Source organism: Eleutherodactylus coqui, chromosome 7 (assembly GCF_035609145.1).
Source record: "Eleutherodactylus coqui strain aEleCoq1 chromosome 7, aEleCoq1.hap1, whole genome shotgun sequence".
In the NCBI taxonomy this organism is placed as follows: domain Eukaryota; kingdom Metazoa; phylum Chordata; class Amphibia; order Anura; family Eleutherodactylidae; genus Eleutherodactylus; species Eleutherodactylus coqui.
In genome coordinates, this window is record NC_089843.1 from 148,080,597 (window position 1) to 148,224,775 (window position 144,179).

Sequence of the window (144,179 nt, forward strand, 5' to 3'; positions counted from 1 at the left end):
CTATGACAGTTGCCGGAGAAGGGAGGTGGGAGGGAGTTTAGCAGCGTGACTGCTAAACTCCCTCCCCCTTCTCTCCTCCTTGCCGTCCGTTTGCAATGGGAGGGGGCGGGATGTGGCGGGGCTAGTTGGTAATTTCCCGTCCCGTCTCACCCCATCCCACCCCATTCCATTCCTGGCTGCCGACAAGGGGCACAGAACGGGCGGAAGCTTAGCGCACTAGCTCCTGCCCCATTCCACCTCCTCTCCTTGCCAAGAGCCAGTGAGGGGGAGGGAGAGACAGCTTAGCAGAGCTAAACTGTCACTCCCCGCCCAACGGCATTGCGGGCTTAGCGTATATGCGCCAGATCCGGCCGATCTGAACGGGCACACAAATGTTAGATTTATGCACTCGTTCACGCGTTTTTACGTCGCTAGCGGGCGAATTTAAAAACGCATACACCCGAGTAAAAAAGCCCTAAGGAAGTGGAAAAAAGCCTAGGGAGGACTAAATAGCACCTGATGCCAGCAGACTACTGACCACCTGAATCAACGTTTAATTAAAAAGGGGGTCTTATAAGTGAATATTGCAATCCACTGGAATTTTTCTATTAAATTATTACTAGTGATAGTCAAAATGGAGCAAGTTCAAATGTTAGTCAATTAAGTTCATAGCTTTCTTGCAAATAGTGTATGAACCCTTATACACATGTCCTGTACAATTGGCAATATCATTGCATCATACCAATACTGACTTACTTGAACATATTGTACCTATGGTTAATATTTATGCAAAGAATTTGCCACCTAACTGAAGAGTTGTAAACTTTATTTTAAAGTAAGCTTGCTCTCTGGAATCACTCGTGGCTTAGATTCGGGTTTCTATTCTCAGAACATCCATGCATTTCTATTATTACTATAGACTGATTATCGCCCTTTATTAACAAATGCCTGTAATCTGTGTGATGCCAGCTAACACATGCCCTAATTCAACCCAACTGTGAATTTGATAAGCTAGGTGGTGCTAGATATAGCCTTAGGCCAGCTTCATACAGGCGTATTTGCGTGTTCAAAATTGGCGCACGGAATACACAGTCTATAGAACCCATTTCAATCAGTTCATTCATATGTCCGTATTTTGTGCACGCATTTTGGTTGCTCAAGAAAAAAACAGCATGCTCTATCTTTATACGTATTTGTGCACAGAAGGTCCCCATAGATGTCAATGGGGATCAGCAAATGCATGCACGAGACACAAGGTGATCCTTGACTGCCTTAGGCCTCTCTCACACGGGCTACAAAAGAGCGAGATTTTGTAGTGATGCGACATCGCTACAATACACGTGTGTGAAGCTCATAGTTCCCAATGGGTTCTTTCACGTAAGAGATGTCTTGTAGCCTGAAAGAACCTGTTGGAAACCATGGGCTTCACATACATGCGTTTTGTAGCGATATCACATCGCTACAAAATCTAGTGATTTTGTAGCCCATGTGAAAGAGGCCTTATTCTGCTAGAAAAATAAGACATCTGGATCTCATCAAGAATAATTAGCCATTTCAACTGGTGCGTCTTTGTTTGCTGCGCGAAATGAACATGCCTTGCGGGTGCAAAAAGTACAGTAAAATACGCTTACGCTCGTGTGAAGTCGGCCTTAGACCTCACCTCCAAATCTCGTAAAATTTCCTTGCTTGATTTTAGACATGTGGCGTAAGATCATTGCAAACTAATGAGCTTTACATTCATTTCGAACCTTGCTGCAAGAAAAAAAAAAAAAGAGGAAAAGTAAAAAACTACATCTGAATCGATTGAAAATTTTAATGAAAATGAGTTTATATTGTGCTTCACATCGTGTGCAATAATTGATATATATATATATATATAATATATCTATATAGATATATATATATATCTGAACATATATATATATATATATATTTAGAGAGAGAGAGATAGGTATATGAATAAGCAGTAGGTAGGTGAAGAAGAAAGGATCAATTATAACTAATCTGTTTAATCGTAGATTTAGGCAACGCTATTATATCATTATTTATTGCACATGGACATAGATCACACAGCACTTACTATAATAACAATAATATTCTCAAATCTCACTGTTCACTTCCAATGTTTCAGCATTCTCTTCTGACTGGTAGAACACCCCCAATTATCCTAGAACTGAAAAGTTACAAATGGCTTGGAAAATGATTGTTATTCTATGTTTTGTGGGATAACTGCATGACAGAAGTTAACAGACAAGGAAATGAAGAAAGGAAGTGCAGACACTAAAAACAAATTACAGTGTGATCCGAAGGGAGCAGTATAATATAATAGGATAGAAATTTGGAATGGCTGACATTTTTGTTAAACTCTGTTAAAAATTGTAACACGGGAGACATAGGATACCATGTTCTGCCAAAATATTTATGTGCCTCGAAAGAGAGCGTGGCAGAACTTTGGATAAGAATCTGCTCCTGGTAGGGTTGGCTAATAAAAAACGTCAAATTTATTACCTTCTGACTGCTAATACTGCCCCAGATGTTCAACCACAAAACACACAGGTTAACCAACCAAGGAACTTGAGTAGAGGGAGAAACATTAATAAGCTAGGACCTTCAAAATGTATCTTTTTCCAAAGAAAGCACACTGCGAAACCAAAGAATAAACAATTGTTCCTCGGAGATAGCCCCTTCCTCTCGAAAAAGGACAGAATTCATTTTAGAAAGGGTCACGTTATTGTCAGGTCTTTATGGTAGATACGAATACAGTTTGCTTTTCTAGACTACATAAGAACATTTGCGGTAAGATTATCCGCCTAGCTACCTCCTGATGCAAGTTTCTACAGAGTTTTATTTCATTCCGTGGACATCAAACATATACAAACTTTAACACTTAGTTTTTTGTAATATAAAGCCTAAACCCAACATTACTCATATCACAACTTTTGTGCACTTGCATCTAACAGAATTTTAGTGCAAAAGCTTTTCTAGAAAGATCAGAACCTACAATTTTTTTCTCCTAGTTGTCCACATCCATTCATAATGGGGACGATGGAAAATAATTTTTTTTTACCTCAATTAAAGATCGGCACTTTATGTCAATTTTTCTAACGCCCTTTTTAAACATATCTATGTAGTATCAGACCAGTATTATACATGATAGGATTCATTTTATTGATTCATTAAGATATCAAAAACAGTTGAAAAACAGTGCAAAGATCCAAAGAAATAGGTGGATGAGCAGGAAAACAGCTCAATTAATATAGAACGCATGTTATTATATACAACCAGGCATCACATATCAGTTAGTAATCAAAGGATAGCCTGATGAAATGCAAGTGCATTGAGATGAACTAATTAAAGAGAAAAAAAAAACATAAAAATGTTTAAAAAAATACTCTACCGAATGAATATAGAATGTCAATAAAGAGAATAAGTAATGGGCGCACTCATATGTTGTTGTTATGGGGTTAAATATAGATGTTGCTATGAGCAACATTTACAGACGTGACAACACTGGACCTTATTTATCAAAACTGTAAGGCTCCCTACACACGGTCAAGTGCGATGTTGGGCTGTGAAACTCAGACTGATATCATGCTCATAAGTTTGCGATGTACTGGCTGATGTGAGGCGTTTTTCTGTCAAAAATGTCTCCCATCACTTCGGTGAGGTTGCAATCCTCCAGCGCGGCTTTCAGCCTCGTCGGAGGGTTGGCAAGTGTTTCCTATTGTTTTCAATGGGAAACCTCACATCGCATCCGTATGCACATCGCAAGCTGTGCAATGTGTTTTTCAGCCCCATTGAAAACAATGGGCAATGCGTTTCGAGGGAACACCCAAAGATAGGACATGTGCTTTTTTTTCTCCCAGATCATGATGCAATGCGTGGAAAAACAAACGCTCATGTATATGGCCAAAAATGCAATACCTGATGATCTGCAAAGCAGACACAGTCGCCATAGGCACGATCGCCATAACGCAGGCACAATTGCCACCGGCACAATCGCCGTAGGGCAGGCGCCACCGCCATAAACCCTAAAGGTATGCAGTCAGCCAGACTATGGCGTGGAGGAGCAATATGTTCAATGCAGATTAATATGCAGTCACCCACTCAACCCGGCCTAGATTGAGGAGGAGTGACTGCATATAATCATAGCCTGCACATGTGAACGATACCAAAGACGCCAGCCAAAGATACAGGATATCAACTCTCACTGATGTAACAGCGGGTTGCCCTGTATCTCCAAAGTGACCCACACTGGCTGACATCTTGGGCTCCCTGAGCAACTCTAGCAAACTACATACCAAAATACTAATGCATACTAATAAATGCGGGTGTTAGTACTGCATTTTGGCCAAAACGCATAAGCTGAGCCCAAGATGAACAAGTTGCTCCTCCACACCATAGTCTGGCTGACTGCATACCTTTAGGGTTTATGGCGGTTGCCCCTGCCCTACAGCGATTGTGCCAGCCTTATGGCGATCGTGCCTATGGCAACTGTGTCTGCTTTGCAGATCATCAGGTATTGCATTTTTGGCTTTTTCAGTGAATAATGTCTCTCTTGTTTTCCTCACCTCTGTGATTTCATTGAAAAGAATGAGGTTCATATTTGTGCGAGTTTTGGGTGGCTCACAACGTACAAATCTCACGTGATTTTCTCAGCCTTGTGAAAACGGCCGAAGACTATCCTTGTTACCCATAACAACCAATCAGCTAAGCTTTCATTTATTAAACTCTAGTGGTAAAATGACAGCTGCGCTGGAATTGATTACTATGGGCAACAACAACAGTCTTAGTGTTAGAAAGTTCCGATAAATGAGAGTCAATTAATTTTTCAAACAAATGATTGAAGAGGATCAATGATATTTAATATTAACTCTTCCCTGCATTGATGCTAATTATTGTTAAGGTCATTTTAAAATGCGCCTTTAGGCTACTTTCACACGGAGTGAGCGCGATTCGTAGCTGTAAATCCAGCTCCCATATCACGCTTGCCATCTATGCAAAAGCCCCATGGATGCAAGGTGTTTTCATGTGAAAACAACCTCACATCACTGCAGGGAAGAAGGGAATCCCTGTCGCGTCTGTCACAGCTGCGGCAGAGGATCACGGAGCTCTCCTATTGCTTTCAATGGCGCTGGTGCTGCCAACCCCAGCCCCATCGAAAGCAATGGGGCTGCAATGTGAGATCACGCAGTCATATAGAACATGCTGCAATGTGTTTTCCGTATAGCATCATATCGTAGTGTCATGCAGGAAAACATCGCTCATGTGTATGACCCCATTCAAAAGAACGGGGTTTATATTTGTGAGAGATTCATGCATCTAAAAACGCACAAATCTTGCACGATTTTATCGCCCGTGTGAAGCCGGGCACTTTAAATGTGGAGGCAATCAACTGTTCAATACGCTAAAGCAACAATATCTTCTTAAACTGCACCTCCAAATATGATGTGTTTTGGCTCGCCCTGGCTTGGAGGGAGAAAGGTTTTCATTTATGTAGAGATTACACGTAACCCTCAGGTTTCCATCTATACTCCAAAAATATACTAACAAATTAAAGAGAATCTATCAGCACTTTTTAACCCCCTCAGGAAAATAGTTAAAGAATACCTGCGCTGAAGTTCATAGCAATTGCATAAACCAAAAGTAAAAAGTTTTAATATGCTGTGCATTGTGATCGCAAGTGCAATAGAGATAGTTCATTCATGTGCAGTGCAACGGGCTCTCCCCAATCACTTCCCTCCAAGGGAAGTTTTTGTAGGTCTCATGATTGAGTGCTAGAGACATCACTAAAAAGCAGAAGGGAGAAGTTCCAGAGCTTTTCTTCCGAGCGGGCAGGTACTCGCTAAGGGCAATGCTCGATCGAGTGATTGCCCTTAGCGAGTATGCTCGCTCATCTCTAGTCAATGTCAAGAGCCCAAGACACTGCACACAAGGGAACCGTCTCCATGGCACTTGGGATCGCAGCATAGTAAAACCTTTTACTATGTGGCTTATGCGGTTATTATGAGCATCAACATAGGCATGTTCTAACTACTTTCCCACCACCTATCTAGAGCTGACAGCAGTTTAGGGAGCCAAAACTGCTAAAAGACTCTCTTTAGCTGATGAATTATTAAATCCTCCGTAGGGTGGCTTCACACAGGGTGTAAATGCTGCAGAATTTCGGCAGTGGATTTTGCTGCAGAAATTTCACAGCATTTACAGTACAAGTAATGAGGAAGAGATTCCAAAAATCTTCTGCACATGAAATGGAACTTCCCGCTATCTGTAGCTGGACTAGTCATGCTGCTGATTTCAATCCTTGAAATAAAAGGGTTAAAATCTGTGGCAGATCTGCAACAAAAACTATGAGCAAATCCACACAGATTTCCAGCATATTTGCTGTGGGTTGTCTACTACGGAACACCCCCAGTGAATAAGCTGTGTATGGAAGCCGCCATAGATTATGGGGAAAAAATGTATTAAGGCATTTCAGACGCAGAAATATTATTTGTCTTGGCACACAATGTACCCAATATATGAAGAGGTGCACGTCTCTTAATATAATAGGTGCCCCTCGGGATCTTCCTGTACCTACACAGTTACACAATATATATTATACATAAATGTGTCAGTCAAGGTTGGCCTCACCCCCTGCTGTGTCCGCTTTTCAGGAAAGTGGCAAATGACAGCGCAAACCGTTAAAATTTGCAAATATTTTATAAACGTGTTTGTTTAAAGTAGAAGACGTGAAGTGTGACAACCTGGGGTGCAGAGAAGGGGGAAATTACTCTTTAGAAACAAAGTGCAAAAGCAATGAATGAGTTCAGCTCATCTAAAGACTTCTGTTATGAACATGTGTGCAAACTAAGCACGGGGCCCACACGATTGTGACCAAGAGAGGACTGGGTATGCACACGGGTTTCTGGCAAACTGAGCCTGTGCTACCGGGAGGTTGAACTGGCCCTACGTAAGCGGGGACATTGCCCCAATAAGGGCAGCCCAGCCGTCTTCAGATCTGGGCCCTAGCTGATCCTAGGACGCATTCACATGCCACATGACAGGGACTGAACAACAGGACCCACAGAGCCAGAATACACAGCAGCCACAATGCAAACACTAATAGCAGATGATAAGCTGAATATAAATGCGAGGTGTTAGCTCGTACATTGGCCAATGAACTTAAGCTGCAAGCCCTGGCAAGGCCCCTCGTATCTTGCAGTCCCTACACTAGCAAGACACATCTACTAGAGGGCCCTAGGGGCCAACCTAGCGCAGACATAGCAAACAAACTCAGCAGACCAAACTGACACAAAATAAATGTACAAACAGACATGAACCGCAAGGCACAGATCACACAGCAAGCTGCAACAGAACAGGTAACAGGACACATGTCACAGATACATCCAAACAGTACAAGACTAGCTTCAGACTGAACAGGAGCTGGGTTTATATGTGAGCACAGACCCAGGGGATTGGCTAGCAGGAAGTACCACACCCAGCTAACTCAATCAATTAACCCTGAGAGTGCTGTGCTGCTGGAAACACAGTAGTACAACATGTCTCAGCAACACACAAAACAACTTCAAGGTGATTTTATCAAGGGCTTTGCTCCAGTTTTTTGGTGGAACGAAAGCCACAGATTGTGCAAAAATTGAGACTTTTTGAGAACATTTCTTTCTATATTTTCACTTCTTTAAAAAAAAATAAATGGGCAGATAAACTACGGAGGGGATAGGGCTGCCATCAGACCAATGGATTTATTGAGTTTTATGTCAGAAAATTGCAAAAATAGTGGCAAAATCTACATCTACCCAGAGCCTGCATAGATTTAATTTTTTTGGTTCACAGACAGCCCTAGATACCTAATAAATCTTAATAAATTTGGCACATCTTGAACGTCTGTCTAAGGAAATCTGCTCCTTGATATTTCCTTGCAGTCGTGTTGCAATCATTTAGTCCCTGAGATTGCCTGCATAAATGAGCCAAAGTATAAAACAAAGCCCGATGTCCCCGGGGTGATCCGGTGTGAAAGATGTATGTGAAGTGGGGGTCCCCGGCCTAAACAGTCACAGAACCCATGGTAATGTTAACTCAGCTCTATCTAAACATAATGTTTAAAATACTTCATAGAATAACTGAATTGCAGGAACCATGTAGCAATTATTTCTGGTCTGCTCTGGAATCTCAACTAGACTTGTTCTTTCAGTTGTGACAAGAGCAGCAACTTTGCTTAAGAAAAAAAAAAGATTAATATACACTAGTTGGAAATGTAAAAATATTTTAACTTTAGCTATTGTGAAAAATGAATCTCATAGAACATTCCAAGAATTCTTTTTTATTGTCTTTGTAAGACTTGGGACTGGATTTTAAATTGGACATGAAAACAACATTATCTGTGAATAGTGCTCTTTCTAGGCCAACTTGTATTAGAAATTCCACTAAATTTATAACTTTTTAAATTAAAAAATGTTTACTTCTTCTTATGTGGACACAATATTTCTGGTTATAGCGGCAATTTTTCGAGATTTTACAAAAATTGTCAAAATTTTAGCTAAAATAAACCACGATTGACTTGCATAGAATCATTTGAATTGAATAATGTAAATTGTAATGTTAAAGCAATATTTCCTTGAGTAACAACCATCACAGGCTTTTCTATCCCAAGGTCTTCTGAAATCACATATCAAAAGACTTAGTTTTTTAGGGTTCTGGAACTTAGGTGTTTTACCAATGTTAAGAATGAATGAGTCTAGGCACCAATTTTGATGAAGAGATGAAATACATAAGTCAAAGTCTCTCTATGGAAATCAATGAGACTTACAGAAACTTGAGAGCCTACAGTTTCTAAAATCCCTGATGACTTCTATGGAGAGGTAGATAAATATGCATAATCATCTATCCATCAAAGTATATCTCCACTAAAAAAAATCATTTGATATGATTCTGTAAAAGCCATTGTTCAGGGGCCAGCTTTAAGATCTTCACCTTTTGATAGAACAAAACAACTAAAACAGCTTAGGCTGTTGACTTCTTTCAACTACATTCGGAGAAACTAAAGATGCTTGCTCAACTTGCACTACAATGTTCAACTCTCCAGTGTAAAGATGGAAAAAGAAGGGAGGAGGCGTTTCAGTTCAAGTTTTTCATAACTGGAGCTATATTTTAAGGTCAGGGTTGGACTCCTCATTGTAGAGGAGAATAATGGGGCTCCCACACCCTAACTCCATAGAAATAATAAAAGGAAATCACTTCCTGGCTTTATCTATATATAACCTAAGTATTGGTAAGGTCAGCTTGTTTCGTGGTTTTACATTTCTGTGAACTCCTGAAATTAATCTCTATTTTGTGTATAATAATTACTAGATATGGAAAGGTTACATTCATTTGCATCACTCCAAATCTTCTATACAAGTGAGACAGCATTATTTAAATAGATGTTCATGATCTTTGTATACGGAGTACATGAACAACTGATTGACATATTCCTAGCACAATGCTGGGACTTGTGAATCTATGAGTAAAGTTATACAACTTCTTAGGACAAAATATTTTAAGAGAAAAAAGAAAAAAGACATTGTCTTGTTTGTCCTGCTATTTGTTGTTCTTTACGTGGATGCCAATTTAACAAATCTTCTGTAATTATTTCCACATGACTATTTGGATCCTTAAACTGAAAAAATTAGAAGGACTTTTAAAAAATGAATAGAGATGAGCGAACGTGTCCGTTACGGACACATCCGCACCCGGACACCGGCTTTGGCGAACACAGCAGTGTTCGCGCGTAAGTGTCCGGGTGCCGCCGGGGGGCGGGGAGATGCGCGGCGGCGCGGGCGGCAGTAGCGGGGAACAGGGGGGAGCCCTCTCTCTCTCCCTCTCCCCCCCACTCCCCGCCGCACCCCCCCGCGCTGCCACGGCGGCCCCCGAACTTTTTCGCCCGAACACTGAAGTGTTCGCAAAGTTCGGTGTTCGGGCGAAAAAGGGGCGGGGCCGAACGTGTTCGCTCATCTCTAAAAATGAACTATGAATTAAATTAATATTTGAACTGGAAAATATTAGAGATGAGCGAACCTACTCGGCCACGCCCCTTTTTCGCCTGAGCACCGCAATTTTCGAGTACTTCCGTACTTGGGTGAAAAGATTCGGGGGGCACCATGGGTGAGTGGGGGGTTGCAGCGGGGAGTGGGGGGGAGAGGGAGAGAGAGAGGGATCCCCCCTGTTCCCCGCTGCTACCCCCCGCTCCGTCACGCCTCCCCCCGCCCCCCGAATCTTTTCACTCGAGTACGGAAGTACTCGAAAATCGCGGTGCTCGATCGAGTAATTACTCGAAACGAGTAGGTTCGCTCATCTCTAGAAAATATGCTTTCTAACTCATTCTCTCAGCAAGACTAGTCATTTCAAAAACTGATAATTCCTACAAATTGTTGTTCAAAATGCCACCTCTGTTTCCTGCCTCTGAACAGTAGGAAATTAGATAGAATTAGATATCATAAATAAAAAATGTTTATGTTAAGTAGACCAACCAGGAGAATATACACAGAGAGGTGGGAGGTTCCAAACTATCTGAACCCCCACTCCCAGGAGGCCTCTGCATCCAAGCAGGTCCCTCTTCTTTGGAATCAACAGTATTTGCATCTGGATAAAATTAGGCTATAAAGTACAGGGTATAGGTTTTATTAGGGTCCTTGCACTGCTGCTTGGTTCCTTCTTTGTGGCATCTGAAAGACACCTACCACAAGGGCTGGTGCTGCTACCACTCTGATCTTTTTTATTTTAAAGAGGAATCTTTGGGGGAATATTGAATCCTTCTTAGTGATAGCATCATCTATCTCTCCTATCGCTATCCTTTGCTATAGTTTAGCTAGCGCTACTATCTAGCAAGTGAGGATATTTCTACTATTCTATTAGACGCTGTGCTAAGAAATAGGTTCCTGATGACGCCGCATTGATTGCGGCAGAAACGCGTTGAACTGCGTAATTTACTGAAAAAAAGCTACGTCTTTATCCTCTATTTACAGCCCCAGGCTGTTTTTTTGCTAGTATTGGTCTGCCGATACCATCCTTTTTTGAAAGGAATCCACCCTAATTCTCTTTTTTGGTTGGTTAGATTGTGCGCAATACAGGGATTTATTTACATCCCAGGCACTTTCTCCTGCTAGGGTGTTATTCTTCGTAGGAGTAATTTCCGTTTGGTCTCTAAAAAATGTGCTAGTGAGGTGAAACCTTTTTCTTCCCAAGCACACTCATGATCATAATCTCCATCAGTAGACCAAGGAAACCTCTGACTAAATCTTGAATATATAAGTGGGGTTGACCCTTTCAGTAAACGGCAGTGGTTACACTATATTCATTACAGGGTAGCCTCTGACTATCGTCTAAGCCGCAAAATTGTCTTTTACTTGATATGAGCCCTCTTTTCTGCTCTTCAGGTGATACGGTATCCCTCATTATACTAGCCTTGTGGGGATTACCTACTGAAGAAGCAACTGGTTTATGTTTTTTTTTTGTGTGTCCCTTTGGAAACTTGAGATTCAAGTTCCTTTTTAATATATTATTTATAAAAAGTTATATTTTAGTTTTCTTCTCGAACCCTACAGTGAATAGTTTGAACTTATCATCAGGTGTTCGTCCTGCTACAGTGATTTTGATAAAATAGAATGAGTTGAAAGACAGGCAACAGAATTATTAGAAGGTCTCAAGGACACAAAGTATCAGTTAAGACTTAAAAAGCTTAATATGTACAGCCTGGAGGAAAGAATGGAAAGGACATGACCGAAACCTTTAAATAAGTTAAAGGTATAAATAAGGTTCAGAAGGGAAGTGCTAAACACTATAAAAGGAGCACAATCTGAGATTAATTGGGGGGGCGAAATTGGAAATAATGTCAAATTATATTATTTTACTGAAACAGTAGGTTTTTTTTATAAGCTGTATATTGTGGCCATTTTCTTAACCAGGGGCACAGTGGAGGCATTTTTCCAATCAAGGGGAAAAGAGGCGGCATTTTTGTGATCAGAGGGCACAATGTAAACATTTTTTAAAATCATAGGGCATAGTGACTATCCTGATCTAGTGATGTACTTTACATTTTGAATTGAGGGGTAGGAAGCTGGGAGATTTTCCAAGGCATGTGCCACACAACTGTCTCTCCTTTTAACCCTTTCCAATCCAATTTGTATCCTGGCTTTCCTAGCGTGCTAGCGTGCTTACTCTTTTTCTGCCGTTCTACAATGGCGCTATATGCTGGCTGAAGCCAGTACTTCATGAGGTGACACGTTGGATAGGCTCTGAAAGCAGAGAGGCTGGCAACATACAGTAAGAGAACCCCGATGGACGTCTTCCAACATCGGAGCTGTACAGCCTTAAATCATAATGTCTTCAGACGTCAGACAGTGGGTTGGAAAGGGTTAAGATATACAGTCTAACTAAATAGACCGCATGCGGAATATTATGATCATTTTATTTTGTTAAAAAAGTAGGAATAATTTTCTAAATTTTCCACAGCGAGCTAAACTGCAGGTATCTTGTACATATATCTTTGTAGTCCAAGTAGAGAACATGTTCAAAATTTGAATCCAACCCCTGCACCCAAATAACTCATACTTAGCCCCTACATTGTATTAGAAGTAGAGGAGGATAGACCATGTCTACCAGACTGGGAATATGATAGTTGCTAAAGAAGGGCAGCAGCAGGCACGTTTTTAAATTTTTTTCCCAAATGTAAGTATATTATTCATCTAACTTGGAATAAAATTTTTTAAGTAGAACAATACTAATAATAACAGTTGATAAATTATTGCATTTATATTAATTTATATTTGGCTGTATTGTATATATTTTGCAGTTAAACCTGACTGTGATTTATTTTACATATCTTAACTTTTAGTAATATCAGTAAAACCTGGTCTCATGAACTGTAGAGTTGTCATGCCCAATTACATGCAACTAATTCTTAGCCTCACCATTTATTCTTCCTTGCTTTACTAATAAGGAAATATTCAAGTCTACCTTTTCCTTCTGTTTTAATGACTTAAATGTCCACCTTCTGACATTTTGAACCCTGCATTGCATGCTGAGAGTGATTTGTGAGGAGTGTTTCCATAGTTAATTATAGACCGTCTTCTGTGACTGAAGTATTTTACATTCATATGATCCTGATATAGTCCAGAGCAGTAGACTAAACCATTTTTAATTTGTCCAACACGTTTTTAGTTAAAGTTCCATCAAATGGGTGGCTGGAACAACTCCAGCATAGTTTTGAAAGTCACTTTGAAGAAGGCGTTTATTGGCAACATTCTCCTTGGTCACTAGAGGAGGCCCCAAGGACCTGAGAAAATTCACATTTGTTGGAATCACAGACAAGGCAGCAAGAGTTTCCAGGCATAAAGTGAAGCCTTGGCAACATGATATGGGTGTCTGAATAATGTGTAAAGACAGCGGTCTATCGGGACACGTTTTCATCACAAAAATGTTTAAAAAGTCTTTCCTGTAAATCACATACTAGGTACTAATTTACAGTAACACTGTTTTCCAGGGATATTTAGTGCACAACCTTGGAATTATCTATCTTAAAAGTCTTTCTATCCAGAAATGTAAAATACTGCTAAAATATGCCACTAAAACAATAATAAAAAATATGAACCTATGAAAACCCATGAAGCCGAGCTGATTAGCAAATTATTTTAATAAGAAATATGCATTTTAAATATTAAAATTAAAACTATTAGTTTAGAGAGTCTAACGGTTGCCGTCAATACTCTACAATTATGCATTATTTCTGCCTCACTGCAGTATCTATACATTGCAACACACATCTAGATATTATATATCTCTCACAGAAGGTCCCATATACACTCATTGTTAAAAAAAATTAAGCACCTAGAAGTAGTTGTCGGAATCAAATGAAACTTTATATGTGTGTGATTGCAACATTTTTATAAGTAAGGGGTTACAATATCACAGCAAAAGTAGAATTTATTGCGTAAAACTGAACACCTGACGTGAGGCTCTAGTACCCTGTTGTACCGCCGCTAGCTTAGATGGAAGCTGTGATAAGGGTGGGCAAGGAGGCTCTGGTACCCTGTTGTACCACCTCTAGCTTAGATGGAAGATGTGATACAGGCCAACATGGAGGCATACAGGTTCCATATGGTATCCTGTGGCATATTGACCCACATTTGCTTTAACTAAGCTTGCAGATTATGCAAATTCATAGGCTGTCGAAGTTGGCATCCCAGATGTTCCCATACATGTCCTACTGGTGATAAATCTGGCAATGGGCAGGCAACAGAAGTGTGGATGCAATCCTATGACACCCTTGTGTGTGTGAATGAGCACTACCCTACTGGAAAATGCCTCTTGGAAGCCACCATGAGAGGCAACACATATGGCTGCAGGATGTCCAGAACATACCACAGGGTTGTCATTGTCCCTTGTACCACTACTATGAAGACAACCCAGATCTACTCCACAGCAGTCCAGTTTTGTCATTCATGACACCACTACAAGCAGAGGTGATGCTGGGTCGGTGTCAAAAGCAGTACACATAATGGGTGCTGAGAGACCAAATATCCTTCATCCAAACACCTGCAAATGGTTCCAACAGACGCCAGGGCCTGTAACAATGGTACCACCTGTTTATGGATATCAGACAATGAAACAGTTGGTCTACTGGTGGTCTGTTGAGGGCTTCCTGAGCCCGGTTGCCTTGCATGAGTGTCCTCATGCATCCACTGATCCCAACACCTCCTAAAAGTCTGGTCAGAATAGTCCAGGTAGTGGGCAATTCGTCAATACGACCATCCAGCTTCTCACATTCCAATAATGCGTCCCTTCTCAGATTCTGTTAACTGGGAAACATCACTTCAATTGCATCGTAGAGGCGTTTTGTTGTCAACAAACAGAAAAACAAGTCCACTACACACAAGTTGCCTCCGTGAGCAATTTTATAGGCCAAGAGTGGAACCACTTTTAGGTCTTCAGCTGGCAAGACCATTAATCAAATCATGTTACAACAATTGTTTTTACATTCTATGATATCAAGGCATGTCTATATGTTGAACTTTACACCCAAAGGCATGACTGGAAATCAAATTCCAACACTTGCTAAATACCATAATATACCTGAATTGTGGATATATACCTACACATGTCTAGTACAGTATATACACACACTAAATAGATATATTCCTATAATTATCTAGCATTTACACAGATTAGTTAGCTAACTCTGTAAATATACATTTTACCATGTTTGAAGATGATAACTCTTTTATATGGGTTAACCCCATTACACATTTCACATATTAAAGTCTATTGTTTGGTCCAGGTTTCTAGCGGATTGCTGTTTTCTGCATGCGATGGAGACCTGAGATGGAGCGCTGGAGTGGAGGCAAAATCACAGTGTGAAAGGAGCCTTATTTTCACCATTCACCCATTGAATTGCAGATGATATGTACTGTATTATTCCTCTATTTTCTCTACAAGTACTGCAATCTATTACAGGATCTCAGATTTACTTTGACATCAGACAATGTAATAATCATTCTCCTGTGATTGCTAGAATGATACATTTTACATTATCTTCTCTGAAAACTGCCTGTAGAATTATTTGGTCATTTTGGATAGTAGGAACTTCAGGCATCCTGTTCACATGTGTGAATTATTTGTGTTTACTTGTGGACTTAAGTTAATGAAGTCTTGTCCCACCTTGTCATTGCTGCTTACCCTTTAATTGTTCTTCACATAGGAACTACATGTCTGTATTTTACCATTTCTGAAGAACCTATTTTAAAAACATTTTTTGAGCAGAACACAAATAATAGCAAACAGGCAATAACATTTCTGTGAGGATTTAATGAGTCATGAGTTGTTCTACTGTATGTATTGTACTTACAAGCATTGGTAAGAATTAGATTATAGTGAGTTAAAGGAGATGTCCCGCGCCGAAACGGGTTTTTTTTTTTTTTAACCCCCCCCCCCGTTCGGCGCGAGACAACCCCGATGCAGGGGTTAAAAAAACCACCCGCACAGCGCTTACCTGAATCCCGGCGGTCCGGCGTCTTCATACTCACCTGCTGAAGATGGCCGCCGGGATCCTCTGTCTTCATGGACCGCAGGGCTTCTGTGCGGTCCATTGCCGATTCCAGCCTCCTGATTGGCTGGAATCGGCACGTGACGGGGCGGAGCTACACGGAGCCCCATTCAGAAAAGAAGAAGACCCGGACTGCGCAAGCGCGGCTAATTTGGCCATCGGAGGGCGAAAATTAGTCGGCACCATGGAGACGAGGACGCCAGCAACGGAGCAGGTAAGTATAAAACTTTTTATAACTTCTGTATGGCTCATAATTAATGCACAATGTACATTACAAAGTGCATTATTATGGCCATGCAGAAGTGTATAGACCCACTTGCTGCCTCGGGACAACCCCTTTAAAGGGGTATTTAATCTGAGACTTTCATGACATATCGACATGATATACTGTACCACAAAAGTCTGATAGATGTGCTTTCCACTTCTTGGACACACAACAATCACAAGTTCTGGGCTTGGCCGGTCTGTATGCATTGGCCTGGAGTGGTTAAGAGTTGTGCCCCTTTGACACGGGCCAAAGATCTCCAAATGTAATAAGGAAAAACACCTATATTACAACATCCAATCGGTCAGTACTTGGGCAATAATACCACAAACCTGGAGTCAAACATGGCAATTTAGCATTTCAACAGAATGTATGTTGATTGAACAAAGGAAGATGACCAATTTATTGCCAACGATTTGGAAAATTAGAATCAGACATTTTTATTGTTAATTTTCTTATAGCCTGTAGTCAATTTAAGAGATGGTTGATTACACAGAAAAAAAATGTTAATTTGTATAGAGATTACTGAGTTATTGTTTAAAAATGTCTGGGTCACCTACCATTTCATCTCCTCAGATATCTTCGTTATATCTTGAGGCTAGGTCATCAATAGTAAAAGCCTGAAATAACTCCTTAATCTTTGCAGCTTGTCATCAGGAATCTCCCCAATATAAAGGATTTCCAAAAGCATACAAGAGCTGTCTGCTCTTATCCGCACAGTGCAGTTTTGATGCGGTTCATTCATCTATTAATTCAATTTGAAAGAGAAGAAAAGAATTATAAAGTGTATGTATAAAAGTTGATTAAAGAAACATAAGCAGATAACACATAGAGATAGAAAAAAGTTTCTTCCATATTAAAAGTCAGAAAGAGCTGCTGGAAGCTGGTGAGTCACTTTCTATCTCGAGAACAAGAACTTCTTCAGTGACATGTACAGTATACACAGAGTGCAGTACAAATAACATGGAGCTGCTCTTATATGGTGCCTGATAAAGCAGCTAGTCAAAGGGGTATTGTAGCCTTACCAAGTATGTCTAAAACAGTATATATATATATATATATATATATATATATATATATATATATATATTATATATATATATATATATATATATATACGATGCATCGAAGAAGAATGAGAAATGACACTGGCATGTTTCTAGTAATTCTTCTGCTTTATTGTTGCACTGCAAGAGGTTATATAGTTTGACAACCCCCACAAGATTAAACAAGTAAACGATTCAAAATCTGCAGCATGTGTGATACTTCTATCTTAGTAAAACACTGCAAAGGTTATATGACAAAGCTGCATGCTCAGCATCTGGGACCCTGTTACGGTAGTAAAACTACAATACGTCTTTTACTCATGTATTTCTTGCACATGACAGTACTGCATAAAATATAATTCAATACTTTCACACAGCTCATTCTAGAACAGGTAGAGGGTAGTACAGTACAAAAGAGTTTCTGTATATAGTAAAGCACATTTAGTACAAGTAGAGAGCAGAACAGTGTATGTTATACAAGTAGAGAGCAGTACAGTGTATGTAACATGGGTAGATATAGTACAAGTAGAGAGCAGAACAGCGTATGTTCTACAAGTAGAGAGCAGTACAGTGTATGTCACATGGGTAGAGGGTGGCATTGCACATAGTACAAGTAGAGAGTAGACAAGTATACCTAGTTTTGAACTGTACTTCAGAGAGGCAGGATAAACAGTCAATAATTGCATGCACTTCAGTAATAAAGTAGACCTGCAGTGTATGAATAAGGGCTTTGCCATCTAAAGGCCCATTTAGACACAATGATTATCGCTCAATTCTGCATCCTCCGCTGGCAGCGCTCGGCTATTTAACAGCCGGGCGCTCCCAGTGGGGAACAGCTATATGCAGAAGACAAGCGGGGACACCCTGCTTGTCTTCTGCATTCTCTACACCGAGCGCTCGGCTATATAACACCAGGACACTGGGACCCGGGGAACAGCTGTATGCAAAAGACAAGCGGGGACACCCTGCTTGTTTTCCGCATCCTCTGCTGGCAGCGCAAGGTAATTGCTCATCTTGAGCAATCATCTTGCGCTGTAAATGACACAACGATGATCGCTCAAAAGTCGCTTGAGCGTCATCTTTTGAGCAATTATCGTTGTGTCTAAATGGGCCTTAATTAATGTTGCACATCTTCCTGTCTCGCTTTACAATCGCACTGATCAAACGGCTTTCAATACTAAGTTTTTTCAGTGTTACATATATGAACATGTCAAACATCACAGCCATACAAAATAACAGAGCACTTTAGAAATATGTCATTAGTTTGGATTTTTTTTACAAATACCTCTAGGAGAAGTCATCATTATCATTATATTGTTGGGCTAATTGAATCAAAGCACTGAGGAATTTAAGTAGAACATTGTGTTGCCAGCACAATAATTATGTATTATAAGTTCATTTTTCATTCTTGATTTGACACAATTAAAAGTTCCAAGCTAAATGTTAGACTTCGAGTTCAGTTTATCAACATGAGGTATACATGAGGGGAGCGCGCCGCTTCTGCTATAATAAAGTAATTAGGACTGTGTTATAACTTAGCATACACAGCAGACATATCTTCTGTAACATGGGATGTGAAATATTTTCCTGGCTTTCTGGGAATATCATTTTAAATATTATATTTCAGATTTCTGATTGCAGAGAAAAATGTTAATTTCCCAATTATGCTCATTAATATGGACAATTCCGCAGTGTGAGGTTAAACGCTGTTGTAAAAACATTTCTTTTTTCCCAATGCACATGTATCAGGACTATATCTTGGCAAATTGCAACACATCAGATTCCAGAAATATGCCAGATCTTTCCATTTTCTCAGTATTAAGTCTCTTTCAAACGTGTCATGGCCACAGTGCGGCCGAAAATCACATGCATAGGCGCATAAATCTGCCGTTTGTGCGCCCGTTCAGGCAGCCAGGGCCCGGCGCATATACGCCAAGCCCGCAATGCCGTTGGGCGGGGGAGACAGTTTAGCACTGCTAAACTGTTTCCCCCTTTCCGCACCCTTGCCAGCTCTCGGTAAGGGGAGGAGATGGGACGGGGCGGAAGCTAGTGTGCTGTGTTCCTGCCCCCTCCCGCCCCTTGTTGGCAGCCAGCAATGGGAGGGGGCAGGGTGGGGCAGGAGCTTAGCAAATAGCTCCTACCCCCTCCGATTGCAAACAGACAGCAAAGGTGGAGAGGAGGAGAGAAGGGGGAGGGAGTTTAGCAGTCACACTGCTAAACTCCCTCCCACCTCCCTTCTCTGACAGGTGTCATTGGCTCCCATAGGAGTCTATACAGCGGCCAACCTATTCCAGCCAGGAAGATAGTTCCAGAACTATCTTTCCTAGCAGAGAAATAGAATTAAAACTGAAATGAACTGATCCTTTCTTTCCCCATTGACTTCAATGGATTTTCAAAAAATTGAAAGCTAAGCTTTCTATTTGCTTTCCATTTTTTTTTAAAAGAGAATAAACAAATAGTCAACTGTTTTGTAAATTCATAGTCCAACTATAGACAGATCATTCTATATATAGTATACATGCAGCATACAATACCTATCTCCAGATTTCTTGGCATATTGGGTATTGCAGTTGCTAGTGAGCAATATCTACATAGCCTTATGTTAAACTGTATTACTAAATGTAAAGCGTTGCAGCACAATATTACTAAAAGATCAGTCATGAATGAAGAACTCCTTTATCTGTAAGTTTTACTAAGCAGTGACCTAAGTAACTTCTGTAACTTTATATATACATTGCTTTACTTAGATTGTGCTGATCCGAAGATACAAGCCATTTAACAATCAAGAGCAGCAATCACAGTTCTACTGGCATCAGAGCAGCAATCATCAGGCATTTCCTGCTGTCTTAATTTCTGCATAGAGCCTGCATTAGTTTTATGCCTACTGGGAAGTATAGCTTTAACACCAATATATGGTAATCTGATGTAGGAAAAACCAACCTTCCCACTGCATTATCGGAGTGTAGACTAGCTGTTAGGGATGTGTTTGAAGACAAGCTTGTCAAATGTTTCTAGTAGCAAATTGCGAAATTAAAATTTCTTCTCTGAATTATAGTACAGGCAAAAACAATAAAAAAGTTGATTGTATCTGTATATAAGATATAAATGGTCTTCATATGCTTTGAATATAAAGTTTATATGGTTCTTAATATTTTACACATCAGTCAAGATAACTTTCACATAGACTACAAGATGCCTTTAGGCTGGTTTAACATCTACGTTGGAACCTTCGGTCGGAGGTTCCACGGCATATCTGGCTCGAAATAGCTCTGCTACATGGCTAGAACTTGCTCAGCTCTGCTACATTCCTAGAACCTGCTCAGCTCTGCTACATTCCTAGAACCTGCTCAGCTCTAATATAAAGAAATGCAAAACAGTGAAAATAGGGGGGGGGGGTGGTTTAATTTTTCCTGCAAATATCTTCCGTGAAGCCCCAATAAGTTTTAATTGCCCTTTCTGACAAATTGTGTTCTGGACTTTCGCACTATGAAAATAAAGGTGATAAGCAGTAAACATATAGTTAACTTTTTATTGCTTTCTTCCAGAACAGCCATTGTTTCCTGCATACCAGGAATCCCCTATGACCTTCACCACTACAACTGGTTACATTTGCAAAATCTTCACATCAGATTGCGACCACTTGCCAATATTTTACTTTACGTTATCAAGTAAAAACAGATCATCTTGCAAAAACGCCGCAGAATTCATTTAGATTTCCAAAGAAAAAAGTCTGGGTGGTAAATGATTAGTGTTGAACTGTGTCTTGAGTTATACTTCAATGTGTTTTTTGGTTTTTTTTCATTTTTATTTTTCGGTGACACGCCAGTAGTCTTGACACAGTTGCTAGAATAGTAGTTAGTATCCAGCATGACAATTTAAGGGATTTTACAAGATTTAAGCAATTTGTATGCTTAACATTTTGGCCAAATGACTATTTCACAGCAAGGTATCAGCCCAAGAGTCTCCAGAGTCCAGTCATGACCCAGTGAAGTAATGGTATTCAAATAAACCTTCCTGGGCTTGTTTTTCTTGGCCACTTCACCTCGTCTCCAGCAGACACGTTTGTAATTTTATGGTTTGTCTTGTAAGCAAAACAGATCATCTCCAAAACCATTCCCTTTTTTGACATTAAGTTGATTAAAACGTCTCTGATTGTATGAAAGTGTACTTAGAAAACTGGGGAAGTGAGAGCTTATGCAATCATTTTGGTCACTTGAATCTAGATTCACACCTAAAGTAAAGAAAAAATAGTAAAACAGTGGCAATACACTGCAATAATGCATAAAAACTTGTGCATAAAAATATACCATGCACTGGATAACCATTAATTGCAAAAACACCAACAGCAAGCAATCCATGCAGATATATGTTTCATGCCAATGAAAATTATGGGGGACATTTATTAAGACCGATGCTTCATATGCTGGTCTTCATCTTATGCGCTTTTGGTGTAAATTGTATGTACATTTTTCAGTTCAGGGCGGTCATGCCCCCTTATCGGGAAAGGGGTGCGGAGTAGCGTACTGCTCAAAAAGTCATACAACTTTTGTGCAAGCTTGCCTTGTGCAAATTGTGTACCTATTTAGTGCTTAAAGGGGTTCTGACATGAAAAAAAAAAAATTGTACTCACCTTGCCTGGCCTGGCCCGATCGCCAGGCATGTCCCCTCCAGCCGGCATCTTCTTCTGTGCCTTTAAAGCAGAGCAGGAGCGGTCAAAAAGACCGCTTCCTGCTCTGGTCCGTCCGTCAGGCACTTCCGAGGTCAACGGACGGACCGCACAGTGCTTGCTGTGGGCGGCCCGTCCGTCCTGCTGAACTCCGGAGTGCTGAGCATGCGCAGTGGAGACGCGGCCCGTCCTGACTCCTGTCAGAGGGCACCTCTCCACTGCGCATGCGCGCGATCCCGGAGCGGCGCGGCTGCTGGAGGAAGAAGACTGCCTGCCGGGAGGCATACTAGCACTTTCTGCTTAGGTTAAGCAGCGCTGCTGATTAGAGCCACCTGATTGGCTCTTCGGCACCACGTGACTGCACAGCGTGCACCAATCAGGTGGCTCTAGTCAGGCTGCTTAACCTAAGCAGAAAGTGCTAATATGGTGCCGGGAGATGACCCCCCGATGTCAACAACAACAGGAGAACAGGTAAGTATAAGATTTTTATGCTTTAGCAGCCATTAACCCATGGGTTCCCTGCGTCCATTAGGCAGACCAGGGAACAATGGCTGCTAAAGCATAAAAACATTATTCATGTCAGAACCCCTTTAAGGGTGGCTTCAGATGAGCGTGTATTTTGTGCATGCATATGCCTACACAAAAACACGCGTCTATTAGCCCCAATGCATTGCCTATGGTGTGTACACATGTTCGTGCTTTACAGGCGTGTGCCTGCAAAGATAGGACATGCGTGCACCATAGGGAATGCACGCATTGTTTTCAATGGAGCCGCGGCTGCTACCGACGGCTCCATTGAAAACAATGGTCTGCCGGCACCCATGCATTCTTTTTTCAGGGAAGAGGTGCTCAGCCAATCGCAGGCAGCTCTCCCCGAATGAATGACAGGCGAGAGCTGCCTGTGATTGGCTGAGCACCTCAGCTAATCACATTCAGCTCTTTCAGCAGGATTTTAAATCGCCGCCTGCTGATAGATCAGCACCAGAGAGCAGGCGACAGCAGAGAGAAGACGCGGCTGAGCCCCGCAGCTGAAGGGAGGCAAGTATGTATTTTTTTTTTGTTTTATAAACCACTTTTACTGGATTTTCAGGGAAGGGCTTGCTTATATTTAAAGTCCTTCCCTGAAATCAATTGACGGGGTGCCGGCAGCAGAATCCTCTACCACAGCTGTCATGTGTGACAGCTGCGGGAGAGAATAGAAGAATTCCTCTGCTGCATCTGTCACAGATGTGTCAGATGTAACAGCAGGGAATTCTTTTAACTAGCGGGGATGAAGGAAACATCTGCCACATGCGGCAAATGTGTTCTTCATCCCTGCGGGGGTCACGGCAGCAGCGGACAGGTAAGTATATTTTTTATTTAATTTTTTTTTACACTAAAATTCTTGTTTTTTAGGGAAGGGCTTATATGTAAAGCCCTTCCCTGAAAAAGAACGCAGGGGTGCCAGCAGACCATTGTTTTCAATGGAGCCGCCACCAGCACCCATGGCTCCATTGAAAACAATGCACGGACCTGCATTCACGCGTGTTTTTGCACGTACATGGGTGCGCATTTATGTACGTACCTATGTACGCACAAAAACACGCTCGTGTGAAGCCACCCTAAAGGGGTTGCTAAATCTCCTGCTTTGTTTGCCACTTGTTGAGACACAAAATAACTTGCAAGTATAATGTCATTTATCAGGGCTGCAGCCGCTGACTTCCCTCACTTCCTCCTACTGATGGTAGTAGTCCTAGTCTTCCTGTTTTAATCCCCAGAGGCAATGCTGCAGCCCTGTTAACCATCTTCTTTTTGTATGCCTTCTGAAGGCTTTCACGTGTGCTCAGTAAGAAGAAGGTAGGGTGGAGCAAACCCAACTGTATAAGAGACTTGGGTCCTAGATGGATACCTAGAGACTAAAAGCCTTAGAGAGGGTTGTGAATATGGAGTTAGATGAATTCTGGAGGTGCTATCAACCAGAAGAACCCATTAATGGTGGACACGCCAGATATGTGAGAATCTAAAGGAAAAAAAAATGGTAAACAGGCGCGACTCTCCATAAAAGGTAATGGGATGGTAGGGTGAACCCCTTCATCAGTAAAGCTGGGTAGGACATCACTCTTGGGACTGAAGGAATGTTGATGCCAGTGGCAGAAGGATCTGGAGCTAGGAAAACCAGAAAAAGTGGAAGAACCACATTGCTTCAGTCCCAAGAGTGATGTCCTACCCAGCTTGACTGATGAAGAGGTTCACCCCGAAACTTGTATCTTATGCTGGTTTTTAATTAATTTAATAAAAGAGAAGTTGGATATTACATCCTACTGTCCTGCTACCTTTTCTGGAGAGTCACGGCTATTAACCAGTTTTTCTTTCTTTAGATTCTCACTTCATGTGCGCTCAGTCCACCTTTTAAAGGGCTAGTACACACACTCAGCTTTTCTGTCCCCAGCTAAGCTTTCTCTATTAAAGACTTCCTCTTGCATCAGAAGGTATCAAAATAGTCAGTCCGTATAATGTGCAAAGGTGTTTAGTGTTTTGACTGTTCTCTAGATTTTGATCTATGTCTGTCTAATCCAGATTTTCCTGACTTCTCTACTCCTGATATCACCTCTGTTTCACAATCTTCTCTCTGTCAAAACCCTCCAGTACCATGTTATTTTAAACCTGATCAAGCTGCGTCACTTGCCTTCTATCTTAGACTATTTATGGGTAATGATCTGGGATTCAATGCAGCAAAGATTAGATCCTAATTGGTAGTGTTAAAGGGTGGAAATTAGGGATCCCCAGGTGTCGCTTTTGGATTTAGCTTTAACCCTTTCCAATCCAATTTATATCCTGGTTTTCTTAGGGGGCTTACTCTTTTTCTGCCGTTACACAACGGCGCTATATGCTGGCTAAAGCCAGTACTGCATGAGGTGACACATTGGATAGGTTCCGATAGCAGAGAGGCTGGCAATATACAGTAAGAGAACCCCGATGGACGTCTTCCAACATCGGAGCTGTACAGCCTTAAATCATAATGTCTTCAGAGGTCAGACAGTGGATTGGAAAGGGTTAAGCCAAATTGGTTTAAAGGCACAGCGGAACAACATCCACTGCCTTGACATATAAAACTGGAAGCAAAAGATATATTGTACGCAGCAAAGTTGTTAGAGCTTGCTGCTGGGATCTGTGGTTCTACAGGTTTGTCTAGTAGCTCAGCTTCACAGATGTGGTTGATTGTGCTGGCTGGGTGTGGTTTGCTCCTGTGAGCCAATCTCTCAGGACTGTTTCTTATATATACCAGCTCCTTTGTCAGTGTCTCCTGGATTTCCTCTGTATTTTCCTCGTTCTGTATTCCTGAATCTGAATTCTGTCCGTATTCCTGAATCTGAGTTCATTCTGAATTCCTCAATCTGAGTTCTGTCTGTTCTCCTGAATCTGAGTTCATTCTGAATTCCTGGCTGCAGTCCCTCTATCCGAGGAGTCAGCTGCCTACCACTCCAGGATAGGTCTCAGCCTGGTTGGTTGGTCCAGTGATCCACATTCCGTTTATCCGTAATGGTATTCTTAGGCCATAGATCCCTCTGATCTTCTTGGGTGTGAAAGACGTAACAAAAGTGACACAGTATAATATTACTATGTATTGGGTTGTTTTCCGGCCATCAAGATATATGCACTATATATTCATTCTACATTAATATTGTTAATAAGTGGAAGATGCCCCCCATCAATCAAAAATATTTAATTCCTTCTGATCACAGAAGTGTTTTTGTCAATGATAAAAAATTACCCAGTGTGGTATGCTCACATTCCAAGTGTGTGAAAGGAAAGAACAATAGAAACGGACACCATGCCCAGTATGGTTTCATACAGTGTCCACGCAAAACCAAGCAGTACCCACGCAGTTTCATACTTTTTATATCCTCACAGAAACATAGGTCTTGAAAAGTGACATAATAAGATCTCCTGTGCCTAACAGTCCCTAGATAGTCCCATACCTTGCCCACAGAGAGTCAAACAGTACCCAGTGCTTAATTATGCCCTTGGACTTGGCAGGACAAGTAGGACACCTGGGAAAATACTTTGGACTGTCATCCTGGATCTAGAACATTTATGGGGCATATACCCTGTTTCCCCAAAAATAAGACCTACCCTGAAAATAATCCCTATCCTGATTTTCAGGGAGGCTTGAAATATAAGCCCTACTCCAAAAATAAGCCCTAGCTGCATTACGTTAAAAAAAACAATACATTACCTAGCAGGCTCAACCCAGGTCCTCCAGCTGCTATCTGGAGCTCCAGCGCGCTTGCTGCAGTCCTCAGCTGCCCACAGAAGATCGATTACTGGTTACAGGATTTTTAAATCTCCCCTCCAGGAAGTGATGGCTGTGATTGGTTCTCGAGCGCTGCTCAGCTAACCAATGCAGCACTTGATGAACCAATGTGATGGATATGATTGGTTCGTCGAGCACTGTATTATTTGGCTGAGCAGCACCCGAGAATGAATCACAGCCATCACGTTGTGGAGGCAAAATGTATGAATTGGCCAATCAATGCTGAGGCTCAGCCAATGCATAAATCCCGCCTCGACAACACGAAGGCTGTGATTGGTTCACCAAGCGCTGCATTGATTGGCTGAGCAGCGCTCGAGAACCAATCACAACCATCGCTTCTTGGAGGCAGGATTTAGGAACCCTGTAACCAGTAAGCGATCTTTTGTGGTGGCCGAGGACTGCAGCAAGTGCGCTGGAGCTCCAGAGAGCAGCAGGAGGGTCCAAACCAAGCCTGCTAGGTAAGTAAAATAAGAGATCCTGCCAAAATAAGACCTAGTGCCTCTTTTGGGCAAAAATTAATATAAGACAGGGTCTTATTTTAGGGAAAACGATAGTGTGAAAGGTGAAAAGAGATCTCATGCCACACTCCGTCTCCATTGTCTGACAGACTATAACTCCTGTGAGAAAGGACTGATAATGGCTCGGCTGGCTGCCGTCGCTTATATGCTGGACAGTTGTGCCATGTGAAGGTTCCTTTTATCAGTAGTATCATCGATTTTTTTCAGATCAGTTTCTAAGATAGTCCATCATGATCAGCTTTCATAATCATTGAGCTCAATGTGTGACAGAATGAGAAACACAAAAACTAATCTCAAATTGTCATCAGTTTTTCCATGAGTTTACATCAATTGCAGTGCAGAAAAACAGTAAAAGTGATTTATGGCAAACTGATTTGATGTGCTATAAATGTCGGAGCTTGGTTCCTGACCTTGTGTACACATTCACTCTCCGTTACAGTATATGAGAGATAAAGAATAAGCTTAGCAAAGTCAATGTGGAAACAACACATGGCAACCTGCAATGAACAGGGCATGCCGTGACATGAAAATGGAGAATTTTCAAAAAACAAAATTCAAAAACCAAGTGGATACAAAATGTGAACACACTTTTTATAAATCATATCCACATTTCTATAACAGCTGGATGCAGTGGTTTTTCCACTATAGAGGACATGAAGAGAAACACAAAGTGTGAATATCCACACTGTTTAGGTTAAAAACATTGGTTACAGAAAAACCACATCCTCTGCCCACACCGCTTGTTAAAAAGAAACCGCAGGTGTTATTGCACACTATATGCTTATTATGGCAACTCTTTGATCACATGGTAGAAAGGGGTGCACTGTACTCTTCTGGAATGCCTCACACACATTTTGGTGCAAACAGGAAGAATTTAATTTCTTTGCTGAGCTCAATACTTTTAGTAGCTACTGCCCCTTTAAGCGTTATGGTTACAGTCTCTTGATGAGGTACGCAGCTTAAAGGGGTTGTCCCGCGATAGCAAGTGGGGTTAAGCACTTCTGTATGGCCATAATAATGCACTTTGTAATACACATCGTGCATTAAATATTGGCCATACAGAAGTTATACACTTACCCCCTCCGGTGCTGGCGTCCCCATCTCCATGGCAACTACCAAACTTCTCCTCTGGTCGTCGCAACAGTCGCTCTTGCGCAGAGAAGAATCCTCTTCTGGAGGGTCCGGGCTCACGAGCTGCATCCTGGCTCCTCCCCCTTCTCAGCGTCATCGCATAGCTCCACCACCATCACGTGGTGCCGATCAGCCAATGAGGTGGCTGTAATCGGGAGTGGAACTCAGACTGGAGAAGAACATCCACGGTGCACCATGGGAGAAGACCCGCAGTGCACCATGGGAGAAGACCAGCGGTGCACCTTGGGAAATGACGGCGGCCATCTTGGAAGAAGATTTTTATAACTTCATGAAACAGCTTCATGGTGAGTAGAAACGCTCTAAAAAAACGATTTACATGGGTAGTTTGTGATGCTTGCTTAACATGGGGGAATGGGGTGTGAAAAATTTTTAGTTTTGGCCGCGGGACAACCCCTTTACGTTTGTCTGACACATAGAGGGTACAGTGTCTTAAAAGGCAAAACAGAAGAACAGTTGTAATGAATTTGAAAAGTTTCTTAAAGAGACTCTGTCACCATCTTTTTGCAGCCCTCATTGAGAGCACCATACATAGTGCCTGCGAAACTGACTACAGTCATATCTCTGCTGTGTAGATCCCTGCAGTAGTTTTGGAGAAACTTGCATTTAATTAGTAGCAAGGAGACACAAAACTAATCCTGTATATTCATGAGCTGCAGGCTAGCCACACTCACTTCAGCTTCCAGTCACTGATTGGCCGTTCTTCCTCTATGTACAGTAATAGCTAGACAGTCAATCATTGGCTGGAAGGAAGGGTGTGTGTAGCTAGCCTGCAGCTCATGAATATCCAGGACTACTTTAAGTAGTTCTCTATGCAACTGCTGCTACTGGTAAAAGGCAAGTTTCTCCAAAATTATGTAGAGTTGCAAGAGAAAGTAGGTCAACCCTTTGAGATTATCTCAATTATAGATAAACACAATCTAACTGAACTAAAAACACACAAATACTTGTACCATTCTTGTCCTTTATTGAACATGTTGAGTAAACATCTACAATGTAGGGAGAAAAAATAAATGAACCTTTTGAATTCAATAACCTGTAGATCCTCCTTTAGCAGCAATCACCTTCATCAAACATAAGATTTACACAACTTTTAATAGGAATTTGCATCATTCCTCCCTGCAATATGTTTCAGTTCATCAATATTTCTGGGATGCCACAAGAACACAGCCCACAAAAAACATGACTCTCCTCGCTTCTCTGTGTGTGATCAGATTGACTGCAGCCTTTCTCATTCATACACATAAAGACAGGCATATTGCTATAGAGGGGAGCAGAAGTAGCAGTTGCACCCAGACCCTGGTACCTGAGTGCCCCAGAGGCCCTTATGCCACATAACAAGCCAACACTGCTATAAATGATACATGCTAGGTGGCGGCGCTAGTTACAGATTTTTCTCTGGAGCCCAGGAGTTTCATGTTACCCCACTGCATAGACACTTCCTATGTCAGCAAGAAAAAACACCTGGCTGCTGGCCTAAGAAATAGAAAGTTGAATATTTTACTTACTATATGAATAGGCAGTTGCATCAACATGCAACCGTTAACTGGCAGAATTATGGGGGGAAATTGGAGTTATTCTTTAATTTTGAGAGAGCCTGTGCAGTGAAGAAATCATTGGCGTAGCTTGGCATATTCATAAATATGGTCTCCACATATAGCCTGAAAATAAAAACTTTCCAGCCCGGATGCCAACTTTTCAAGAAAAATGTGCGATATTGATTTTGAAAAGTTAAATAAGAATCCTTCATTAATTTCGTACTACATCTGCAATGTTCATGCTGTATTATATGTAACGATTCAGATTATAAAACCAGCATTCCTTTAGAACAGATCTAGACTAGTAATGATGCTGATTGCAAAACTAAAGAAGATTTACGCTTAAACTAGCAAAGGTGGTTGACTGCAAGAGATAGGGTTGCTCAATTAAAGATACCAGGACAGATTCCAAGACTATACAGTAACTATGCAGCAAATTAAATGAATTGGCGAGACTAAAGATTTGTTGCAAAGAGAACATGGCATCAAACCTGAAGCATATTAATATCCATCTTTCATATTACCACCCATTGGTGTACAAAGAACACTGATTAAGTGAATGTTGCATTACTCACGGAAAATACATGATGTAATGTTTTACTGTTAGAGTTTTAAGTTAAAAACAGGCAGTGCCAGTTTGGTTAAGGTTTTACTTTTCCAGACCGTGTAATGTGAAGCCGCCAGTACTAACTCATAATTGTCACCTTTAAACTCACTTTTACTGTGATAGAAACCAAAAGCTTATAAATACTATTCTGCACTTTGCATCAGGCTTATGGAGTGTCTGTGATAGGACCAACACATGGCAATGGTTACTGGTAACACAGGGGGCACAATGTAATGATTAAGGGTTGGCAAATATGTTTCTAAATTATTTCAAAAAGACAAATTGAACAATATTTGGAAAGTTCCATTTTTAAGCTCCTTTTGGAGCATCTTGAGGTCTATTCAATAGCAATTTCTTAACATACTTTATTTAGCAAACAGGCTGTGTTTCTAAAATGAAGGAGACCGAGTTTATGGAGCATGCCGATGCAAGAATTCAACATTTCTACAGTTCATCATCGCCCACTGACTACAAACAGTATAGCAATGGTATAAGAAAAGTTAGCTAACTGGGCCCCAACTGCGAACTGCCATAAATGTCCACAATCTGGAGAAGTTGGTGGAAAAGAAAGAAAATCTGGACTGATACTTTAGATATGTGGTTGCATGTTCGTGGTGGGTAGGCATAAAGTATTACTGATAAGCGATTATTGGAATAATCGAGTGGGGATCGGGTTGGCCTGATTTTCCAAAAATAATTAGGAATCGGGACAACCTGATCCTGATTCCCATTAAAGTCAATGGAAATAAGAATCAGGTTTGCAAATTTGCTCTCTCGAAGGTCCCTGATGCAGTTAAATGCCCCCAAATTGCATGGAAATACAGCCACTAGAGATTAGCGAGCATGCTCGATACCCCACTGCTGCCCCACGTACTCCGCTGCCCGCCACCCCCCCGAGCACGCTCAGAGGAGAAGGCAGTTACTCGAGATGAGCGAGGTTCGCTCAAGTAACTGACCTTACCGAGTGTGCTTGCTCATCTCTAACAGCTACATGTCAGGGGAAGACAGTATGCATCAAAAATATTAACCACTCTCATCTTCCTCTTTGGAGGAAGAAAATGGCTGAGCATCAGTGCATACAATGCCTGGGTCTTCTCCCTCTGGTTGTTTGGTGTGCCCCGTTGACATGTATGACAGAATGATCAAACAGCTCCTCAGTCTGATCCATGTAGACTGCTTCAGAGGGTGCAGGGGATTTGGCACAGGGGGAAGTAGAGAAGGGGTGCTCATGGCTGAAAGGTGCAGACTGACTGTTGTCTGGGAGAAAGACAAGGTGGTGGTAGTTCACACATGTTGTGACATCCACTCTACTACCTGTTCTGCATGCTGTGGATGTAACACACGGGCAGAACCACTTCTAAGGAATGACTATAACCTTGCCTCACCTCCTGCAGCATGTGGAGTTGTTGCTTCAGTGGGGGCGCTTGGCCCATTTTCTTCCACCACCACGACTACTGACACATACACTAACCCTCAGTTTCTTTATGTTTTTTTTTAAACCCGCAGTTAGGTACGTAATGTACATAATAGTCTAATATGGCAAAAAGTTTGAAAGATATTTAATATCAGAAATAAAGTACTTTTTTTCCCCCTGTTTTTGAAGTTTTAGTTTACAAAACCCCACAGGTAGGTACTTAACATACATAGCAATCTAATACGGCAGACTCAGAAATATTTGATACCAGATACACACTACAGAGCAGTTTTTCTGTCTGTTGATATATGTGGTTTCTGAAGCTGCAATATATACTCTGCAGACTATCTCCCCCACACTACCAAGCAGTTTTTCTATCTGTTGGCATATACACTTTCAGAAGTTGCAATATTCCCCAAAACTTTGGAGAAATTTCTGTCTGGTGTGCTGAGCTGTAAAATGGGGTTGGTAACAGAGTACCTATGCTATATATGGCTGGGTCATGTGATGTAAGCGTTCAATGAAAGTGCTGCCCATAAGCAACATAGAGGACATATTTTGTGACATCATCAAGGCCCCCTGCCTGCTGATGGGCTTCATGCTGACCTAGTTCAGCATGCATTATGGCAAAGCCAATTTTCCTGTGATTTTTGCCAAAAGTCGTATCAGACGACCCAATCCAATTTTGCAAACATCACCCCGATTTAATCGCCCGGCCAATCACGAAGCGCAACATTATACAGCATATGTGGTGAATATATATGTGGCGAGTATGTTTATATACAGTATGTAGTGTGTGTCTTGCAGGATTGTCTTATTTTTATTTTCAAATGTTAGATGGTATGGAAAATGACACGGAGTGGAGGAGCCCACTCAAGATATCTTTGTGTACAACGTGAGAAAACAGCCCTGGGGACTAGTAAGGGGTTTCATATCCAACACTACAGGTTGAGTCAAATATTATGAACCCCTCTGTGAGACATTTATTCTCATCATTCCCATTACAGATTAGACCAATGGGGGTACCTATGACATACTTCACCATACTCTCCAACCATTCTGAACATAAAATAATTAGTTTTAAAGAAGTTTAATCATGACTATAAAAATTTTTCCAGCAGCTGGGTCCGTTCTAAAATAAAAAAATAGATAATACTCACCTCTTCTCAGACCTCCGAATCTGAGCTGGCTTCCAGGTAGATGGGTGGAGGCATGTGACTGCTACAGCCAATCATAGGCTGCAGCATCACATCCCCAAACTTCTAGCATCATGGCTCCTAGGATGAGAGCGCTAATGCCAGGAGTGACAATGGTGATGATGTGGCCTCTGATTGGCCGCAGCAGTCATATGCTCCCACCCAACTGTCTATCCAGAAGTTAGCGCCATGACAATGTGAGCCATTCAACTCCAATTTGGAAGCATAGAAGAGGTGAGTATGATCTATTTTTTTAATTTTATAATGTGCCCAGCTGCACGAAAAGTTTTACATTGTATTGGATTGTGATCTCCCAGTGGGAATATTGGTCATTTTAAATTGTCTATGCTCATTGTTCTTGTGCGGAATTTACTGGTTTACAACTAATTTCATGTCAACAAGTATTTCTTAATATCTCCTTTGGAAAACCAGATTTTATCCTATATGGCGATAGAACACTCTAAAACCTTTTTGGACTATTGATGGATTAAATATGTCTACTCCCAGTTGTCTCATTTTAGGAGCAACAGAGAGCGGTGTGTAAATAGGGTTGCTCTTATCAAGGCGTGTGTTCCGAGTAGGTAGTGTGGACATTAGGGGTATATCAGGTGACTTTCTCGAGTTTGTTTTAACTGGTATAAACAAAGGTTAAGTTTTAACATTGAATCGGTTTGGGAACAAAGGCTTTGTTTGTGTTTGTAAGTAAATTGTAAATTTGCTGACCCTTGATTACTTGGATATGATGAGTTGCAGACTCTCGCTATCTAATTTGTTTAGTAGTTATTCTTTACCAAAACAAGATGACACAATAATTTATCTTTGTGCATAACCGTTCCTGACCTAATCCTCCTTTCGGGGCAGCCATAATATATGCATTTAATGAGATCACTGAACTGAATAAATGATTCCTGGAGAAATATTTGGACAGCTGTGATGATTAAAGGGGTTGTCCCGCGCCGAAACGGGTTGTTTTTTTTTTCAACCCCCCCTTCCCCCCCCCCCCCCCCCCCCCGTTCGGCGCGAGACAACCCCGATGCTGGGACTGAAAAAAAGAACAGCACAGCGCTTACCTGAATCCCCGTGCTCCGGTGACTTCTATACTTACCGGTGAAGATGGCCGCCGGGATCCTCTTCTGTGCGGTCCATTGCCGATTCCAGCCTCCTGATTGGCTGGAATCGGCACGTGACGGGGCGGAGCTACACGGAGCTACACGGAGCCCCATAGAGAACAGGAGAAGACCTGGACTGCGCAAGCGCGTCTAATTTGGCCATTAGGCCATTTTAGACGGCGAAAATTAGACGGCAACCATGGAGACGAGGACGCCAGCAGCGGAGCAGGTAAGTGAAAAACTTTTTATAACTTCTGTATGGCTCATAATTAATGCACAATGTACATTACAAAGTGCATTATTATGGCCATACAGAAGTGTATAGACCCACTTGCTGCCGCGGGACAACCCCTTTAACACAAAAACAGTTCATTTCACTGTTCACCAACCTAAAAGTGCTCAAAATCGTCACAATAAATCTATGCTTATTGTTTAGGGATTTACTATCAAGCATTTACTACTTGTGAGAGTAATAGGATAATACAGCAGGAAAGACACCGATTCCCTTATTAATTCATGGATTGCTCCTGCTAATAAAGGAATAATTCTTGTTAATAAAAGTGTATGATATTAATATATTTGAGAATCACTAAGCATCACCAAGCATCACTTTGGCCAGTCTCACACAGGCGTTTGTAAAAACGCAATACTTTACAGCGTTTTGGAATGTCATTTTCAAACGAGTTCAACAGCGTTTTTAACGCAACTCATCATTGCTATGTCTGATGTGGTACGTTAAAAAGTGCTGCAACGAACTGAAATAGAACATACAGCATTTATTTAGCACAGAGTTAGAAATGCCGTGCTAAAACACTTGCCTGAGTGGCCCCATTAAAATCAATGGAGGCTCAGTACGCTGTTAAAAACACCTTAAATCGTGTGTAAAGAGAGGCAAAGGATCTGGAGCTCAGTATTCAAAACAGAGGTCCAGGGGTGAATTGGGTATCCAAAGTCCTATAAAAAAATTACAAACTCGCCCCATATTCTAGGTGAGTCCATGCCAGCAGCAAGTGCAGTGTTTTTACTAAGTAATACCTTATCAATGGTAAGTGTATAATGGGAGCTGTAGTTTCAAACTAGAACGCTGCACACTGCAGGAGCAGAATCCATAATGATATTGAGTGACTCACAGGTGACGTCCTCTGGTCTGAGTCATTCTTTTTCTTCTCCATCTGGTTCAGACCTTCATGACTTCTTCCAGCTAATTCTCGCTTCTGCAATGTTTACCACCCAGGCATCTTTGTCTCCTCTGAAAATAACAGCACCACACAGTGAGTGTGAATATTAGCTCTACTCACTGTTCCCCAGAAATAAGTCATAATCATACACCGTGCCCATGAAATAATACAATGCAACCAGCAGAATAAATAATAATCTACACTGTGCCCCCAAAAATGAATAATACATTGTGTCCTGGAAAGGAATAGTACACTATGCCACCTGAAATTAATTATAGAACACACAGTGCCCCCCAGAAATTAAAGGGGTTGTCTCGTGAAATCAAGTGGGGTTCAGCACTTCTGTATGGCCATATTAATGCCCTTTGTAATATACATCGTGCATTAATTATGAGCCATACAGAAGTTATTCACTTACCTGCTCCGTTGCTAGCGTCCCCGTCACCATGGATCCGTCTAAATTCGCTGTCTTCTGACATTTTTAGACGTGCTTGCGCAGTCCGGTCTTCTCCCTGGTGAATGGGGCCGCTCGTGCCGGAGAGAGCTGGTCCTCGTAGCTCCGCCCCGTCACGTGTGCCGATTCCAGCAAATCAGGAGGCTGGAATCGGCAATGGACCGCACAGAGCCCACGGTGCACCATGGGAGAAGACCCGCGGTGCATCGTGGGTGAAGATCCCGGCGGCCATCTTGGTAAAGGAAGAAAGAAGTCGCCGCAGCACGGGGATTCGGGTAAGTAATAAACTTTTTTTTTTTAACCCATCCCTTGGGTTTGTCTCGCGACGAACGGGGGGCCTATTGAATAAAAAAAACACCCCGTTTCGGCGTGAGACAACCCCTTTAACTATAATACATTGTGCACCTGAAATGAATTATAATACAGACTGGCCACCAAGTAATTAATTATAAACACTTGGTGCTGTATAGTGGTAATCCAGTGTGTAAGTGCTGCTAATGACACTGCCATGCTTCATTATCCAGGCTGCTCAGTGCTGCAGTACATGGCTCTGTTCACAATCGCGTTAGCTTTTTTTCCATCAAATGTCCAGTAAGGGTAGTGTATCATGCTGCCTAATTCTATGCAGGGACAAAAAAAATAAAAAAATCTGACAGAATCCTGAAAGACCCATTATGAGGCAATGCAAAAAAGGGATCCTAATGGATCGCAACAGATCATAATGCCATGTCCATCATGAGCCCCATTAAAAGAGAACTTGTTTAGAACAGAGCCTAATAGTAAAAAAAATAGGAAGCTCGAATGAAGGGCAGCAGCAATGTCAACATTGTGGAAAATTAGATAACTTTTGCACTGTTCTGAGCACATCTGAGTCTTCCATCGAAAATATTTTTCAGAAGTATTGCTCAACGTATATATCTGATGGAAGGCTGCCACATGTATCACTGTACAGGTAAACAATGGCATATGTATTGTGCTTGAGTGGGAGGCTAGTGTCATGATGGCAAATGTCCTTCTTTCACCTGGAAGTGAAAAGTTGGGTGTCACAGCCTAGTCTCTGCCCTTTGGTATGGTGTCCTGGTGTAGTTCTACATGTGTCTCCCTGAGAAGAGAGACCAAGGAGGCAAGAGAGGCTAATAGAAAAACTCACTTGTTTTCTGCACATGCAGATGGTGATAAGGTAATATCCAATATATTCAACACAGTCTACTTTTGCTATTCCAGGTGTCTGGAAGTACTGATACCTAAAATCCCGTAATGGTTGGGACAAGTGTCACAACCTGTACTTGACACCCTTTATTCTAAAATCCTTGGAACCAGGAAAACGGCTTATGCTTGTTTCCTAACTAGCTGTCTGCATGATGCACACTACAGTTATTCTCCCTCTCTTCTAAACTTTCTAGAACTCTGCAAGTTCTTTTAGAATTTGTGGTCCTCCCAGCAGCATAGAGCTGATTGGCTGAGAGCAAGGTTGCCAACCTGAGTTTTCCTTTTTTCTGGAAAACTTATCTAAAAATCACAGCCAATATATTTTTTACGGACTCATTGGAAAACCATAATTAATAATAAAAATTATAGGTGTCACGTGTCTATAAAGTCAAAAACGGATAGCCACTCAATACCAGTTCATAAGCCTGAAAGTGGGACAGAGCTAGTCTGACCACTCTCAATCTGTATCATGTTAGAAGATAAGGCCTTCTTCCTCATCTTTTGGACCAAAAGGTAATCCACATGGGCACCCCAGCCCCAGGAGGGGGAAACTGGAGTGAGGAGACTCTGGGGTTGAGAACCCAGAAATTTCCCACACAGATGTTCAGTGTAACCACCACTGTAGAAAGTTGATTCAAGGTGAATTAATATGCCCCTGTCTATATACCTATGGCATCTATTCCGGGAAAAAGAACATTGCTCTACAGTGTTCAAATGTGTGCCTTTGCCTAAGGAATGGTGACTATGGTTTAAGTTAGAAGATCCAATACCTTCATGGAAGATTAGGCTGCAGTCCTGAAAGTATTAACTCTATTCTCTCTTGGGGCAGTTTCCACTAGGAACCAATTGGAATTACAGTGAAGCCTAGGTACTTCAATTGTTTAGAGGAAATGAGATGAGACTTGTTGACATTAAAAATGTCTGATCTTGCAGGAGTTAAATTGTTACTAGTAGATCCTGATAAGGTTAATGAATTTAGGAGGCCTTCTCTAACCAATCTTTTAGATCGATATGGTGCATATACCCTTCAATCTGAGAGCTGAGTTTAGTACTAACATAAATGTGCTCGGCACTGATGATATGAAGAATGGCAACTTGTGAACTGAAAATGGTGAAATCCAGTGTCCATGTGAACTGGAATTCTCAAAAAATTCTTGTGGCTGGGCAATATTGACACATTACCATAAGCATCTGGGATGTCTATGGTGGCAAGTAAGTCTTCTTCCATCAGCATTGTGATGAAAGAGAGGATGGTCTCCATTTTGAATTTCTTTTTGTGAATGAATTAGTTGAGGAAGGTAAGATCTATGACCAGCCTTCACTTGCCTCCTCACTTTGGGGCCAGGAATATTTTGGAATAAACTCCTGGCCCCTTAGCTATAGATCAGCCTTCCTCCAGACCAGACTTCTCAATGAATTCTTGAAGAAATAGAAAAATAACTGGATTCTTGCTGGTGTTGACATATAAATGATCTGGAGAAAGCCTGAGAATTCTATTGCTTACACATAGAGATGAGCGAACGTACTCGTCCGAGCTTGATACTCGTTCGAGTATTAGCGTGTTCGAGATGCTCATTACTCGTGACGAGTACCACGCGATGTTCGAGTTACTTTCACTTTCATCTCTGAGATGTTAGCGCGCTTTTCTGGACAATAGAAAGACAGGGAAGGCATTACAACTTCCCCCTGCGACGTTCAAGCCCTATACCATCCCCCTGCAGTGAGTGGCTGGCGAGATCAGGTGTCACCCGAGTATAAAAATTGGCCCCTCCCGCGGCTCGCCACAGATTTATTCTGACATAGAGGAGGGAAAGTGCTGTTGGTGTCGGAGCTGCTATAGGGAGAGTGTTAGGAGTATTTTAGGCTTCAAGAACCCCAACGGTCCTTCTTAGGGCCACATCTAACCGTGTGCAGTAGTGTGGAGGCTGCTTTTTGCAGTGTTGCACTTTTTTTTTTTTTTTGTGTATCGGCCGTGCAGAGCATTGCGCCCTGCAGTAATTATATATACTCCAGGGCCAGTAGTGGTGGTGAGGCAGGGACAGAAGACATATATTTATTGAATATAGGCAGTGGGCCTTTCCAAAAACATTTGGGGAAAAAAATCTATTTGGGCTGCCTGTGACTGTCCTCAGTGTACTGGGTCTGTGCTGGGTGTAGTTGTCCTCCTAATTCATATGCAGCCAGCTAAGTGTTACAGCAGGCTTGCGCAAAATTATTTCCTGGCTCTGTGTTGGCTGTTAAATCACCACTGTATTCCAGTCCAGAGTGCAACAGTCTGCAGTTATTTTACATACTCCAGGGCCAGTAGTGGTGACGCAGGGACAGAAGACATATTTATTGAATATAGGCAGTGGGCCTTTCCAAAAACATTTGGGGAAAAAAATCTATTTGGGCTGCCTGTGACTGTCCTCAGTGTACTGGGTCTGTGCTGGGTGTAGTTGTCCTCCTAATTCATACGCAGCCAGCTAAGTGTTACAGCAGGCTTGCGCAAAATTATTTCCTGGCGTTCCGTAAGCGAAGTCAGCCTCCAACCACAGGCCAATAAGCGGCACATTTAATTACAGCGTTCTGTTTCTGCACTACTGGTAATACACCATGCTGAGGGGTAGGCCTAGAGGACGTGGACGCGGGCGAGGACACGGAGGCCCAAGTCAGGGTGTGGGCACAGGCCGAGCTCCTGATCCAGATGTATCGCAGCCGACTGCTGCGGGATTAGGAGAGAGGCACGTTTCTGGCGTCCCCACATTCATCTCATAATTAATGGGTCCACGCGGTAGACCTTTATTAGAAAATGAGCAGTGTGAGCAGGTCCTGTCGTGGATGGCAGAAAGTGCATCCAGCAATCTATCGAACACCCAGAGTTCTGCGCCGTCCACTGCTGCAACTCTGAATCCTCTGGCTGCTGCTCCTCCTTCCTCCCAGCCTCCTCACTCCATTACAATGACACATTCTAAGGAGCAGGCAGACTCCCAGGAACTGTTCCCGGGCCCCTGCCCAGAATGGGCAGCAAGGGTTCCGAATCCTCTCCCACTGGAGGAGTTTGTCATGACCGATGCCCAACCTTTGGAAAGTTCCCGGGGTCCGGGGGATGAGGCTGGGGACTTCCGGCAACTGTCTCAAGACCTTTCAGTGGGTTAGGAGGACGATGACGATGAGACACAGTTGTCTATCAGTGAGGTAGTAGTAAGGGCAGTAAGTCCGAGGGAGGAGCGCACAGAGGATTCGGAGGAAGAGCAGCAGGACGATGAGGTGACTGACCCCACCTAGTTTGCTACGCCTACTGAGGACAGGTCTTCAGAGGGGGAGGCAAGGGCAGCAGCAGGGCAGGTTGCAAGAGGCAGTGCGGTGTCCAGGGGTAGAGGCAGGGCCAGACCGAATAATCCACCAACTGTTTTCCAAAGCGCCCCCTCGCGCCATGCCACCCTGCAGAGGCCAAGGTGCTCAAAGGTCTGGCAGTTTTTCACTGAGAGTGCAGATGACCGACGAACAGTGGTGTGCAACCTTTGTCGCGCCAAGATCAGCCGGGGAGCCACCACCACCAGCCTCACCACCACTAGCATGCGCAGACATATGATGGCCAAGCACCCCACAAGGTGGGACGAAGGCCGTTCACCGCCTCCGGTTTGCACCGCTGCCTCTCCCCCTGTGCCCCAACCTGCCACTGAGATCCAACCCCCCTCTAAGGGCACAGGCACTACCGTCTCCTTGCCTGCACCCACATCCTCACCTCCGCTGTCCTCGGCCCCATCCGCCAATGTCTGTCAGCGCACCGTCCAGCCATCGCTAGCGCAACTGTTGGAGCGCAAGCGCAAGTACGCCGCCACGCACCCGCACGCTCAAGCGTTAAACGTGCACATAGCCAAATTTATCAGCCTGGAGATGCTGCCGTATAGGGTTGTGGAAACGGAGTCTTTCAAAAGTATGATGGCGGCGGCGGCCCCGCGCTACTCAGTTCCCAGTCGCCACTACTTTTCCCAATGTGCCGTCCCAGCCCTGCACGACCACGTCTCCCGCAACATTGTACGCGCCCTCACCAACGCGGTTACTGCCAAGGTCCACTTAACAACGGACACGTGGACAAGCACAGGCGGGCAGGGCCACTATATCTCCCTGACGGCACATTGGGTGAATTTAGTGGAGGCTGGGACAGAGTCAGAGCCTGGGACCGCTCACGTCCTACCCACCCCCAGAATTGCGGGCCCCAGCTCGGTGGTGGTATCTGCGGCGGTGTATGCTTCCTCCACTAAACCACCCTCCTCCTCCTCCTCCTACGCAACCTCTGTCTCGCAATCAAGATGTGTCAGCAGCAGCACGTCGCCAGCAGTTGGTGTCGCGCGGCACGGTAGCACAGCGGTGGGCAAGCGTCAGCAGGCAGTGCTGAAACTACTCAGCTTAGGAGATAAGAGGCACACGGCCCACGAACTGCTGCAGGGTCTGACAGAGCAGACCGACCACTGGCTTGCGCCGCTGGGCCTCCAACCGGGCATGGTCGTGTGTGACAACGGCCGTAACCTGGTGGCGGCTCTGCAGCTCGGCAGCCTCACGCACGTGCCATGCCTGGCCCACGTCTTTAATTTGGTGGTTCAGCACTTTCTGAAAAGCTACCCACGCTTGTCAGACCTGCTCGGAAAGGTGCGCCGGCTCTGCGCACATTTCCGCAAGTCCCACACGGACGCTGCCACCCTGCGCACCCTGCAACATCGGTTTCATCTGCCAGTGCACCGACTGCTGTGCGACGTGCCCACACGGTGGAACTCTACGCTCCACATGTTGGCCAGGCTCTATGAGCAGCGTAGAGCTATAGTGGAATACCAACTCCAACATGGGCGGTGCAGTGGGAGTCAGCCTCCTCAATTCTTTACAGAAGAGTGGGCCTGGTTGGCAGATATCTGCCAGGTCCTTGGAAACTTTGAGGAGTCTACCCAGATGGTGAGCGGCGATGCTGCAATCATTAGCGTCACCATTCCTCTGCTATGCCTCTTGAGAAGTTCCCTGCAAAGCATAAAGGCAGACGCTTTGCGCTCGGAAACAGAGGCGGGGGAAGACAGTATGTCGCTGGATAGTCAGAGCACCCTCATGTCTATATCTCAGCGCGTTGAGGAGGAGGAGGAGGAGCATGAGGAGGATGAGGAGGAGGGGGAAGAGACAGCTTGGCCCACTGCTGAGGGTACCCATGCTGCTTGCCTGTCATCCTTTCAGCGTGTATGGCCTGAGGAGGAGGAGAAGGAGGAGGAGGATCCTGAAAGTGATCTTCCTAGTGAGGACAGCCATGTGTTGCATACAGGTACCCTGGCACACATGGCTGACTTCATGTTAGGATGCCTTTCTCGTGACCCTTGCGTTACACGCATTCTGGCCACTACAGATTACTGGGTGTACACACTGCTCGACCCACGGTATAAGGAGAACCTTTCCACTCTCATACCCGAAGAGGAAAGGGGTTCGAGAGTGATGCTATACCACAGGACCCTGGCGGAGAAACTGATGGTAAAATTCCCATCCGACAGCGCTAGTGGCCGAAGGCGCAGTTCCGTGGGCCAGGTAGCAGGGGAGGCGCAGAGATCAGGCAGCATGTACAGCACAGGCAGGGGAACACTCTCTAAGGCCTTTGACAGCTTTCTGGCTCCCCAGCAAGACTGGGTCACCGCTCCCCAGTCAAGGCTGAGTCGGCGGGAGCACTGTAAAAGGATGGTGAGGGAGTACGTAGCCGATCGCACGACCGTCCTCGGTGACGCCTCTGCCCCCTACAACTACTGGGTGTCGAAGCTGGACACGTGGCCTGAACTCGCGCTGTATGCCCTGGAGGTGCTTGCTTGTCCTGCGGCTAGCGTCTTGTCAGAGAGGGTGTTTAGTGCGGCTGGGGGAATCATCACAGATAAGCGTACCCGCCTGTCAACCGACAGTGCCGACAGGCTTACACTCATCAAGATGAACAAAGCCTGGATTTCCCCAGACTTCTCTTCTCTACCAGCGGACAGCAGCGATACCTAAACAATACGTAGGCTGCACCCGCGGATGGAAGCATTGTTCTCTATCACCATCAAAAACGTGGACCTTTTAGCTTCATCAATCTGTGTATAATATTCATCCTCCTCCTCCTGCTCCTCCTCCTGAAACCTCACATAATCACGCCGAACGGGCAATTTTTCTTAGGCCCACAAGGCTCAGTCATATAATTTTTGTAAACAATTTTTATACGTTTCAATGCTCATTAAAGCGTTGAAACTTTCACCTGAACCAATTTTTATTTTAACTGGGCTGCCTCCAGTCCTAGTTACCAATTAATGCTCATTAAAGCGTTGAAACTTTCACCTGAACCAATTTTTATTTTAACTGGGCTGCCTCCAGTCCTAGTTACCAATTAAGCCACATTAACCAAAGCGATTAATGGGTTTCACCTGCCCTCTTGGTTGGGCATGGGCAATTTTTCTGAGGTACATTAGTACTGTTGGTACACCAATTTTTTGGGGCCCTCGCCTACAGTGTAATCCAATTAATTTTTTGCCCACCTGCATTAAAGCTGACATTACATCAGCTGTGATGGGCAATGCAATGGGATATATTTATGTACCGCCGGTGGCTTCCTGGCACCCACCCATGCTGTGGGTCCACAGGGAGTTGTAACTGCATGTGTCTACTTCTAAAGAACCCCAGTCTGACTGGGGCATGCAGTGTGGGCCGAAGCCCATCTGCAATAAACATGACATTACCTCAGCTGTGATGGGCAATGCAATGGGATATATTTATGTACCGCTGGTGGCTTCCTGGCACCCACCCATGCTGTCGGTCCACACGGAATTGTAACTCCATGTGTACACTTCTAAAGAACCCCAGTCTGACTGGGGCATGCAGTGTGGGCCGAAGCCCACCTGCATTTTATCGGACGTTACCTCAGCTGTGATGGGCTCTGCAATGGGATACATTTATGTACAGCCGGTGGGTATCAGGGAGCCACCCATGCTGTGGGTGCACACGGAATTCCCATTGCGGAGTTGTACCTGCCTGTGACTATTTATAAAAAACTGCGGTCTGACTGGGGCATGCAGACACCTTGACAGAATGAATAGTGTGTGGCACATAGGTTCCCCATTGCTATGCCCACGTGTGCAGCTCCTGATGGAGGTGGCACAGGATTATATTTCTCATTGCTTCTGTACAGCATTGTGGGCTATCACCCTGCCCCTTTTAAAGAGGGTCGCTGCCTAGCCATGCCAACCCTCTGCAGTGTGTGCCTGCGGTTCCTCTGGCAGACGCACTTATAAATAGACATGAGGGTGGTGTGGCATGAGTGCAGCTGAAGGCTGCGCAGGGACACTTTGATGTGCGCTGTGGACACTGCGTCGTGCGGGGGGGGGGGGAGGGGGGGTTGGGCAGCATGTAACCCAGGAGAAGTGGCAGCGGAGTGTCATGCAGGCAGTGATTGTGCTTTGTTGGAGGTAGTGTGGTGCTTAGCTAAGGTATGCATTGCTAATGAGGGCTTTTCAGAAGGAAAAGTTGTTGGGAGGGGGGGGGCCCACTCTTGCCGCTATTGTGGCTTAATAGTGGGACCTGTGAACTTGAGATGCAGCCCAACATGTAGCCCCTCGCCTGCCCTATCTGTTGCTGTGTCGTTCCCATCACTTTCTTGAATTGCCCCGATTTTCATAAATGGAAACCTTAGCGAGCATTGGCGATATACAAAAATGCTCGAGTCGCCCATTGACTTCAATGGGGTTCGTTACTCGAAACGAACCCTCGAGCATCGCGATAATTTCGTCCCGAGTAACGAGCACCCAAGCATTTTGGTGCTCGCTCATCTCTACTTACACGCTTTTTATGGTTGAGGAGTTCTTTGATCACTGAGAAGAAATGCCCTTAATCTTGCCCTAGCCATGATTCTATAGGCCAGGCATAAATCGTCTGTAGTTTTCAGAATATTTACCACCTCTTTGTAGAGGGCTGTTTTGTTTCTTCTGATAATGAATTCTCCTCTTTTTTGAGATCACTTATTACTGGTTCTGAATCTTGGAGATTCTTCCTTTTGGTCTTGAAAGGATGTAAGAGGCATTTTCTTTTTAATCTCAGAAAATGTCCTTTCTTCTGACTCGTTCAGAGACTTAGATTTTCTCCAACTGGGGCAAAACAGAGAACTGGGTGAAATGGAAGTTTACAAAAGTGGTTCATGGAGGAAAAATCTTCTAGACATTGATTATCTACGATGCCCTTCTAATTGAGTTGGTTAAGGCCATGGATCTGAATGACAATTTAATGCCATCCAGAGGAGGAATTCCGATGCCAATTTTAATGAAGGTGTCTTCAGCAGGACTTCATCCTTATGTACTGCATTTTCTAAATCCATTATTAGGTCACTCAACCAGACTCTGAGGGCTCTGGCCACTGGTACCGATGCTACCTTGCTGCAAATCAGATGCATAAGCTTTATTTATACTAGATTCTGCTGCATGCTCCATAATGTCCTTCAAAAGAGAGGACTCTTCCATTGGAACTATGGCTTTTCCTTCAGATTTTGAGAAATGAAATAATCCTTTATGTTTAGGTTTATGTGAAACATCTCTTTCTGATTCTACTGTAGGCTTAACAGCTTTGTGCTTCTGGATCATCTTAATCTGACAGTGAAAAATAGTGCTGAGATGCATTTGTTTTTTTAATGTCTCTGAGCAGATCTCATTTTTTTTAAAACTGAGTACAACTAATCTTTGAACCAGGATAGAAATTCCCTGGCCTCCCCTTGATCGGAGGCATTGTGTTTGGAATTCCTGGTTCTCTTTCTGCTACTCTCGAGAGGTAAGCAATTTATACCACCAACACAAGCTACTATTGCACTTTAGCACTATTCTTTGAGCATCTCTACATATACATACATACTGATTATTCTTATGTTTTAATTTTAAACTTATTTGAATAAATTAATGCCTTATATGTATTATATTTTTAGCAAAAATTCCAGTTTTTATTACACAATGATGGGATATTTTAGATATTATTTCCATGTATCTAATTATATTGCTATAAATATGGACCCAGAATTTATTAGCTCAATTATTAAACTGAAAGCTATGTACCTAATTATTCCTAATTATTAATTTAATTATTTATTTGTTTGCTTGTATTGTTCATGCTTTTTATTTTTAGTTCTTATAAATTACTATTTTTATTGTTACAAATTAAATTTTATGTAATTACCCCCCTATTTGTCAACATATTCCCCATTATATGTACAGTGTGTCTAGCTACCCCTTACAAGGATTTCTGCCTACCGAGGGATTTTTAGGGCTGTGTTATATATTTAGGCTACACAGCCAGCCATGTGAATGGATGAGAAGACACAACTTTTGCCCGCGACTCGATCATGGCTTTTTTTTTTTTTTTACACGCATTTTGGCCGGCGTGAAGACGCATCGCCTGTGTGAAAGAGGAGCAAGTTTTCTGCCTTGCTTTATAGGGTAGGCTCATTGATTGATTAGTTAACTAGTTTCTGTTTGGTTGAACCTAGCGGACTTAGCGTATTTGTGTTTGTGCTGCCATAGGACGATTAGGAAATGTAGTATATAGCAGAATGCCTAGAGAAAACCCACATGGGCACAGGGAGACCATTCAAGCAGGATGGAGATGTTACCATCAGACGACTTTAAGTTAAACCACCAAAAAAAGACTATTAGTTATGATAGAGGCTAAAAAATATTTTAAAGCTCTTATTTGGGTTCCTGGAGGACTGGGCTGACTTTGCTGTCGGCTACAGGCTCTACCGTAGGGACAGGCTGCATCTTAATGGGGAGGGTGCAGCTGTGCTGGGGGAGAAGATGGCTAGAAGGCTGGAGGAGTGTTTAAACTAGGGACTGGGGGGAGGGCAAAAAGAGAAATAAGGGGGTAGTCAGTGTAGCTAGCGACCTGGGTCTAAGCAATGGGAATGGGGGTCGAGCAAGAGGAGGTGTTAGTACAGTTAGAACTGTCAGATCAGCCAATAGTACCATTAGTAACAAAATGAATTTAAATAACAAAAAAAAAAATGTATAAATTGTATGACCACGAATGCAAGACGTCTGATCGGTAAAGTGGGTCAGCTTGAAGCGAGAATGACTGATGAAAACTATGATATAGTCGGAATAACGGAAACATGGCTTGATGATAACTGCGATTGGGCGGTGAATTTACAGGGTTACAATCTCTTCAAAAGAGACCGTGGAAACCAGAAAGGGGGAGGGGTATGTCTGTACGTCAAATCATACTTATTGCTGGGGGGCGGAGCCTAGCTTGCCGAGAGAGTGGTCGCATGGCATCAGTGCTCCTGCAGTGAGAGACGAATTATCTCCCCTGCGGGCTCCACTGGGCCATCTTCATCCCACTCAACATCAGCCTTTGCTGCCTCACAAGCTAGAGCTTAACAGGGAGAAGCTCCGGACGAATTACACCAAGTCGCGGAGCGGGGCCTACCTCCTGCGCTGAAGCCGGGCCCTGGAGTAGATTGCCGGCGCGGACCGGAAGTGGAGCGCCTCCTTTATCATCGCCCGGGAGTGCATACCGGCCCGGGACAACAGCGCGGACTGGCATAAGGTTAGAGGGGGAGAGGAAGCCTGAACGGGACGCCATCTGAACGGCGCTGCATCCGAGCGCTCCGGTCAGAGAGTCGGCGCGCGCTTCTCGGCAGGGAGCGGACCGGAAGTTCGGCTGCCCGGCGCCATCTTTGACCAAGCCTCCCCAGAGCTTAAGCCCCTGGTGCCCTTGCAGCGTAGGTCTGTGCGGGGAGAGCGTGGAACGCCACCCGAGGGGCCCAACTGACAGTTCCATCACCACCGGGACAACCCGCACTGCAGCGGCCCCCCCCCCTCCCCCCTCCCCCACCGGAGAACATTCTATAACCTCAAGTGGAGAGGGCCTGCATATTAAGCACCCCGGCACCAGGAAAGTCAAGAGGAGGATTCCTCCCCCTCTTCCCTATCAGCGGGGCCCTCCACCTGTGATAAGAAGGGTACACGAACAGTGATCGCTTATTAACCGGTTCAGACCCGGAGTGCAGTATACAGCGCCTCGGGGAGGTAGACCCCCCTCCCCCCCCCTTCATCAGAATATAACTTTTCATATATTCACCTAAAAGCTACCAGACTGAGGACAAACCGAGACCCTCTACCTGGTATAAACCGGCCAGAAGTCACAAGCTGCATCACACACTGCGGGCCTCCCCCCTTTTTTTTTTTTTTTCCCGCGTACAATTTTTGAAGGGGGCCCCAGAAGAGCTCATAAGGGCCCAGAAGGAAAGCCCTGACAGGGACTCATTATAAGAAAACCACAAGCTGCATCACACGCTGCGGGCCTTCCCCCCCCTTCGCCCCCCGTGTACAATTTTAGACGGGGGCTCCAGAAGAATTCATAAGGGCCCAGAGGGAGGGACCTAACAGAGACTCTCCACAAGAGAGCCACGCAAGGTCTAACACTGTCAGAAACACTCACGGTTCCTCACAGTTTACCCAGGGAGTGAGGCTCCCTACAGGAGAAATGATGTGCTAAAAGATAGTACCGTCTCGGCGGCACCTATCGGGACTTCTAATAGCAATTTTGATATCAAAATGGGGAAGACAAGTAAAGAAAAAAGCAGTGATCCTCAAGGTACCCCCCGTTCAAACAAGGGACAAGTTGATTTGCAGCGTTATTTGAAGGAGCGTAACACAAGGTCTCTGCACGACACAGTTAAGTTAACACCCTCTCAAGTATCCAGCAGAGCAGCCAGCATGGAGAGAGAGGACGGGGGGGACTCAGAGGGGGAAGAAGGCGAGGGCATCTCAAAGTCCTTTATGAGGGACCTCATGACCTCTACTATGAAGCCTGTTCTTATGGAGTTAGGAGAAATTAAAGAAGAAATGAGGCAGCTTGGTAGAAGAGTAGATGACCTAGAGTCCTCTTCTGCCACCATCACAGCACATGCTCTCGACATGGAGAAAGTCCTAGCTGAGCACCATGCCCACCTCAACAAAGCCCTTATTATGCAGGAGGATATCGAAAATAGAAACAGGCGTAATAATATCCGCATAAAGGGCCTCCCGGAATCCTGGGCCGCAGAGGCGCTCCCTAAAATCGCCGGGGAAATCTTCTCCCTGATCCTAGGTGCCGAAAGAGCAGACGGCATCTCCATAGAACGCATTCACAGAGCCCTGAGGCCTCCGCCTTCGCCTTCTGAACCCCCTAGAGACATTGTTTGTAAGCTGTTGAACTTCCCAGATGCGATAGCAATCCTGAGAGCAGCAAGAGACCACAAAGACCTCTCCTATGCAGACTCCTCAATTCAACTATTCCAGGACTTGGCACCATCCACTCTTGCAAAACGCCGCCTGCTACGCCCCCTTCTGGATGCTTTAAGGGCAAATAATATCAAATATGCGTGGCTTTTTCCATTTGGTATCGGTATCACCCACAAGGGGCGTAAGCTAAACATCCGCTCTCCAGAGGACCTACAGAGCTGCTGGCAGATCCTCGAAATGGAGCCTATAAACCTACCTTGCTGGCTGCCGATCCCCGATTTTCCCAACCTGCCTCGCCTGGACCCCCCGGATAAGTGGCAACCGGTTGCAAACACAAAATCCCCTAGGGGGAAAAAGAAAAAGGCCCGAGAGGAAGCCTCAGGAGACTGCACCTGAATTGGGACTCTGTTCCTTTGGATTTACGTATTACACCTGGTGGACAATAACCCACTTAAGTTCAGGGGCTCTGTGATTTGATCACGTCGTACCACCTTACACTCGGCGAGCATACAACTGAGTGCAGGGGACAGATATTGCACCTGTCACCCCTATGTGGTCCATCACAGAGCCTTATCTGAACCGCATAAGCGACGGGATCCTGTTGGTCATCCTGTCGCCTGTTATTAGTTTATTCTTTGGGTTACTGGTCATAAGTTCCTTAGTGTCCTGTTTTCATCTGTATTCTTGCATAAATGTTCTCACTGTCTACATACCCCACTTCTTAGGTCCCGAGGGGTAACCCGCCGAGCCGGTTCATCTCAAGCCCTACGGTTGACTGTCTTGGTGCGGTGCTCGCTTCTCTTTGTTCTCAAATTCCCTTACTAAGAAAGAGTAGCCCGGACCCTATTCATTGTTACTAATAACTTAGAAGACCCGCTCCAACCTGCTATATACTATTGTCCTCACTCTTTTAGGAGCGTTTAGTTGTGTATCCCCACCCTCTCGTGTCAACCCTGCTATCCTCGCCATCCTTCCCTGGTGTTCTTCCCAACCACCTAACACCCATCTTACACCCACCCCCCCTCTCAACAACTAACTAAGGCACACTCTATTACGGTGGGCCTGAGCTCTAGTCCTGATTTACCGTAACTCTACTCTTATATTCTAGCAGAAAGTCCCGACTGGGATCCTCTCCCTAGTGAAGCCTAACCACCCTCCGCACGATGGATGATCTACGAGTCACTTCTTTCAATGTGAAGGGCCTTAATTCTCCGATGAAGAGGCATAACATCTCTCTGTTGGCCAAGAGGTATGGCACAAAAATTCTCCTTTTGCAGGAAACGCATTTCAAAAAGACGAAGTGTCTATCCCTGCCGGGCAGACACTTTGAGCAGAGCTTTCATTGCGCTCACCCGACCTCGTCCTCCAAGGGGGTGTCAACATATCTCCACAAGTCCCTTAACTTCTCCTGCACCTCCGAATATAGAGACGGAGAGGGCAGAGTCCTCTTCTTGAAGGGGCTAGTCAACAATACAAAAATGACCATAGCTAATCTTTATGCCCCAAACGCGGACCAAATCCCCTGGCTAGTCAAACAACTGACAACATTGCGCCACTTCATGGAAGGCCACCTGATCCTGGGAGGGGACATGAATGTAGCACTCAACCCTCTGATTGACTCCTCAACGGGTAGATCGCATATCTCTCAACTAAAACTCAGGAGGCTCGCGCGGGTGCTCCAGGACCTTAACTTGGTGGACGGGTGGCGTATTCTGAATCCTTCTACGAAGGATTATACCTTCTACTCTCACGTCCACAAATCATATCAGAGGCTGGACTACGTTTTTGTCTCCTCCGACCTCATGACCTCCGTAGTAGGAGCTAAGATAGATATTATCACTATCTCCGATCACGCCCCGACCCACATTGATTTGCGCCTATCGCATCCCAAACCCAGAGAGTGGAGATGGCGCCTGAACGCCTCACTATTAGACCCGATTGAAGAAAGAGAACGCCTCTCTAAACTTATCGAAGAGTTTTTTGTCTTAAACGGGGAGGAGGGCCCGGAGGTCCCGGTAGTGTGGGAGGCCCATAAGGCCTTTACAAGAGGCCTTTTGATAGCGCTAGGCACCAAAACAAAAAAACTCCAACAAAAAACAATAGACGCCAAACTAAATAGAATCTCGACATTAGAACTGCAGGCTAAATTATCTCAAACTAAAGTTATATTGGATGAACTGACCAATCTGAGGAAGGAGCTTAAACAAATTCTGGAGTCGAAATTCATTAGGAAACAACTTTACTTCAAACACACAGTATATGCCCAAGGCAATAAAGGGAGTAAGCTTATGACTGCCCTAATAAAGAAAGCACGCGCAAAAAACTTCATCAAATCCATTAAATCTCACACAGGCTCGCTGGTGACCTCCTCGGAAGACATTGCCGACGCGTTCCAAAGATACTACTCCCGTTTGTATGACATTAAACATGATACCCCCCACCCTGAGGGATTGGATATAAAAAAGTTGACTGTGTCCGCCCTCAGCAGCGCGCAACTACCGAAACTAAATGACACACAAGTGGCCTCGCTACTGACACCTGTAACACAACCAGAAGTAGAACAGCTTCTTGCTTCTAGCCCTCAAAATAAGAGCCCGGGTCCGGATGGCCTGAACCTCCCATACTATAAAGCCTTTGGCTCTGTCCTGACCCCCAGACTCACTGAACTCTTCAACGCTTTATTAAATGGTGCTATTCTGCCCAAGCAAGCGGCTGAAGCACACATTACCTTAATCCACAAACAGGATAAGGACCCGGAGATGTGTGGTAACTATCGCCCAATCTCTTTGATTAACTTCGATATTAAACTATGGGCGAAACTCCTCGCAAAGAGAATGGATAGTTTGGTTCCCCTTCTAGTCAATGAGGAGCAGGCGGGCTTTGTGCGTGGGAGGGAGGGCAGAGACAATTGCCGCAGGTTACTCCATGCGATACGCTTAGCCCAAAAGCATCACATCCCATTGGTTCTGGTGGGAACAGACGCCGAAAAGGCGTTCGATCGCGTCGACTGGGCCTATATGAGGGAGGTCCTGGACCGCTTCAATTTCCCCCCGGCCTTTGTCTCTGCTGTTTTCTCTTTGTACGCAGCCCCCCACGCCAGACTCAAAATTAACGAAATTCTATCCGCTCCCTTCGACATTAAGAATGGAACACGCCAGGGCTGCCCCCTATCTCCCACGTTATTCGTCCTAGCCCTAGAACCCCTTCTTCAATTAGTACGACACGATCCGGTCATCACAGGAATCTCATGGGAACACCATACCCTCTACACTACCGCCTTCGCAGACGATATAGTTTTTTTGGTGTCCAACCCAGAGGAGGGCCTCCCCAGGTTGATTGATCTGCTCAACAGTTTCGGTTTAATTTCTAACTTTAAAATCAACTACGGGAAGTCTACGGTCCTAAATGTGTCTACCCCGAGGAACCAAATCAGAAAATTAAAAGAAAACTCACCCTTCACATGGGCGAACTCCTCAATAGACTTTCTGGGGGTCAAGATCACTGGGGACCTCAATAAGCTATACGCTGCTAACTTCCCTCCTTTATTAGATCAGATTAAAAACCTTCTGAAGCTATATGATATTCCCCGCATCTCGTGGTTTGGAAGAAAGAACATCCTAAAAACTTACATTTTACCTATAATCACATATAAAATAAGGATGCTCCCTATCCTCCTGCCGTCGAGCTTCTTCATAGCGCTCCGTAGGGCGTTCTCTGGGTATGTCTGGAGGCAGAGGAGACCGAGGTTAGCCTATGGCTTGATGACGAAGGGGAGGATGGAGGGCGGCATTGGCCTTCCGGACGTCCGGGAGTTCTACAGGGCATCACTTATGGGCTACTGGATGGATATGGTCCACCCAATAAAGGACCAGCTCTTTGTCTCGCTGGCTAAATACGCAAGTGGCGATGCATTCATAGAGGATCTCTGGGCTCCTTCAAAAACTAGGTGCAGAGCCAAAAATTTCAACCCCCTGATTAAGGGTCCTTGCGAGACTTGGGCTGATCTGAAGGAGGAACTGATTCCTGAGCCGCCCACACTTGCCCCACTTAGCCTTCTCCCGAGGCTCCTAGACATACCTCTTGACTCAGCTACCAGAGCAATATGGGATAGGTTCAACTCGCTCAACATAAGTGACCTGCAAGTGCTAGCGCACTTAAGTCCCGCTGAAGCACTTAAAACCTTAGTCCCACAACATAAATTCTCCTTCCTACAATTGGCCTCGGTCGAGAGGATGTTTGGGGAATTCTTCAAAAAATTTCCATCTACCAGACCCCAGACGCCCCTTGAAAAAGCGCTGATGGAACAAAACCCAAAACGGAGGAAATTATCGCTGATCCGTAAACAATTTATCATCAAAACGTACCCATCCAAACCTGCTTTCTTACTTTCGTGGGAAAAGGAGCTGGGCATTACTCTGACATCAAGCGACACACACTTAATTCTAAACTCATCCTTCGGCCTCTCTCAGTGTGTTTTAGCCCAAGAATGCCATTACAAACTCCTCGTTAGATGGTATAAAACACCTCAATGGCTCTACGCGTACAAACTGGCGCCACACGAGAGATGCTGGAGATGTGATGGGGACCCAGGTTCCTATCTCCATATCTGGTGGGATTGCTCGGTGTTGACACCCTTTTGGAGGGAGGTTGAGGAGATCATGAGGAAAATCGCCCCTGCTCTTGTCTTAACTCCGGAGATAATCTTCCTATGGAAGCCGTCTCCAGCGTTTCACCCAAGGAAGAACAAACTCTTGGCCTTCATGATAGATGCAGCTAAAGCTTTAATTCCCACCCTGTGGCTCCAAAAAATAGCGCCCTCAGTTTCTCAGTGGTTAGCGAGAATGGACGATATTTGCAACATAGAAGAACTCTCCAGTTGGTCCGGGGACACAAGGGAGGAGTACTTTCAGGTATGGGGGCCATGGAGGGAATTGAGGCGCACCCCATACTAGAGTGAAAACTGGTTAACTGTGAGGGGGACATAGCCCGGCACACATCTGGCCAAGAGAGAGCCTTTCTTACCTGACCCTTCTCCCCCCCTCCCCCTCCCAACCCCCTCCCCCCCCCCCCCCCCCACTCCCACTGGTGGTCACCCCTTGTCATCACCCAGGACACCACCGATGCTACGTAATAGTTCCCACCTTTCCTTATGTTCCCGTTCATTATGTCTGTCTCCGTTTGTTTATATCAATGACTGGAGGGTCGATAAACAAGAGGATAGCAGTTCTAGGTCTCTGGTGCACAGTGTTAGCTGTTGCAAAGGGACTCTCATGAAGAGAGATCCTCTTCCATTCACTTTAAGATCGCTACGCAGTCATGGTTATTATGTTGATTTTCCTTGTATACCCTGTATGTCTTCACTTACTGGATTTAAATTTGTTATATCCGTATTAAAATAAAAATTTCAATAAAACTGATTTAAAAAAAAAAAAAAAAAAATCATACTTATTGCTCAGGCTACGGGAAGATATAGGTGCAGGAGATAAACAGGTGGAATCTCTGTGGGTAGAAATACAGAGAGAAAAAAACCAACAAAATCCTGATAGGGGTCTTCTCTAGACCACTAAAAGCAACAGAAGAAACTGAAATCTTACTATTAAGGCAAATAGAAGAGGTGTCAAAGTGCAACGAAGTAATTATCATAGGGGACTTTAATTATCCGGATATAACATGGGAAAACAAAACCTGCAATTCTCATAGGGGTGATAAATTCTTGAGAACAATTAAAGATAATTACCTTATTCAACTTGTGCAGGAACCAACTAGAGCAAGGGCCACTCTGGACTTAGTACTAATTAACAAACCAGACCGAATAATGGGGGTACAGGTTGAGGGGCACTTGGGGAACAGTGACCACAATACAACTTCCAGCTGTCATTCAATAAGAAGCCTTGTCAGGGAGTGACAAATAAACTAAACTTTAGTAAAGCAAAATTTGATCAGCTTAGAACTACTATTGGTAACATTAATTGGGACAATCCCCTTAAAAATATCAGTTCAGAGGACAAATGGGAAAAGTTCTAAATGATCCTAATCACCTCATGTGAGCAGTTCATTCCCTTTAAAAATAAAAGAACTTTAAGTAAGAGGAAACCATTGTGGCTCGACAAGACTGTAAGGGGGGGCAATAAACGAAGAAAAGAAAGCATTCAAACTACTAAAGCAAGAAGGTAGCGTAGAAGCGCTAAAATCGTACAGGGAAAAAAACAAAATAAGCAAAGATAAGATCAAAATTGCTAAGCAGGAGGCAGAAAGACCGATCACCAAAGAGAGCAAAAACAACCCGAAACTATTTTTTAACTATATTAACAGCAAAAGGATTTGTACTGAGAGCACTAGCCCTTTAACAAATAATGCAGGAGAAATCATTGAAGATGATGGAGGGAAGGCAAATCTATTAAACAGTTTGTTTTCAAGAGTATTCACGAAGGAAAAGGAAATGCCATATGAAATGCAGGGGACCAAAATGAACCCCTCACAAAATATCTCATACCTAACGCAGGAGGAAGTGTGGAACCAGTTAGTTACAGAAGATTAAAATCGATAAATCGCCAGGCCCAGATGGAATACACACAAGGGTACTAAGGGGACTAAGTGATGAGATAGCTAGGCCGCTATATCTATTATTTATGGATACTACTAAAACCAGGGTTGTACCACTGGATTGGTGCATTGCCAATGTGGTTCCAATTTACAAAAAGGGGTCCAAAAGTGAGCCTGGTAACTACAGGCCGGTAAGTCTCACTTCAGTAACTGGAAAAATATTCGAGGAGTTTCTGAGAGACGCCATCAAAGAATACCTCAAGGAGAACAACGGAATAACTCCTCACCAGCATGGGTTCATGAAGGGTCGATCATGTCAGACCAATCTGATCAGCTTCTACGATGAAGTAAGCTCTAGGCTGGACCTGGGAGAGTCTATTGATCTCGTATATCTGGACTTCTCTAAAGCATTTGACACTGTGCCGCATAATAGACTGATATATAAAATGAGGCAGCTTGGACTGGGTGAAAACTTGTGTATTTGGGTAAAGAACTGGCTCAGAGAAAGAAAGCAGAGCGTGGTAATAAATGGTTCATACTCTGATTAGGCCACCGTCGCAAGTGGGGTGCCACAGGGTTCAGTATTGGGCCCCATTCTGTTCAATATATTTATCAACGACCTGATAGAGGGACTGCACAGTAAAATATCAATATTTGCAGATGCACAAAATTATACAATATAATCAATGCAACAAAGAACAATATACGGCTACAAACGGACCTAGATAAGCTGAGGGCTTGGGCAGAAAAATGGCAAATGAAGTTCAATGTTGATAAATGTAAGGTCATGCACATGGGCAGGAGAAACGGATGTCACCAATATACACTAAATGGGTACTGCTAGGAAAAGTGATATGGAAAAAGACCTGGGGGTACTAGTGGATTGTAGACTAAACTGGAGTAATCAATGCCAGTCAGCTACTGCAAAAGCTAATAAAGTCTTGGGGTGCATTACAAGAGGTATAGGGGCGAGGGATGAGAACATTATTCTACCACTATATAAGGCACTTGTTAGGCCCCACATGGAATACTGCGTACAGTTCTGGTCACCGGTGCTCAGGAAAGATGTTACAGTGCTGGAGGGGGTACAAAGAAGGGCAACTAAACTAATAAATGGAATGAAGGGACTGGAATACCCAGAGAGGCTGTCAAACTTGGGATTATTTACCCTGGAAAAAAGTCGGCTAAGGGGTGATCAAATAACATGTATAAATACATGAGGGACAATACAGGGATCTCTCCCACGATCTGTTTATACCCAGGACTGCAACGGTAACAAGAGGGCATCCGCTACTCTAGAAGAAAGCAGGTTTTATCGCCAACACAGAAAAGGGTTCTTTACTGTAAGAGCAGTGAGACTATGGAACTCTCTGCCTGAGGATGTGGTAATGACAAAATCCATAGAGGAGTTTAAAAGGGGACTTGATATCTTACTAGAGGGGAAGGCTATTACAGGATATAAATCTTAGGTCAATTGTTAATCCGGGTACACAGCAGGTAGGAACTATTAGGGGTTGATCCATGGATTAGTCTGATTGCCGTTAGGGAGTCGGGAAGGAATTTCCCCCAAATGGGCTAATTGGCTCCTGCCTCTTGGAGTTTTTGCCTTCCTCTGGATCAACAACATAGGTGAATAAACAGGCTGAACTAGATGGACATTGTCTTCATTCGGCCTTACATACTATGTTACTATGCTATGGGATCCTAAATAATTAAGCAATAAAGCCATGATGCAATAGGGACCCATGTGAGTTTACATGGCCATGCACTGGGATATTGATGATAGCGGCGCATAGATCTAAGCATTTCTGTTAGTTTGAACTGAAGTAATGATACAACGTACATAAATTATACAACGGCACTTCATCATACAATATTAATTGGTTCCAGATCGACCACTGTATGTTGAAAATATTGTATGTTGAAACCATAACTCTATGGAAAACTGATAACTTGTGAACAGATCAGAGATTGTATATGTGAAGGCTCATGCAATGCTACTTTGATAGATCCATCATAAGCGCTTTCCTAAATATATACTCAGGGGACCTTCATAAATATGCACACAGGAGACCTGATACATTTTGCTCTGTGTACTCATGATTCAGATGCTTTAGTAACACCATATATAAAGGTAACATGCTTCAAATACTAAAGGCGACAGGCACACTGTTCATATGATACTTCTCAAGTAGACAGCCACGGGGGAGCAATAAGTTATATAGGATAACAAGTAAAGGCTATCATCTCTTGAAGACATACTGGTATGCATACTTTATACACATATGGTATACATATATACAAAAGTTCATAAGGATATCAATTTAAGCAGACTGTCATCTGACTGAAATATTATACAAGAAGAGAAGATATGGTAAACCTATGAAAAGCATCCATTGTAATGCCTGACTTTAGGGAACTGCCATGTCAGGTGTCAACAACTTTTACATGAAAGAAATAACACAATGAGACCCAAATATGTTCTTATTTTGTCAAATGCTATACCCAACATTTTATATGCTGTGTAATGTATAAATTTGATGTAGACATTCTAGTAAAGCAGAACATGTTTTTTCAACCAGTTCTCAATAGCAAAATTTGTAAGATCAGTGTTGTCTTGCTAACAGATCCGACTGTTTGCTGGCACATCGTTTGTAACTCTATTAACAATAGGAATCCATCCTGGTCTGTTTTGGGTGGTAGGAGGCAAAAGAGGTTACAGGATACGAGGCAGATGACGGAGTTACAAAAATAGCAATTCTTTGTTTTAACTGGAGATGAAAGAGCACGCTTGTTTAAGGCTGATGCTCGATCGAGTATCGGTCTTGTCGAGTAACTGATTACTCGACCGAGCACCATTCGGGGAGTTGGCGTGGGTAGCGGGGGAGAGAGTGAGAGATCTCTTTCTCCCCCCTGCTGCTCCCCATCGCCCCCTCCTTCCGCATGGTGCTCGGTCTAGTAATCAGTTACTCGACAAGACCGATGCTCGATCGAGCATCAGCCTTAAACGAGCGTGCTCGCTCATGTCTAGTTTTAACCAATAATAGAACAGGGTTATGCGATTGGGAACAGATGAGATTAAACTCAATGCTACCATTACATGAACCTGACTATCACTAACTAGAGACAGTAACGGCTATTATATACAATTAATTACACTCACAACAGTACACACTAGAGATAGAACAAGTAATAAGACCCATTTACGCACACAGATGATCGCTCAAAATTCGTCAGATACTGACATTTTTGAGCTATTATTTTGCATTAGCTACTAACAGGCTAATCAGTCCATTAGAAGATAACTAGCTTCATTTGCCTGTATTTAGAGAACAGCGGGTGGCCTGTTCTCTAAATACATCACTATTTTTCTCTAGCATTAAATGTTATCAGCGTTAAAAGTTCTGGATCAAGGTGTGCTGCTAATAATTGCTCTCCTAATGTCTGCTGACTTTCATCCAGTAGCAACTGACCTACACAGTCCTACTGCATCCTCCCTAGGGTTTCTAGTAAGTTTTAGGAATTTTCTTGGGGTAGGACCTCCATCTGCAGTGCCTAATAAGTTCAATGACCTCCTTATTATAAGCTGCTTTATCATGCTCAATGCTATAGTGCCTATAGCTTGTATGGCGCAGTCTACTGCATCGTGCTGCATGTCCAAAGACAGATCAGCATTATGTATCACAACCTTCATGTCAGACATGATGCCAAATCATGGTATTGCCACATCTGTGTTGGGATGTTGTTACTGCAATATAGGACACCCTTTCTTAGTAGTACTGTGCTCTGGCTAGTAGAGCGAGTTCCCCTTTAGGATGACCATGACGGGTTACAAGTAGGGTTTGTCTTGTTGAAACAAGTAATGTAATTTCATTGTAATTAAATATTATGCAATTTTCTAAGATACTTTGTTTCAGTTTTTCACCATTTTCAAGGGCTTTGGTCGTGAATAGAAACATTCATAATTACATTCAGCATCTCAAAGTAAGTTCTGAAATCATCCTACTCACAGCCCAAACTTTGTTACAATGTATCAGCCTATGTTAGGGGTACACAAGGGTCACAGCCATAGGCGTAGCGTCAGGGGGTGCTGGGGTTGCCATGGCGACCTGGCCCCTGCGCTCAGGGGGCCCCGAGGCCGCCCTCCGCAATACTAACATGCACATTTAGTGCATTAATCGCTGGCCGTTCTGACTGCAGCAAAATTCTCATCATGCGGCAGCCGGAACGGCCAGCACGAGAGGAAGGCTCGGCAGAGCAGGGAGGAGGAGGGAGGAACTCATATGGGCCAGCAGGGGAGGATGGAGGAAGACACATGTGACGGCAGGGGAGGAGGGAAGAAGTCACATGGGGCAGCAGAGCACAGTGATCATGTGCTGCCCCCTGCTTCCTGCTGAACGGGAAGCTTCTGAGTTGCGGCTGCTGTCACATGAAGGAGAAGTGGAACGGGCCCTGGGGTAAGTGCATATGTGTGTGTCTGTCTGTCTCCCTCCTTTATCTATATACTAACTATCTATATACTATCTATCTGCTATCTATCTATATACTATCTATCTATCCCATATCTATCTATATATCTGCTATCTATCTATATACTATCTATCTGCTATCTATATACTATCTATCTATCTGCTATCTATATACTATCTATCTATCTGCTATCTATATACTATCTATCTATATACTATCTATCTGCTATCTATCTATATGCTATCTATCTATCTACTATCTATCTATCTGCTATCTATCTATCTATGTACTATCTATCTATATACTATCTATCTGCTATCTATATACTATCTATCTATCTATCCCATATCTATCGATATACTATGTATCCCATATCTATCTATATACTATCTATATACTATCTATCTATCCCATATCTATCTATATACTATCTATCTATCTGCTATCTACATACTGTCTATCTATCCCATATCTATCTATATACTATCTATCTATCTATCCCATATCTTTCTATATACTATCTATCTATATACTATATATCTATCCCATATCTATCTATATACTAGCTATCTATTCATCCATCTATCTATATACTATCTATCTGCTATCTATCTATCTGCTATCTATCTATCTACTATCTATCAATCTGCTATCTATCCCATATCTATCTATCTATGTACTATCTATCTATATACTATCTATCTATATACTATCTATCTGCTATCTATATACTATCTATCTATCTGCTATCTATATACTATCTATCTATATACTATCTATCTGCTATCTATCTATCTGCTATCTATCTATCTGCTATCTATCCCATATCTATCTATCTATATACTATCTATCTGCTATCTATATACTATTTATCTATCCCATATATATCAATATACTATGTATCCCATATCTATCTATATACTATCTATCTATCTGTCTATCCCATATCTATCTATATACTATCTATCTATATACTATCTATCTATCTATATACTATCTATCTATCCCATATCTATCTATCTATATACTATCTATCTGCTATCTACATACTGTCTATCTGCTATCTATATACTATCTATCTGCTATCTATCTACTATCTATCTATCCCATATCTATCTATATACTATCTATCTATCCCATATCTATCTATATACTATCTATCTATATACTATATATCTATCCCATATCTATCTATATACTAGCTATCTATTCATCCATCTATCTATATACTATCTATCTGCTATCTATCTACTATCTATCAATCTGCTATCTATCCCATATCTATCTATCTATCTATATACTATCTATCTATCTATCTGCTATCTATCTATATACTATATATCTGCTATCTATATACTATCTATCTGCTATCTATATACTATCTATCTGATATCTATCTATCTATCTACTATCTATCTATCCCATATCTATCTATATACAATGTATCCCATATCTATCGATATACTATGTATCCCATATCTATCTATATACTATCTATCTATCTGTCTATCCCATATCTATCTATATACTATCTGTCTATATACTATCTATCTATATACTATCTATCTATCCCATATCTATCTATCTATATACTATCTATCTATCTGCTATCTACATACTGTCTATCTGCTATCTACATACTGTCTATCTGCTATCTATATACTATCTATCTGCTATCTATCTACTATCTATCTATCCCATATCTATCTATATACTATCTATCTATCTGTCCCATATCTATCTATATACTATCTATCTGTATACTATATATCTATCCCATATCTATCTATATACTAGCTATCTATTCATCCATCTATCTATATACTATCTATCTGCTATCTATCTGCTATCTATCTATCTACTATCTATCAATCTGCTATCTATCCCATATCTATCTATCTATCTATATACCATCTATCTATCTGCTATCTATCTATATACTATCTATCTGCTATCTATATACTATCTATCTATCTGCTATCTATATACTATCTATCTGCTATCTATCTATCTATCTACTATCTATCTATCCCATATCTATCTATATACAATGTATCCCATATCTATCTATATACTATCTATCTATCTACTATCTATATACTATCTATCTATCCCATATCTATCTATCTATATACTATCTATCTATCTGCTATCTGCTATCTATATACTATCTATCTGCTATCTATCTACTATCTATCTATCCCATATCTATCTATATACTATCTATCCCATATCTATCTATATACTATCTATCTATATACTATATATCTATCCCATATCTATCTATATACTCGCTATCTATTCATCCATCTATCTATATACTATCTATCTACTATCTATATACTATCTATCTATCTGCTATCTATATACTATCTATCTATCTACTATCTATATACTATCTATCTATCCCATATCTATCTATCTATATACTATCTATCTATCTGCTATCTGCTATCTATATACTATCTATCTGCTATCTATCTACTAATTATCTATCCCATATCTATCTATATACTATCTATCCCATATCTATCTATCTATATACTATATATCTATCCCATATCTATCTATATACTCGCTATCTATTCATCCATCTATCTATATACTATCTATCTACTATCTATATACTATCTATCTATCTGCTATCTATATACTATCTATCTATCTACTATCTATCTATCTACTATCTATCCCATATCTATCTATATACTAGCTATCTATTCATCCATCTATCTACTATCTATCTATATACTATCTATCTGCTATCTATATATTATCTATCTATCCCATATCTATTTATCTATATACCATCTTTCTGCTATCTATATACTATCTCTCTATCTACTATATATCCCATATCTATCTATATACTATCTATCTATTCATCCATCCATCTATCTATATACTATCTATCTCATATGAGATAGATAGTATATAGATAGATGAATAGATAGTATATAGATAGATGGATGAATAGATAGATGGTATATAGATAGCAGATAAATAGATAGTATATAGATAGATATGAGATAGATAGTGTATAGATAGATATGAGATACATAGTGTAAATATATAGTATATATACATAAATAGATAGATAGATAGATAGTGTATAGATATTAGATAGATATTCTATAGATAGTAGATAGATGTATAGATAGTAAATAGATAGATAGTATATAGATAGATAGTGTATAGATAGTATATAGATAGATAGATATGAGATAGATAGCTAGTATATAGATAGATAGATATGGGATAGATAGATAGTATATAAATAGATATGGGATAGATAGATAGTATATAGATAGATGATAGATAGATAGTGTATAGATAGATAGTATATAGATAGATATGAGATGAATAGATATGAGATAGATAGTATATAGATAGCAGATAGCTAGTATATAGATAGATATGGGATAGATAGATAGTTTATAGATAGATATGGGATGGATAGATAGTATATAGATAGATGATAGATATATAGTGTATAGATAGTTAGTATATAGATAGTGTATAGATAGATATGAGATAGATAGATAGATATGAGATAGATAGTGTATATATAGATGGATGAATAGATAGATAGATGGTATATAGATAGCAGATAGATAGTATATAGATAGATATGGGATAGATAGTATATAGATAGATATGGGATAGATAGATAGTATATAGATAGATATGAGTTAGATAGATAGTATATAGATAGCAGATAGATAGATAGATAGATAGATAGTATATAGCGTATAGATAGATAGATAGATAGATATGAGATAGATAGTGTATATATAGATGGATGAATAGATAGATAGTATATAGATAGCAGATAGATAGTATATAGATAGATATGAGATAGACAGTATATAGATAGATATGGGATAGATAGTATATAGATAGATATGGGATAGATAGATATGCGATAGATAGTAGATAGATAGATAGATAGATAGATAGATAGATAGATAGATAGATAGATAGATAGACACGTGTTCAGAAAACGCAGCTTGAAATTGTGGCATCTTTACCAGGATTTTGAACACAGGTTACAGCGTTTGACGGCGCTTTTTAATGCACCCCATCGTTGTGAGGAGGTGTGTTAAAAACCACGACAACGCAAAAATAGAACAGACAGTTCTCGAAAATCACAGCATTAGAAACGCCGTGTTCGAGCGCAGGTTTAAGTAAGCTCATTAAAATCTCTGGGAGTGTTGTACTGCGGTTAGTATGGCGCTCGGGACACCGCGCTAATAGCGGTAAAAAGCGGTGTGAGAGAGTGGCCAACGGGGCTACAAACAAATTTTCATGTGCAGGAAATGCGTCATGTATGGAAAGATTACACCAAGGGGCAGATCATGTATGCAGCACGATCTAGGTATGGGTACGGGGAAGTGTAGGGTGGAGGCCCAAGGGGGGGGCCCCCGAGCTGAACTTTTGCACCCGGGCCCCTGAGCCCTTAGGTACGCCTCTGGTCACAGCTATGGGGGGGGTGCAAAGGTATCAGTTACTACCAGAGCCTGGTGCTTAGGGGACCCAAAGGCGCCTCTATCACATTAAAAGACACCAGTTTTATAAATGGCACCTGACAGGTAGGGGCCCTTTTGCAGATTTCGCATTGGGAGACACAAGTTATAGTTACACCTCTAGCTGTCACAGATTGTGGCCCCCACTCTGCTAATGAGAAAGACAGATGATCACCTGTCCAAGAGATCTCTGAAGAACTCCAAGGCCAACCATGGCATTGTTGCAATAAGTACTTTTCTCAGTTGTCAAGGAAAGTGCTCATTGGTTAACATGGGATCTTGTCACACTTCTCTGTGTAACAAGAGTCTATGTGAACCATTGAGCACTTTTCTTAAGGGCCAAGTAAAGTGTTCATTGACATACAGAGCTCAATAAACAATATCCGGGGATGGAAGAGTGGTGGATCCCTATCAATCAACTACTGGTTTTACTCTTTGTAAAAAGACGGAATACCCCTATGAGGATCGATTACATCCTACATCTTTGATGATGAAGAGTATGCAAATTTATTTTCCTACATTTCTGATGTTGCGCTTTGTCTGGAAAATTTGTCAGCTAGTGGTTGTGGGTCCGCTTTGCCACACACTGATTTGGCTTTGGGTTAAATCTGGAGGCAACACCGGGGTACCCAGCATTCACCCTTTCACTAAACCAATTGGGATCTGGTCTTCATTGTATGGTCTCCAGGCAGTTACTCCCAGAAGTAGTCTCAGTTATATGGCAGCTGGTGCTACACATGACCAATGTGTGGTACCTAAGAGTGTGAACAGATACGTACCAAAAGACTTAGGCCCAATGTCTACATGCGGATTTGATTTATAAAATCCGTGCATGCCCCCCACATGGGAGATCCGTGTGTCTTGCTGCCCATAGGGATGCATTAGCATCCGTAGGGCAGCTAAAAGCATGCGGATGTGATGTCTTCCTAGTGTGTGGGTTGCACGCATGGGAAGAAATCGCAGCATGCTCCATTTTCCTGCAGTTTTCCCACACGGACGGTTTCGGCGGCTTCCATTGAAGTCAATGGAAGCCGACCGTATCCACGGCACAGCTGCAGCTGTTTTTGTCGTGTGCCACGGATACACGGGAGAGCAGGAGTTTTTTTAAAAAGTGTGCACGGGCACATGCGTGGCGGCATGCTGCCGACGTGCTGAGCACATCCACCGGGCAGAAAAAAGAAGATCCGGCCACGACGGAGGGGAGACCCGCAGCGTCCTGACAGGTGAGTATAATGACATTTTCTTCCCCATGTTCCCGAGTACGCAGGGATTCTGCTGCGGGAATTAATCAGCGGAATCCCTACATGCAAGTGGACATTAGGCCTTAGCCAAAGTCAAGGCTGGTAGTATAAACATCAGCTTTGGAATTAGGCAAGAGATCAGGGTTGGTAGCACAGGTACAATACGAAAAACAGTCCAAGTGAGGGCAGGCAGCTGGCAGAGAGAATAGTCTAATAAATGTAGCCGGGATGAAGAAGTCAGAATAGTCAGGAACAAGCAGGAGTCAGAGAACCAGCAGAGCACATAAACTACAGACCAGGACAAATGCAGCCGTCTCAGTGACTATCGTTCCTATGCTCTCACACAGGAGTGATAGTTGTTCTGTGAATGACCAGGGATTCCTCCAGCCTGTCCGCCTCCATTCACAGTACACACGCAGTGCGTGGTGCACTACATGTACCATGTGGCCTGAAACTCTCTAATAGATTTACTTTTTTGTGTAGGAATAAGCACTAGCAGCCACCCCCTCATCAGTGTCCCTCACATGTGTTTTTGGCTCCTCTGTTTGGCAGTCTGCATGTTGAGGGATATATGGCGTATATGCCTGTCCTCTTATATCAGTTTTTTTCTGTTTTATTTCAGTTTCTCTGCTCCAAAAATAGAGCCGTGAGATGCAAACCCTGAACTGACCCTAACGCAGGTGGGATAGCAGCCTTATAGAGCGCTAGCTACCAGCACTCACAGTTTCCTGACAATTGCCAGACTGAACCAGCAAGCACAGGTGCAACGCAGTAATTAGCACTATGACACGAGCATTAATGGCTAGAGATGAGCAAGCACACTCGGGTAAGGCAGATACTGGAGCGAGCATCGCTCCTCTCGAGTATCTGTATACTCGTCTAAGCAAATGCGGGGGGTAGGGGCAGCGGGGAGAGTGAGAGATCTTCCCCCCCCCCCTCCCCGCTTTTGCTGGGACGAGTATGCAGATACTCGAGAGGAGCGATGCTCGCTCCAGTATCTGCCTTACCCGAGTGTGCTCGCTCATCTCTATTAATGGCAATTGTCAGGAAAACACAAATAGTAGCTGTTAGCACTCAAGTAATAGCAATCTTAAAGGGGTATTCCGGCAATCCAAAGTGATCGTTATATGCTTCATAAGGCAATTACATGTCATATTACAATCTAATGTTAGAACTTGTTTCATTAAGCCACAGAGCTATTGGTCTACCTGCGGTCTTCCTCCTACTTAGGTCACCATTGGTTTCCAATGGATATGACCTGTGTGCTCAGCTATTTTACTGGTCAGGCATGCTCAGTGCCTTCACATTTGATAATGATGACACAGTTTGTACAGTCATGAATGCGCACTTATCAGTAATTGGTAATGGGGCATTGTGGGAGATGTAGTTTTTGCACTCCCCGATGGCCATTTTATATAACAATGTGAAAATCTGAATCTGGCTGGAATGCAGCAGTGGCAGGTGGGCAAAAACGCAGCAGTGGCAGGTGGGCAAAACAGGTACTGGAGTTTAGGGCACATTCAGATGACCCTATATCGGCTGGGTTTTCACGCCCAGCCGATATACGGCGTCCCTTTCTGCAGGGGGAGGAGGCTGGAAGAGCCAGGAGCAGTGCACTGAGCTCCGCCCCCTCTCCGCCCCTCGCCATTATTTGCAATGGGATGTGCGTGAAAACCTGGCCGATATACAGACGTCTGAATAAGCCCTTAGGCTGGATTCACAAGGCGTATGTGTTTTTACGTTCTTACGTTTTCGTAGCTGTTCAGATGGCACAGGCCTGGCACATATACACCAAGTCCACAATGCCATTGGGTGGGGGAGACAGTTCAGCTCTGCTAAGCTGTTCTCCCCCTTCCCTCCCCCTCGTCCTCTCTCTGCCAAGGGAGGAGGCGGAACGGAGCGGGAGCTAGTGTGCTAAGCTCCCGTCCCTTTGTCACAGCCAGCAATGAGAGGTGGCGGTATGGAGGCGTAGCTTAGCTCCAACCCTCGTCCTCCCCCCTCCCATAGATACAGCCGGAAAGGAGCTGAGAGCAGCAGGGAAGGGGATGGGAGTTTAGCAGTCATGCTGCTAAGCTCCCTCCCAAATCCTTTCTCCGGGAGCCGTCATAGGCTCCCATAGGAGTCTATGCAGCCACCAGTGTAAAAGTGCCCAGCCAAAATGCACAATCTTGGGCAGCCGGGCATTATTATGCCACCAATGCATCAGAGTGGCAGTGTATATCAACTGGGCATGAAAACCCAGCCAATATACGTCCGTGTGAATCCAGCATTTAGCGTTCTTTCACACAAGTGTATATCGGCCGCCGTTTTTACGGCCGGCCAATATATGCTATGATCTAATGCATTGGATTCCATTGCATCAGATCACATGCCCGTAATTCTGTGGCGTAAAAGTGCCCAGCCAGGTGCTTTTACACCGGGCTGGTAGGATAGTCCTGGAACGGGATAGTCTTTCCGGACAGAATACGTCGGCCGCTGCATGGGCTCTTATGGGAGCCTATGACAGCAGCTGGAGAAGGGAGGTGGCAGGAAATTTAGCAGCTGGCCATTGCTGGCTGCAGGCAAGGGGAGGGGATGGTGCTTAGGTCCGCCCCCGTTTGGTCCGCTCCCATTGCAAACAGCCGGAGGGAAGGAAAGAAGAGTTGAGCCGGTGAGGGGGAGGAAAGGGAAGGTAACGGTATTGCGGCCTCGGAGTATATGCGCCGGGCCCGTGCCGTCTGAACGGGCATTCCTTTTTTTTTAACTCCTGCTCTCTCGCGCTCCCACGCCGGAGAGCAGAAATTCAGGTGTGGTTGTGCCGCGGATCCGGACGGCTTCCAAAGGCTTCAATAGAAGCCTGCGGGAGCCGTCCCCGCGGGAGACCGGCACTAAAAATGGAGCATGCCGCGGGTGTTTTCCTGCACACGCAATCCACGCCTCAGGGGAAAATGACATCCACAGGTATTTAACTACCTGTGGGTGTCCAATGCATCCCTATGGGGTGCGGATCACGCTGCGGGAAAAACGCTGCGGATTCTTAATTTTATTTTAGCAGTGGACATGAGGCCTTAGCGTGCTGTTACACGAGCATGTACTAACTACTGGCCAGCACCTGCAGGTTCAGCCTCACATCTGTTGGGAAAACACGTGTTCTAGCGGAGCCACTAGAGCTTGTGTAACAGTAGCCTTGTGTTCTGGGACTTCATTTATACCTTGCCTGAGTATCAATGCAGTTTATCAGTAGTTTTGGTCCTTTGAACTGTGAAGCCAGGTCAACCTTAGGCTGGCTCCACACGGGCGAGAAAATCGCGCGATTTTCGCCTGCTGCGATAGTCAGTAAAAAAAGCAGAATATGAAACCAATGATTTCATTTCCATCTGCAATGTTTTCACTGAGTCTTGCTCTATCTTTCTGAGATGTGCAATTTTTTACATTTTTTTCATCCTATGTATTCCTATGGAGGCTTCATTTTATCGTATCGCAACACTACAAACACGCGTGTCAATGCGATTTAAACATTACAAAGTCCCATTGACTTATGCAATAAAAAAATTGTGCAATTTTATGGCGTGTGGAAGCAATGTGATGCGAGATTATTCTCCAAAAAAAGCAGCGCTGACACTCAGAAATCGCAGTGAACAAAGATGCAATTTTACCACGATTTTCTCGCAGCAAAATCGCAATTGGCCGTGTGGAGCCAGCCTTACTGACCAAACCTGCTCAGCTCTGCTGCACCACCAAGCCTTGCCTGCTCATCTGTGGTCAGCAGTCAGGTCGTAACTTTAGTATGATCTATGGGAGGTGTCTTTCCCCGTTGTAGGGATGCTAAGCATCTATGTTGTTATGTACAGATCATTGCAGGAAAATTAATCACCCAATTTCTTCAGTTTTGTCTTTTTTCCAGGCACATTTTCCCTTTCTTGCACTCTCAGTACCGCCCCCTACAGTATACCAGTGATCCATTACATTCTTCAATCATTCTGTAGGATACTGCGGAGAATTAGAACCCATGTATGTCCTGCTGGGTAAAAGGGTTGTTTGTGGTGAAGCCATTATACACATATGCGTGTCCCCGAAAATAAGACACTGTCTTTTATTAATTTTTTTGTCCCTGAAGAGGCACAAGGTTTTATTTTTAGGGGATGTCTTATTATACTTACCTAGCAGGCTCGGTCCGTGTCCCATCCACTGGCAGGCTTCTTGCAGTCCTCGGCCAATCACAGCCATCACGTTGTGGAGGCAGGATTTATGAATTGGCTGAGCCGCAGCTTTGATTGGCCAAGTCATAAATCCCATCTCCACAACGCGATGGGTATGATTGGTTCTCGAGTATGCACTGCTGGATAAACCAATCACAGCCATCGCATTGGTTCATTGAGCACTACATTGTTTAGCTGAGCAGCGCTCAAGAACCAATCAAAGCCATTATTTCCTGGAGGTGGGATTTATGAATCCCGTAATCAGTAAGCAATCCTCTGTGGGCAGCCGAGGAGTGCAGGAAGCCTGCCGGAGCTCCGGGGAGCAGCTGGAGGGACCGAGCGTGCTAGATAATGTTTTTTTTTGTTTGTTATTTTTGGGGTAGGCTTATATTTCAAGCCTCCCCAAAAATCCTGAAAAATTGGGGTAGGGCTTATTTGCGGGGTAGGTCTTATTTTCATTGAAACAGGGTACTATGCATTATTTTCTTTTGCACATCTCATTGAAATTGATTATTACATATTTTGTGGCAAATTATTTTGTAACTTCCTGTTAACCTCCTGAAATTAAGTTGCTGTGTTCCAGATGATTGGTGTAAGGACTTTTACCCACTAGCGTTGTTTTAACATTGTGATATCGCTGTGTTTTTTTTAATGGGACTTTCTAATGCTCAAACCGCATCGCACAAAAATCGCAAGTTTGTGCATTTGCAATTTTTGTGCAATGCGATTTTAACATTTGAAAGTCCCATTGAAAAAAACGCAGCGATATCACAACGTTAAAAAAACGCTAGTGGGTAAAAGCTCTAATAAAGGCAACGCTTAGTTGCAGTAAACATTAAAAAAAAGGAGAAGAAATCCATGACGCATGCTCATAATATCAGAATTAACGACAAGCCACCGCTGCCATCTAGTGGTGACCATTCAGTATAGCAATACCTAAAAAGTTGCTATCTGTATGATAGAGCATGGATAAAATGTACAGGACACGCATTAGAAAATGCAGACAAGACACATCATCGGTGTCAAATTATATGGTCATTTGTGTTACCATTGTTTTGACATTCCATACGCCTAAAGAACGTGCCAAGATCATTGCTCAATAGATTATTTTCTGGCCTCCATCACAAAGCAAGAAATCGTATACAGCATAATAGAACAGAATCCCTGCGTTACTACGTGGAAACAATAAGAAGAACTTTCCTATGTTGGATATTGATGATTAAAGTCACATATGGTAAAAGTTAGATTTGTCTACTTTCCTACATTGTCAAGGAGGCTCTGAAAGACAGAGAAGTCTCCTGTAAAGTTTGTGATCAGTTGCAATCAAAAAAATAATAATAAAGAAATTGCACCTAAAAAAAGGCATCAGCGACTGAAATTCCCTGCTGCACTAAATATACCTGACTTTGATGTGCAAAGCGCAGGAGTGTCCATAGACGCTTATGGGAGACGATGTGAGCTGGGCGGCAAAGAGAGAACAAGGGATTCCCCCATAGGTAGGATGGAGGGGGTTCACTTGTTCTTCTCTGCAGGAGAAATCCCTTAAAACCCTCAATCCCCACTGCGGGGGAATCCTGCAAGGAAACCTCTCCATGCCTGCTGAGATAAAGAGAGTCCTGAGCAATGAAGGGAAGCCCTGGGACCCCCCCCCCCCCCCCTCATCTTGACAGCAGGGCTTCCCTTTACTGCAGACAGAGATGAAGGGAAGCCCCGCTGTGGAGATAAAGGGGGCTCCCTTCATCTCTCTCCTCCCAGAGCTGCAGCGCATTTTTTTTTTTCTGCAACACTCAGCTCCAGATCGTGTGAATGGACAATATTTACGCTCATGAAGCTCGGGACTCCACCGAGAAAATTTGTCCATTCATGTGACTTTTTTGTGCAGTCAGCCATCATTTTTTGCGCAGCTATTTTCTGTGCGATTTTGATGCCCGTGTGAACGAGCCCTTATTCAGTGGCTGTATGAATGTAAGCAGGAAAAACAGGAAAATGGAGCTTCAAGCCCTAACGAGATTTAATATGAAGAGAAAGAGAAATGGATTTTGGGTATATTTACCGTAAAAAACATTGTGCCAGCACTACTGGCATTCTTAGGAGGAAGTGCTCTGTTGGCACCATTGGTAATGGTGGTTACACTCCTGGAACTGTTTGAGGGACTCTCTGCAGTCACTGTTTATGGGGTGCACTCTGCTGGCAGTCAGACACGTTAGCTGTCTTTATGGGATCTGTACTTCCGGGCAGAGTTTACATAGAAAGTAGAGATGAGCGAACGTACTCGGTAAGGCGATTTCGCAATCGAGCACCGCGATTTTCGAGTACTTCACTACTCGGGTGAAAAGTACTCGGGGGCGCTGTGGGTGAGCGGGGGGTTGCAGCGGGGAGTGGGGGGGAGAGGGAGAGAGAGAGGGCTCCCCCCTGTTCCCTGCTGCTACCCCCCACTCCCCTCTGCAACCCCCGCCCCACAGCGCCCCCGAGTAGTGAAGTACTCGAAAATCGCGGTGCTCGATTGCGAAATCGGCCTTACCGAGTACGTTCGCTCATCTCTATTAGAAAGGAAATTCTCCAGCAAAGGCTGATCAATCCCAAAATCAGGACGGATACACAGTGGAGTGTCTGCTGCAGAATTTCCAGTGTACAGTCCGCAGCTTTTTGAAATTCCAGCTAAATGAATAAATTTTAGTGATTTTTCGTCTACACGGAGCAGAAAATATTCTGCTGTGTAATTGTGCTTCCGGAGTCTTTTACTGCACGTTTTCTGCAGCAGTATTTACCATAAAGGTGATATAAAAGCCAAATCCCCAATTGTTTTCCCATGAGGGTTGATTGGATTGCGGGTTTTAGTGCAGATCTGCATGTAAATTAGCATTGTTGCTCCAATGACACAATAGAGTAAACAAACAGTATTCAAAATCGCATTAAACTCCGCACTAAAAATACACACAATAAAAACCGTCACAAAGTCCGCAACAAACAGCAACTTTATGTCTTGTGAATTTCAGAAGGTTTATCAACTGCCCTGTGGAAATTCTGCAGCGGACATTCCACAATGTATCTGTCCCATGTGAACATAGCCATATATGTGGGGTTCAGAGCAGAGCAACTTGTAAAGTAGATTCAGATGACCTAAAAAATGACAACTGATTTTATATGGCATGTGAAAAGATAGGCCATGCCCTATCGATTGCTGAGATACGCTGGAGGCTCCCATAGACTTCTATGGGAGTTGAAAAAAAGAAGGGGAAAGGTAAGTGTATTTAGGAAAAATGCCATGTTTTTTAGGGTTTATTTAAAACAATACTAACCGTATCAGAAAAATGTTATTCTAGTGTTTATTTGATTAAAAGTCAATAATGTTTCTAATTACTAGAAAAACCCTAGATAAGCCCTTCCCTGAAAAACAAGAAGAAATGGTGAATAAAATTAAAAAAAAACGAATACTCACCTTTCTTCAGCTGCTGGGGCTCAGCCACGTCCAGCCGGCTCTTCTCCCTGCACTGCTCTCAGTAATATTCAGCAGGCAGGGATTTAAAATTCCCGCCTGCTGAATGGGCTGCCTCTGATTGGCTGAGCACTGTGACCAATCAGAGGCAGCTCTCAGCTATTGAATGACAGCTGAGAGCTGCCTCTGATTGGTTCCCGCACTCAGCCAATCATGAATTCATGCAGCAGATGTGTTCTTCATCCCTGCGGGGGACACAGCAGCGGCGGAGAGGTAAGTTGATTTTTTTATTTTTTTTTTAACACTAAAATGATTGTTTTTCAGGGAAGAACTTATATGTAAAGCCCTTCCATGAAAAACAATTCAGGGGTGCCGGCAGACCATTGTTTTCAATGGAGCCGCCGGCAGCAGCCGTCACTCCATTGAAAGCATGTGGGGAGGAGAGGGTGAATCGAGTACATCGAGCAGGCTAATGCTCAAACGAGCATGCTCGCTCATCTCTAGTTACTGCTTTTACACAATAAAAACCCTATTTAAAAACATGTCACCACTTTCTGATAAGAGCTATAACTTATTTTTTAGCTGATACCCGCTGTTGTTAGAGCACGGCTCCACAATATGTGCATAAAATTAGCAACTTAAAAAAAAAACACACTACTCACATGACTTTTAAGGTGGTATGGCTTGTTTGGAGGGAGTGTGGCCACCCCAACCCAACCCAACACATTTATGTACAATTTAAGCCAGAAGCCAGTATAAATTATACCGGAAATCTACTCCATTTCCTAGCATACATTTCTTTTTAGGCACAGGGACGGCCCAAGATTCGCATTAACTATGAAGCAGCACCTCTTCATACATTAAACGTATCTTGTGCCTGTAGGAACTCTATTAACACTAACATTCAAAACACCAGTCTTAATAAATTCCCCTCTAGGCACTAAAAATTAGAAAGCTAATAAACTAGTGGCAGCAGTAGCTGGCGGCAGTCATTTTGTGACGCTGCGTACACATGCTGACGGCGGCTTGTAAACAGAGTGCTGGCATGGAGAATGGCACATGCGATGCTAAACCTGCTAGGATCCAGGACGGGTGAGTGTAGGGCAGTGGTGGCGAACCTATGGCACGTGTGCCAGAGGCGGTACACACAGCCCACCCTGCTGGCACATGCCGCCACCTGCTCACCACATTAGTAGTAAATGCCGGCAGGGGCCGCGGCTTTCCTGCCGGTATTCACTCACTGCGCTGCAAGTGGCGCTGATCCTGGCACACTGTGACGTCAGTGTGCAGCCGGGATCCGCCTCCCCCTCCACTGACATCTCCTCTTAGGTTCCACGAGAGCAGGGGGAGGAGGCGTCCGGCAACACACTGACGGCCCAGTGTGCACCTGCCATCAGCGCTGCTGGCTGCACGCCGGGCAGAGGAACAGCAGAGCTTTCACAAGGAGGAGGTGGTAAGTATATGGGTCTCAGGGGGGGCACTGTCACTGCTGGGGGCTGCTGAGGAGGGGGGGCACAATTACTACTGGGGGCTGCTGTGGAGTGTCACTATTATACTGCGGGCTGCTGTGGGCGGGGGTCAATATTATACTGGGGGCCTCTGTGGGGTGGTCACTATTACCGGGGGGGGGGCCGCTATGGAATTTCACTATTACTGTGGGGGCCGCTCTGGGGGATGTCACTATTACCGCGGGGGCTGCTCTAGGGGATGTCACTATTATACTGGAGGCTGCTCTGGGGGATGTCACTATTACCGCTGGAGTATGTTTACTTGTGGCGGAAATGGGCAGGGTCGTTTCAAAATAGACAGCATGCAGATTTTGACTGCTTTTTTGATGCGGAAATACTGCAAAATTTGCTACAGAAATTATCTCTGAGGACATTGTGCAGCATTTCAACATCCAAAAAGCAGTCAAAATCGGCACACTGTCTATTATGAAGCGGACCTTTCCTTTTTAGAACGACGGGGGTAAAATCATATGTCGTGATAAGCCCCGCCCCCTGATGTGTTGACACTTTACGATAAATAAGTGGGTTTTGGGTTGAAGTTTGGGCACTCGGTCTCTAAAAGCTTCGCCATCACTGGTGTAGGGTATTTTATTATTTTTCTGCTTGCCTGGCTGGGATAATTGATAGGACTAGAACACAAGGCTATTCACCCTTTAACCCTTTCCAGTCCACTGTCTGATGTCTTAAGACATTATGATTTAAGGCTGTACAGCTCCAATGTTTGAAGACGTCCGTTGGGGTTCTCTTACTGTATATTGTCAGCCTATGTTGCTGTTGGAGCCTATCCAACGTGTCACCTCATGCAGTACTGGCTTTAGCCAGTATATTGCGCTGCTGTGTAACAGCAGAAAAAGAGTAAGCCCCCTAGGAAAACCAGGATACAAATTGGATTGGAAAGGGTTAAGCCCAAAAAAATAGTAAATGTATAAAAAAAACATAGCCATCAATTTCAATACATAAGAGCGAGTTGCAAATACCTTGGAATCTATTCAAAAATGAGACTTCACGGGGGATGAGATTATTTTTAATCACATAGTTTATCAAAGACCAAATGAACAAAAACATTCCCCTACACTAGGAGGCAATATTATTTTGGATCTAGAGAATTTAATAAAGTCGACAGTTTGGCATTCTGCATAATCTTAGTGAAAACAGAACCTGCTTAATAATGGTCGCAAAGAATCTTTGTCATTAACTTTTGATTTATGTGCACAATGGTGTAAACATTTGTAACACAGCAGTAAAATCAGAGCACATAGACTGCATTCTCATTGCAGCTTTCACAATGAGAGTCCAACTTAAAGTTGCAGCCACCTCTGTAGACAGGCCACCTCTGTAGACAGGTTATTGAATTCAATGATAGCCGTATAAAACAAGTATCTTTATGCACCCCTATTGGTCGCTACAGTTAACCAGAATATTATCATTCAAAAGGGAAGCCGGGGATTTGAAGCTATGATATTTGGAATTACTGCCACATGGAGTGACTCTGACCACACACTGCCCACCTTGTGATTAACAGGAGATTCTATGTATGGTTCTTTCATTTCCCCTGCCGTTTGCTCCTCTGATGAATTCAACAACATAGATGAAGAAGCCTTGTAGGAATATATAGGGGGTTCATTAGAGCAGAGTTCTAAGGGGTTGCCCTTATCGGGACAGTTATCCCTATTTTACTCATTGACTGTTTTGGGATTTTTCTTAGACACCACAGTGTAGATGTGACAGAATAAAACCACCGCTACCATCACAGAACTAAGTGTTGATTTCTACCATTTGAACAATTAGCTGACTAGCCACAGAATTGACAGACATGTCAGCTCGACTGGTTTTGCAGGAGGTCACCCTATTTTTTAGTCTATCTTCACCTAATCAGCTTGTGATGCATAGTTTTCACCCTATTGTCAGGAAGAGAAGCTAAAAATAAGGGTGCAGCAAAAAAAAAAAAAGATTTAGCCATCAGCTATTATATTAAGGGATCCTTCAAACTAGCGAGCAAATCACACAATTTTCTCACGATGCGAGAGAGTGAGAACGCATGATTATGAAACCAATGATTTTCAATGATTTCATTCTCATTTACGATGTTCTCCCTCCAGCGAAGCTGCGTGAAATAAAAAAAATTGCTGCATGTCCTTTGTTTTTGCGATATCATCTATTGTTTTTATTGGGACTGGCGGCAGCACCGACGGCCCTGTTTAAAACAGTGGGAGAAGTTCGGGATCTCTTGCTGCTGCTGTAACCGCCACGCCGGAGGATTTTTTTCTGCCCTGCAGGGATGTGAGGCTGTCGCATCCAGGGGCTCCACATGTTCTCAATGGGGCCGGCAGCAGCAACGCTGGCCCCATTGAAAACAATGGAAGAACATCGCAATCTCCTGCAGTGAATAACTGCAACAATTATGAATGTGTCCCAATATAAAGTGAAAAACGTTAATAGCAGCTTTAATAAACAAATACTTATATATCCCGAATATAAGCATCTCCAGTTATTCTCCAGATCAATATTTGGTGGTCTTAGCCTTCTCTCTATACTTTTAGCCAATATAATATTGAATGACCATTATTTTTTTTTATCAGCCCAATAATTTTGGTTATAGGTTTCAGTGTAGGGCCACCCTTTTCAGGGCGATGTCTCTGCTTTCACAAGGAAGTAATATAGGGAATCTAAAAGGATAAGTGGATAGCTTCACCTTCCTGCCCAACATTTCCCTGTGCAATGTGGTCCATTTTTGTATGAAGTCTAGGTCCCCTTGGCATTGTTATTGTGCAAATTATGTATTTTGTACGGTATTGTGATTTTTTTTTTATTATTTGAGGTTTTAGAGGCAATTTTTAAAAAAGATTGTGTTGTTTTTTTTTGCTACATCTGTACAGGATTTGTTTTCAGTAATAGTACTATTTTGCACAAATCACAGTATTTGTTTTTCAGTGAATTTTTGAAATACATAAAGTGGACATAGGAAGATTTGTAACTTGCAATTATCGACATGCCTATGGATTTTATATTTTTGCTAAAATGAAGAGCAGAAACTCAAAGTCCTTCTTTGTTTTACGAACACCCTTGAAGATTGTTCTGAAAATATTTAAGTAACTGGCTGAAGAACCCCTCCAGAAAGTGTTATTTGTAATATCTATCAACATTGTCTGTACTTTATTTGATTATGCTTTGGAACGCATGTCTGGGGCAATCTGGTTTTTGCTATGAAATGAGTGGAATGCTTTAAGACATGCAGCCAAGAGAGAGAAATACAATGAATTTAACACTTTGGTTGGTTTTAAAAAACATATGCCTCTTTAGATCCTTCATTAAGGAACATACAAGCCATCAGGGATTTCTCAAAGTAAACTCTGCTGAAAAGAATGAAATGAAATCGTGGAAAGTCAGTTAGGTCAGACGTGTCAGAAACTTCAGCATTTCACACTAAATGTAATTTCCCCTGCAGCTTTGCTGAATAACATCAGATGACGTAAATTGTTTATACAAAAGTCACTTCATTACATGACTCAAGATTCCTCTTTTTTATTTAACGAGCTAACTTTATTACCTAATAATGGAGAGGTGTCTGAATGTAAAGAAACGGAGCTTCTGAAATAAATCTAATCACACAACACTTACACAGTATAAACCGTTTTAATCAGCGTGATCATAATTGTCGAATGTTCATTCCATTTCACACAAAACAACAATTTTTCAATTGAAATAATTAAAAAATGGATATTATTTTTACATACTTTTTTGGGGGCGCCCCCTACTGTTCTTTTGATTCAGAAACTCCTCATGTGCTCAGCTTAGTTGCTTCACTTGGATCCTCCATGGGCGGCACAGTGTTTTCCATCACCAGCCAATCAGAATCAGCCAGCTAGAAGCATAGAAGCGGCTCCTCCTCACAAGCACTGAACATATTACTGTGTTTCCTCGAAAATAAGACAGGGTCTTACATTAATTTTTGCTCCAAAATATTTCTTTTTTACATGTATAACTGCCTGGACACTATTGTAAAACTCATGCTAGGGCTTATTTTTGGGGTAGATCTTATTTTCAGGGAAACAGGGTAGTTGGACGTTCTGAGAACACCAGGTGCTCTACATCAAGTATCTAGACACAGGAGCATTTTTTAAAAATTATTCCAATCTGAAAATTATTATGTTTTGTGTGATCTAACAGGGAAATATATTTCATAACCTAAACAATCCCTTTATTTCAACATTTTGACCACAGTGCTTTGCTCTCTTAGCCAGCTACCTTTTGGACAAGCGTAAATTTAATAAAAGAAAGGGCTACTATAGCGCAGGTGTCACCACAATTCAGAAAGATGAAGCAAGTAACAGGTATATTCACCTGGAAGCGCTACAGAACAAGTGCTGTACAAAATCTACAATGGGACCGCTGCAGCCCTTCTCCGGCCGGGACATCAAGGACTGGGCCCGGATAGCCAATCAGAGAGTATGCCTAAAAAGATGAGGAACGGCGCTGTGATCCGTGAGGAGTAGAGCCAGGATATAGTGAGAAGAAAGCTTATATTAGGATATGCGTTACGGAGCAGAACTCACTCCTTTATCAGGCCCCATTATAACAGCACAGAATCAGAGATCATTTAAATGGAAAATTCAAGTATGAGATTTGAGCGTCTGACGTCACGGGGATCTCCACCAATCCCCATATGTCAGCAGTCCTGAAGTATAAAACATAATTGAAATAGCCATCAAATGAGCAGATAATTCATTAAAAAGTCATAAAGTAGTAAATAAAATAATAGTGCCCCTGTTAGTGGCCACAATAGTAATTGTACTTACTTTTGTGGCCCCAGGATAATAGTGTGCTTTTGTTAGTCGCCCAGATGGTAATAGTGTGTCCTCCTTCCCCCTTAGCAACAACCATGGTAGCAAGTAGTTTACTCACTTAAGTAGGTCCAGTCCAGCCGCCCCGGCTGCTGTATGTACAGACCCTGCTTCCTCCTCCAGAGTCTGCTTTTCTGCATGTAGAGTACGCAGTGGAGACTCGGGGGGGGGGGGGGGGGAATCAGGGTCTCTGTATACAGCAGCCACGGTGGACAGATCGAACCTGCTTCTGTGAGTAAACTACTTGCTGCCATGGTTGCTGCCTGCCCGGAGGTGCTCATAGGAAGCAATTATTTTTTACCAGCCTTGAACATGGCCAGTAAAAAAAAGAAAAATACCAGCATCGGCTTCGGAAATTAATTACTGACCATTGGCTAGGTAACAAGGCTAGCTGTTGGCTTATGGAACAACTCTAATTACGAAGATGAACTAGTTCTGAGATCCCACACTGGAATACAAGCTTTAAAAGGTTTGTCTGACATTCACTTTCTATGTAAATAGGCTACTCCTATGTAAGCCTCTGCCAGCTCCCCGGACATCCCCACCAGCAGCTCCAAGTCTCCGCTCTAGCGTGTTTACAGGCTGCAGCAGTCTATGTACAGGGTGTTACAGGCTGTTGCAGTCAATCAATCCCTGAGTTTTCTTATTGGCTGTAGCAGTGTTAAGATTCTGGTTTTAACTGTCTATCTTTTCTCCAGTCAGCCATCTTATAAGATTCAGTTTAATTCTCTTTGCAAACTAGCTAGTGTCTCCTTTCAGCATCTCATGCCCTCTAGCCTAATAATTTTACTAATTGAGATATGAATTTTCTAGGCGTGCAGCCAGCATCACTAGTGCAGCGATAATCATGAAACATATCTAATTGTTATGTCTTAAGTTTAGTGAGAAAATGTATTGTTTGTCTGTTTTTCAATCAAATGTCTGTTTCTCATGACTACACTTGCTATATGTTGAGACTATGTGAGTGTTATGCAGCGATGCCTCTTATCATTTGTCACTTCAATATTTCTCAAAACAACTTGCATACAGCTTTGGCATAAAGCCACTCCCTTTCTTTCTCCATAAAAGTCTGACTTTAGAATTCTTTGAAACACAGCTTCTGTCTGTGTGTCAGTTTTTTCTCCATGCCAGTGTGGTGGGAAAAACGATACAAAAGTGTGAGTATGAGGCCAAAGGAATTATGAAGAGAGAGAGAGTTAGTAGAAGAGGAGAGAAGCAGACAAAAGAGGAGAGAAGAATCAAGTCAGTAATGTGTCTATGCCAAATTAGTCAAAGCCAGGGATGATAGCTAGAAGTGTTTTACTGCAATGTGTTACAGCCACAGCCTCCCTGAGAAAAATGTTTCAATGCCATGTATGCAAATGTGATTTCCTTTTCTATTTATTACCACAAATCAATGTGATGCAACCGTTAATGCTAGTGAATCTGAACTGTGGTTGTCTGCTGGAAACTTGCACTATTCCCTCTCTCCCCTGCAATAAGGAATTAAAAATTGTTTTTATTGAAAGACTGTCTGCTGGATTACTTCCCACCGTCTACAACAAGTACAATGAGGTACCACACAGTTCTGCAGGAATGTAAGGGCTACTACTACCATTTTTATTATTTAGTTCTCCTATTTTGATATTTATTGCTTTTGCCTGGCACAGGTCCCTGCCCGTATACAGGCTGGCATCACGATAGACTAATATTTACTTTAATGTCAACTGTTTTTTTATTATTATTATTTTTGACCTCTCTTGTATGTGACTTACTGACTGTGACTGTGATTTCCAAAGTTGGAGGGAAGAGGCAGAGCCACCATGGTTACCCTATTACTGCTCCCCGATGCTTTACCCATGTCGCTGGTCTGTGTTTGGTTGTGCTCACTACACATTATACCTGGCTGAGTCCATCCTCTATTTTATCAATCAGATTGACGGACACCTGAGTAGAACCCTATATAAAGGAAGCTACAATGCAGAAATGAACATTTGCCTAATGTTCTAGTATTAAAGGAGTTGTCCGGAACTTTAGACTTTTTTCTGTTAGTGACTAGAGATGAGCAAACTGAATCTGTAGAGCATAAATTTGGGTTCAACTTTACTAAAAGTTTGGAGAAAACCTAATCCTCATGCGGTTCGTTTCAGCCAAACTGGAAGTTCATAAAAACCCTTAAAACTAGTATTGAACACTGTCTAAGAGCATAAGGGTAGTTCTTCAATGGAAAGGGCCCAGTGGTTAGCGCTGTTGTGCTTGGATCCTAGGTTCAAATCTGACCAAGGACAACATCTGCACGGTCTTTGTAAAACTCCAAGCAGATGTTGTCCTTGGTTAGATTTGAACAAATGACTCCAACACTGCTAACCACTGAGCCCCTGTGCTTCTCCTATCTTCACTGAAGGAGGAGAAGAATACGAAACTGAAACACTAGGAGAACATGCATACTTTGTCAGATTTTAACCTCGGACTCCGAGGCAACAGGCAACAGTGCTGACCACCATACTTAATCAAGACAAGAAGAATATACAAACTCAATACAGATGTTGTCCTTGGTCAGATTTTAACACAGGGCTCCAGCACCACAATGTGGCAGTGCTAACCACTGAGCCACCTTGTTTCGGCTTTCTGAGAGGGGCTGGGTGGGGGACATAAAGAGAACATACAAACTCTATGCAGATGTTGTCCTTGGTCAGATTTTAACACAGGGCTCCAGCACCACAATGTGGCAGTGCTAACCACTGAGCCACCTAGTTTCGGCTTTCTGAGGGGGGCTGGGTGGGGGACATAAAGAGAAGATACAAACTCTATGCAGATGTTGTCCTTGGTCAGATTTGAATTACATGTAGTTTTTTTTGCTGCAGATTCCTATGTGGATTGAGCCCTGTCCATGAGCAAAGCCTGCATGTGGTTTTTTCGATGTATTTCTGCATGGATCCGTGTGCAGAAGTGACACATCACGCTATATAGACGACGGCGTTGATTCCCATTCAAATCAATGGATCAGACAGCAGGCACGGATTTGCTTTGCATTTGTTACAAAATGAAAGTCATACCGCAACCGTGTGAATATACCATTAGGCTGGGTTCACAGGGGAAGGATGTGCCATGGAAATTCTGTGCGGCAAATCTGCCCGCGGCTCCTAATCCCGGGATTAGCTAGCCATGTGGACGAGATTTTGCAAAAGTCTCATCCATACGGGGCGGCAAATCCATTGCGGCAAAGCTGGGCAGAACCAGCGATGAGGCGCGGAATTGACAGCCACAGCATGTCAATTCTTTTTTTTTTCCGTTGCGGCCTCTCTCCTCTTTATGGGGAAAGAAAGCCACAGCGAAATGCCAGCAGCTGAACTGCTCAAAAAGCCATGGGTTTTGAAGCTGCAGCTCTGCCGCGGAAATCTCGCGCTTTTCAGTGCGGCCAAGCCTCGAGATTTCCGTCCTGTAGGAACCCAGCTTTAGGGGCATGATTGCACAGCGTGGAGTTGCGGCTGCTTTACACGAACGCACACATGTGCCTCACTGCTGCTGTGAAACGAATGATGGTTTCTTGTGCGCAGTGTATTTTACCATACTATTACGGGGTATGTTTATTTCTGTGCAGCAAAAAAGACGCACCGATTCAAATGGCTAATGAGTTTCAGATGTGTTATTTTTCCACGCAGTGTTTCACGCATCTCCTTGCGTATTGCGCGCATATTTCTGCACCCCCCCCCATTGACTTCTATGGGAATCTTTGGTGAGCAAATACGCAGGAAAGAACCGCATACTGTTTTTTTTTGGGGGGGGGGGCAGGGTTCAGGACTGAAATGCGTGCCCAAAATACAGAAATTTGAACGAACCCATCAAAATCAATGGTTCCTATGCTCCACGTCTTGTACACGTAAATTTAACGCTTGTAGCTCCAAATCCACACCAAAATCTGCGGTGGGGTTATAGTGTAGATTTCCACTGCAGAACTCCCACATTGCATGGAGGACTTCAAACCCCAACCGTATTTTCCTTGGCCTTTTACCCCTACATTGTATAGTACATTAGTGCGGAATTTGGCGCACATTCCACATGCAGAACTTCTACAAGAATTAACTCGCCCTGACGCAACTAAACATGACAAAATACAACTAAAACGCTTTAAAAACGTGCAGAAAAACTATGAAAAAATGACTTCATGTTAAGAAACTGCATCGCTTTCTGATGACGCTTTCCCTTTAACGTGTGTAATGTGGAGAGTGGCCCCTAGGTGACGCTGCACTCTTCATTTACACTCAGCGGAGAAGAAAGTGTACACGTACAGACGAGCCGCCACGGCCCACCGGAAGTTAGCGTGCAGAAAGCAGGAACACAACCCAAAACGCAGGATTATAAATTTGCCCTCACTAAACATGTCCGCGGGAAAAAAAAAGTGTTACGTATGACGTCATTCCGAGTGCGTGCAGTGAGCCAATAGAAGGGCACGTTTGTCGCACGTTGGCGTGATTACGTCTCAGGTAGAAGCGGAAGGCGCGCTTTCTTGAATCTTGCCCAGGACGCTGCACGGAGGCTCGGAGATGGCGGCTCAGTTCACCAGGGAGGGCATCACACTGAAGGGCAGCGCCGAGCTCGTGGCCGAGTTCTTTTGTGAGTAGGAGGTGATGTAGGCCGGGCGGGGGCGCACTACATACCTGCTGGACACCTTCCAGCCGTCCTCACAACTCTCGGGCTGGAAGCAGATATTCCGCCCACGGGGTTGTTGGGGTTTGTATGTAAAGCAGGTTGTCATGGTGATTGCAGTCATGGGGCTGCTAACAGGGATGAACTATATTACCAACTAGTGAGACTATGAAGAAGGGTTGAAGAATGGCACTGGTGGAACGGAAATGATGTGAAGTCTGTTGTACATGGTGCCCACTGATACGTACCCTGCTGCCACACTGTTCTGAAAGCTGTCTGTTGCCCATAGCAACCAATGACAACACAGCTCTTATTTTACCCCAGCAGTATAAGAAATGAGAGCTGAACTGTGATTGGTTGCTATGGGCAACAGGTAGACTTTTGTTTAGCTTTAATAAGTGTGGTGGTGGACTACTTCACTGTGGCCGACCCTGTAGATGCTATGGTGATGAGTGTGAGGCACAGCATGTAATTACATAATGCATCCACATGAGGGCAGTGTTTTGATAACAAACCACACCCCATATAAGGACTGCTTCACATGAGCGTACGGTCACGGCATATTACAAGTGTGGGTTTTGTGCGTGTAATACGCTGTACCTACCGTGTTTCACCCAAAATAAGGCCCTGTCTTATAATAACTCTTGCCCCAAAAGAGGCACAGTGTCTTAATTTTTGGGTGGTGTCTTACACTCACCCAGCAGTCACAGTTTGGGTCCCTCCTGCTGGGCTGCGGCGCTCCTGCAGGCTTCCATGTAGTCCTCAATGCTGATGGAGCATCTCTTGCTGGTAATGGAGCTTAAATACCCCGCCTCCAGTAAGTGATTGCTCTGATTGGTTCAGGAGCACCGCCTCAGCCAGCGCTCAAACCAATCACAGCTATTCATTGAATGACAACATTGAATGGCTGTGATTGGCTGAGGCGGTGCTCCTGCACCAATCGGAACAGGCGCTCGATTAACCAATCAGAGCAATCACTTGAAGGAAGCGGGGTACTCAAGCCCTGTCACCAGCAAGAGATGCTCCGTCGGCATTGAGGACTGCATGGAAGCCTGCGGGAGGGACCTGAATGGCGCCTGCTAGGTGAGATTTGTGTCTGTTTTTTCATGTATTGTAGTTAGGGCTTATTTTTGGGGTAGGGCTTATCGGGTAAACAATGTATCTCCCATAAGTGGCCATGTTGCCACCCGCATAAAAAATGTGCAAGAAAAGTCATAGCATGTTCTCATTTGGTGCAAAATATACACGCCAAGAGGGCATAGTGTTGGTGGCACGCAGCAAGTATACAATGCTGTGTATGTGCAGTGAGTTCCATGTCATGTGGGCTACACAGCGGTGTGCGTGGCTTACAGGGACAGATATGCCACAACCAACAGGAGAATAGATCTATTTCATTCTCCACATAGATGCCTAATAGTGTGGGCAGGATACTTGTGTGGCACCGGCTATCTGGAATCTGCCTTCCCGCCATGAGCTGCACATGTATCCTGTTCCTTCCGCGTCTTATACAGGATAAGTACTCTTCTGTATGATTTCACTAATTGATGATATAATTCATTCTCTTTAGTAGGTCCACAAAATCATAAACTACTAAAGCTTATTAAAAAATCTGGTCTTCCTGTGCGGCTGTGACGTCCTTATAAACCTTTGCTGGAGCTTCCTGAGGACTTGTATTTCCAAGGGTGGGGTTAGGGTTTGATCACACAGCAGAACTTCTCTGCATGAAGTCCACATCTTAACCCTTTCCAACCCACTGTCAGATGTCTTCTAACATCGGAGCTGTACAGGCTTCACTCAGAATGTTAGAAGACGTCCCCCAAGGTATTCTTACTGTATATTACGGAGTGTCACATAACTGCAGTACTGGCTTTAGCCAGCAGATGGCAAAGTTGTATAGAGAAGGAGCGCCCTCCTCTAGGTAAGTCAATCCGAAATTGGATTGGAAAGGGTTGAAGGCACATTAAAGGGTATTTCTTTTTGTCGCGGATTTACCCCAGTTAACGGGGACAATCTGTGTGTGGAATTCTGACGTGGAAACGCATTGGAATTTTGCACATTGACAGGTAAATCCGCATGCAGATCCACAGCAGAAAGGCATGGGGGGAGGAAAGAGGGGGTAAACACCCACCATAGTCAAAATTCAGAACATGCCCTTACAGTTCGCATCAGTAGAGTTATTGGGTACACGGGTATTACAGAGTGTTCTCATCTCAGCAATTCATGGCAGAGCTGGGAATGCCAGTGTGACTGGTACTATAGTAACGGCCAGGGTGGCAGTGCGGCTCCAGTCACCTCTATGGGAGTCAGTTCTGTAATCCCCATATAGAAAAAGGATAGAAGACTCTCGGAACAAGATATATAACTCATTAGGTTATGAGCACACAACACTATTTGTGCATGAAACGATCTTTGGCCCGCTTCCCGATCCGCAGATGCCGGACGCCACTCTGCCGTTAGAACGGAGCTCTCTGGCAGGGAACCAATAGAATCAACCGGGAATATCTTGCTTCATTAGTAGCCTTAATTAATATCCACACACACCAACGTGTTTCGAACCTGTACTAGATTTTTCCTTGGGTGGATATCCATCAGCTCCATTTCAACTGCAGCGCTCCATAATCCCAGCTGGCTCAGGCGGTACAGGTCAGTCCGGTTGTGACTCCTGGATATGCCATAAGTCTGAGAAATATTCCTTTAATGTCCTTTTTTTGCAAGAGGGATGAGCCAAACACAATTATGTGTGATTTGGCTGCCGTAGTCTATTACATCCTGTAAACGCAGACCTGCCATGGAGGATGAAGCTGCCGAGCGGGAGGAGAGAGGTTCTAGCACAAGGAACAGGCTTAAAAATTAAAGGAAGGAAACTAATGTAAAAAACTTTTTGAACAACCCCATTAATCCATTTAGCATCTTGTAAGGGGTAGGAGTCTGTTATTCCCCTCCCCAACATCCTGTGATCCACCAGAGGACTCAACTTTGTGATCATTTGATCAGTGATGTAATGCACTGCATTACTACTTTATTGCAGAGTAGTATTGCCTGTCCGTGTAAATCAGTGGGCTGCTATGGTAGTCTGTGATTATGGAGTAAATGGACAGGGTCAGGGTTGGTCTTTGATGTGGCCACATAGCTGCCCCCTGCTACACACAGTGTGGGCGCGGCTCTTGTGGGCACATCATCCCTGTGCCATAGATTTGTAGTGCTTTGTAGTAATTACATGTCAGCACTGTGAATGTACAGCAAATGTTGCTAATGCGTGAAGGCTGATACATATATAAGTTGTAACCTCTGAGAGGAGAGCGCCCCTGCTGCTTGCCTGGTGGTATGTGATCTGTCACGTCTAACACTGCTTTATGATTATTGTAACGATGGCTTTGTCTGCAGATTTCGGCATCAATAGTATTTTATATCAGCGTGGGATTTATCCGTCGGAGACCTTTACGCGTGCGCAGAAGTACGGCCTCACCCTGCTGGTCTCTACCGACCCAACTCTTTCCGACTACCTGAATACAGTGGTGGAGCAGCTGAAAGGTACGGTGTCATGTCTGCGACTGATCGCTGGAGCTGTCATATTTGTGTTGTGCTGTAGAAGAATTCTACATTAATGTAGCTGGAATGGAGAATCCCCTGGCCGAACGGATCTGTCTTATGGCTGGAACCGAATGGTGCCAAGCTACCCCATTGACTAGAACTGTCCGTTTGGTCTCCATTCGGCTGGGCAGCATTTCACTGGACGAGAAGGTCTTTCATGCAGGACTTTTACTTCTGGCATCTTGTGCCGCATCCGCAACAGAACCTTAAGGCCTCATGTCCACGGGGAAAATCAGGCCCACCGCGGATTCTCCATGTAGAATCCCGCAGCGGGTCCCTCCTTTCCCGTGGACATAAGGCTAAAAAGATTAAACTTGCCTGTCCGGACGCTGCGGATCTTCCCTCCGTCGCGGCCGGATCTTCTTTCTTCTGCCCGGCGGATGTGCGCGGCACGCTGGCAGCGTGCCGTGCGCATGTGCCGGGCATTCCATTTCTTTTCTTGAACTCCCGTGCCGGAGAGCAGAAATTCAGGTACAGGTGTTCCGTGGATCCAGACGGCTTCCATAGGCTTCAATAGAAGCCTGCGGGAGCCGTCCCCGCGGGAAACCCGCACTAAAAATGCTGCATGCCACGGGTGTTTTCCCGCAGACGCAATCCGCGCCTGAAGGGAAAATGACATCTGCAGGTATTTAAGTACCTGCGGGTGTCCCATGCATCCCTATGGGGGGCGCAGATTACACTGCGGCAAAAACGCTGCGGATTTAAAATCACATTTAACCAGTGGACATGAGGCCTTTGCATTAGGAACCTCCATTCTGACATGAACATGGCCTAACAGGGGTATTCTGATCTCTGGGACATGCAGCTATCCCTAGAATGACGAGCCCCAAACGTTGAGAGGCAGATTATTGGAATTTATCCTTTTGCTCTGATATTGTAATCCCTTGCCTATAACAATGTTACAATCATTTGATCCTCCTGGGGGATGTATCCTTTTTGTCCTTTCTGATGAGTGTAGAATCCTAGCCTGCTTGTTACTACATAGAGGCCATAGCTGCCATGTCTGCTCTGTTGTAACCTAGTGCGTTTTCTTTCTCCTTCAGATTGGCTGTACAAATGTCAGGTCCAGAAGCTAGTGGTGGTGATCTCGAGCATCGACGACAATGAGATTCTTGAGCGTTGGCAGTTTGACATAGAATGTGATAAAACGGTGAAGGACAACAGGTGACTAACTTACTTGTGATCTGATTCCTGGGCGCAGAAAGTTATTGCATGGATGCTCACAGGGTAGAAAAAACGGTTCTGTTGATTTGCAGTAAGGTGCACCGCCAGTAGGTGACGCATACAAAGTTGTGGGGATGTGTTTTCCTTCCAAGCTTGTGCAAGCTTTTTTTTTTTTTTTTTTTTCTTTTCACCCTCCTCTGTGGCTGATGCGTAGCTGTACTTTGTAAGCCCCACCCTGCAGCCATGGCAATCCATCTGCACCTTGTGTTCAAGCCAGTGGGTTGGCACAAAGCCCGCTCCCTCTATCATATGACTTAGATGCTATGATTAGTAGCAATTTTACCATCGAAGAGTGTGAAAGCGGGGATCGGACTCCTCTAATCCGAGCTGTTTGTAACAGCCCAAACTTCTAGGTGATGGTGGGGCTAGAACTGTATGATACTACAGTGGCTTGTGGAAATGATTCATTTGCTCTGTAAACATGTGGACTCCTAACCCTTTTCAATCCACTGTCTGTCGTCTGAAGACATTCCGATTGAAGGCTGTACAGCTCATGTCAGAAGACGTCCAGCAGGGTATTCTTACTGTATATTATTGGCTGCTCTGTTCTCGGGGGGGGGGGGGGGGGGCCTCTCCAGCATGTCCCATACCTCAGTACTGGCTCTAGCCAGCAGATGGCACCATTGTCTAATGGCAGAAAGAGAAACCCCCCTAGGAAACCCTGAATCCAAAATTAGATTGCAAAGGGTTAATACATTTATTGTGCTGTTTATACTATTAAATGAACGCCATGCAACAAAGGTGGCTATTTTTGGGCGAAAATTTTTTTTTTAAATGGCTTTTGGAATGCTATAAGAAAAAGGGGTTGGAAAAGAGCGAATTTATTAAATGGTCACTGCACTTTGTGACAGCATGTGTTAATGTTGGCTAATATTTCTAAAGAGAACGCTGAGTGTTCTAAATTAATAGTCAATATTGGCATATTTATTGGCACTTGTTGCATGCCTTTACTCCATGTTACTAGGTTTACTGTTTTGCATTGCAGCCACAGTAACATGCACCTACATATGTATTTCACTTTTGGGATTCTGTCTAGCATTTTTTTTAACACTATGATAGCCAGTGTGATAACTAGCAAAATTGCAATTCACTATTTACCTACAATGACGTTGTTGTGCTGAAAACAGTGCTGGCCACTAGGGGTCTCCCTTCTAAATTTTTTATTTTTTTTGGCCATTGTGGTTATGTCAAGACCATTTCCCAGTAACAAGATATAACATGGATAATAGATGGCGGGTGGTGACTCATACTGCCCATAGAATTCTGTGGAAGAGCGAGACAGAAGCAAAGACTTGCATAGCTGTGGCTGTAGCAGTTAAGAATTAGCGGTGGAGCCTGCAGAGGGAAAAGATGCGGGATACCAATTATGCAAAGGTGTTATTCCTCATGTGTACACACTGCAGCTTATTCTGAAAGGTCATCTGAAAATGTTGGGTGTCCTCTATGGCCCAAAATAGGTGGGTCAATAAGGGGCTAAAGTACACATTGGTCTTTACCTGTTGTCATCCTCCCTTATATATGTTTAATTTGTTTCAGCGTTGTCAGAGACAAGTCTCCAAAAGTCATTCAAGAAGAAATCCGGTCCGTCATCCGACAAATCACAGCCACCGTAACCTTTCTTCCACTGCTGGAGACTTCATGTAAGTAGTATATGATGGAGGGCTTCACCTCTGGGGTCCAGTATCATTGGGACTCCAGGCTAATAACACTTGGAATGTTTCACCAATCAGATACATTTGTGGTCATGGTATTCTATTTTCTATATAACGTTTGACCAAATGCCACCGTCGGCCATAAGACATCTGTTGGTTCTCTCTAAATAGCGATACGCTGTGTATTAATACTCCATTGTTACTGGGTTCAGATGCGTCAGTAATGTGACCCCCTGGGCTGCATCACTGCCGGCACATTGAGCCCGCTATAAATTTCTGCAATTGTTTCCTAATACTTTCTGAACATTGTTGGCTTTTCATGCAGGTGCCTTTGACTTGCTGATTTACACGGATAAAGATTCCGAAGTGCCAGAGAAGTGGGAAGAGTCCGGACCGCAGTTTGTTTCCAACTCCGAAGAAGTTCGGCTTCGCTCCTTCACTACGACAATCCATAAAGTCAACAGCATGGTGGCATACAAAAAAATAGACTGTTAGTAGTGAACTCTTTCATCGTTCCTCAGAGCTTATCTATTCTCTTGCACATAATCCATTTTAGAATGTAGTTTTTATAAAAGGCGATGTCTTTGTGGCCACCCCTTTACATGTGCCTTCTGAAGCTTTGTAGAGGACGAACTGCATTAGCCGAGACTGGAGGGAGCTGTTACCTTGGTTTAACACTTCAGGCTAAACTAGTAACGAGCTCTTCCACCTCTTTATAAATATTCTACAGAATGGATCATGACTTTGTGATGTGCCTAATGCCGTGCGCCGTTCCTGTGCCTTTTTAGGGTATACTGTGATCATATTATATGCTGCCTGTGTTATGTAAGTGCTGCTCCTGTGGATGGAGTTATATCGGTTATGTATAACTTGGTGACGAGGTCGACGCGCTGACAGATTGGTCTTTGTGCTGCAAATTCTTCAAGAATGCAAAACCTTTCCGCGGTCCTAACGGGCACGTAACACCGGCAATCGCTGCATACAACAGCTTTTTTTTTTTTTTTAAAGCTGTAATAGTTTTATACTTCCCTGTACTTATAATGCTGCTTTTTAATAGACAGATGTGGCAGTATGGCATCGGAAGCAGTACGTTCAAACTAATGACCGATAAATGAGGGCCTACTGTACTCTACTAATTCCGTAAGCAATATGCCCTTTGTGAAATGTGGCCTTCAAAAAGTTGCTGCATACTTTTGTTTTTGTTTTTTTTTTTTTTTTTGCCTACACTGAGTTTGCAGCATCTTATTTCTTCTTGGAAGAAACTAGACCAATTCAGTTATCAAAGGGTGTTGAATACTATGTGCCCCCTTCTACCTGCTGCCACAGTATGGTTTCTACTGTATAGCAGTTTGTGTCTGCTTCACCCACCTTTTACAGCCCTAATCTCTCTGCCACCTATCTAAAGTCTGGTTCACTCCTTGCAATTTGTTACAGGTTTTGCGTCCAATACTTTGCTGTTCTCTTCTCACTGCAGACCTACATGCCTCTGCATATCTTGCAGGTTTTCCAATGGGCGACTTTTAAACTTTTTTGTATCGTTTTGTAGTAGTTTTATGAAGCTTTAGACTGTAATACAGACTGTAACTTAGTTGTTTTTTTAACACTGCCCCTGATTCTGGATTGTCCCTAAACTTGTGAATATTTTATTTATATACAATTACAAGCATTGTCTCCACCGTCTCAATCATCCTGTAAATCTGTTTCTAAATTGTTTCTATGAAAATAAAGAGTTAATTTTTCACCATTAGTCATGTGATGAAACTTTTTTCCTTACCTGCAGGCTCTGGTGGGTTAAGGTAAGAGCTTCACAGCAGCTCCGTGACACAATGTTGTGCAAGTCACAAACCCCAAAAACTGTGTAGTTTGTCTGTAACTTGTTGTGGCTTATTTTAGCAGTTTTTGTTTTCTTTTGTTTGTTTGTTTTGTTTTTTTTTTTTCCCTCTTTAAAACGCAGCCTGCAAACAAAAATGTTGCACGCTTGGATGCCTTGCGACGAATATTTTTGCGGCACACAACCAGAGGCTGCCCTTGCCCGCAGCATTGATGGCATCATTTTACAAAGTTTTTTCTAAGAACGAGTTAGAAACTAACTTCTGAAGGCTGCCATTGCAGATTGCCTATGAAGCCGTGGCATGGCTTGATAGACTGCCTATCAGATTGCAGTATTATTATGGTATTCATTATACTGCAAAAGCAATAAAATGATTGCAAGTTCAAGTTCCCTATAGGAACAAAAAAATGGTAGCAATAGAAACTACAGGATGATCTGCTAAAAACAAGCCCTCACAACGGAAAAATAAAGGTATGACTGTTAGAAGATGGTGGCTAATAGCTGCATCCTTAAGGGGTTAATAGACGCTGCCTGTTTTGTAGAGGTCACTTCTCAGCAGTTATTTCATCCCAACGGATACAACTACAGAGAACACAGGATTAGACCCTGGACCAAAGCTCACATCTTCTGCAGAGGGCTCAGACTGCCTGCAGCATTCCCCATAGACCTTATGTGTAGGTGCCAGCGGTAAAGGAAATCTCCAACTGCTGATCACGGCACAGGAAAAATGACTGCCTTCGTAGTACCATATAATGGTGTATTTTTTTTTTGGGGGGGGGGGGCACAGAGGGGGGGAGGGGTTAAGTGAGATGACCACCCAAAATTGGATTGAAAATTTTTATATTCCCTTTAGAGGACAGACATATTATCTCTGCTGACTTGTCTAGTTTAGTAAATACTTGTATTCCCTATAAAGTAACAATTCTGGAGAATTTTTTCCTAAAGATCGAAGTTATGCTCTTCTGCTGCTAAAAGATGTATGAATAAATTGACCCGTGGACAGTACATATATAGTAAGCATGCCCAATCGGTGCTGACAGACTTTAGAAGCACATACCTTTGACTAGGGGAATAACAGTTGGCAATTCCTATGCAAGTTCCTTATAGGAATAAGGCCCCATTCACACACAAAGGATTTTCTGAAATGGACAATTCAGGAGAGCTGGACTTCACCCTCTAACATTTGGATAAATGTATAGCAAAATTACATTGGGATCAGGTTACCTAAAAAAAATTTGATGTCAACCCTTTCTTCTACCTCTGCCGTACACGTATGTCACAGGTGCGGGGTAGGTATGAAGCAAGAATCTGAGCCCTATCCATACACAGTGGGTGTTAGCTGTTTGACAGGTGATACCTGCTGCAAATGGCCATGATCGGAGCAGGCACCAATCACAGCTGTTTGGCAGCCTAGATGTGCAGTCAGTGCTTATTGTGGCATGTTACCTTCAGAGGGCTCCTTCCCTCAAATGATCCAATTGTGGGGTGTCGATGGTGGCCCTGGAGTTAGTGTATGCTCGCAGAGCTGTTACTTTTTTTTGCTGGCGCTCGATCCAATCACAGTGCTTGCTTTGCTGAAGGCGGGGTATTCAAAGCCTCGTCACCAGAAAGAAGAGGCTATCTCAGCGCGGAGGACACTTCACACTTTCGTATCACCGCCGGAGACCAGCAGCATGAGACGCCATGGACGCGGTGAATATAACGCCCCATTCCTGAAAATAAGACACTATGCCTCTTTTGGGGCAACAATTAATATAAGACAAGTGTCTTAATTTTGGGGCAGCACGGTAGGGTGATATGGACTTGTCTGGTTCTCCTAAAATCAGAGTGACAAGATGTGCTTCATGTATGTAGAAAAAAATATATATATCTCTGGTTTCTGGATATTTTATGAATATTAAAATATGGATTAGAGATGAAGTTCGCTCTGCTTTGCAATCGCCAAACCATCTACTACTTATGTTACCAGTAAGAGAACAAAGTAGTTTTGGTGATTTACTCTGGTTCTGAAAAAAGTGCAGTTTTCTCTGAAGTTGAGGATGGTGACAATCTTGTTGATCCTTCAGCTTACATTCATGAATTAAGGCAATTAGAGCCATCTATTATGGATGAGACAAAGCCTAGAACCTTTGGTGGTCTGAGGGAATAATATAAAAACCCTATCGCAGTCACGAAAATGTTCATAAGCTTATTAAAATGGAATAAGCCAGAAATGGATGCTTTCATTCCAGGTACTATTAAGAGAACTGTGTGGACTTGAAAGCCATATTCCGAGCAGATGTCCTAGTAGACAGTTACTAAATGTACCTCCTTACCTTTTGGGATGCTATACAGTTAAAAGATCCCATAGATTAAAAAGAGTGTTAAAGACCGGGAAAGCAACGTCGGCCTTATTTAAACCAGGAGTGTCAGTCAAAAATGGGGCTTAACCCCTTAGTGACGAAGCCTGTTTGCGCCTTAGTGACGGAGCCAAATTTTGGAAATCTGACATGCGTCGTTCAACGTGGCATAACTCCGTAAAGGCTTTACATATCCCAGTGATTCTGACATTGTTTTTTCGCCACATGTTGTACTTCATTTAGATTGTAAAAAGAGACCGATATAATTTGTGTATATTTATTAAAAGTACCAATATTGGAAAAATTTTGAAAAACTTGTCATTTTTCACATTTTCAACCGTAATATCTCATATGTCCAAACATACTGTACAAATTTTTGATAAGATATGTATTTCCATCTGTTTACTTTATTCTGAATGCACACTTGAAAAACTTTTGTGTTTTTTTTTTTTTTAACCATTTAGAGGACGTACAAATTTAACATTACTTTTCAGCATTTTGAGGAGCACTTTGTTTTCCTGCACCAAGCCAAGTTTGCAGAGGCTCATAAGTGTCAGAATAATAGATACACCCACAAATGACCCCATTTTAAAAACTACACCCCTTAGTGTATTCACTGAGGGGTGTCATGAGTATTTTGACCCCACCAGTTCTTTTCAGGAATTAGTTCAATTTAGGGGACAAAAAATAAAATTTCATATTTTTGCAAATATGTCATTTTAAAGACATATTTTTTTTCCTATAGAGCCCATGAAAATGAGGATTTACACACCAAAATGGATACCCCCGTTTCTCCCGTGTTCAGAAACATACCCATTGTGGCCCTAATCTTATGTCTGGATGCATAACGGGAGCCAAAATGAAAGGAGTAGTCGGTGTCTTTCAGAACATAAATTTTGCTTGAAGGCGTTTTAGGCCCCATAGCACTTTTGTAGAGCTCTTGAGTGGCCAAAACCAAAGAGAACCCCCACAAGTGACCCCATTTTGAAAACTAGACCTCTTAACGAATTTATCTAGGGGTGTACTGACCATTTTGACCCCACAGTTTTTGAATGAATTCAAGCCAAGCAAAAGGAAAAAATTGTGATTTTCATTTTTTTGTCAATTCTGTCATTTTAAAAACAGCTTTTTTTGTACAGCACACGCATGAATGAAGCCTTTCATCCCAAAATGGATACCCCTGTTTCTCCCGTGTTCAGAGACATACCCATTGTGGCCCTAATCTTATGTCTGGATGCACAATGGGGCCCAAAACGAAAGGAGTAGTCGGTGGCTTTAAGAACATAGATTTTCCTTGAAGGAGTTTTAGGCCCATAGCACTTTTGTAGAGCTCTTGAGCGGCCAAAATCAAAGAGAACCCCCACAAATGACCCCATTTTGAAAACTAGACCCCTTAATGAATTTATCTAGGGGTGTACTGCCCATTTTGAGCCCACAGTTTTTGAATGAATTGAAGCAAAGCAAAAGGAAAAAATTGTGATTTTCGTTTTTTTGGCAATTCTGTCGTTTTAAAAACTGCTTTTTTGGTACAGCACACACATGAATGAAGACTTGCACCCCAAAGTGGATACCCCTGTTTGTCCTGTGTTCAGAGACATACCCATTGTGGCCCTAATCTTTTGTCTGGATGCACAACGGGGCGCAAAATGAAAGGAGTAGTCGGTGGCTTTCAGAACAGAAATTTAGCATGAAGGTGATTTAGACCCCATTGCACACTTGTAGAGCCCTTGAGCGGCCAAAACGACAGAGAACCCCCACAAATGATCCCATTTTGAAAACTAGACCCTTAACGAATTAATCTAGGGGTGTACTGTGTATTTTTACCCTACAATTTTTGAATAAATCTAAGCAAAGCAGTAGGAAAAAAAATACAATTTTCACTTTTTTGGCAGTTGTATCAATTTAAAAACTGTTTTTTTTGTACAGCACACAAAGGAATGAAGACTTTCACCCCAAAATGGATACCCCTGTTTGTCCCGTGTTCAGAACCATACCCCTTGTGGCCCTAATCTACTTAAAGGACGCATGGCTAGGCCTATAATGGAAGGAGCACCCGTTGGATTTTAGGGTACAACGGAATAAATTCCAGGCCCCCTTGCCCACTTATAGAGTCATTGAGCGTCCAAAACTATAAAGACCCCCACAAATATCCCCATTTTCAAAACTAGACCCCTTAACGAATTCATCTAGGGGTGTACTGCATATTTTGACCACACAGTATTTGAATAAATTTCAGCAAAGCAGAAGAAAAAAATTACAATTTTCATTTTTTTGGCAATTTTGTCAATTTAAAAACTTTTTTTTTTGCACAGTTTACATAGGAATGAAGACGTTCACCCCCAAATGGATACCCCCGTTTGTCCCGTGTTCAAAAACATACCCATTGTGGCCCTAATCTACTTACAGGAAACATGGCAAGGCCTGTAATGGAGGGAACACCCGTTGGATTGCAGGGCATAACTGAATAAATTCCAGGCCCCATTGCTCATTTGTACGGAATAAAAATTGACTCCCTAAAATCCCCCCCCCCCCCCCCACGCCCTTTTCGGCGTTCCCCAAATCTTAGATAAAAGTAATAATGTGAACTGTGTAGTATTTCCAAAGACGGGTAATTACGGAGGCTGGTTGGGATGGGCACATGGGGCAATAAAACCGGGTATCCCCCCTCCTCTCATGCTTTTTGGGAGTCATTTTTTGACCTCAGCGGCGGGGATGGGGTGTAAAAAGTGGCGCTCTGTGAGTCTCCGTAAGCTTGATGAGGTGCGGCGATCTCACACAGAAGGCGCTCAACAAGGTGCTCCTGAAACTGCATGAAGGCGGGCGTTCCCGGGGCTTCTTGTAAATTGCGTATTACAGGTAGCGGTCTGAATAACGCTGGGCTCAGGCAGCCGTATGGGGAATCCGCTTGTGGAGGCCCGCAGCGGATCCCGGCTGTGAGCCCGGCTGTGACCCTGCGTACGGCCGCGTAATGTACTGCGCATAACTGCGTACTTACACGGGCGGTCATGCGCAGTACACTTTTTTTTTTTGTTGTTTGTATTTCCCGCATCGTCGCTTAGCAATGACGCGGGTACCCGCAGCCCGTATACAACGTAGTTGCGTATGGGCTGCGGGTATATCCATGACCATGGAGCACAATGGGCTCTATGTTGCGGATATCCGCGGTAAAATAGAACCTGCTGCGTTCTCTTTTCTGCGAGTGGATTACGCAATTCCAACCCGCTAATGTGAGCGGAATTGTGTAATCCAATGCGATTGATCTGCGTATTACCGCAGATCAGACGCATGCGGAATCCGTAATTCCTATCCGGTCATGTGAGACCGGCCAAAGGTAGATCGCTACCATTTTTTCACGTGACTGGGGACCGCTCAACGAGGCCACCCGTCACTGCTCCAGGCTCTCGGTGACCGTTGGTCGCCGAGAGCAAGGAGATATTAAGTTTCCTGGGCTCCCCGACTCCTGCGCATGTGTCCGGTGTTTTGCCAGCGGTCGCATGCGCAGAATACGGGAAAGTTCACGGAAGAAGATTGCGTCGGGGTGTAAATATGGAGACCTCCGGTAAAAATTTTTATCTCCTCTCACCGATCGCATCAGTGAGGGGAGATGAAGCTTCACCTTTTTTTAACTTTTACGTGATCGCCATTATTCTTTGGATAACGGCGAACACGTGATCAGGAACCGCTCACCGCGGCCCTCCGTGAAATCTCCAGGCTCTCGGCTAAGTTTTGTAGCCAGGAGCAGGGAGATTTTAAAAAACCACGGCTTTTGCGCATGCACCTGCCATATTGGTGACGGGCGCGTGCGCAGAAGCTGGGGTGAGGTCCACGGATAAATCCGAAGGCCTTAGGTACGTCATTTCATCCTCCCTCACGGATATGATCCGTGGGGGGAGATGAAACGCAAGCTTTTTTTAACTTTTTAAAACTTTTTTTTTACTTTTTGCACTTTTTTTTTTTACCTTTTACCCCTTTTTTATTTTTATTTTTTTACTTTTTGCACTTTTTTTTTTACTTTACATGATCACTGTCATCCATTGGATGACAGTGATCATGTCCCTGGTAACATCCCTCTGCTCTTGGCTACACATGGCAGCCAGGAGCAGAGCAATTTTGAATTTCCCGGGGCTCGAGCCCCTCTGTGCACGCGCCCGATGTCAATCATCGGGCGCGCATGCGCAGACGGGGATTTCGGGTCCCGGGACATCGCAGAGGACCGGGGGTGAGTATCTTCACCTCCCCTCATGGATCCGATCCATGAGGGGAGGTGAAACTTGACTTTTGTTTTACTTTTTAAACTTTTTCGCGATCACCGCTATCGCAATGGATAGCGGTGATCGCGGGCCCGGGGACCGCTCACAGTGGTCCCCGGTAACACCTCCTGGTTCCCGGCTACCTTCAGGAGCCGGGAGCCAGGAGATTTTAAATTTGCCGGGGACACCCGGGCTTTTGCGCGTGACGTCATCGTCAGGCGCGCATGCGCAGAAGGCCGCCGGCGGGTCCGGGAGGACCAGATCTCCGGGGAACACCGCCGACAAGCCGTGTGAGTATTTTCAGCTGCCGTGATGGATCCGATCCATCATAGCAGCTGAATTACTACTTTTTAACACTGTTTTCTGTACTTTTTTGCGATCGGCGCTATTCATTTTATAGCGCCGATCGCAATGCCGGGGGGGACTGCCTGCATCCTGGGATGACAGCTCCATGCTGTCGGCTACCTGCGGGCACCGACAGCATGGAGCTGTCACGTCCTCAGGCCAGTGGGCATCAATCCAAAGAGGATGCATAAAACTACGTCCTCTAGGATTAAGGCCCACTTTCTGAGGACGTAGTTTCCCGATGGGGCCGTCGTTAAGGGGTTAAACTCTTAATGTCTGCTAAATCAACTAGAATTACATATTCAGAATAAAACCCCTTGTGAACAGATTCTAGATCTACTGCAGTTTTTTTTTTTTTTTTAAAGGCTACCAGCTTTTTGACATTTACAATTGCAGTAAAAATATTGTGCAGCCCTGTCTAATCTCACCAGAAGAGTTTTATGAGTTTTTAACATACCTTTACCAATTAGCATTTTGCCTCAGTTTTTTAACGCTATTTTCCATGCACACTTAAAAGCATGTGCAGCTTATTGTCTGCATCGTTACGGACGTGACAATACCAAATATGTGGGGTTTTAATTTTTTAAATCTTTTTTCCCCAGTTGTCTCCACGACAGCACCAATTGAGATTGCCTCCTCCTGATAGGACAGGAACATACTGAGAGGTTAAAAGCTCCCCCCCTTCCCCACTTTCCTCAGTGTCTTCCTGTCCTGCCAGGAGGCAGGATCTCTGAGAGGGGCTGGTGGAGAAGCCAGCCAAAGCATACTCACGAGCGGATCGGAGGGCAGTGGGTCAGCCTGTCTTCCCTTCCCAGCCAGATGACTCCCGGGACGCCACATGGGGTGGTAACCCCCGGGCCAGGTTCCTCCCGCGGCGGCCCATGGGGGGTACAAAGCGGGAGCCTCAGCCCCCCTCCTCCTCCTCGTATAGTCACAGCGCGGCGCTCCAGGAAGCCCTTTGACGGCGGGGGGTGGGGCGTCGCGTCACGTGTCCAGCGTGGTGACGTCATCACGCTCGCATCAGGAGACACATGGAGGGGGCGGGGCTTAGTGCAGGAGCGCAAAAAATTCAAAATAAGGAACCTGAGAGAAGCCAGAAGGTGGACCAGCACTACAGGTCGCAGGGTGTCTGCAGCACCGGTATAGTAATGAGTGCTCCAGCCCCAGAGACAGCTGAAGCCTCAGCCTCAGCGGCCGTAAGTAGCCAGTGCGGCAAAAAATACAAATGCAAAAATCCAGTGTATTGTGTATGGAAATTTGCATATTTACCCGCAAAAATGCTCTTTTGTCAGGGGGATAAAACAGAGGCCTCTATGCAAGGCGTGTGTAGCTAGGCTAGTCAAAGAGGAATCGCGAGGACGTTAGGAAGCTGGTGAAAGAAGAGGTTCAGCCCTAACGTCACAGATAGCGCCACCAGCTAAACGCCAGAAAAAGGCGTACGTTCCCGACGAGCCTTCCGACTCCGAGAGTTCAATCGGGTCGGAGCAAGAGGAACCGACGGCCGAGGAGTCCTCAGATGAGGAGGACTACAAAAAGTACCTATTTCATCAGGACGACTTAACGGAACTGATTAAGTCGGTCAGGGATACCCTAAAAATGGAAGAGCCCAGGGAACCACGCACCCTGCAGGATGAGATATTCGGGGGACTAGGGGAGAGGCGTAAGCATACCTTCCCTGTCCACAAAAACATCACTAGAATTATTCAAAAAAATAGTGCGAGGTAGCGGCAAACATACTCAGGCCAGGTAACGCAGCCACTTGCGTGGCGCGGACTCTGGTAGCATGGCTAGAACAGCTGGAGCTACATTTAACTAATAAAACGCCAAGCGAACAGATCCTAAACTCGCTCCCTATCCTGCGGATGGCAACAAATTTCCTAGCAGATGCAGCAGCCGAATCAGTCAAGCTCTCGGCGAAAGCTACAGCCCGATCTAACTCAGCCAGATGGGTGTTATGGCTGAAGTCGTGGTCAGGCGACCTAGCCTCTAAAAATAAGCTATGCACCCTCCCGTTCTACGGCCAGTTTCTGTTCAGACTGGACTTAGACAAGATCCTGGAGAAGGCGGCCGACAGAAAGAGGGGGTTCCCGGAAGAAAAGCCACAGAGAGGGAAGACCTTCTTCCGTGCCCCAGTGCAACAGCCCGAGACCTACCGAGGCAAGGGCAAGACGGGACGTTGGAGTTACCCTAAGGGGGGCAGAGGAAGGAATATCTTCTTTAACCCCCACCAGGGGGAGCCAAAAAGCAGAGACCCTGACGCCATCCCGTACGGGCAAGGCTGGGGAGCTTTGCGGATCAATGGACCGCGATTTGCGAAGGCACATGGATCCCAAAGATCTTACAGCAGGGATACCAGATAGAACTGGTGTCCCTCCTCAGAAGGAAATTCGTTACCACAGGAGGTTCAGGGCAACACTTACACCTACTAAGGCAAAGCGTTCGGGAGCCTTTCGGGATTTCCTCAGCACCCAGGATTTTCACCAAAATTATGGCAGAGGTAGCCGCCTACCTGAGGAAGAAGTCGATCCTAATAATACCCTACCTGGACGATATTTTGATAATAGCAGAGTCCAGGGAGCTCCTAACAAAATACCTGGAGATAGTGCTAGAACTTCTCCAGTCCCTAGGATGGGTCATAAACTGGGTAAAATCCAGCTTAAACCCTGGCACGGAAAAAACGTTTCTGGGCATAGCGCTCAACTCAGAATCTCAATGATCCTGCCTGCCCGAGTAAAAAATACAAAAAATCCGACGGCTGGTCAAAATCTTCCTACGGACACAATCATGCGCAATTCGGGAAGTCATGTCTCTCCTGGGAAGCCTGACGTCATGCATTCCAGGAGTGGCATGGGCCCAGGCTCACACCAGAGCTCTGCAAGCCTCAGTCCTATCCACGTGGGACAAAAAAAACAGTCCTCTCTAGGGGCAAGAATGTACATCCCAAACACAGTAAAAACATCCCTGCGTTGGCGGACATCCCCAGCGAACCTGCGGAGAGGGGTCCACTGGATACAGAACCCGATCACGCACATCACAACGGACGCAAGCGCTTGGGGATGGGGAGCGCATGTAGGGGACCAGTTCCTTCAGGGCCTATGGCCACAGAGGATAAGAGACCAATCCTCAAATTACAGGGAACTACAGGCTGTATGGCAGGTCCTACAGCAGTTAGGAAACTCGCTACAGAACCAGCACATAAAGATATTGTCGGACAATACCACCACGGTTGCCCATATTCGGCACCAGGGGGGCACAAGGTCTCCCGCCCTGCAAAACCTTGCACAAAAAATTTTTCCGCTGGGCAGAGGGCCGGATCCTTTCGATCACGGCATCACATTTGAAGGGGACACTAAATCAAAAAGCGAATTTTCTCAGCAGGAGGCAGTTAGACCCAGGAGAGCGGTCTCTCTCCCAGGAAGGATTCAGAATCCTGACCAACCGGTGGGGGACCCCACAATTAGACCTATTCGCAACCAGGGAGAACGCCACAGTAAGCAACTTCTTCTCCCTCCGGCCAGGAGATCGTCCTACAGCAATTGACGCCCGAGGCCAGGACTGGGGAGAGGGGCTGGCGTACGCCTTTCCTCCGATATAGCTGATCCCCAGGGTCTTACAACATTTCAGAACCCAGGTATGCACACTAATCCTGGTGACCCCCTTCTGGCCCAAGAGAAGTTGGTTCGGTCTCCTGACAACACTGAGCATCCAGGACCCAGTCACCTTTCCTACCTGGACAGACCTGCTATCACAGGGGCCACTGAACCACCCAGGCATAGACAGGCTCCATTTAACAGCATGGCTCTTGAGGAATCCTCACTAAGAGGGAAGGAGTTCTCAGAGAGAGTGGTCGAAACACTAATGTCCAGCAGGAAAAAGACGATCCACCTTATCTACCAGAAGGTTTGGAGAAGGTTTGGAGAAGGTTTTTCTCATGGAGACAGGGAAGGGATTCCCGGGATTCCATCCCGGATATCCCTCTGATGTTAGAGTTCTTGCAGGAGGGTCTAGAAATGGGCCTCTCTCCAAGTACCCTGAGAGTCCAGATCGCAGCCCTTAGCGCCATATGCGACACAAAGTTCGCAGAAAACAGATGGGTCAGCAGGTTCCTGACAGCAGCAGCTAGACTGCGACCCAGGCCCATAAATGTTTGCCCAGACTGGACCTTAATTGGGCCCTAAAAGCCATGACAACGGAACCATTCGAGCCGATCGAAGCATTACCGATAAAAATGCTTACGATCAAGACTATTTTTCTAGTAGCCATCACCTCCGCAAGGCGAGTTAGCTCGTTGCAGGCCCTGTCCATTCGCCACCCGTTCCTGAAAATCTCGGACTCCAAATTAGTATTTAAAATGGACCCTGCCTTCATGCCGAAAGTAGTATCACATTTTCATAGGTCACAAGACATACTAATTCCCTCCTTCTTCAGTAAGCCTAAAAACGAAGAAGAAAAAACCCTAAACTGCCTGGACGTTAGGAGAGCAGTCCTAGGCTACATAGACGCGACAAGCCACTGGAGACAGGACGACAATCTGTTCGTCCAGTTCAGTGGCCCAAACAAAGGGAGCAAAGCAGCAAAAAGCTCCATAGCCAGGTGGATCCGCCTGGCCATCATAGAGTCCTATAAGGCCCTCGGGAAGGAAATCCCCTTAGCTCTTAAAACCCATTCTACAAGGGCAGTAGCATCGTCATGGGCCGAACATAGCTCAGCCTCGGTCGAGCAGATATGCATAGCCGCAGTCTGGAAGAAGCCCCACACGTTCGTTAAACACTATAGGGTAAAAGTGCAGCAGACATGGCCTTCGGCCGCAAAGGCAGCAATCCCACCCTAGAAAAAGACTTTAGTTGGTACGTCTCAATTGGTGCTGTCGTGGAGACGACTGGGGAAAAAATAGATTACCTACCCGATAATCGGGTTTCCAGTAGTCTCCACGACAGCACCCGTACCTTCCCCCCCCCCTAAATTGATAGAAAAGAAATTATAGAATATAATTTTCCAAAAATAAATAAATAAATTTAAAAAAAAAAAAAAAATTTAATTTAAGCTCCTACCCCGGCAATTCGTTAGAATCCACTGAGGAAAGTGGGGAAGGGGGGGAGCTTTTAACCTCTCAGTATGTTCCTGTCCTATCAGGAGGAGGCAATCTCAATTGGTGCTGTCGTGGAGACTACTGGAAACCCGATTATCGGGTAGGTATAATCTATTTTTTTATGCTAATCTGGGAAAAAGCATAAAAAAGGGGTTTTTTACATTTTTTTTTCTAATTCATTTTTTAATCTTTAATCTGGGGGACTTTCACCACAGTACTGCCCATCGCTGTGATAAGGCATGGCAGGGCTACTGCCCTGCCATGCCTTATTGCTTATACAGCGATCATAGGCATTGGCAATACAGGACGCCAGTGTCTGGCGTCCTGTTGCCATAGCGACAGGCCGGGCTCTCGCGATAACATTGCGAGAGCCGGCCGAAGACACAGAGGGAGCACGCTCCCTCTGTGAACTCTTTCCCTGCCGCGATCTACTTAGATCGTGGCAGGGAAGGGGTTAACAGCGGGGGGCGCATCTCCGATGTTCCCCCACTGTTGCAGCGGGACGCCGGCTGTGACTGACAGCCAGATCCCGCTGCGGGATAGCGCGGGATCATATGTGATTCCACGCGATCCCCAGGACGTAAGTTTATGTCCTGTTGTGGGAAGTACCCCGCTGCCAGGACGTAAACTTACGCCCTGGAGCGGGAAGGGGTTAAATGATAATCATTGTGTCTAAATGGGCCTTACTTCATGGGCAGAACAGGCCTTAGCTTCTGATGATCAAATATGTAAAGCGGCCGAGTGGAAGGAGTAACATACCTTTACCAAGAAATATAGGCTAGATGTTCGCGCAAAGGAGGACCTGACCTTTCTGTAGTTGTCCTCTCTGATTTTATTTCGCTGGTACCTCTCAGGTGGTGATGTTGTGGAGACGACTGGGGAAAAGAGGAATTGGACTCATAGTTAATCTGCACTCATATATTCCCTCCCTTTTTTCCTGCAAACGTGTATGCTGTAGATATGGTTCCTACCCTTGTCTGTTCCTTAAATTTACCGAGGAGGGTAAGAAAAAGGGGAACTTTAAACCTCTGTGTTTTTCCTGTCCCATCAGGAGGAGGCGATCTCAGGTGGATCTGTAGTGGAGACTTCCAGGAAACCAGATTACCAAGAGTCCAATTCCTCTTTTCCCCAGTCTCGCCTCCCAATAGAAAATAAATAAAAGGTGATCAAATATTGCGTACGCAAAAATGATAGCAATAAGAATTACAGCTCACCCCGCAAAAAGCAAGCCCTCTCACACCCCATTGACGGAAACATAAACTTATGGGGTGCTGGCTATGACAAAAAGCATTTTACTTTTTGATAAAGGGTTTTCAAAAGTAAAACAAAATAAAATCTATAAACATAATATTGTCATAGTGGTACTGTCCAATGGAATGACGTTAACATGTCATTTTTGCCTAACCATGCACAATGCAAAAGCTACACCACCCCTAAACTACAAATTGTATGGTTGTGATTTTTTTTCGAATATGCCCTTTTTAATTGCGCTTTCCAATACATTATATGGTACACTAAATGGTATTATTAAAAAATACAACTCATCCTGCCAAAAACAAGCGCTTACGGCTATGTCGACTGACAAATAATAACGTTTCAGCTCGTGGAACACAGGGATGGAGAAAAAAAAGCTGGAAAATGACTGGTAGTTAAAGGGTTACATTTAGAGATGAACGAACGTACTCGTCCGAGCTTGATACTCGTTTGAGTATTAGCGTGTTCGAGATGCTCGTTACTAGAGGCGAGCACCACGCGATGTTCGAGTTACTTTCACTTTCATCTCTGAGACGTTAGCGTGCTTTTCTGGCCAATAGAAAGACAGGGAAGGCATTACAACTTCGTTCAAGCCCTATACCACCCCCCTGCAGTGAGTGGCTGGTGAGATCAGGTGTCACCCGTGTATATAAATCGGCCCCTCCCGCGGCTCACCACAGATGCATTCTGACATAGCTCAGGGAAAGTGCTGCTGATGGTGGAGCTGCTATAGGGAGAGTGTTAGGAGTGATTTTAGGCTTCAAGAACCCCAACGGTCCTTCTTAGGGCCACATATGACTGTGCAGTACTGTTGAGGCTGCTTTTTGCAGTGTTGCACATTTTTTTTTTTTTTGTATATCGGCCGTGCAGAGCATTGTGTCCTCAGTCTGCAGTAATTTTACATAGTCCAGGGCCAGTAGTGGTGAGGCAGGGACAGTGAAAGAGATATACTGTGTATATAGGCAGTGGGCTTTTCCAAAAAAATTTGGGAAAAAATATTCTATTTGGGCTGCCTGTGACCGTCCTGAGTGTACTGCGTCTCTGCTGGGGTAGTAGTCCTAATACGCAGCCAGCTAAGTGTTACAGCAGGCTTGCGCAAAATTCTTTCCTGGCTCTGCTGTGCGTTACACATCACCGCTGTCATCCTGTCCAGAGGGAAACAGTCTGCAGTAATTTTACATAGTCCAGGGCCAGTAGTGGTGAGCCAGGGACAGTGAAAGAGATATACTGTGTATATAGGCAGTGGGCTTTTCCCAAAAAATTTGTGAAAAAAAAAACATTCTATTTGGGCTGCCTGTGACCGTCCTGAGTGTACTGCGTCTCTGCTGGGGGTAGTAGTCCTAATTAATACGCAGCCAGCTAAGTGTTACAGCAGGCTTGCGCAAAATTCTTTCCTGGCTCTGCTGTGCGTTACACATCACCGCTGTCATCCTGTCCAGAGGGAAACAGTCTGCAGTAATTTTACATAGTCCAGAGCCAGTAGTGGTGAGCCAGGGACAGTGAAAGAGATATACTGTGTATATAGGCAGTGGGCTTTTCCAAAAAAATTTGGGAAAAAACATTCTATTTGGGCTGCCTGTGACCGTCCTGAGTGTACTGCGTCTCTGCTGGGGGTAGTAGTCCTAATTAATATGCAGCAAGCTAAGTGTTACAGCAGGCTTGCGCAAAATTCTTTCCTGGCTCTGCTGTGCCTTCCGTAAGCGAAGTCAGCCTCCAACCACAGGCCAATAAGCGGCACATTTAATTACAGCATTCTGTTTCTGCACTACTGGTAATACACCATGCTGAGGGGTAGGGGTAGGCCTAGAGGACGTGGACGCGGACGAGGACGCGGAGGCCCAAGTCAGGGTGTGGGCACAGGCGGAGCTCCTGATCCAGGTGTATCGCAGCCGACTGCTGCGGGATTAGGAGAGAGGCACGTTTCTGGCGTCCCCACATTCATCTCACAATTAATGGGTCCACGCGGTAGACCTTTATTAGAAAATGAGCAGTGTGAGCAGGTCCTGTCGTGGATGGCAGAATGTGCATCCAGCAATCTATCGACCACCCAGAATTCTGCGCCGTCCACTGCTGCAACTCTGAATCCTCTGGCTGCTGCTCCTCCTTCCTCCCAGCCTCCTCACTCCATTACAATGACACATTCTGAGGAGCAGGCAGACTCCCAGGAACTCTTCCCGGGCCCCTGCCCAGAATGGCCAGCAATGGTTCCTCTCCCACTGGAGAACTTTGTCGTGACCGATGCCCAACCTTTGGAAAGTTCCCGGGGTCCGGGGGATGAGGCTGGGGACTTCCGGCAACTGTCTCAAGAGCTTTCAGTGGGTGAGGAGGACGATGACGATAAGACACAGTTGTCTATCAATCAGGTAGTAGTAATTGCAGTAAGTCCGAGGGAGGAGCGCACAGAGGATTCGGAGGAAGAGCAGCAGGACGATGAGGTGACTGACCCCACCTGGTTTGCTACGCCTACTGAGGACAGGTCTTCAGAGGGGGAGGCAAGTGCAGCAGCAGGGCAGGTTGGAAGAGGCAGTGCGGTGGCCAGGGGTAGAGGCAGGGGCAGACCGAATAATCCACCAACTGTTTCCCAAAGCGCCCCCTCGCGCCATGCCACCCTGCAGAGGCCGAGGTGCTGAAACGTCTGGCAGTTTTTCACTGAGAGTGCAGACGACCGACGAACAGTGGTGTGCAACCTTTGTCGCGCCAAGATCACCCGGGAGCCACCACCACCAGCCTCACCACCACCAGCATGCGCAGACATATGATGGCCAAGCACCCCACAAGGTGGGACGAAGGCCGTTCACCGCCTCCGGTTTGCACCGCTGCCTCTCCCCCTGTGCTCCAACCTGCCACTGAGATCCAACCCCCCTCTCAGGACACAGGCACTACCGTCTCCTGGCCTGCACCCACACCCTCACCTCCGCTGTCCTCGGCCCCATCCACCAATGTCTCTCAGTGCACCGTCCAGCCGTCGCTAGCGCAAGTGTTGGAGCGCAAGTACGCCGCCACGCACCTGCACGCTCAAGCATTAAACGTGCACATAGCCAAATTTATCAGCCTGGAGATGCTGCCGTATAGGGTTGTGGAAACGGAGGCTTTTGTGGAAACTGCGGTGAATGCTTCCTCCACTAAACCACCCTCCTCCTACGCAACCTCTGTCTCGCAATCAAGATGTGTCAGCAGCAGCACGTCGCCAGCAGTCGGTGTCGCGCGGCGTGGCAGCACAGCGGTGGGCAAGCGTCAGCAGGCCGTGCTGAAACTACTCAGCTTAGGAGAGAAGAGGCACATGGCCCACGAACTGCTGCAGGGTCTGACAGAGCAGACCGACCGCTGGCTTGCGCCGCTGAACTTCCAACCGGGCATGGTCATGTGTGACAACGGCCGTAACCTGGTGGCGGCTCTGCAGCTCGGCAGCCTCACGCACGTGCCATGCCTGGCCCACGTCTTTAATTTGGTGGTTCAGCGCTTTCTGAAAAGCTACCCACGCTTGTCAGACCTGCTTGGAAAGGTGCGCCGGCTCTCCGCACATTTCCGTAAGTCCCACACGGACACTGCCACCCTGCGCACCCTGCAACATCGGTTTAATCTGCCAGTGCACCGACTGCTGTGCGACGTGCCCACACGGTGGAACTCTACGCTCCACATGTTGGCCAGGCTCTATGAGCAGCGTAGAGCTATAGTGGAATACCAACTCCAACATGGGCGGCGCAGTGGGAGTCAGCCTCCTCAATTCTTTACAGAAGAGTGGGTCTGTTTGGCAGACAGGTCCTTGGAAACTTTGAGGAGTCTACCCAGATGGTGAGCTGGGATGCTGCAATCATTAGAGTCACCATTCCTCTGCTATGCCTCTTGAGAAGTTCCCTGCAAAGCATAAAGGCAGACGCTTTGCGCTCGGAAACGGAGGCGGGGGAAGACAGTATGTCGCTGGATAGTCAGAGCACCCTCATGTCTATATCTCAGCACGTTGAGGAGGAGGAGGTGGAGGAGCATGAGGAGGAGGGGGAAGAGACAGCTTGGCCCACTGCTGAGGGTACCCATGCTGCTTGCCTGTCATCCTTTCAGCGTGTATGGCCTGAGGAGGAGGAGGAGGATCCTGAAAGTGATCTTCCTAGTGAGGACAGCCATGTGTTGCGTACAGGTACCCTGGCACACATGGCTGACTTCATGTTAGGATGCCTTTCTCGTGACCCTCGCGTTACATGCATTCTGGCCACTACGGATTACTGGGTGTACACACTGCTCGACCCACAGTATAAGGAGAACCTTTGCATTCTCATACCCGAAGAGGAAAGGGGTTCGAGAGTGATGCTATACCACAGGACCCTGGCGGACAAGCTGATGGTAAAATTCCCATCCGACAGCACTAGTGGCAGAAGGCGCAGTTCCGAGGGCCATGTAGCAGGGGAGGCGCGGAGATCAGGCAGCATGTACAGCACAGGCAGGGGAACACTCTCTAAGGCCTTTGACAGCTTTTTTGCTCCCCAGCAAGACTGTGTCACCGCTCCCCAGTCAAGGCTGAGTCGGCGGGAGCACTGTAAAAGGATGGTGAGGGAGTACGTAGCCGATCGCATAACCGTCCTCTGTGATGCCTCTGCCCTCTACAACTACTGGGTGTCGAAGCTGGACACGTGGCCTGAACTCGCGCTGTATGCCCTGGAGGTGCTTGCTTGTCCTGCGGCTAGCGTCTTGTCAGAGAGGGTGTTTAGTGCGACTGGGAGAATCATTACGGATAAGCGTACCCGCCTATCAACCGACAGTGCCGACAGGCTTAGACTCATCAAGATGAACAAAGCCTGGATTTCCCCAGACTTCTCTTCTCCACCAGCGGACAGCAGCGATACCTAAGCAATACGTAGGCTGCACCCGCGGATGGAAGCATCGTTCTCTATCACCATCAAAAACGGGGACCTTTTAGCTTCATCAATCTGTGTATTCTATTCATCCTCCTCCTCCTGAAACCTGACGTAATGATGCCGAACGGGCAATTTTTCTTAGGCCCACAAGGCTCAGTCATATAATTTTTGTAAACAATTTTTATACGTTTCAATGCTCATTAAAGCGTTGAAACTTGCACCTGAACCAATTTTTATTTTAACTGGGCTGCCTCCAGGCCTAGTTACCAATTAAGCCACATTAACCAAAGCGATTAATGGGTTTCACCTGCCCTCTTGGTTGGGCATGGGCAATTTTTCTGAGGTACATTACTACTGTTGGTACACCAATTTTTTTGGGCCCTCGCCTACAGTGTAATCCAATTAAGTTTTCTGCCCACCTGCATTAAAGCTGACGTTACATCAGCTGTGCTGGGCACTGCAATGGGATATATTTATGTACCGCCGGTGGGTTCCAGGGAGCCACCCATGCTGTCGGTCCACACGGAGTTGTAACTGCATCTGTCCACTTCTAAAGAACCCCAGTCTGACTGGGGCATGTAGTGTGGGCCCAAGCCCACCTGCATTAAACATGACATTACCTCAGCTGTGATGGGCAATGCAATGGGATATATTTATATACCGCCGGTGGCTTCCTGGGACCCACCCATGCTGTCGGTTCACACGGAGTTGTAACTGCATGTGTCCACTTCTAAAGAACCCCAGTCTGACTGGGGCATGCAGTGTGGGCCCAAGCCCACCTGCATTAAACATGACATTACCTCAGCTGTGATGGGCAATGCAATGGGATATATTTATGTACCGCCGGTGGCTTTCTGGGACCCACCCATGCTGTCGGTCCACATGGAGTTGTAACGGCATGTGTCCACTTCTAAAGAACCCCAGTCTGACTGGGGCATGCAGTGTGGGCCGAAGACCACCTGCATTAAACATGACATTACCTCAGCTGTGCTGGGCACTGCAATGGGATATATTTATGTACCGCCGGTGGCTTCCTGGCACCCACCCATGCTGTCGGTCCACACGGAGTTGTAACTGCATGTGTCCACTTCTAAAGAACCCCAGTCTGACTGGGGCATGCAGTGTGGGCCGAAGACCACCTGCATTAAACATGACATTACCTCAGCTGTGATGGGCAATGCAATGGGATATATTTATGTACTGCCGGTGGCTTCCTGGGACCCACCCATGCTGTCGGTCCACACGGAGTTGTAACTGCATGTGTCCACTTCTAAAGAACCCCAGTCTGACTGGGGCATGCAGTGTGGGCCCAAGCCCACCTGCATTAAACATGACATTACCTCAGCTGTGATGGGCAATGCAATGGGATATATTTATGTACCGCCGATGGGTTCCAGGGAGCCACCCATGCTGTTCGTCCACACAGACTTCACAATAGGGAGTTGTACCTGCCTGTGTCTACTTATAAAAAACCCCAGTCTGACTGGGGCATGCAGTGTGGGCCGAAGCCCACCTGCATTTAATCTGACGTTAGCTCTGCTGTCCAGGGCACTGCAATGGGATACATTTATGTACAGCCGGTGGGTTCCAGGGAGCCACCCATGCTGTGGGTGCACACGGAATTCCCATTGCGGAGTTGCACCTGCCTGTGACTATTTATAAAAAACCCCGGTCTGACTGGGGCATGCAGACACCTTGACAGAATGAATAGTGTGTGGCATATAGGTTCCCCATTGCTATGCCCACGTGTGCAGCTCCTGATGGCGGTGGCACAGGATTATATTTCTCATTGCTTCTGTACAGCATTGTGGGCTATCGTCCTGCCCCTTTTACAGAGGGTCGCTGCCTAGCCGTGCCAACCCTCTGCAGTGTGTGCCTGCGGTTCCTCCTCATGGCAGACGCACTTATAAATAGACATGAGGGTGGCGTGGCATGAGGACAGCTGAAGGCTGCGCAGGGACACTTTGGTGTGTGCTGTGGACACTGGGTTGTGCCGGGGGGGGGGGTTGGGCAGCATGTAACCCAGGAGAAGTGGCAGCGGAGTGTCATGCAGGCAGTGATTGTGCTTTGTTGGAGGTAGTGTGGTGCTTAGCCAAGGTATGCATTGCTAATGAGGGCTTTTCAGAAGTAAAAATTGTTGGGAGGGGGGGGGGGGGGCCACTCTTGCCGCTATTGTGGCTTAATAGTGGGACCTGGGAACTTGAGATGCAGCCCAACATGTAGCCCCTCGCCTGCCCTATCCGTTGCTGTGTCGTTCCCATCACTTTCTTGAATTACCCAGATTTTCACAAATGGAAACCTTAGCGAGCATCGGTGATATACAAAAATGCTCGGGTCACCCATTGACTTCAATGGGGTTCGTTATTCGAAACAAACCCTCGAGCATCGCAAAATTTTCGTCCCGAGTAACGAGCACCCGAGCATTTTGGTGCTCGCTCATCTCTAATTACATTCCCTTCCGTGCTCTCGCCTGCCAGGTTTCTACAACTAGCAGACATTATCCACTAGGTGTCACCATTGTGCTTTTGACAATCGATATCCATAAAACAATCTACAATTTCAGTTCAATTTCATAGCTGTTTAACCTTCTTCCCCATCGTGGAAAACTACTCTGACTTATTAGCTGCTATTTCCAGCCCTTGTTTACCCATTAGCTATCTGAGCCCTTCTGCAGGACGCAAGTAGCGCTAACAGCAGGACATTTAGTACGCACATGCATTTAGTCCAATTCGTTTCTTTAAAAGCCAATGAAAAAAATTATTGTATGCACTTTTCATTATAGATCTATTTTACTAAACTACTGGGATTCAACATTACAAATGTATGAGAAAACCTTGTTCTGTCGGAAGTAATTGTTCATACATTTCACTTAAAACCTATCTGCTTTAGGCTGACTTTACATAGGCGAATCCGCACGGAGGATCCATGGCAAAACCCGGGCATTGAAAAGCATGATAAATCGCTTTTTCGCTCACACTCGCAGATACAGATTGTTATTTCCGCGGGGGAAGGTAAAATCGTAGCATGATCCCGCGCGGACAGCCTCCATTGAAGTTAAACAGTAAAAATTTTTTTTAAATGTACTGCACGACTGCCCTTTTTTTTTGTCTTCCTTCTGCTTCCCTTCTCCACCCATCCCTTTATTTCTCAATAAGGGCTCCTGTCCATGGACAATAGTGCATTGCAATAATCTGGCCGAGAGTAACGCAGCCCCCTATCCACAAGCGGAGAATCATAGCGATTCTCCGCTCGCAGCACTCAAATCGCGGCATGCTGCGATTCTCCGCAGTGAGCCTATCTGTCAGATAGGCTCACCACAGGGAACTGTCAGTTCTCTCCCCTGCTCCTCGGCGGCGGAATATCGCTAGCATTATTCCGCCTCGCCCGTGGACAGGGGGCCTAAATCTAACCCGCCTTTCGATTCTATTTCTCTCTTTTGTATAAATCTTTTTTTTCCTTATTGTTTCCTTTTATCTGATCCGCACAATGGGATTCTGGTTCTGCCTATCTTGCATTCTCTCCGCTTAAAGGTACCTTTGCACTGGGCGATTATCACCCAAAGTCTTACCAAAAACAGCAAATTCGGGTGATAATTGTCCTGTGTACATGCAGTCGCCGACAGGGCACTGAACAAAAAATCTCTCACCTGTTGGAGTCACCTTGTCTTTAGCATAACTAAAAAGCAAGCAACTATCGGGCCATGTAAACAGGAGCCGCGCAATCTTTGATTGACTCCTGTTTACTGTAAATGGAGGCGCAACGATCGCCGGTCTCTCCACCTCCATTCACTTGGACGAGTATAACTCCTGTGTAAAGCATAGGACGGCAGTCTATGTAAAGGTCCCTAATAGAGATGAGCGAACGTATTCGTTCGAGTAATTACTCGATTGAGTACCGCTATTTTCGAGTACTTCAGTACTCGGGTGAAAAGATTCGGGGGGCGGGGGGAGGCGTGGCGGCGCAGGGGGTAGCAGCGGGGAACAGGGGGGGAGCCCTCTCTCTCTCCCTCTCCCCCCCCCACTCCCCTCTGCAACCACCCACGGCGCCCCCCGAATCTTTTCGCCCGAGTACGGAAGTACTCGAAAATCGCGGTACTCGGGCGAAAAAGGGGCGTGGCCGAGTACGCTCGCTCATCTCTAGTCCCTAATCTAATAAGATTCTGATCTACTGTAAGAAACAAAATGCTCACTTCTTTTTTTAGCCTATTTGAATCAAGGGAGGACAGCCAGGATATTTTAATACACATGCAATGTTGATACAAGACTTTTTCCTGTTACCTTTATCTTATGACTGTATTACAAAACTTTCTTAAAGGGATACTATCATCAGTTTTATGTTGCCTGAACCACAGGCGCCATGAACCCGGGACAGGTGTGCACACTGTACCCATGTATGTCTTATTCTGAAACACTGTTGCAGAATAAACACACTTTAAAAATTGATTTGGGAACTGAGCTCGGAGTCATGAACTGGGCCGCATCGGCTTCCCCCTGCCCACAACATGTAGACTGACCGCTATTTCATTATATGCAAAAAAGAAGAGAGCAGTCAGGCTGCAGCCAGGAAGAAGCTGATATGGCCCGCCTCTGATTCGGAGCTCAGTTCCCCAGTCAAGCCCTCAAAGTGTGTATAATGAAACACTGTGACGTTAGGCCTCATGCACACTGCAGGTCCGGATTAGGCTGCGGAATCCCACATGGAATCTGGCCCTGAGCATGGCGGATGACCCTGCATACTTGGTGTCTTCTTTGCCGGCGTCCATGCTAACCTGTCTTCTTCCAGCTTCTCTGTACTGCGGATGGTCTGCATGGCTTGCCGTCGGACAAGCACAGTACAGTTTTTGTTTTTTTTAACTTCTGCTTTTCCCGCGGAGGCTGCAGGTCAGACGGCTTCCATTGACCCCAATAGAAGCCATCTGTGCGGGAACCGCAGGAAAATGGAGCATGCTGCGATTATTCATCCACGTGTGGAAACCGTAATTGGTTTCTGCTCATGTGTATGAGGACTTACAGAATAAAACACCCAAAGGGGACTGTGCATATCTGTCCTGGGCGAGGCAGCATGACCCTGGTGACAAGTACTCTTTAAAAAACCAGATTTAAATATAAAATCTATTAGCTTTTACTTTTGTTGCACCAATTTTAAAGTCAGATTTAGAATCCAACAGGCTTCCTGTTAGCAAAAAGTGTCGTTCCCTCCTGGTCATTCTGACAACGTGTGGCGGTGGAGAGCTGAGCATTGTGTGCCAGACGGCGGGCTGAGCACATTGGTGGTCAAACTCATAGAAGACATTGTCTGCTTCTGCGTGAAGTATTTCAACTCAACCTTAAATAATATTTAGCAGAAACCAAACTCTCTGAAACTTTGTAGCACCCTCACGACTTCACTTGGATTATAGAAGTAAGTGTAATAATATCTTTTCCATTGCCTGTCTGTCACTTCTCATACTTCCCGTTCCCTCTGCTGGGCAGACAGCAAGGGAACATGGAGGCAGGCAAGTATTGAAGGGGTTTGCTGGGGAAAATACTATTAATGACCTATTCACATGAAATACCATCAGGGAGGCATCTGATTGACATACAGCCAAGGACATTAAAAACAAAGAACAAGGAGTCCTGGAAGTGATGATCTGGCCCCACACAGCCCTGATCTCAACATGACCAAGTCTGTCTGGGATTACATGAAGAGACAGAAGGATTTGAGCGAGCTACATCCACAGAAGATCTGCTGATGTTTGGAACATTGTGTGCAAGTGTACCTAGAAGAATTGATGCTTTTTTGAAGGCAAAGGACAGACACACCAAATATTGACTTGATTTAGATTTCTCTTTTGTTCACTTTTGCATTTTGTTAACTGCTAAAAGGAAACCATTAACACTTCTATCTTTGAAAGTATTCTTACTTTTAAAGCATATTTCCACATCTCACTAAAACCCTCTTCACAGTATTGTATACCTCATTCTTTGACATATGCCGGTTGTTCAACCCACTGCAGATGATGATGTTTCTTTTGAGTAAATTCTGGAAGTGGGTCCTTTGAACTGCAATCTGGTGCTGGCTAAAGCAAGGTGCAGAGCCCCTAGCATTCACCCTTTAGCCCCCGTATATAGGGATATGGACTTTGCTGCAGGGAATCCTCTGGCAAATGAGGTTTACCACTGATAAATGTAAGGTTATGCACATGGGCAGAGGAAATACATGTCACAAATACACACTGAATGGGAAACCACTGGGGAACACTGACATGGAAAAGGATTTGGGTATTTTAGTTAACTATAAGCTTAACTGGAGCAACCAGTGTCAGGCAGCTGCTGCCAAGGCAAATAGGATCATGGAGTGCAGCATGATCCTATTAGGCCTAGCAGCATATGATGAGAATATTATTCTTCCTCTTTACAAGTCAATTACAGTAAAGAACTCCCTTCCATATTGGTGTAGAGACCTTCTTTCCTCTAGACGTAGAGGGCGCCATTTGTTACAGTCACAGTCCTGGGTACAAATAGATGTTGGGAGAGATCTTTGTATTGTCCCCTGATATATTTATACATAGTTATTAGGTCCCCCTCAGCCGTCTTTTTTCTAAACTTAATAATCCCAGTTTTGATAACCTCTCTGGGAATTGTAGTCCGCCTATTCCATTTATTACTTTAGTTGCCTATCTTTGTACCCACACAAGCTCTGATATGTCCTTCTTGAGTACCAGTGCCGAAAACTGTACACAATATTCCATGTGTGCTCTGACCAGAGCAGTGAGACTATGGAACTCTTTGCCTGAGGACGTGGTGATGGCGAACTTGATAAAAGAGTTCAAGAGGGGCCTGGACGTCTTTCTTGAGTGATACAATATTGTATGTTATAATCATTAATTACTTCAGAAGGTCGGTGATCCGGGGATTATTCCGATTGCCAGAATGGATGGACATATGTCTTTTTTCGGTCCTTATATACTATGTTACTATGGTTGCAGATTAGCGGCAGTAGAGTAACATAGTGTAATAGCAACATATAGTCAGACTATCCAGGTGTTGTCAATGATGTTAAGAAAGATAACAATAAGGGTAGAAAGATGTCAGTCTGGAACAAACCAAAGAAAAAAACAGAGATGTACAACAAGATCCAAGGGAACAAGCAGAAGGAGAGTAAAAGACGAGCCAAGGTCCGGAACTGGATCAGAATCATACACAGAAACAAACAGATACCAAAACCTTCAAGGAAGCATCATTTCCAGGCAGTTGGTAAAAAATTTGACTATAGACAGCTGGGCTAATAAGCTCCTCAGAACAGATAAGTTGCAGAACTAAGAACCCATAAAATTAACCACTACGGTACTTCAGGCTTCAGTCACACGGGCGTTTGACACACAAATTTTTGAACGCATCAGTTATGCGTTTAAAATTTGCGTTACCAAAGTGGGTGTCACGGGGAAAAAAAACGCTGCTAGCAGCGTTTATCCGATCAAAAAGAGCGCTGCCTGCTATTCCCTGCTGTGGCTGTGACAGCTGCAGCAGGGGATTCCTTGGATGTGGTCAATGAGGCCGGCAGGGGCTGCGGCGGCCCCATTGACATACAGAGAACATCGCGATCCTCTGCTACAGCTGTGAAAGCTGCAGTAGGGGATTCCTTGGATGTGAAACCCCTGGATGCTGTCACATCCAGAGGTTTCACCTGTTGTCAATGGGGCCGGCAGCAGCTGCGGCAGCTCTATTGACAAACAGAGAACATCGCAATCCTCTGCTACAGCTGTGACAGCTATGGCAGAGGATTTTTTTCATCTCCACAGGGAGTTCCATTGCTACAGGACACTGTCACAGCTGTGGCAGAGGAGAGCGATGTTCTCCCATTGAATTCAATGGAGCCGGCATGAATTCATGAATGGGTGAGTGCTGCCTCTGATTGGCTGAGCACAGGGACCAATCAGAGGCAGCTCTCATTCAATAGCTGAGAGCTGCCTCTGATTTGTGACAGTGCTCAGCCAATCAGAGGCAGCCCTTTTAGCAGGTGGGGGATGTTAAATCCCCGCCTGCTGAAAAATCCTCAGAGCAGTGCAAGAGAAGAGCCGACTGGACGCAGTTGAGCCCCAGCAGCTGCAGAGAGGTGAGTATAGGTTTTTTTTTTTGTTTTTTTTTTACACATTTTTGGATTGATTTTCAGGAAAGGGCTTATATTTTAAGCCCTTCCCCGAAATACACTACAGCGCTTGCCAGCAGCCCATTGCTTTTAATGGAGCCGCCTATATTGCTGGCTTTATTGAAGTCAATGGGAGAACATCGCTCTCCTCTGCCACAGCTGTAACAGCTGTGGAAAAGGATCGCGATCTTCACTATATGTTGTCAATGGGGTCGGCTGCCGCCGGCCCCATTGGGTGCTGTCGCATCCAGGGGTTTCACATACACAAAACACCAGTTTGTGCAGAACCGGTGTCCTATAATTTTTGCCGCATGCGTTTGTGCACATGTAAAATTTGCAAATGTGTCCATTCCCATTGAAAAGCAAAAAGCATTAGTTCTATTTAGATGCAGCCGGCAAATGCAACTGACAGATGCGCGTACAAACACCAGTATGACTGAGCCCTCAGTAAAGCGTAAGAACAAATGGAACATAACCACACAGGAACCTGAAAACGTATGTAACAGTAATTGTAATAAGATAACCAGTGTTGTTTGAATTGCATGGCTAATTGGTGTGGTGCCCTTTAAAGTGGAACGCCAACCCACCTTTGCAAAGACTCTTTTGGCTAAGCTTGTCTGTGGTTATTAGTTTTCTTTTTTTCTCACTGATAGTTTATTTACTTGTAGTAAATTATTCCTACAGCTGGATATAGTCATCGCAGTTTGAGTAGAAACAGATTGCTCTATATCATCTTAAAATATCTCTAATGGGTTTGCACATCCAGCAAGTAAGGGAGTTATGGTGGCAGTTTTGGATGCTGGATACTTTAACAACCTACTGGCTCTTTCAAGAATATCATTGGGAATGTACTGCAAAACAGAACATTCTTGGCTCAAAAATTGACTACACTGGGAAATCTATTGCAGAGCTAAAACGTAGGACAGCATTGTGATTTAGCATTAAAGCGCAATGCTAAACATGGACAAAATCTGGAAAAGTAGGGATAGCGGCATAGCAACTAAATGCAGGATTGTGCAAACCATTGTATTCCCGGCATTATTGTAGTATGTCTCCACCGGAAGTATGGATTGGCCTGGCCTGGCCCAGCTACAGGTAACGCCCAGGTCATGCTCAAAGCTACCAAAAGCTTCTGATTGGCTTCCGCACACACACACCTCTTCATAGATTCCCGAGGTCTAAGTTGAGCTGCCGAGCGAATGGCCCTGAGACTACAACCACGCCAACCTCCGAGCTCCCGAGTTGAGCTGCCGAGTGATCAGTCCAGGGCTACAGCCATGCCAACCTTCAGGCTCCCGAGCGACCACCACACCCACCTCCAAGCTCCTGAGCGGTCACCTCCGCAACAATTACATGGCCACTTTCTGAGCTCCAGCAAGTGCAGGCCTAGTTTTGGCAGTGAAAAAAACATATGTTAGCCGGTCAGGAGCTCAGAGGTGGCCGTGGCTGTAGCCTTGGGGCTGATCGCTTGTCAGCTCAGAGCTCATGTGGGTGTGACTAGCTCAGCTTGGACCTCAGGAATCTGTAAAGTGGGTGTGGGACCAATCAGGAGCTTTGGGCAGCTTTGGGTGTTACCTGTAGGTTAGACCTGCCAACCCGTACTTTCGGTGGAGACATACTACACTAATACCCAGGTATGGATGTAAAAGTTGGACTGCGAAAAAAGCTGATAGAAGGAGGATTGATGTGTCTGAGCTGTAGTGCTGGCGAAATGTGCTGTGTATGCCCTGAATGGCGAGATTAACAAACAGAGAAGTCCTGAATCGTATAAGACCCCATATATCACTGGAGGACAAGATGACCAGACTCAGACTCACATATTTTGGCCATGTAATGCGAGCAGAGTTGCTAGAAAAATCTATAATGCTTGGGCAGATCAGTGGCAAAAGAAGACCCGGCCGCCAAAGTACACGATGGCTGATACTGTCAAAGCTGATACTGGCATGGATATCACACAACTGAAAGAAGCAGTGCAAAACCGAAAAACATGGAGGGCGCTCGCCTTTATGGTCACCGAGGGTCGTGAACAACTAAATGGCTAACAACAACAGAATAACTGGATGTATTTAGTGATATTATCAAAGACTGTTTATTCTGGACCCTATTATCCTAATCTATCATGCATGCCAAAAATTCATAATGAAATATTTCTACCTCCTATTTTGCACGTGGTGTTAGATCCCCAAATTAGAGATTGGGGGTTTCAGTAGATAATCTTTTACAACCAATAGTCAGAGTGGCTATTTGAATATAGAAAACATGTGCAGCAGACATTGTTATGGGTACTTATGAAATGACAACAAGATTTAGCTAGCTTACCTGTGATGTTTCCTTGCTGTACTCCTCTGTTCCTCAAGATCTAGTTCTATCGCCAACAATGAGCTTCAAGTTCTCACATATGTCCTGTATATTTTTCCGTTTTTTCACATTGGTTAAATGTGCTGATGAGAATGTATTTACTTCACGAAGAACAGCTATTACATTATCTTGTGACAGATCAATAAACAAACAGCACGTCTTCCCATCCGGTTCATAACCAAACATCTAGATATTTGTTCTGAACATGAACTGTATGCTCTGATGGGGATTGAGATTATCAAGAAACAGAATATTAAGTTGTTGGACTTGTGTACTTTGGGCCCACCATCAATCTCTAGAGAGGATATGCATATCCACTTTTACAAGCATCATTACATTATTGTCTTCACTGCACTAAACCACTAAAGGATTTTATTGTTGACCTCCTCAATACATGAGACCTCTGATTCTCAGGACTTCTAAGACAAGTGTCCCTTGGCTCAAAACTACCAAGAATGTTAGCGTTGATCCCTTCAGTATCTAGACCACCAGGAATGCTAGCATTAAACCCTTAATCCCAATATCCTTATTGGGCTGGGGTAGTTATTTTATTACCCTAGAGATATTAAATCACACTCCTTTTGATCTGGCCAGTATTTTCACCAAAGGGTGGAATCTGCAGTCAGATTCTGGTCAAAATGTGCATCAAAAACTATGAGAACGGTGTAGGTTATTAACTTGGATTTTCTAACAGATGTGCTATGTACATTTAGCCAACCCTTCAGAATTTACCATATTTCTGGTAATACTAGACCTAAAACTACATCAGGTTTTTATGCAAGTCCGAAAAGTAGATAAAGAAAATCAAAGCAAACAAATAAGTCATAAATATTAGACTCTGGCATTTATTTATTGGGGAAAATGATCTATAACCCCAATTCCAAAAAAGTTAGGATGCTATGTAAAATGTAAATAAAAGCTAAGAAAAAAAGGATGCAATGATTTGTAAATCTTATATAACCACATTTTTTCACATTAGAACATAAAACACATTTCAGAAGTTGAAAGTGAGACATTTTTCCATTTCATTTGAAAAATTGACTCATTGATGGCAGCGACACATCTCGAATAAGTTTAAAAAAAGACGGGATAGGTAAGTGATACTAATGAAAAACAGCTGGAGGGTCACTGTTCTACGAAGTCACATGACAGTATATAAAAGGAGCATGATAGAGAGGCAGAGTCTCTCAGAAGCAGAGATGGTCAGAGGTTCACCAATCTGTGTTAGGCTGGATTCAGACAAACATATCGGCTGGGTTTTCACGCCCAGCTGATATACGTTGTCTCTCTCTGCCGGGGGGGGGAGCCTGGAAGAGCCAGGAGCAGTGCTCTGAGCTTCCGCCCCCTCTCTGCCTCCTCTCCGCCCCTCTGCACTTTTTGCAATGGGGAGAGGCGGGGCGGGGGCAGGGCTAATTATCGAGACTTAGCCCCACCCCCGTCCCGCCTTCTTTAATTGCAAATAGTGCAGTGGGACGGAGAGGAGGCAGAGAGGGGGGCGGGAGCTCAGTTCCTGCTCCTGGCTCTTCCATCCTCCCCCCCCCCTGCAGATGAGGACACCGTATATCGGCTCGGCGTGAAAACCAAGCCTATATACGGTCTCATGAATCCAGCCTTAGGGTGGACACCCACTTGCGTTTTTCTTGCGCGTTTTTTTCACGCAATTGTCAATGGGACTTTCTAATGTTAAAAACACATCACAAGTTGGTGTTTTGCAATTTTTGTGATGCTTTTTTAACATTAGAAAGTCTCATTGACAATCATTAAAAATGCAGCGATATCGCATGAAAAAAAAAACGCGCAAGAAAAACGCAAGTGGGTATTCACGTTAAAATTGCATCTAAAAAATTGTGGAACAATTTCAGAAAAATGTTCTTCAACGTAAAATTGCAAAGACTTTGAATATCCCATCATCTACAGTAGATATCATCAAAAGTTTCAGAATATCTGGAGAAATTCGTGTGCACAAGAGCAAGGCTGACTCTCAGAATTAGCCAGTTTTCTGTGGGTTGGGACAAAAGTGACATCACTTGGACCTTTTTTTTTCCCTTTGCATGCCTGAAAAACAGATGCTACACAGATTGCACATATGCACCAGAAATGCATATACACACACAGTGAAAATGATGCATTTTTCAAAGACCATAATTGCATATGCCTGTGTGAATGAGCCCTTATTAGGGCCATAATGGATGCTCTTTCACTTAGTGCGACCAGAGCAGGCACATTGTTACTATGGGGGAGCACTGAGAAGTTAATTAGGGGTTGCAGCAGCAGGCTAGGGAGAGTGTTTAGAAATGAGTCATGGCTATAAGAAATCTCAGTGGTGGTCTGGACAGAGAGAGAAGAAAAAGAATATGAATAACTCCAGAGACAACATTACCTGCATGGTAACTACACTGTAATCACTACCACCGTGTAGAGCTGGTACTTGAGTACATTATATGATAACTGTAGACCCCCTGTCAGGCTGTGACACTTGTCTGAAATTACCCATAAAGAGAAATTTAGTTTATGGTTCTGGTGCTGTATTTATATTATGAGATCGCTTCTGGTACTGTATTTATGGCATGAGCATGGCACTGGGGTTGTACTCATGTTATGAGCTTGGTTCCGGTGGTGTATTTTTGTACTGAGGCTAATTCTGGAGCTGTATTCATGTTAAATAGATAAATAAGTTTAGAATGGAAGGACATGGTGTGCCTGGTGGGCTGGATTTTTCTTTACCTTTGTGGCTGGTCGCTCACAGACAGACTACACCCCCTACCGGCGGTCAATGACTGCAAAATTTTGCCAGTAATGTGTGTTGCCATGGTTTGCCTGGGTGAGGCCAGCTTCACCATGTGTTTTTACTATTAGGGTGAGCTGCAATCCATGGGCCAGTGCTGTGTGCTTTCTCTTATAGGCTAAAATTTAGCAGGCAGCTCCTGTCAGTGATAATAGTTATTAGTTGCTAAGCTATGGAAGCCATGTTGTAATATTCAATACAGAGAGCATAAAACCATTAAAGCAAAGTCATCCAGCCTTTAAAAATTGATGGCTTATCCTCACAGCTGATTTCATACTTTGTGGCGCACCTCCTCCGAAGGCTTCCCACTGTCAGCACTCCCCGGTTTCTGGTTCCCAACGGCTTGCTCAGGTATGGTGCCGCTAGTCAGGTAAGACCACTACAGGCCACTGGGAACTGAAAGCCAGGGAGCGCTGACAGCGGAAAGCCTTCAGAGGAGATGAGGTGGAGCGCCGCATAATATGAAATCAGCTGCGGGTATGCGGCTGATTTCCAGTCAAAGTCCGCACCAATGGTCTAGATTTTGACTGGTTTTGGATGTTTACATGCTGCCAGTATTTGCAGCGGAAATTTCTGTTGCAGACATTCCACAGCATTTTCACCACGTGTAAACATACCCTAAGTCGCTTGAGGTATGCTGCTACATTGCATTGCGATTGTAATGCGATTATATTGCGGTTATAGTGCGACAAACATAAAATCAGCAGAAAATAAATGTCTATTTATGAACTAAGATATGGAGATGGTTTAGGAGATAATTTTGAGATTTTTCACTTCCATGTGATTTCTATGCGATTGTGATGCGATTATATTGCGGTTATAGTGCAATAAGCAGAAAATCAGCAGAAAATAAGTGTCTACTTATGAACTAAGATATGGAGATGGTTCCAGAGAAGATTCTGAGAATTTTCACTTTCATGCGATTGTAATGCGATTATATTGCGGCAAGCAGCAAATTAAATAAAAACAAATGTCTATTGATAAATGGAGACATGGAGATTGCTGCAAGGAAAATTCTGAGGATTTCTATTACATTTAACCCTTATGCGTTTTTTATGCGATTACAATGTGATTATATTGCGATAAGCAGAAATCCTAAAAATCAAATAATTAATGGATTTTTTCAGATAAAAGTAGGTTGTAAGGAAATCGTAACGTACAATGTGAGTGTAAGAACCACACCTATGTATTATGAAAGTTTCAATATGGAAAATACAGTGAAATCGTGTGAGATGGTTTTAGGTATAAACTATTGATGAATATATACTATATCATATAGGATTTTTGGTGCAGAATGATAATATATTAATGGAAGATTTATAAGTGCCGCAAGGGTCTTATGATTAATATATAATGATCTATATAGATCAATTATCTAGTAAGGGTTAAGTAACAATTATCGAACTAGTAACGAACCAAATGTGATGAAGGAGTTAATGAATCAGGTAGTTTGTAATTAGAGATAATTGTTTTTAACCTATAAATCAGGAAGTTATACAACATAGATTGAGGTGAACAAGGCATTACGCCGAAACGCGTTCTTGTTTGTATCATGTACCTGATTGTACGAGCATAATGAAAGAATAAAGCAAAGAAAAATCATCTGATGTGTCCGTATTCCCATGTATCCACTATCATTTACATGCAGAGTGGCCTCAGTAGTATAAGGCTCCGTTATATCAGCCCTAGTAGAAATAGTGACACCCACAGTGGCCCCAATAGTAATAGTGACTCCAACAGTGGCCCTCGTAAAAGTGACCCCTATATTGGCCCCACTAGTAATAGTGCCCCTAGTATGGACCCCAAAAGTAATAGTGATCCCTACAGTTGCCCCGGTAGCAAGTATCCCCCCACAGTGGCCCCAGTAGTAAGTGTCCTCCACAGTGGCCTCTGTAGGAAGTGTCCCTTACAGTGGCCCCAATAGTAATAGTGTCCCCCACAGTGGCCCCATAATAATAATAATCTTTATGTTACGTCCATGCTGCACTCTAAAGCGCTACACCTCAGCACGGATGCAAGATGGTGTTCTAATAAAACTGCAACACTCCTACAGCATTCTCAGGAACCAACTGTACCTCTACAGGTAAAGATGGAAGGACACCTGCCCCTTAATAGTGGAAAGTAGGGAACCCCTGCCTAAAAGCAGGGTGATTGTCCCGATAAGGACAGCCCCACTGTCTTGATCTGGGACCTGGCTATCCCTGATTAAGAACCTGATGATATGTACAAAACACACAGGATATGACACTATTCACACGCAGGGAACACAGAACACAACAGTTCACACCTCATGTCTGGCCACCTGCACAGACATACAGAATAAGTTGCTGTTCACACCAACACACCCGGTAACACATACCACACAGAACAGGACTGCACATAGAGCATATGTCTGGCCACCTGCACAGACATACAAAACACGTCACTGTTCACACCAACACACAAGGGTATGTATACCACATAGAACAGGAACCCCACTCAGAACTCATATGCATAAAGATAGTAAACTATAGCTAGTCCAAGTGTCTTCACACCAAGGGGATAGAGAGTCAGCCACTGTGCTGACATACAGGGAACAGTGTCAGGCATCACCGATCTGACACACGCATAAGACATCAGACATCTGGAGGACGCACCTGCAAAGGGATAGTGAGAAACCTGCGGGTGTATGCACCTGTGCAGTCACCGTACCACGAACTACTCGATGCATGCACCCCAGAACGCAAGGAGGGGAGGTACAACACGCGTCCAGACCGTCCTCAGGAAATGTGAGAGAGACACTTCAGACAAGCATGCATAATACTAGTTCTGAGTGGGATTAACACAGAGTAATGCACTAAAATGACCAGCATCTTCTGCCAAGAGATGCTAGTATTTATGTGCAGCAAACCAGAGGGGATTGGCTGGTTGAGAGGAGAATACCACACCCAGCCAACTCAATTAACCCTCACCTGTGAAGCTGTGCTCATGGAAACCTGTAGAACCACAGGTACCAGATGCACAACCTAACACTTTATTTGCATAGTGCCAACTTATTCTGCAGCGCCTCAGTAGTAATAGTGTCCCCCACAGTGGCCCCAGTAGTAATAGTGACCCCCACAGTAGCCCCCCTGAAAACCATATACTCACCCTTTCCTTGCCGTCAGTGTGTGCATCCATGGCGCAGCAGAGTAATTACCAGTCGGGGAGCCACAACACCCTGGCTGGTAATCACCTTCATGGTGACTAGACGTCTTGAAAGTGAGAAAAATGGATGTCCTGCCGGGGTCCTGGGAGAAAGCGGGACACAGGGTCCCAAACCGGGACTGTCCCGCCTAAATCAGGACATCTGGTCACCTTACCTAAGACATTATCAGCGATGCTACTGTAAGACCTTTGATGTTTGCTATTGTCTGTCCCTGTGTGTACAGAGGAGGACAGGCACCCTGGGAGACATGTGAGTGATCTCCAGTGTGAGGTGACTAATCAGGCAAGGAAAGGGAGGACTGTGTAGCTGTAGTATGTATGGTGGCAGAGTTCTTCTGACGATTAATCAGCGCATTGCCAGACCATTGAGGCGGCGGTCAGGGGTCTCTGGATCTATCAGACCCCCCTGCCGCTGGACGATAAGGCGCAAATGCTTTTCAGCAAGATCGGGTTCTATTCTCTGTGTACTGTGTATAAGCCGGCCTTATAGTCAGAAAAATAGTGTCATAGCAATTTTTACATTTTGGACTGGCACTTTCCTTTAAATGCAGTTACGGCTTGCTATAATTAAAGACCAGGCTGAAGAGTAAAGTCTGTTTTGGGTTATGTTAAACAGACTAAATACAGTCAGTACAGCCAGCTTCAAATATAATGACAAATAAGCATAATATGGAGCATTATGAAAAACGTCCAAGAATATCTTCTTCAAGCCTGAAATATATGCCTGGTTTGGGAAACATTTACACAAACTGTGCAGGGTGAGGTGCGGCCGTTGCCCTCTCTATACTTTGTGTTCAGCTCCTGCTTATTTTACAGAGCAAAGTTACTAATTTCTTCTGACCAGATGCTAAGTTTATCATTAATCACACATAGAGCATGACAAGCCCATGGTTGGCCTTATTTTCTGGTTAGAGGCCATTACATCTGGTCACACGTATGCAGCCCCAGTAAACACCACTGACCGTTTTTAGCATGGGCAATTATATCCTGTGGAAAGGGTGTGGGGAGAGAGGCTGCTGATGTGTCACACTGCACGGAGCTGGGTGCCAACACACCGGAAAATGCTAAACTTTACTCACATGAGGCCAGAAACGTAACTTACTGTATTTATTCATGTAGCTATAAGTCAGATGACAACAGTAAGCATATTGTACATCCAGTTGCTGAATCTTTTTGATCATTTACATTTTTTTTGAAAAGTCACTGAAAGTTCTCCTTTCAGTTCACTTTGAGAGTCCCATTAAGAACTCCTGATGACGACTGTCGGATCCTATGTCCCTGTGTTAGTCATTTTTTCCAAGCTGCCTGGTCAGTTCACATTTAAAGGGGTTTTCCTGTCTGTGCCAGAATACACCAAGTTTGGAGCGGAAGCCGTTGCACCAACCCCTATGTAGGGATCGGAGTCGGCACAGCTCTGATTGAGTTCAATAAGACCCAGCCTGCAATTACCAATGCCATCCCCTACACAGGTTTCAAAGCAGCGGCTTTCACTCTGACCCTGGTGTATCCTAGCACTGACAGCAGGTGCTGCCTGGAAAACACCTTTAAGAGTCCCAATTGTTAACCCCTCTTGATAGTTTATATTCAGAAGCATAGCTAGCAGGAAGGGCAACAGCCCACCTGATGCCCCAGATGCATCCCATACTCAACCTATAGTAAAGCAGGAAGTCATAGGCTTTCTTCCCTACCATTCTACATCTTGCAAGCCACAGGTTGCTTCAGGCTGGGGAGTTTGTATAGGTTGGGAAAAAGTTGGTGAGATGCTGGATAAGCGAGGAGCCAAAGATGTCAGTATTGCAGACTCTGCAGAGAAATGTCATGGCTGAAAGAACTCAACATGGTGGTCTGGGCTGGATAGAATTGATGGGAAAAGTGAACAACTCCAGCCAGAGAGGATGTCCCCTGATGGTCAGTGGATTTTACTGTACTATAATTACTTATACGGCCTGCAAGCGCCTGTGTAGAACTGATATTTACCATTACATAGTCATAATATTGGTCTTTGTATAACTACTATGATTAGGATACGCCTCTGTAGTTGTAAACATGCATTATCTGGGGTGGCAACATATTCATGATGTTTCAATGATGAATCCCCTAACTATATCATTAAATATTGAGAGCTCTTTTATCGGTCTTTTCTCAGCACTCTCGTCAGTCTCTTTTCAGAGTTCTTTGGTCAGTCCGCTTATCTGCAATTGCAGAGAAATGTAAAACTGTATGGTTATGGATGTTAATAATGTGCTTGGCACACGTGCCAAAGTAATAAGAGCAGAATGTGGAGTCCATGAAGATATGAAGCTGCCAACTAAGGAATGTGAGTTGTGTTCTAATAAGAGGTCAGATAGAACTGCCCCGACTCTTCTAAAGTATTTGTCCTTCAGAACTCTTTCTTAATAACTTTTGTTTTATGATTTGGCAAGTTGCTTTGTATTGTTTATGAACCATACGGTACTGGTGCATTATGTCTCCACCGGATGTATGGGTGGAGACATGGGTTAGGAGCCCTGAGTTACAGTGTACATTTAGGTGATGGGCACAGCTGTAGATTGGCTGCCCCATACACAGCTCCCCACATATACCGCCTATCCCCCTGCCAAGTTTATACATCTCCAAGGCGGATTCCCATCTCCGCTCCTGTCTCACACATCTTCCCGCTGGACTGGCATCTCCGCTACGGCCTCCCCAGAGCCGCACTCACACAACTTCCCCACCGGACTGCCCTGTCAGCTCCCACTCCCGTCCTCCCTGCTGCCGCACACTGCCATCTCCGCTCCTCTCCCTCCGCCATGGTGCTCACACAGCTCCTCGCTGGACTGCCCTGTCAGCTCACAGCTCCTGTCCCCAGCGGCCACAGCAGTCAGCCTTGCTGTCACTCTTAGAGCTGGGCTCTGCTTCTGTACAACACTGGCACCGCCGCCACCACCAACCCCGTTCTCACCGTCCATGGCGCCGCTAGTGGCCAGCTCTGCTGAGGACTAACAGCTGCTTTTCGGCCGAAGGAGTGGTGGCTTACCAACCGTACACCATCCTGTGCTGTGCTGGCCGGCGGCAACAGCTGCTGTTCGTCCAGCTTGCCTACAACCTGCAGCGAAGAACAGCCAGGACCTGACATGCTGTCTGCGGGGAAGAAGACGGCCATAACGGGTAACACAGCCAGGACCTAAGATGCTGTGTGAGGGGAGTAGCCAATCCAATGGGGATGTTACCTGCCCATTCCCTGTCAGTGAGCCTGGGCAACCCATGTCTCCACCCTTAGTTCCGCTGGAGACATAATGCACCAGTACCGAACCATTCATTCAATGTCTTTTTGTACCCTGGAATATTAGCAACAAGGTGCATGATATATTATGATACATGAGATGCAAGCATTCATCCTAAAGGGAATCTGTCAGCCAGCTTTAAGCCCTGTAAGCTACATTTATGAGAGGATTACTTAGCAACACCACTCAATGCACTCAGCGGCGGTTTTCAGCGCTCACACCGGGGAAAAGTCGGGAAAGGTAAGTATAACACTTACATCCCCAGACTCAGCTACTTTCAGCCCATATGTTTTGCTCAGAAGGTTCAAAGTAGGTGACCGAGTCTCTTTAAATCTGAATCTCAATTCTATTTCTAAAATATATAGGAGTTTTTCAGTGCTATTCAGGTCAAGAAGCAGGCATCTTCCAACAAGGTTGTGGCCACAGTTGAGTCTAATAAGGTTGTATTCACATGGGTGATTTTCCCGATTCAAAGATGGACAGAACCTGCATGGGAAAAATGAACCAATTCATTTGGATAGGTTAATTCACACAAGCAATTTTTCTCTCAGACCGAAAAGGAACAGGAAAGCGGAATCCCCACGCAGATGTGAAACGACTCTACATTTTAGACAGACTTAGTAAATAAGCACCAGTATCTTCATCAAGAACGAATATATTCCATAGTGTCCTGTACTTGAGTTTACCACTCAACTAATGTCAGATGGGTTGATGGCTAAGTGTAGGGCTTCACACCTATAGTTGCAATCAAAATGCATCTACATCTACAAACATCAATTACACTTTAAATAAGCATTTTCCATATGTGAAATTAATCACATGTTGGATGAATAAATAAAACCTGAATTACTCATCGCAAATATTTCTCAGGATTTTTGTCTGGGATATCCCATAATTAATGGGAATACCCCCCTGTGCCCTATTCTTGCTTATCAGCATTGTCTAGCCAGAGTTTAAAGTTGTCTGAAATCCTTATTCTGTTTCATCTTAAGTCTTATCACTTGTCCTTCCCAAATGCTTTAGGGTATGTTAACACGCCGGAATTCACACACAGAATTTTTTGTGGTAAATTCCATCTTAAAAAACGCATCAAAATCTGCAGATTTTCCTGCTGTTTTTGGTGCGGTTTCACACCTGGAATTTGCCCTGTCAATGAGCAAAATCCCCACGCTCAATTCTGATGCAGAAATAAACATTTCCACATCAAGAGGTGACATGTGGAAATGTACCTGAGAAAGGAGAAGGCAGAATCAGTTAAAAACACTGCTTCTCCCTTCTCCTCTGAGTACTCAGCTGTTACTAACAGCCGAGGACCCAATTTTTTCCTGCTTGATTGCAGGAGCAGAAGTTTTAATCCTGCACCGTACATCTCCTATCAGTGGAGATTAAAGCCCAGGACCAAGCGCTGTATATTTACTGTGATTGGTCCTTAAGGAGTTAAGGATAGAAGAACACAGGAGAGGGGGGGGGGGGGCTGGTCACACACAGACAGACTACGCCGACCTGCAGCAGCTAATGGCCTCACAATTTTGCAAGTAATTTGTGTGGCTATGGTTTGGCTGCATGTGGTCAGTCACACAGTGTTTTTTTTCACTCTTAGGGCTTATTCAGATGACAGGGGGAGGAGGCTGTTAGAGCCGGGAGCAGTGCTCTGAGCTATTGAACCCACTCTGCCAACTCTCCACCCCCTCTCCGCCCCTCTGCACTATTTGCAATGAGGGGAGGCAGGACGGGGCGGAGCTAATTCCCAGAACTTAGCCCCGCCCCATGGCGCCTCCTCTCATGGCAAATAGTGCAGAGGGGTGGAGAGTTGTCGTGAATACCCAGCCGATGTACGGTCGTCTGAATAAGCCCGTAGGCCTTATTCACACCAGCTTTTCTTGCAGTTATTAGCCACAGGAAAATGTTGCCAGAAAATCGCGACCATTAATTCCGTGCAGCATCAAAGATAGGCCATGACCTATCTTTTGACGAAAATTGCAGGGAGCGCCCATAGATTCCTATGGAAGATGAAAAAAGGAAGGGGGTGGGTGGGGAGTTTACCTGCGCCTGGCGCTCATTGAGGAAGACAGCTGGCTCTGGTTATTTTCTAACTAAATAGAGCCATTCTGCCGACCCCCGCTGCAGCGTCCTTTTCACGCGATGCAGCCGTGTGAATGGACGAGAAAATGCTAATTCCTTTTGAAATTAGATCGTGGTGATGCAGCGGTTTTATGGCTCCTTCTCAGAGGCGTATTTCTGTCTGTGAATACATAGTGTATTTATGGACTGAGAAATTGCCTATTCCCTGCGTATTTCAGCCCTTCTTACATCTTTGCATTAAAAAAGCACAAGAAAAGCCATTTATTGCATGCACAAATATGCAATGATTATTATGCATCTATCATTTGCACAGTCCCATTCACTTCAATGGCCCATTGTGTTGCGCAATACGTACCAAAATAGGACATGGGGTGTATTTTTTCATGCAATCGAAAATTGCGTGAAAAATACATGTGAATAACCCCATTAAAATCAATAGGTTTCATTCACCGAGTCTAATCACGTAACTTGCTGCATATTTACATTCATATGAATGAATGAGCCCTTAGAGACGGAATTGAAATCCGCCGTGTGAATATACCCTAAGGGTGTACCACTACTTATATGCCAGTGCACTGGCCCCCAGACTAAAATATACCAGCCAACCCCTGGTTGTGTCTCTAGAGATAAGGTCATTGGAGAGCCACAGATCTCAGCATGTAATAAGAGATGTTATGAGTCAGACAATATCCCAGACATTCCATGTTAGAGGGCAAAGAGCGCAAAAATCCATTCTGACAGCAACAAATGTGACAGATAGATAAATCCATGGCTAAATAATAAAATGGGCTGGTTACAACAGCTTTGCCCTATGCCTTTGCATAGCTTCATGGCCCCTGGTGAAGATCTGTGGGAAGAAAATAGATGAATCACGAAGATGACTGCAGCAAATTATGAACTGTAAGCCTGGGTTCACACAGGGCGTATTTGCTGCGGTATTGCCACGGTTTGCCGTTGCATATCCGCACTGCGGCAAAAGCGCTGCGTTTGCAGTGCAATGCAGTACAAATGTGTTTAGGCAAAAAGCTGTTCTCACAGGCCGGATTTTTTCCGCACTGCCGCAGTACGGAAATGCAACTGCGGCACGGTTTTTCAAGACGCAGGATGTCAATTCTTTTGACTTTTCCGCAGCGCTTTTTGGTCCATAGACCTCTATGGATGCAGCAAAATCCGCACCAAAATACGCTGCAAAAGTAAAAAAAACGCTGCGGAAAAAAACTCTTGCGGATTTTCAACGTGGAAAATCCGCAAGAAAATCCGCAAGACAAAAATAACCTTTGAAGTGGTTTTGCCGCAGAAGCAGTTCTTCTGTGGCAAAATTGCTACGGAAAAAACGCAGCGAAACCGCAACAAATCCGCCCTGTGTGAACCCAGCCTAAGAAAAGGAATGGAAATTGATGATCTTTAAAAGGCTGGTTATTTCTACATCTAGTGGGTAATGGGACATTTACATGGGACGATATCACTCAAAATAGGTTCAAACAAAGGAAAATGTAAAAAATCGTTACATCTAAGTGCAAAAAAGTCATTTACTATTCCTTTAGTGTAGTCTCACACGGGCGATTGTGATATCGCCATGAGAAAAGCGCGTCAAAATCAAGTCTTTTTTCCCGCAATTTTTGAGCATCAGTACTGCTTTTCTCGTAAAAACATTGCTGTTGCGTGCAATTTTGCCACACGATTTTGACAGGCGAGAGTCAGTAGGATTTTCTAATCGCATGAAAGTCACAAGTTCGTGCTTTGTGATGCGATAAGAAGGAGGCTCCGTAGGGAAACATGGGAGATTTAAAAAATAACTAAAAATCACACATTGCAGAAAGATAGAGCATGCCACAATTTTTTTTTCTCACAACATCGCATGAGTGAAAACATGGCAAATGTGAAGGCATGGGTTTCATATTTCTGTCTTTTCATGTGCTTTCGCATTGCGCGATTTTATCGCCCGTGTGAAACCGTCCTTACTTTTCATTATTGCTGACTGTCACGCAGCATTAAAAAAAATTACTGCCGGATCGCTGACTTCTCACTGCAGCTAAATGCTCCTCACTCAGCACTTCACATAGAGTGCGAAGTGCTAAGCAAGAAGCTAGTAGTGATCTGCCTGTCTAAACACTCTGCAAGAGCGCTAACAGTTAGCGGTGACATCACCAGTTGTTTAGAAAGGCAGATCGTCCAGTCTAAATGTACTGCAAGTGATAAGTGTTACTGGTCATGAGGACAACAACCTACATGGACGCAACTCAAACAAAGACTAGAGGGAAAGTCCTGGGACAAGGGAACACGCATACATGCTAGAACCTAGGTGCCACTGCAAATGGGACTTGCAAGCAGACATTCAACAACTGACAAAATGCCAAAACAATTACCGAGAATACCAACATGCATAAGCAGGTGGAATAGCTAAAGCACGCACAAGGTATTGATTCATCATTTGGCCAAGATACTTAAGCTCACAAGCCCACGATAAGGGTGCTCATTGTCTCATGAGTCCCTACTCTAGCAAGACAACTCAAACACCAGGGAATCCTGCCTGCAAGCGGGGCAATCGTCCTAATAGGGATGGCCCCGCATTGGAACCAAAGGGCCTGGCTCGCCATAGATGGTACACAACATATACACTGAACAGGACACAGTTCACACACACAGACAGACCAGGGAAATACACCTTGAACAGGTAACTGATCACACCAAGTGTCTGGTCACCTACACAGACACTCAACACTGTTCACACCAACAAACAGGGAATCCCACCCAGACCCTCATGCAAGCAGCAACACCACAGCAGAACATGTATGACTCCATATAACAGGCTTCTGAGAGGAATGAAGAGGAGGATAAATAATCAGTACCCTCTAGCCAGAGAGGCTGGTATTTATGTACAGCAGACCGGTGGTCATTGGCTGTCTGGAGAAATCCACAGCCAGCCAGTACAATCAACCTACACCTGTGGATGTGTGCCCCTGGAAACCCATAGAATTACAGGTCCAGGAGTACAATGTGACAATAAGTCTTCACAAACAACAAGACTGACATGAGATTAGAAGAAAAGGTTTCACTTCAAAATAAAGGATTGGGGTAGATTTGCTAAACCAAATGTGTCTTAATTGTGTCTCAAAGTGCACTAAAACCTGGTGAATAAGCTGTGCACCACATTTATTATGTATTTTAAACACTTTTAGCATCGTGCTCGACAAGTTGCATGGCTTAAATGCAACAAGGAGTGGCAAAATATTGGCACAAACTAAAGCAATCAATGTGTGGTATAACATTAGGCAAAAGTGTCTAAAGATTCACTAAATTTATCATCCAGCATGAGCCACTGTGATAAATTTTGGCACATTTTTTGGGAACGTAGTTTAAGGGTGACCATGACAAATAGATATACTGTAGGTCGGTAAACCTGCTGATTTTGGTGTGACTGGTCAAATATCTAATGCGTATGGTCGCCCCTCAACTCTCCCCAGTGGCAGCGCTAAGGAAGATAAGCTGCTGCCAGAGGAGTCTGGAAATTACTTTTTGCCTTCTAAGCATTGAGAACATGCATGTGCATGCTTGTCAGAGCTAAACATGCATGCGTTTGGCGATGGGAGAAATAGCCGTATGCCAAACAAAGGTGCAGTCAATAGTTGTCTAATGTGTTTGGGCAACTTCAGCTTACACTGTCTAAACATTAGGCAGGATTGAGTAAACAATATCATGAGGATGGGGGAGCTTATGGCCAAAGACTCAGATTCTCGTAAGCATTTTCTCCAATTATGGACCCCTTGTTATATTAACCCCTTAATGACCAGCCAATTGCCTTTTTACGTCCTGGCCTGCTGGGCTTAAAGGAGATGTCCCGCGCCGAAACGGGTTTTTTTTTTTTTAAACCCCCCCCCCCGTTCGGCGCGAGACAACCCCGATGCAGGGGTTAAAAAAACCACCCGCACAGCGCTTACCTGAATCCCGGCGGTCCGGTGACTTCAATACTTACCGCTGAAGATGGCCGCCGGGATCCTCTATCTTCGTGGACCGCAGCTCTTCTGTGCGGTCCACTGCCGATTCCAGCCTCCTGATTGGCTGGAATCGGCACGTGACGGGGCGGAGCTACACGGAGCTACACGGAGCCCCATAGAGAACAGCAGAAGACCCGGACTGCGCAAGCGCGGCTAATTTGGCCATCGGAGGCCAAAAATTAGTCGGCACCATGGAGACCAGGACGCTAGCAACGGAGCAGGTAAGTAAAAAACTTTTTATAACTTCTGTATGGCTCATAATTAATGCACAATGTACATTACAAAGTGCATTAATATGGCCATACAGAAGTGTATAACCCCACTTGCTGCCTCGGGACATCTCCTTTAATTCCCAGAGGATGTAAAAACATGCTTTCTCTGGTAATTAAAGCCCTGCAGGCTCTGGATGTGACAGCTCCATGCTGCCAGTTACTGGAGGTAGCCGACAGCATGGAGCTGGCATCCTGGGCCGCGGGTCCCCACTCTCGGTCACGCGATCGCCGGTATCCACCAAATACCGGTGATCACGTTGAAGTCAATGTAAAGTTAAAAATTTAAAGTTTCAGCTCCCCTTACGGATCGGATCCGTAGGGGAATCTGAGAATACTCACCCCCCATCCTCCGCGATGTCCGGCGTCTTCCTCGTCCTCCCCGGACCTGCCACCGGCATCTGCGCATGCGCGCCAGACGCATTAGATCACATGCATGCGCAGAGAGCCGGGAGGCCTGGGACATTTAAAAACTCCCTGCTCCCGGCTAGCATGAGTAGCCGAGAGCAGGGAGCTGTCACTGGGAGACGGTCATGTTCCCGGTCACATGATCGCTGCTATCCAATGGATAACAGCGATCATGTAAAAGTTTTAAAAAGTTTTTAAAAGTGTAAAAAAAAAGAAAAAAAGTTTGTTTCATCTCCCCTCATGGATCATATCCATGAGGGGAGATGAGATTAGGCACCTAAGGCCCCCAAGTTTATCTGCAGACTTTACCCTGGCTGCTGTGCATGCGTCTGTCGCTAAAATGGCGATCACAGGTGCGAAAGCCGCAGATTGGCGGGGTAATTTAAAATCTCCCCGCACCTGGCTACTAAATGTAGCCAAGAGCCTAGAGATTTCACAGGGTGCCATGGTACGCGTTTCCCAGTCACGTGATCGCCGTTATCCAACATAATCACATAATGATCACATAATAGTAAAAAAAAAAGCCAAACTTTCACCTCCCGTGAGGGATACGATCTGTGAGGGGAGGTAAAATTACTTAACCAAGGCCACTGGCGATGTCCCCTGATGGGATCCTTATTTGTGGACCTTTCCCCAGCTTTGGTGCATGCGCCCGTCACCACAATGGTGGAAGCAAGCACAGAAGCTGGGGAGGGCAAGAGGAAATTTAAAATCTCCTTGCTCCTGGCTACTAAAGGTAGCTGAGATCTGGGAGATGTCACGAGGGGCCGTGGTGAGTGTTCCTCAGTCACGTGATCACCATTATCCAATGGATAATGGCGATCACGTAAAAGTCAACAGACTGTTGAACTTTGATGCTCCATTCTGTGCGGGCCCCGTTGTGCATCCAGACAGAAGATTAGGGCCACAATGGGTATGTTTCTGAACACAGGACAAACGGGGGTATCCATTTTCGGGTGAAAGTCTTCATTTCCATGGATGCTGTACAGAAAACACTTTTGAAAATGACACAATTGCCAAAAAAACAAAAATTGTAATTTTTTCCTTCTGCTTTGCTTCGATTCATTCAAAAACGGGGGGGGGGGGGGGGGTCAAAATATGCAGTACACCACTAGATGAATTTGTTAAGGGGTCTAGTTTTTAAAATGGGGTCATTTGTCGTTTTGGCTGCTCAAGGGCTTTACAAGTGTGCTATGGGGCATAAAATGCCTTCAAGCAAAATGTCTGTTCTGAAAACCACCCTCTGCTCCTTTCAGTTAGGGCCCCGTTGTCCATGCAGACAGAAGATTAGGGCCACAATGGGTATGTTTCTGAACACGGAGAAAACAGGGGTATCCATTTTGTGGTGAAACTCCTCACTCATGTATCTGCTGTACAAAAAAAACTATTTTTAAAATGACATAATTGCTAAAAAAATAAATATCGTAATTTTTTTATTTCTGCTTTGCTTAGATTCATTCAAAAACTGTACGGTCAAAATCACAGTACACCCCTAGATGAATTTGTTAAGAGGTCTAGTATCCAAAATGAGGTCATTTGTGGGGGTCCTGTGTCGTTTTGGCCACTCTAGGGGTCTACAAGTATGCAATAGGGCCTAAAACGCCTTCAAGCAAAATGTCTGTTCTGAAAGCCGCCTGCTGCTCCTTTCGGTTTGGGCCCCGTTGTGCATACGGACAGAAGGGGGTATCCATTTTGGGGTGCAAATCCTCATTTTCATGTGCACTATTGAAAGGAATCCTGTGTTTAAAATTACATATTTGCAAAAATATGATTTTTTTTTTCTCATCTAAATTGCATTAATTCCTTAAAAGAAACTGTGGGGTCAAAATACTCCCAACACCCCTCAGTGAATACATTAAGGGGTGTAGTTTTTAAAATGGGGTAATTTGTGGGGGTGTCTATCATTCTGACACCTATGAGCCTTTGCGATCTTGGCTTGGTGCAGGAAAACAAAGTGTTCCTCAAAATGTTAATAATTAATGTTAAATTTGTCTGTCTCCTAAATGGTTAAATAAGCTATGTACACTCAACACACCATACATACCACATATTTATCTGACTGCATTTTGGCACATAATAAATGTATGGAAACTTTCACTCAAATATGTACTCATCACGACTTGCTTTGGTATAATCATTCAGCCCACACTCCTCAGAATCAAACATCCGGATGCTTCCAATAAGTGCGTGGAAAGCCTTGTCCGCTATACTGCTGTGTGCGGCTTTATCGCTGTGTGACATATATCTCAAAATATGCAAATGTTATTCACTAGCAGTCTTTACCTTCCTTAAGGCCCATTTAGACACAACGATTATCACTCAAAAGATGTCTTTTGAACGACTTTTGAGCAATAATCGTTGTGTCATATACAGCGCAAGATAATCGCTCAAACGTTGAGCGATCACCTTGCGCACCAGCTGTTCCCCGCTCCAAGTGCCCGCCTGTTATACAGCTGAGCGCTCTGAGCGGAGGATGCAGAAGACAAGCGGGGTGGCCCCGCTTGTCTTCTGCATCCAGCTGTTCCCCGCTCCGAGCGCCCGGCTGTTATACAGCTGAGCGCTCTGAGTGGGGTATACAGAAGAGAGCTGGACCACTCTGTTCTTCATACCCAGCCTGTCATCAGGGAGCTGGATACAGCTGAAACAATGGTATCAGCTGTATCCCGCTGTGAATCCCTGATAAGGCTCATTGTTGTCTTTCAGCATGCTGAAAGACAACGATGAGCGACGGGGTAATGAAAACTGTACGATGTCAGTGCGGTTACACACAACGATTATCACTCAAAAGACGGCTTTTGAGCAAATTTTGAGCAATAATCGTTGCGTCTAAATGGGCCTTTATACGCAGTGCTTTGCTTAACATCATCCTATTAACTATCTATGCAAGGCCTTGCACTAAAGATGGCACCATATTCAACACCATTTGGTAGCATTAACCGTCTCATGGCCATGGAATTGGGGTGAAATCAATGGCACATTTCTTCTACCTTGCCTGAACTCACCCTTACTGAATAAAAACTGCTGTACAAAGAACAACATAAAGTTGGAAAAATAAACTCCCCTCCATTCAGTTCCTCCATTATACAGCCCCATATTAAAGAAAACATCACTCCTTCCCCCTTCATCCTCACCAACATAAAGTATCTTATAAAATCTAACCCAATCCTACTTTCTGCTGAGAATCCCGCCCCTTTTGTGACATCACACCTATCAGCAGAAGCCTTCTAGACACGGTACAGCAGCGCCAGGGATGGAGCATTAGTGGAGGCAGCGCCAGTAGGATAAGTCTACATAGGCAGCACTCCTGGACTTAAATGATGTCATTGCTTTTCAGTTGCCCAGCCACTCGCTTGCATAGATAGGCAGCTGAAGAACAGTGCTGAAACAGGCGGCCCTATTGGCGATGGGGTCCCTGGGCAATTCCCCCGTTTGTAAACATTGGCGCTGACCACATTTTCGCCATGCTCCTACTGCTTGTATACTGCTGTTTTATTATGTTTTTTACAGGAAGACTTGATTAATGATGTTCTGCCTCACAGTGACCCAAACAGTTGGGTACACAGCTAGAACATCTTGTATGATTTACCAGGCATGCCGTCTAATACAATAACACTCTAATATGATTAGGATGTGGCTCTACACAGCATAATAGGAAGAAAAAGAGATCTGAAATCCGAGGCCACCAAACAACTCTGAAAATTAATACTAATTAATGACTGTATTATTTAACGGTATGCAAAAAAAACCTGCTCACCAGACAATTAAATTCCATCTCTTGCAAATTCACAAGAGCTGCTTCTTCCTCCTATATTTTTCATGTATGTGGCATAAGGCTACTCATCAACATAAAATACACTGGCACGGTCATATACATAGAGATTCATGCAGCAATGCTCACATTTTCTCTAAACAGATAAATGCCAAATGGGGAGAGCTAAACCATAGAATGCTTCGTTAAGTAAGCAAGCTCTTAATTTTTTATGATCATGGTTTCCCTTTGATTACTTGTAAATAGTGTGATACTTAAAATCAGCACTTAGAAAAGGCTACTAGCGTTTCCACATATATTTATATATAGTCTAGAACCGCTCCGTGTATTACATTGCATGACTGGTGTTATTACAGGATATCTTCTTGTCCTGAGATCCCCCGATGTTCTGCTAGCGAAATCTATTAGATGGATTTGAGAAGAGAACAATCCCGATTGTCATAGAAAAAGGATGTGGAAGAATTCGTTAGAAGGAGCCCTGAAAATAAATGTGATCAGCTGTTATTTCTCGAAGGCAGGGCAGTTTCTAGGGAATTTGGCGAACATCATAAAATACCCCCCTACCCCCGAGTATACTAAAGCATTATAAAAAGGATCAAACAGTCTTATTTGTGATATCCCTACTAAGACTAAATGAATATACACTACAATGATCAAGGTTACCAATACTCACACTACATGAGGGACAAATTATACCTCCAGATTGTGACCACATAATACCACCATAGTGTTTCTGAAAAACAAAACATACAAAGGCCAATATTACCCCGATACAGTGAGCATATAGTGGTATATATTATTTATACACAGGCACTCTGCAAATTGTATAAGTGATCACAGTGCAGCTACCTCCAGTGATCACAGGTGATATTTCGTTTGATTGGGGTCATTCACTTTCCCTTTTATTCACCATCTATCTGCAGAAGCTGATACATAGACAACTCAATAAAGTCTTCAATTTTCCATCCAGTTGCCTTTGTTTTCCAAACCACTACATAATTCCCCCCATCCATGGTGCCCTATATAGTAATAATGTCATGTGCCTTTCATAGTAATAGTATCCCATTTTAGTGCTCCCTCACAATAGCACTGCAAACAGAGGTGACAGTGGGAGGGTGTCACAGGCAGTACACATAATGGGCACCGTGAGACCAATTATCCTTCAACCAAGCACCTGGAAATGGTTCTGATTGACATAGGGGCCTGTAACAATGGTGGCACCTGTCTCTGGATGGTGGACAACAAAACCATTGAAGCTGCTTCAGCTTGTCAGATGATCTTCTATACTGTTGGTATGTCGAGGGCATTCTGAGCCCTATCATCTTGTGTGCATGCCTTCACACATCCACTCGTCCCAACATCTCCTAACAGTGTGGTCAGAATAGCCCAGGTGGCAATCAGTCCATCGATACAACCATCCAGCTTCTCACGTTCTAATAATGCGCCCCCTTCAAACTCTGTTAACTGGGTGAAATCTTTTCGATTGCATCTTAGAGGAATCTAGTGGTCAACAAGCTCTACACAAGCGAAAAAAGAGATCCACTACACTAGTGGTTCCCAAACTTTTTCAGCCATGGAGCTCTTTTTGAAGCAGACATTTCTCATGGAGCCCCAAAGCGGGCAGAGGGTGTGGTCAAGGGAGGGGTTAGGGGGCGTGGCTTATCACAACATATGATTTTTACCTCTGTTATAAAACGGACAGAGCCGTTTAAAAAAAAAAAAAAACAGGGAGGAACGCTGATCACTGGATGGACTATTGATATACATTATATTTAAAATTAACATGCGGCTTTGTGCAGAATTTTTCCACAGCGCGTGGATGATATTTTCAAAATCTCATCCACTTTGCTGCTACAGCTACTGTAAATTCCACAGCAAATGTACCGTAGTAATAGTGACCCCCTATATTAGTGGTCTCAATATATTAGTATCCCCTATATTGGCCCCAGTAGTAATAGTGTCTCCTATATTGGCCCCAGTAATAAGAGTGACTCCTATTGTGGCCCCAGTATTAATAATGTCCCCCACAGTGGCCTCAGTATTAATGGTGACCCCAACAGTAGCTCCAATAGTAATAGCATCCCCTATATTGGCCCCAGTAATAATAATAACCCCACAGTGACCCCAGTAGTAAAATTAATCCCATAGTGGCCCCAGTAATAATATTAACCCCATAGTAGCCCAGTAGTAATAGTGACCCCCACAGTAGCCCCAGTAGTAATAGTGACACCCCACAGTGGCCTCAGTAGTAATACTTCCCCCACAGTGGCCCCAGTAATAATAATAACCCCACAGTAGCCCCAAAGGCTCCGCGGAGCACAGTTTGGGAACCGCTACACTACACACAAGGAGCCTCTGAGAGCCTTTTTATAGGCCAAGGGCAGAACCACTTTTAGGGTGTGAGGTGGCAAGATCGTTCATCTAATCACACCACAACTCTAATCATTTGCATATCTGTAATGTAACTGCATGTCAAGTTTTGCAGCAAAATGACAACTACTTCTAGGCGCTTGATTTTTTTTGGCAATGATTGTATATAAGGAGGCCAAGCCCTTTAGCTCAGAATTCCCTAAGTTGCTATTACATGAGCGCCACTAAAGGCCCTTCTACGTGGGACAACTGTAGGGCGCAGAAGCACCCAGCAGCTGTTCAAAAGATACTCGCTCCTGTTTTTTAAAACAGGCGCAATCATTACAGAATGAATGGAAGTTGAGCATACTGCAGATCTCTTCCATCCACCCTCCTCCATTCACAGTGAGCAGGCCGTCTTTCATAGATCAGTAACTGCATGTTTACACAGGCCGATCCCAGTTTTTGATTTTTATGCTTTCACAATCTCAATGACGAACAAATTAGCATTCCTCATTCAGATCCTGCAAGCATTAATACTAAACGATTATCGTTCAGATCCCTGCTATCCAGCGAGAATCTGAACAACAGTCATTCAGTGTAAAAGGGCCCTAATGCTTGCAATTTGAGGTTAATTTTCAGGCGTCAACTGGACTTACAAGTCCTGCCTGGCAATTAGCTCTAAATCATGAGAGTCAGGGGTGGCCACTTGTGTTTGTGTACTAGCACCTTAGTAGGACATATAAAAATGGATTTTGACATCTGGACAACCCTTGTAAGATGGCCATAGACATCATAATTCCTCAATAAATGAGTGTGAAGCTCAGCCAGATATGCACATTTTGTGGAAATAACGGGTGAACCCTATAT

General features: G+C 44.3%; 1 protein-coding gene and 1 long non-coding RNA gene across 2 annotated transcripts; one reads left to right on the plus strand and one right to left on the minus strand.

Annotated features, from left to right (window-relative positions):
• Nucleotides 1–16,942: 16,942 nt before the first annotated feature.
• On the minus strand, nt 16,943–121,208 carry LOC136573475 (uncharacterized). Its single transcript, XR_010785887.1, has 3 exons — nt 121,165–121,208; nt 34,987–35,105; nt 16,943–17,064 (listed from the first exon to the last, which is right to left on the minus strand). It is a non-coding gene; the product is annotated as an uncharacterized lncRNA (long non-coding RNA).
• Nucleotides 84,110–92,510, plus strand: MAD2L1 (mitotic arrest deficient 2 like 1). The gene is made up of 5 exons (XM_066573809.1): nt 84,110–84,263; nt 87,681–87,827; nt 88,931–89,051; nt 90,648–90,751; nt 91,089–92,510. Exons 1-5 carry the CDS (start codon nt 84,194–84,196, stop codon nt 91,256–91,258), a joined length of 612 nt encoding a protein of 203 aa, XP_066429906.1. The 5' UTR covers nt 84,110–84,193; the 3' UTR covers nt 91,259–92,510.
• Nucleotides 121,209–144,179: the final 22,971 nt, after the last annotated feature.

Bases quoted from the DNA above. Each gene is read 5' to 3' on its own strand.
- MAD2L1 (XM_066573809.1), top strand. From the start codon at position 84,194: ATGGCGGCTCAGTTCACCAGGGAGGGCATCACACTGAAGGGCAGCGCC. The intron at 89,052-90,647 runs GTGACTAACTTA...AATTTGTTTCAG, and splicing joins AAAACGGTGAAGGACAACAG to CGTTGTCAGAGACAAGTCTC. The intron at 90,752-91,088 runs GTAAGTAGTATA...CTTTTCATGCAG, and splicing joins TCCACTGCTGGAGACTTCAT to GTGCCTTTGACTTGCTGATT.